The following is a 144,179-nucleotide window of genomic DNA, read 5'->3' as shown; positions in this document are numbered from 1 at the left end:
AAGGATTTAGCTATAAGATAATTGAAGTATGCCCTGTGTACAAACATACCACAGCCCAAACCAAAGCCATAGATAATAAATACCTGTACCTTAGTGATTAGAGCAATGATCATTAAAGGTGTGAGTACTACAAGGATATATAAGTTATTAATTGACATCTCTGTCCTCCCCCGCCATATCTGCAACAATAATCTAAATACACAAATCAATGGGTATGTTTACACCAAATCTTATTTATTTATTTATTTTCTTCTGTTGGGACATATGTCCTAGTATTCAATAAATATTGAAATGTGTTTCTATTAATGTTCCATAGTGAAATACTATCATTGGTGGCCTGTTGTTATCAATGTAACCTGCATGCCATTGCAATGGCCACTGTGGTTCCATATATGCATGTGTTTTGTTAGCTATGCAACTGTTCCAAATCTGGTATTTTGGATTAATGGGAATATCTGTGCATGCTGTTATAAATAATCCTGGATTGTGTTAACTTTTACTAACCCATGTATGTTTTAACACTGCAAAAACCATAGCATGTATGGGAAGGCTGGTCCCAGTGGACCCACCTCTCCCACCTCTTCTGGTTGTTGCCGGGCCCCAGCATGCTGGAACCCACCCAGGGACCTCCTTGTCTGCTGGTCCTGCACCACCTTTGGGTGGAACTGCTTCAGGGGATAGAGCTTGCCCCCCCCCCCGGGAGTAGGCCCGGACAGGATCCTATCACCCAAAGTCAGTTCTGGGGATTGGTGCATAGTGAGCACTGAAAGGGAGTTTGGAGATCTGCTATGCCAGCTTGAGGGCCGCATGGTGCATTTAGAGGGTCAGCCTGCCCTTCCTGCTCAGCTGCCAGACTCATGGACATACAATTTCTAAACACCCCTCACCATCCAAGGTGTTTACCCCCACATGTATCATATACCGCCCCTGTATGCTTTCTATCTTTCTACCCAAGCTACCTCCCCAAATATACCTACTATCCTTCCCCATCATCCCACTCTCACCTTAAAAAAAGGCAATCTGTTCCCCCAAAAAAAAGGTTGCCCCATACATAGCTTTCCATTTCGCACACATGCCAACTGAACACATGTAATCTGATCTAACTGGCTTCACAACACATTATTGTTGTCCTTACCCCTCTCTCAGGGGTTTGAGTGTCCAAATCTATCTTTAATTTCAGTATATATGCACAGCTGTTGGTGTAGAATAAATGGACAGCTATGGACCTTCCCTACACCTATCCTGCACATCCCTAGCTACTTTCCCTATTGTTTTTCCCTCTGCATGCCCCCTTTTTCACCACTTTCCTATCACCACTTTTTTCTTTTCTTTTAAAGAAATTAGCATGGTGGTAAACGGGAGTAAGCACTCTTAAGCAGCAGTAAGTGGATTTAAGCCTGTTTGCATGGTGGAAAGCAATGGCCACACAGATTAAGCACTGTTAGGCTAACTGTAAGCATATTTAACCAGAAGTTATCATTGATTGCAGCTGCGCAAACCTGCTTACAACAGCTTAAAGTTGCCTTAATCACTCTGTATCCAACAGCCCTTGCTCTGCCCAGCCACAAAATAATCAGCCCTTGCAAGTCTCAAACCAGGACACTGCACATCAAAGCTACAGTGATTTACCATGAAGCCATTTGAGCTGTACATTAATATGATGTTGTCTCAAACATATCATGCAGCACAGTCATTCAACAGTAGGGAAAATGTATTTATATATGTCTATGTATGTATCTCTCTCTCTCTCTCTCTCTCTCTCTCTATATATATATATATATATATATATATATATATATGTGTGTGTGTGTGTGTGTGTGTGTGTGTGTGTGTGTGTGTGTGTGTGTGTGTAGACATACATGTGTATATATATATATATATATATATATATATATATATATATATATTAAAAAAAATATATATACATATATATATATATATATATATATATATATATATATATATATATATATATATAAATGTGTATTGCATTCGCACATTGGATCCACACTTTGAACCTCTCACTGAAAACATGTGAATAAAGGCACTGTTAATGGGGGTGAAGTTGCCCAAAATAGGGATCTTTTGTAATTATTGCAATTATTCCTTCCTCCACAGCTGAATAGATCTGCCTTGCAACACAATAACCAGCACTTGCAAGTCTTGAGCCCAGAACCCTGTACAACATAGCCACAACAAGTTAACAGTAAACCATCTCAACTATAAGATGTCAGGATGATACCTCTAACATATCACGCAGAACAGTCAGTCTACTATAGGGACTGTACAATGTGGAAGCAGAAAACATTCCAATGATACATATACACAAACACATATATGAATATATATATATATATATATATATATATATATATATATATATATATATATACAGACATAGACATAGACATATAACTATATTACTACTTATGTATAAGATGCGTATATAAAGAGCATATCAAGCAGCCATTATTCCTACAGTTGCCACTTTTTAAAATGGCCAGTGTTTGATTCTGTACCACAAATACGAATTATTGCATGAAACATATACCTACACACAATGCAAAGGACGTGGCACCACACACAAGTTTCCACACATAGAAATGTTTATTTGTGTACTATTTCGGTTGTTTATGCCATTTCTTATAGCAGTTAGGTGTTTGAAATACACAATAACTGATTCATTCAATTCACAAAGAAAATATTTGATACAGTAATCTGAAAAACAGGCTAAGGCCTCCAAGCAGTACAACAGTAAAAAGCTTGCCATAAAGATAAGAACCAATCAACAGTTAATTACAGATGTAGTTCAGCAGCCTCCAATTACACTCTGTACTCAACTCCTAGGGGGAAAAGTATTAGTTGTCACAAGGTAAATGTATCTGTTATATAACAATGCTTAAATGAAAACATCACTGTCACACTGACAAACAGAACTGTGTGTAAGACAGTAAGCTCTAGGCCACAACTGTTCCCATGGTGAAATGTATGAAAATGTACAGCTATATACTTTAATGTTTCTTACTACTGATATCCCTCACATGTTGTAACAGCCTTGGTTAAAAACATTTAATACACATCCCCCATAAAATGTCTTACAAGGGTATATAACAGTGTCTCCATACACTGACCTCAAGACTGTACAAGGTCACACACGTTTTGTCCATTTGTAGCCCTCATATATATGGACCCTACCCCACAATTTGTGTGGGATTCCACAACATCACTAGAATGATAGCAGGAATTCCAGCACTAAATAATGTTATGTCATTACCTAACAACCTCTTACTGCATGACAACTGGACAAAGCCTGGTATATATGTGGAGGAAAGAGGCTGGAACACAGGGCCATATTTGCAATATTGCTGTTGTACACTGTGAAAGTTGCTGGTGTTACAGGATTGATTGCAACATACCCTTACTCAGGAATATAAAGTCAGAAACACAAATGGATGTTGCCATGTACTGATAGCACTCAACAGACAGAATGCCACTGATATATCTGAGACAAGACCTGTATGGTGAACAGACAAAACATAACATCCAATCCTCTGGCCATCATGTGGATAGGCCCACAGTTGAGAGCTATGCAGACGGACTGCATTAAATTCAAAACTATCATGTACAGACAAACCCTGTAAAACTAGCAGTATTCAGCGCATATAACAGCAATACTTACACTGTCCATAGGTCTGGAACCTTATACAAACATGTAGTTGGCCTGTGTCCACAAGTACTGTTTTTAAGGGGTATTGCTACCTGCTGTCTGTAACACTGCTGCCCACACAAAGGAAGGATGTCTTCCAAAACAGGACAAGTAAATGGACAATGCCCACATGATGTAGTCATTTATATTAGTGGGCTGCTATGACATTGGCTATTGGAAGTACTACACAGCTGGCTACATGCAATTGGCAAGTGGGGAACACCAGTTGGTGGAGAGGGCATCACCTGATCATGAGCATCACCTTCAAAAGCCATGCTGCAAACAATTCAAACCAGCTCGATCCTTGCTGTATAGAGAGAGAGAGAGAGAGAGCAACCCAAAAATAACACTGTAAAAATAATACTACAAACAAAAAATAAAACAAACCAAATAAGGAAGATACCCAAGTGGAACACAGAAGAGAGCACAATAATAAAACAGGTATGTGAAACATGCATGCATGTAGTTGAATTTAGTACTTGGTCTGTAATAATATGATAGATGATGTTGAAAGATAATAATATGATAGATGATGTTGAAAGATTTATATGTGCCATTAAGACTTGTTGCTGTAATGATGTACTGCTGAACAACTGCTATGGACATAGCATCTGGCCCTGTGGGCAGTGGGCCATACCTGTCAACTCTTCGGATCAGCACAGAACGACAAGATGTAAGCCATCATAGTGTTTGTTCTGTTTCTCCAAACATGTATATTAGTCTGGCAAATAGCTGAAGTTGGAAGTCATGATAGACACATAGGTTCACAGGTTCATACTAGGCTATCTGCCCTAGGGCATTTATAAGCCTAGCCAGAGTATGTTTGGCTTTCGCCACCCATTTTAAATTAATTTTGCTATGCCTTTTTTTGAGGTTAGTATACTGTGCCTCCGTCTAACAGTGACACAGAAGAGATAGCCGGGGTAAACCTACGATCTCCCATCCACTCATCAAGATTCCTCTTGAAGAGAGTCAATGTGGGACTCTGCCTAACCTGGACTGGGATTTTATTCCAGAGTGAAGTTAGCCTCTGGGTTATGAATCTGTCCCTCCAGCATGTCCTATTTATTTCAGTGCTGAGGTTCAAGTCTCTTGAGCGAGTAGCTCGATGGGATTTGGATTTTCTGAGGTGCAGCATGTCCATTAATTCTGGGTTGGACATGGCTTTATACGTCAGGCACAGATCGCCTCTGAGCAGGCGGTATGCCACTGAGTAGAGCTGGAGTTTCTTTAACCGGGCAGCATATGGCATCTGTTTGAGCCCTTTGATCCTCTTGGTGAGGTACTTTTGGGGTCTTTCCAGTTGCTGCAGGTGTCTGGTAAGGTACAAAAGGGGCATTGTACTCAATTATGGGCCTGATGAGGGATGAGTAAAGAGGCACGATGACCTCCCCTGATCTAGATGTGAATCCCTTCATGATTAGTTGGACTATATAAAATGTTTTTCTAACCACTTTGGCCAAGTGGTTGTCAAATGAGAGATTGCTGTCAACTTGGGTCCTCAGGTCCCTAATGACTTCTTCTATACTTAATGGAATACCACCTATGTGGTAATTTCTGGGCACTTTGTTTTTGCCAAAGGGGATGGCTATACACTTTTTGGCATTTAGCTTGAGGCCATGGCTCTGGCAACAGTTGTCTGTTTCTAAGAGGCCCTTTTGGAGGATGCTTGTGTCGGCTGGAGAGTTGATTATGGCGCCCAGTTTGCAGTCATCTGCGAACTTGGTCAGCCACAGTCCTTCCGTGTTGGCCTGTACCACCGAGAAATATATACCGAACAAGAGAGGTCCCAGGACTGAGCCTTGTGGGACGCCACTTGTAACTGGTTTGGAGTCTGAAATGGCTCCAGCAATTCTAACCATTTGGATTCTGTCCTTGAGCCAGTTTGCAATCCATCTAGTGACATAGGGGTTTATATTTAAGCTGGTGAGCTTATCTATAATGCCCAAGTGGGGTATTGTATCCAAGGCTTTTGAGGTCCAGGTAGGCTGTGTGGACCACCTTCCCCTCGTCAATGGCCTTGGTGACTGTTTCAAAGAAATCAACCAGGATTAAGAGGCAGGATATGCCCTTAACAAAGCCAAACTTGGTAGGATCCAGTGTCTGTAGGTCCCCAATATCTTTATTTATGAGGTCCATGATGATCCTTTCCATAGCTTTGCAGACCAAGCTAGTCAGGCTTATGGGGAGATAGTTTCCAGGATCCGTTGAGGCACCACCTTTGTGGAGAGGGATCACTGTTGCTGTACGCCACTCTTTGGGTACGTATCCTGTAGTAAGGCTAAGATTGAACAGTAGTTTTATGTTTGGGTTTAGCTCTTCTTGGAGTTCATGTAGGACGCAGCCCAGGACACCATCTGGTCGCATTGATGCTGTGTTTTTTGCTTTGGAGAGGGTGGCTCTTACCTGAGCATCTGAGATGTCAGGGGGGCAGAACTCTGTTGGGATAGATATTTGCCCTTTTGGTGGGTGGGGGGGGAGAAGTTTGCACTGAACCTGTCAGCTAGGATGTTGGCAATGTCTGTGGGCTCGGTATATTTTTTGTCATTTTGGACTAATTCTGAGCATATCTGGGAATTCCCACCCAGGTTCCTAACATAACTAAAGAAAGCCTTGTGATTATCCTTAGTGTCCTGTGCAATTTTTCTCTCGAAGCTGGCCTTAGACTATTTTATGAGTGCCCATAGATTTTGCTAATACTGATCAGAGATGCCTTCTCTTTTTGGGATTTTGCTCTATCATGTAGTAGCTTCCTCCTTCTATTGTATAGTTTGTTTATGGCTGGGGTCCACCAGACAGGACGTCTGCCTTTGGAGGATTGGGTCTTGGTTTTATTTGGGATTGCATGATCCATGCATTCCTGAAGGTGTTCATAGAATGCGTTTATAAAGGATTCTGCGGTCTGGGCCGTATTTTCCACAGGCCCGGGGGCTTTGAAGGATAACACCTCGGTTTTGAGGAGTGTGAAATTTGCTTTAGAGAAGTTTTTCACTCTGGTTTTCTGGGCAGGGGGTGGGGTCGGGATGTGAATATCCAGGGAGATTAGTTTATGGTCTGATCTTACCAGTGAGGGATACACTTCTGGTCTGGAGCATAGTGTCCCCATGTTGGTGATGATCAGGTCCAGTATGTTTTACCCTCTTGTGGGAGTGGTAACAAGTTGTTCCATAGCATTTGAGTTTATAAATTCTAGGAACCTTTGGGCTAGGGTGTTGGAGCTAGAGTATTGCTCCCAGTCTATGTTTGAGTAGTTGAAGTCGCCCAATATAATGGTGTTTTTAGAGACCTTCATATTTTCCAGTATTCTCAGGACAGCTGAGTGGGGTTTCTGTGTTTGGGAGGGTGGTCTGTAGCAGGCTATAAACTGGAAGGCAGTTTTACCCACAGTTAGTTACACATGGATAGTCTCTGACGCTTCGTGCTGTGCCACCAACCTGGAGGTGTGGATATCTTTGACGAATATTGATACTCCCCCCTCCTTTTGTGGTTCAGTCCAAGTTTTGGGGCCGAAAAGCATGGTATGAGGTATAATGTGGTAGTGCTGGGGTGCTCTCGGGAGCCTTGAACCAGGTTTCTGTTACTGCACAGATATCGATGTTCTCCATGCTAAGGAGAGTTTCGAGTGCATGCATCTTGAGGTTTAGTCTTCTGGCGTTGAGTAGCATTACTCTTAGTTTCTTATCCCTTGTGATACCTATGGAGGTGGGTTTGTCTTTTGAGCCTTGCCTAAAAAAGGCACTTTGGGGGTAGCAAGAGCCTTTGCCAATATCCGAAAGCCCAGGGGTGACAGGTGCAAGCCATCCCTAGCGAAGCATCGTGGCTTGTCGAGCATGTCATCCCAGGCTGACAGGCATTGGATCCCATTTGAATGACACCAACACTTAAGCCAATTGTTGAAAATTATCAACTTGTCTTCATATTGTGGCATCATTCTTGGTGAGGCTAAGATGCTACTCAAGATCAGGGTCATACCGGCCTGGGCTAGATGCTCAGAGAGCTCCTCTATATCTCTTTTCATGTAGTCCAGGGAGGTGCATCTCAGGTCATTCACACCAGCATGGACAATGACTGAGTCATATTTGTACTTGCCTTGGAGTGACCTGAGTGCTTGTGTTATGTGGTGGATCCTAGTGCCTGACAGGCAGCTCATGGTGATCTTCTCCTTGTTCAGCCTGGTAAGCGGGACGTCAGTGTGCCTGACGATAGAGTCACCTATTACAAGTGTATCAGGTGTGTTGTTTAGCCTTAAGGGCTGTGACTGTTCAGCACACTGGCTTTGTGAGCTATGTGTTGCACTTGTTTTGTTTTGGGTTAGCGGTTGCTTGGGTGTCTGCTTTGGAGGTCTCTGCTGCTTATGCAGATTTTTATTTAGAGCCTCCAAGTATGTTTTTGTGTGTTTATGTGTTTGGTTTGTTGTCGTGGTAGGTCTATGTGAGACTGGAATTGTAGTGAGTGTGGTTTCCTTCTCCTCCTGACTGGTTACGCCAGTACTGAGTTGAGAGAGCTTAGCCTCCAGTTTGGCTATATGGTTGCATCTCTCACATGTGTTGGAATTTGTTGGGAGGAGAGGGTTGTCTGTGTACATGAGGCAGTTGTAACATTGCCTCAAGATTCCCAGATTCACCAGCTGGACTGGAGAGGAGATTGACAACTGACCTTTGGACATGCTAGAATAGTATTGGGAATTCCTTTATAATTGAAAAAAGGGCCAATGGGGAACAAGGTACTCAAGGGGAGTTTGTGAGGGTGTAGTGCTTTTAATTTTTTAGAGCTGACTTATATAATTGCTTTAGTGAGCAAGTGCCAGGTAACTTAAATGCAAAAACGACAAACAGTAACTTTCTTTCAAGTGAAACAAGGAAATAAGTACAGTAAGCAATGCAGATATCACTAGGGATCCACAGAAGTGCTAAAAGGCCGCATTTTAGGTGGAATTAGCATTTCAGGGAAATAAACAAACAACAAGCATACAAACAAAGCTAGATTTAGCAGGCTTGGATCTAGTCTATGCTACAGCAAATGAGTTTCAGACCCCACCACCTTCAGAACGGTCATGGTAATGTGAAATATATCATGCACAGACTTCATAGGTTTGTAATAGGCTTATCTACAATCTGTCCCTATATATCCCCCTAATGTTAGGCTGTGCCCACATGTGATGCTCTGTTTTGTAGCAAGGCAGAACAGTGCAGCTGTGGAGGAAGGAGGTTCAGAGTGTGGCCTCGATGTCTGAATGCATGCTAGATATATATATATATATATATATATATATATATATATATATATATATATATATATATATATATATATATATATATATATATATATATATATATATATATATATATATATATATATATATATATATATATATATATATATATATATATATATATATATATATATATATATATATATATATATATATATATATATATATATATATATATATATAAAGCCCCGGATAAAATCATCAGTAAACACTCATTTATTTAGCGGATTCAAACAGTTGCAGAACAACCAGCACTAACACAAAACACATAAATGTCTTAAAGTCTCCATTTTCATATGATACACTTCATTATTTGCAGATGAAAGCCCTCCAGGTATAGCATCTCTATCTAATTTAAATAGTGTGGGACCTAGTTACAGTTGCTGGCTGCTGAGCTGTTGCTGTGTACTGTAATAAATAAGACCTGGATTACATTTTTGAATGGCCAACATCTGATGAAGTGTATCAAATGAAAATGGGACTTTAAGATGTTTATGTGTTTTGTGTTAGTGCTGGTGGTTCTGCAACTGCTGGAATCTGCTAAATAAACGAGTGTTCACTGAATATTTTATCCGTGACTTTATTGATTCATCTGACAGAGGTGCTAGTGTGGATTACTGGTCTTTGTCCTTTGGTACCTTTGTGCTTGCTGTTTTTGGGAATTATATATATATATATATATAGATATATATATATATATATATAGCTATAGATGTGTAATACAAACACACACACACACACACACACACACACACACACACACACACACATATATATATATATATATATATATATATATATATATATATATATATATATATATATATATATATATATATATATATATATATATATATATATATATATATGTATATAAATACATTTTCCCTACTGTTGAATTACTGTGCTGCATGATATGTTAAGAAAACATCACACATATCTGCAGCTCAGATGGCTTACAGGCAAATTGATGTGGCTATGGTGTGCAGGTTCCTGGGTTACACACTTGCAAGGGTTGATAATTTATTTGCTGGCCAGAACAAGGGCTGTTGGATACTGAGTGATTTAGGCACCTGTAAGCAGTTGTAAGCGGGTGCAAAATGGACAGTTATGTATGGTGTGAAATTTGTGATGGGAAGAGATTGCCCTTTTTTTGTTAAGGTGAGAGTGGGATGTTGGGGAAGGATAGTAGGCATATTTGGGGAGGTAGGTTGGTCAGCAGACAGACAAGACATCATACAGGGGCAGCATATGACACATGTGGTGGGTAAGCACCTTGGGTGGGGAGTGGTGTTTGGAAATTGGAAGCCCATGAGCCCCCAAATGGAAACAGTGGGACTGATGTCCCCACCCATGGGCAGTCACCATTGCATCTTCATGGCCCTGAAGGTGGCTGTTCTGGGGGCTGAGCAGGAGGGGAAGGCTTAACCTCTAATTGTGTCACAAGGGCCTCAAGGTGGTATAGCAGTTCCTCCAATTCTCTTCGGGCCTCCCAATGCACCAGCCTCTGGACTTGACTTCAGGTTACAGGATCCTGTCTGTGAGCTCTCAGGAGGGGGATAAGCACCACCCCCTGAAGTGGTTCCACCTGATGGTAGTGCAGGACCAGCAGATGAGGATGTCCTGGGTTGGATCCCAGACGTGCTGTGGCCTGGTGCCACAGTCAGATGAGGTGGGAGAGGGAGTTCTGCTGGGAACAGCCTTCCCAAACATGCTATTGTGTTGCAGTTTTAGAACGTATTAGGGTAGTAATAGTCAACACAATCCAGGATTAGTTATAACAGCATGCACAGATATTCCCATTAATCCAAAACACCAGATTTGGAACAGTTGCATAGCAAACAGAACACATGCATATATGGAACAACAGTGGCCATTACAATGGCATGCAGGTTACATTGTTATCAACAGGCCACCAGTGATAGTGTTTCAACATGGACAATGAATAGAAACACATTTCTATATTTGTTGCACAATAGGATATATGTCCCAACAGTAGGTTTGGTGTAAACATACCCATTGATTTGTGTGTTCAGATTATTGTTGCAGATATGGTGGGGAGAGAGAGAGATGCCAATCAACAACTATTATATCCTTGCAGTATGAGGTCCTCAGACTTTCTTTTCCTGTTTATTTCTTCCAGGTACCATGTCTAGAGAGTGTCTCCCTGCTTATAATCCACAAGAGAAAGAAATACTAATCAACTACATCATACATCACTACAGGAACCCTCTTTGGGCATACAGCCCATGATCAGCAGGAGAGGACTGCCCTGTGGAATGAGCTCATCCACAGGGTAAACAATGTCGGTCTGCATAACTGCAGTTATGAGCAGGTGTGACATTGTTGCACTGACCTCATCCGCCACACTCATCAGTGTGCTGGTGAAGTTAGGAGGTACCAGCTAGCCACAGGTGGAGGTTATGCCATCCAGCCCCCACTGACACATGCTGAGGAGCTCCTCACCAGCCTTGGGGCACCTGCCCACCAACCAAGTCAAGAACCTTATGATAGCATTGTGGAGGTGGGTGATACCTACACAATGGATGAGGAGCATGCAGGTAAGGCCCCAGGGCACATTAGTAGACCACTGTTGCTTATCCATCTTCATCTGTAAAGTATCTTCATGCATATGTCAGATAACATAGTCTGTTGCTGCAGTGTAGTAACGAACAAATGTGCATAATCTGTAGTATTGTGGGTTTGTACTGTTGATGTACTGAAATGCTGCTTCCACCCTGTACCGGTGCCACAGGTGTGACTACTGACATCACATATCTCACACAGCTATGTAGGTCCATCTGATTTACCTCTGGGGCAGCAGCCTGTAGCTGGTGAGTATGGGTTTTTTTGTTCAGGTTTGCAAATACTCTGGCCATGTTATGGCCATGGTATTTGACATGCACCCATTTAACACACCTACCCATAATGCATGCTGTACATGTTCACTAATTATTGCTGTTAACTGCCCTGCATCACAGTGGTTACCATGATGGCATATCTGAAGGGTATGTAAGAGTTCTGCAGTATAACTTAAAACCTGTCAGTGTAAAATGTGTGGACAGAGATGAACATAATGGTGGGACAAATGTCCTACAGTAGGGACATGTCTGAAACATTACCCTTATACAGTGGCTACTACAGTGTATATACCACTATTACAATGGCAATTATTACAGATCTATACAACAACATATCACAATACCACATTCCACAACTTTTACAACCTGTAATGTGATCCTAACATGAGCAATGAATGTGTAATATGGAATCCTATGTTAGGAAAACAAATACGGGGCCATAGGCTGGTAGAAATGGTGTTCTGAATGTGGGACACTGCTGCAAAATGGCTGAGGATGGGGAGGGGTGTCATCCTGAAACACAACAGTGAACTGAAGCATACATCCAAAGCTCACTAAGAATGGCTGTATCTGAACACAGTCAAGGTCATGCATTGTGCCAGACATAACCCTGACTCCACAGCAATAGTGAAGGCACTGTGTAACCTCCAAGGGCAGTGCACATGAGCTGACTTTGCAATCTGGCAGAGTTGGGGGACATTTGTAGGGTGGAGTTACTAAATAATGGAAAGTAAAGATGGGCCATGCTAGTATACCCCTTCCAGGAATACTGACTGCTGTAGTTCACTAAACAGGTGCTGCAATAAACCATCGTGTTAAGGGTGTGCACACTTATGCAACCCACATATTGTATGCATCTCAATCAGCATCTGCACAGCTAACACATTTGTTTGATACTGCATTTGATTGCACAGGTCATATGTCACATATCAGGTGTGTGTAATGTTAACATATGCAGTATCATGCCCCATGGCATATCAGGGAAGAGGATGGCATGTCAATAATGGTGTGTACTCTCCTCATAGCCACTGTAAGCTTTGAAGGTTGTCAGTGTAATTGGATTTTCTTGCTCATACATGCACTGCTGATGATGAGATCTTCAAACAGGATTCAGGCATTCGCTATTCACATCTTGCCTCATATCATCCCAGGTATGTATCAGACAAACACATAGGGGCTGTGAGCAACAGAGCAAACATAACTGCCACACATATACACATTTAGCAATTGTATGTACACTTGTGAGGTATGGTGCACAGTACATCTCATGGTGCTGAACAGGTGCACAGCAATACTGTGTACATGGGTGCAGTGTGTTCCAGGGAAAGGGGCATCACCTACTAACACAACTCATGCATCCCAGAGATGTATAATGTTGGTAACAGGGATTGAGTATAGCTGCAGTGTATGCTGTTGAGTGCCATATGTCATGCATGTTGACAGTTGGGTAATGAGAGGTCTGTGTAATATCTTTTTGCCACCTCATCTGTAAGTATTTGTATGTGCATGCGGGTGCATGCGCGCGCGTGTGTGTGTGTCCTGCAGGCAAACTGATGTTAGTGTCCATATAGACTCTGACAATGATGATAGGTATGGTGAGGCACAGATGGGGTTGTCAGGGGCTGAAGCTGTGCCATTGGTTGACATCCCACTGTTATCCACCCTATCCCCATACACAGTCACATTGCCTATACATACCCCATCACCAGTGGCCATAGATGAGGGACAGTTGTCGGGCGGTGACATGGGACAGGACAGTATGATGACTATGGCAAGTGTGTCTGTACACAGCAGCCACAGCCAAATGACAAGTGAGGTACCACACAGGCAGACATACAGGGGTGCTCGTAGGAGGGCTGCTGGCCATCATGACCCTGGCAGAAGTGCCACAGCAGGTGTCATCAGATGCATGTTTTGGGCCATCATGGAGGCACAGGCACGTACAGAACATTATACCACAAAGAGTCTGAGGCTCCAGAGGGCTACTTATTCTACTCTTACTGACAACATCCATGATCTTGCAGGTGCCCACCATTATTTTGCAGAAGTCCTGGATAGACGGTTGGATGAGATGGTAGGAATTCTCGAGTGTGCAAATCTGTGTTAGACCATATGGTGGGAGTAGGGTGACAGCCACGTGGATGTAGGTCAGCAACATCAGCAGGTGGAGGTCTACATGGATGTGCAGCACAGATGCTCCCATAGTGGCAGTTCAAGCACCAGCACTGCAGGGGTGTGCTGTCCACACCAGAACTCAGCAGGCCACGTTCATGTGGCCCTGACTGGTCTTAACAGGGACCAGGATTCAGCGGACATTTTTCATCATCAGGGGAGAGTACCATATCTGGTTTTGTAGCTGGTAGTGCCCATGGAACCCCTGGCAGGCACAGTTTTCATGTCCATGGCCAGAGATGGTAAACTGCACACCCTGCCATGTACGGTCTGCAGTTGTCCAACAAACCCCTGTATAGGGCAGCCACATGGCAGAACTGTGTGCATACACACACACACACACACACACACACACACACACACACACACACACACACACACACACACACACACACACACACACACACATATCACTAACACAGCTAGGGCACCTCCATACCTACACACATCTGCACAGCCCAGTTAATAACAAACCCCCTAACACACACACATGATGTCAACCAAATGGCTCACCCTAGGTTTCTGCAAACCCACAACACACCCTGTGCATATGATGATACCTGTGCCACATCCCTGTCATCCATACCATCGATGCAGGGACAGGCTAATATGGTTCTGATGCACAGGGTGAGTGTACCAAGGTGTAGTAATGTAATGCTGTGTAACATGTTTTTAGCAGGAAAGTTTAATGCTTACATGTCAGGATGTGTAGCTGTCCAGCCATGATGCATTATAGCTGTTATTAACACTGACTGATTGTGGTCTCCATAATGTATTTAGTTTGTGTTGTAGGAGTCTATGTGTCAGAAGGATGTTGGCCTGCTGTTGTTTCCTACAAGGAGTATGGCACTGTGGTGACACATTGACAGTGTCATATCCTGGGTACAGCTGAACACAAGTAACAGGTCTGTATTACAGTTACTCCATGTGCCACATGGCTGATATGTCTGACGGGTGTATTCAGGTGAGTGCATGGTGGCTATCAGCAGTCCTTCTACAGTGGACAATGTTAAGTACTGGTGGCACACACCACATGTTTGTGTATACACACACACACACACACACACACACACACACACACACAGAAGCTTTGGTGTTGATGCAATACACAGAGGATACCGTACACATGGATATATTTAATTTTGCAGTGAACCCATTTTAGCCTATGTAATTCCACCAAGACAAAATAGGCAAAATGGTTTACCTTAATATCATCAATCACACATGATTGACCGGGCACTTAATTGAACCGTTTCTGCGAAACCAAAACCACAAAACTTCTCAAATGTTGAAAAATGTCGAATTTGAACATTTCCGGCCACGCCACACCTCCACACCAGTGCTACCATGGGTCAAAAAGGGGCAAGGTTTTGCCGTTTGCTTATGTGGACTTCGACGTTGGAGATATTCGCACTTCGGTAGTCGAGGAAGCTGTTTCGCCCGTATTGGGATTGATGATGTAAAGGTAAACCAGGCAAAACATCACATCAGTAAATAATCAGTCTGCTAGTTTAATGTCATTGATGATGGTATCAGAAGGGTATATGCTCCCTTCCCCAATGAAGTTCAGTCCTGGAGTTGGTAAACATAGGTGTGCTGGTGTGGGTGTAGAAATACGTACACTCACTAATAAGGTAGCGACCAGCAAAAGGGAAAATACAAAGTCAAAACAAGTCGCTATTCCATGGCTATATTGATTACTGTAATATCTTGGTACAAAAACCCAGATGCAAATTTAAAACGTCATTATATTTATTGGATAAAACCAACATAAAATGTGAATGAAGATACAAAGTCTTCTGATATAAATGGTTAGCTTCTCACAAAGGAAAAATTCAAATTATTAAACGCTCTGATATAAACAGTTGGCTTTTCATGAATAATAATTCAGGTTATTGAACGCTGCTACATTCTTCAGCTGCTGGCTACAATGTCTCAAAAACAAACGTTTCAAAAAGAGATGCTAATATGAGCAGCTTATAATTGCTTCCATCAATACCTTTATGTAAAAATTGCTTGTCTCAAAAGCAGTAATGTTGCTGTTTCGCAGATGGAATCAAACAAACTCCAAACAGCTTAAACACAAGAAACTGCGAGATTCAAGCAATCAAACAACCATGAGTTGTATCTTGCAGCATGTACTCCATCAAGTTTCTTCAATATACATGCATGCCTTCAATGTTCCTGTGATGGTCCTGGTACGCCAACAAACCAACGTATATAGAATAAAACTTCAACAACAAATAATGAAATGGTCCCGGATTTTTCACGATAAGCGCTTTCGGTAATCCTTCCTCAGATCGTTGTTATAAAGGGACTCCATTACTTGGAATTAATATAATGTCTTGGCCAATAGAATTTTAAACATAAGCTTTGCCTCCAATGACATCACCAAATCTACCCAAATATGGTATATCATACACCCCTTTTTCCAAACTATCATCGGTCTTCTAGTTTTCAAAAACGGCTTGATAGGAATAATGTTATTGAGTCCTGGAGGCCGATCTGCTCGCAGATTATTGATCCACTTGGTCTCACATAACTCTGTTCTATTTGTTAAGTCCCCTCTTTTATGACCAACATTAATATTTTCAATGACTTTGAAAACAAAACTGTGTGTAGGGAACTTTGAGAAATGCGCTGCCAGTGCATTACGCATATCTCCTCTTCTAATTTCACTTAAATGGTGAAGTAACCTTTTCTTAAATATTTGGTTTGTCTTTCCAACACAGAAGGAGGTGCAGTTTATGCAAGTAGCCAAATAAATCACATTCTGAGTTGTACATGTTACTTTACAATTAAAAACAAAATATTTGCCCATACTCGGATGTTTAAAAGTGTTGCTAGAATCTATATATTCACATGCAGAACAATTTCTGCACTGAAAAGTACCTTTCCGTCCTATTATTTTAGATCTGGGAAATCCATCCTTCATACATAAAAGTCTCTTGATATTTTTCTGATTTTTGTAAGAGACCCCCACTCAGCATTCCTGAGAACACTGGAAAATATGAAGGTCCTACCTAACATCATGATATTGGGTGATGTCAACTACCCAAACATTGACTGGGAGAACTACTCAAGTACTAACTCCTTTGCCCAACACTTCCTAGAGTTTATAAACTCAAACACCCTGGAACAACTGGTCACCACTCCCACAAGAGGTGACAACATATTGGACCTGATCATCACCAATGTGAGGGACCAATGTTCCACACCAGAGGTAAACCCATCGCTGGTAAGATCAGACCATAAACTAATCATACTGGACATCCACATCCCAACCCCACCCCCAGTCAAGGAAACCACTGTGAAAAACTTCAAAAGCAAACTTCACACTTCTCAAGACAGAGGTGGAAAGTTTCAAAGCCCCCTTGCTAAAGGATAATGCTGCCTAAACTGCAGAATCCTTTACAAATGCACTCTATGACCACCTACAGGAATGCATGGATCGAGCCATCCCAAGTAAAACCAAGACTCACTCCTCCAAAAAGAGAAAACCAGTCTGGTGGACCCCGGCCATAAATAAGATATACAACAGAAGGAGGAAACTATTACATGATAGAGCAAAATCCCAAAAAGGGAAGGAATCCCTAATCAGTATCAGCAAGAAACTATGATCCCTCATAAAATCATCCAAGGCCAGCTTCGAAAGAAAAACTGCCAAATACTCTAAAGATAATCACAAAGTCTTCTTTAGCTATGTCAAGAATCTAGGTTGTAACTCTCAGATCTGCTCTGAGCTAGTGAAAAATGGCAAAAAATACACTGAACCAACTGACATTGCCAACATTCTGTCTGACAGGTTCAGTGCAAACTTTACCCCCCACCCCCAAAAGGGTCCGTGTCCATCCCAGAAGAATGTAGAGCCCCAGATATCACAGACACACAGATGAAAACAGCCCTTTCCAAAGCTAAAAATACAGCATCAGTGGGACTGGACGGTGTCCCAGGCTGCGTCTTACACAAGCTCCAAAATAAACTAACCCCTCACCTAAATTCACTGTTCAAGCTCAGCCTTAACACAGGCTATGTACCCAAAGAATGGCGTATAGCAACAGTTATCCTGCTCCACAAAGGTGGTGCTACAATGGATCCTTTGGAACTATCACCCTATAAGCCTGACTAGCTTGGTCTGCAAAGCTATGGAGTGCATCATCATGGAACTCATTAACAGAGACAGTGGGAACCTGAAGATACTGGACCCTACCCAATGCAGCTTTGTTAAAGGCAGATCTTGCCTCCTAAACCTAGTTGACTTCTTTGAAACAGTTACCAAGGCCATAGATGAGGGAAAGGTAGTACACACAGCCTACCTGGACCTCGCAAAGGCCTTCAACACCATTCCACACTCTGGCTTTATAGATAAGCTTACCAGCTTGAAGATTAACTCCTATGTCACGAGATGGGTTGCCAACTGGCTCACAGATAGAACTCACATGGTCAGAGTTGTGGGTGCTATTTCCGACTCTAAACCGGTTACAAGTGGCGTCCCACAGGACTCAGTCCTGGTACCCCTCCTGTTCACTATATACTTCTCTGAGGTACAGGCAAGCACGGGAGGACTATGGCTGACCAAGTTCACAGATGATTGCAAACTGAGGGCCATAATCGACTCTCCGGTCGACACAAACATCCTCCAAAAGGGTCTCACGGAGATGAATACCTGGTGTCAGAATCATGGCCTCAAGCTAAATGCCAAAAAGTGCATAGTGATCCCCTTTGGGAAAAACAAAGTGCCAACAAACTACCACATAGGTAGTAATCCACTAAGTATGGAAGATGTAATTAGAGATCTGGGGACCCAAGTAGATAGCAACCTCTCCTTTGATAATCACATTGCCAAAGTGGTTAGAAAATCCTTTTATGTAGCCCACCTAATCACAAAAGGGTTCACATCTAGATCAAGAGAGGTTATTATGTCCCTCTACTCATCGCTCATCAGGGCCATAATAGAGTACAATGCCCCATTTGGGATGTACCTTACACAACACCTGCAACAGCTGGAAAGACCACAGAAGTACCTCACCAAGAGGATCGTGAGCCTCAAACAGATGCCCTATGCAGCTCGACTAAAGAAACTTCAGCTCTACTCGGTTGTGTACCACCTACTCAGAGGTGATCTCTGCCTGACGTACAAGGCCATGTCTAACCCGGAATTAATGGACATGCTCCACCTCAAGAAAACCAAATGTCTTAGAGCCACACACTCTAGAGATTTAAACCTCAGCACAACAATAAATAGGACATGCTGGATGGATAGATTCCTGTCCCAGAGACTTCTCTTGCTCTGGAATAGAATCCCAGTCTATGTTAGGCAAAGCCCCTCACTGACTCTCTTCAAGAGAAATCTTAACAAGTGGATGGGAAATCGTAAATTTACCCCCGGGATCACTTCAGTGGCCATGATGGACAGAGGCTCAGGAAACTAATCTAAAAGGGAGGCGAAAGCCAACACATTCTGGCAAGGCTTATAAATGCCCTTGGGCAGATAGCCTAGTACCTACCTATGAACCTATAATGAACAATGCATAGTATGACATACTGTCATATACACACTGACAAACACATAACAGTCATAGACACATCTGATAGACCTGGGTTTGTCAGTGCTAACTACCTTGTCATTGAGTACATTCTGTTACAGATAATTTGTACACAGCACATGCATCATTGGGCTGGATAGTGTAATAGGTTACCTGTATGCTTGATGGTGACAGTGGCCCTCATATAGTGGACCTTGGGACATGTACTGGGAGTTCCATGGTGCAAAGACAGTATACCCAGCACCCACAGCCCAAATTGGATATTTTAGTCACTGAAACCCATGATAATACTCTGACATACCCACAATCAGACATTTACCAGGACTGCAATACAACCCCTTGTTTATCTCATCAGTGCTACTACAGACATATGTATTTATTGCACATGCCACAGGGATAGTACTGTGATGGTTTCTCATGACTCTCCTAATGTCAGCAGCATCACTATCCTTTATACTGTATGGCCAGGTTATTGTATTTGGAGAATGTAACCTCAGAATGCAGTGTTCTACAAATATACACAGTTGCACACATACACACACTTGCCAGGACTCAAAGGGTAACCCATGACTATCTACTCATTTTTACAATAGTGTTGTGCTGGTACTGCAAGCTTCAGGTAGCCCATGGGTAAAGAGTGTAACAAGGTACATTTAATGTCCATTACAGCAGCAGCCATATCTTACTATGGCAATGGGGAGTGTAGTGTGTGAGAAGGCCCTCAGGGTATTATCAACATCAAGTATACAAACACACAGACACTGTTATTCTCAACAATGCACACTGACACATTTGTCAGTACTGGGGTCCATAGATGCCGGAGTTCCTAGGTGTGAACTTTGATATTGTGCATGGAGAGATGAGATGACTAAGGGATGTGGGTACAGTGGTATCATGCCACCTGACATTTGTCATCAGGCCATTTATCAACTGATGCCATGTGAGTGATCCTCAGGTTGACAGTTAAATGTAACATCCAATCATCTGGTTGTCTCTTGCAGAAGGCCAGTGAGGTGCTCCAACTAACATGTATGCAACAGATATTACATAACATGGCCAGTGTCTGGATTGGAGACCTGTACCCAAGCATATTCTGCTGACTGTGGTAGTCTAGTTGAGGTATCCATGGCATGTGGTGCATACAGCGTGGGGTTTCCTAGCTGTGGCATTTATAACACTGTTGGGCAGACATGTCAGTGTCAGTCAAGCATAGATTGCCTGTAAGCAGCCAAGATGGATTCCTGACATCTGCACATCTGTACAGAGGATAGACAGAAATCAGCTAGCCAACAGGTTATGCATAAGGATTAATGTTATGACAGATAGACATCTGACACTGATAGGTATGCCATTACTGCATGACAGCAGCCCTCAATGACATGTCCTATCCACATAGTAGTCTACAGTTAATATCCACATATCAGATCAATATCCAGCAGCAAATACTTAATAACACACAGCTCACACACCAAGAACACGATAGTCAGTACTCAGTGTCCAGCTTTGCATGCAGGGGTGTATGGTTCCAGTACAACAATCTGCAATCTACTCTTATTTGGGAAAGCACTGTTAACAGTTGTAATGTAATGATACAATAAATGCAAGTGTGACTGCATATAACCCGGGATACTACACATGTATGAAACACAAATGGAAAAGATTGTTGTACTAGTCATATATACTCAGGTGTCGAATGCAGTATACTCACACCCCTTGCTACTGTACTGACAGCACATAGAAGCATGTTATGTACATGGGATTAAATACACTTATTAAAGATGACATTACCATGCTATTTCATCAGATTGGAATGTGATCACTGGTTACCAGAGCTGAGCCACGCTTAGCAAGTGTAAGCATTACTTAAATATAAATACTAAGCAGATTTGCGCACTGGTAAGCGAAGCCTACATGGTGTCAGCACCTTTTGGTTTAACTGTACATTGGCAATGCTTACTGTCTTGCAAACCTGCACAAACCTGCTTAAAACTGCTCACAACTGCCTTAACTACTCTGTATCCAACAGTATTTGCTCTGCCTAGCAACAAAATAAAAAGCCCTTGTAGGTCTTGAACCTAGGACCCTGCAGACTATAGTTACAGCAGTTTACCACTAAGCCATCACAGCTGTGAAAAAGCTTGTTTTTTCCAGTATATATGTCAGTACACATACTGAATAGTGAACAACTGCTTTGACTTCTACAATTGTGTGGTACTTGTTAGTGAAATTAGTGTTGAATCAGTATGCTGTTATATCTAAATGTACACATATCAGATAAATATGGTGGGATACATCTGGGAAGGTATATACAACACTCATATTTACACATAACAAGGATATGGATATATATATAAATATATATATATATATATATATATATATATATATATATATATAATATACATACATATATATATATATATATATATATATATATATATATATATATATATATATATATATATATACATATATATATATATATATATATATATATATATATATATATATATATATATATATATATATATATATATATATATATATATATATATATATATATATATATATATATATATATATATATATATATATATATATATATATATATATATATATATGTATATATAAAATATATATATATATATATATATATATATATAGTAGCAGGCACGCTAAAGTAGGGCAATGGGAGGTGTAGTGATTGTGAATGGCTTCAAACTCATTAATCTCCACACACACACACACACACACACACACACACACACACACACACACACACACACACACACACACACACACACACACACACACACACACAATTGCCAGTACTGAGATGCATAGGTTCATCATTTCACGGGTGTGTAGTAGGTGAAAGGGCCTGAAGGCCATACAAGGCTAGACAAAGGGGATACCTTGGCATAAGGCCACATGACAATGGTCTCCTGTGTGTCTCGGGGGAGTATTCCCTGGAGGGTTCCCCACAGGTGGGTATTGTATTCACCATCCACCCGTTTGGGTTACTATTGCAGGTGGCCAGTGGTGTGCTCTGCTTCCCATGTATGTGATCTATATTCCATAACATGGACAGTGTCTGGGTTCTGTACATGTCCTACATGCATGTTCTTTAACATGTGGAAGTGTACATGAGGTCTCTGAGGCATGTTGTGTGTACAGATTGTTATCTTTTGATGTAGCATTCCTGACATCATTTGGGGAGACCTGGCTATGGAACTGAGGTCATGCTTGCACCTACATTGACAGCATGATACAGGTATTCAGTGGAGTTAATGGTGTCTGTCCATACAGGGGCATGTGTATAAGCCATGGTATTCCCTTTGTGGGTTACATTTGCAGACTCTACAGTTGTTCCAGGCATCCAGTGGGGAACATAGCAAAAGGACCACTGTAAGCATTTATTTGCCTACTGTAGGGGTGGTACAAGATGCCATGTCCTTTTACTTGATGGATAACACACAGTCAGGAGATGTAACACATCACAGTACTTTCTGATGCCAGTGGCACTGATATGGTCTGCAGGCATGTAGTCCACTGCAATCACACTGTGGTTACTATCTATGAGGCAATATGCAGGGAACTACTAATATAGTGGTTTTTGCCTAGCCAAGTGTGTTTGTGTATGAGGCATGGGTGGAGAGTGTTCTCTGAGTAACACAAGGGTTGCCTATATTGTTCAACAATCCGTAATGTCACATGTGTGTCTATGAATTGTCCACACTAGCCTCTCCGGTGTTTGACATCTGTTGTCCTTGTAAGGTGGACATTGTGATATATACTAGGTTCTCAATATAATAATGTATCAAAACCCACCCCAAAATGCATCCTGTTATTACACAATCAGTGCAACCTCCACACAGGATACTGATGACATACACATACACTTACAGTACTGAGATTCAAACCCATACCTAGCTATGTATTGCTACTACAGTGTATCACATTTATCACAAGCACCATGGAGCTTATAGACTGAATGTTGTTCCAAGGTACTTCTAAGGTGAGAAACCTCACAAGCCCTTGTAAATACTGGCATTGGGTGATGTGGGATGCCAGAGTTGAGGTTCAAACCTCTACCTAACAAACTTTATGAACCATTATGTTATGCATTTACCACATGCACCACTGACCTCAAAATGGTTTAGGGCTGGCAACAGATACTTGTAAGGTGGATGATATCTGCAGGACTGCTAAAGTCAGGTTTTGAGATGTGTACTGAGTATAAATGGGGTCAATAACTTTGAGGCACACTCATACATACGCACACACAAACACTTGCCACAGATGAGATTCAAACCCACCCCTGTGTAGTTACTGCTAGTCCATTGTTCTGCATTTATGGCATGTGCCACAGAGCTTAAAGAGATGGCCCTTATCCAGAGGGGGTATTTCAAGGTGACTGACATCAGCAGGCTTGCTAAAGTAGGGCAATGGGAGGTGTAGTGTCTGTGAATGGCCTCAAAATCATTAATTTCTGCACACGAGTTTCACAGTTACCATGTGTGGGATTAAAACTCCTACATAACAAGTATATTACACTACAGCATTACACAGTTATCACATGTGCTACGGACCTTATAGGGGTGACCCTTATCCATAGGGGTATTTCAAGGTGACTGACATCAGCAGGCTTGCTAAAGTAGGGCAATGGGAGATGTAGTGTCTGTGAATGGCCTCAAAATCATTAATTTCTGCACATGAGTTTCACAGTTACCATGTGTGGATTAAAACTCCTACCTAACAAGTATATTACACTACAGCATTACACAGTTATCACATGTGCTACGGACCTTATAGGGGTGACCCTTATCCATAGGGGTATTTCAAGGTGACTGACATCAGCAGGCTTGCTAAAGTAGGGCAATGAGAGGTGCAGTGACTGTGAATAGCCTCAAAATCATTAATTGCGACACACAGACACACAAGGGGTATTTCAAGGTGACTGACATCAGCAGGCTTGATAAAGTATGGCAATGGGAGGTGTAGTGACTGTGAATGGCCTCAAAATCATTAATCGCTACACACACAAACACAGAATTTAACAGTTGGTATGTCTGGGACTAGAACTCCTACCTAACTAGTATGTTACACTATGGCATTACATAGTTATCGCATGCACTACAGAGATTATGGAGCTCAACATTCACCAGAGGGTTATTTCAAGGTGACTGACATCAGCATGAGTGCTAACTTAAGCTATGGGAAGTGCAGTGTGTGTGAATGGGTCATAAACCATTTCTCTGAAAACACACACACAACACTCAGTCACACACAACTTTATATTTGACAGGACTGGGTATACAAATGCTAGATGAATACTGATCTGTACTATCATGTTACACAGTTATCACAAGCACCACAGACACTATAGGGCTGAGGGCTACCAAAAGCAAATGTCTACAGTGATTGACATTGGCACATCATGTGATATTGGCCAGTTGGATGTGTGGTGAGTGGGACAGGCCTCATGATGGCAATCTCTTTGTCACTGTCTGCCTCTCTCTTCCCCACATCTGTGTGTGTGTATGTTTGACCTATTATAGTATGTTGGCCTTGGATATGTGTGAGTATTCTTATCCAATGTGTGGGCAAAGCATGAATGGTGTATAATGTGGTGTGTGTGCACAGACATATGCGACTGACAGATATGTATAGTCCACTGTTGTTGTCAGACATGGGCTTCATTTCTCTATGTGGTGGAACATGCCCAGTATGACCTTCTGTATTTTGTTGTCAAGCATGGGCTTCATTTCTATAAGTGTAGGAGCTTGACCTTCTGCATTGAGTGTGTGATTCCATTCAAGGTAGGTTGTACTTCAGTGCAGGATTTTGTGTTCTACACCTACAGCTAGCAACCTTTTTCTGCAGGATATCTGTAGGTAGGTTTACAATATGGAGTCAAAATCGGCAACAGCTAGTGGGTTACTGTAGGAAATTGTGTCTGTGCTGCTTCCCCTACATGGTTTTGGTGTTAGCAGATATATTCAGACATATGTGTTGTTTTACACTGTGATGTCTTATGTCATCATCTACTGTCAGGTATACATATTTGCTTACAGTAATTTCCTGGGGAACACAGGGTAAATGAAGCTGTGTCCAGTATTGTGGTCTGCAGCCTACATATTCTTGCACACTCATGCCATTCTGGAGAGGTAGCTGCAGAGACTTGCTGATGGGGCTGTGTAAATGGTCCGGCACCTTGGCACTGTGGTGGCTGAGGATCCCCTGCTTGTACATATATCAACATAACAGAATGGCCATATCCTGCTGTGGCCATGCCTCTCAGCTGTACAGATTCACCCAGATTACCCAGAGGCAGGGCTCATATATCTGGTCAGTTCCGTTTCACATTGTGGTTTATGAGTGGGTTTGTAGCCACCCATTACTGGGTTTGCAGGAAGGGTAGTATGGGCACACATCAGAGTTTCAGACTTCACACACTCGATGGCATCCTTGCTTCTACACCCCCCACTCTGTTATTCTATCCTCTTCCTAACATTATGCAAGTGATATCTGCAAAGTATCCATATAGTTGTCCCTTCATTCCAACATTAATTAGGGGTTGGTCCACAGTTCATGCAATAGGACATAGCGGGCATGCTACTGGGATTTGTCGACATGGCCATGGACTGTGTTATGTTGTTAGTTGGGACCTCATGAGATAACATACATTGGCAGTACGGGTGAGGTACATGCCTTTGACGGAGGACTGTAGGGCATTTGGTAGTGATGCAGGCCATCTGTAGCAGGCCAGTGCATTCAGTCACTCCTACAGTCCCAAGCTAGGAGCCACTGGATTCCCTAGGGTGACAGTGTAAGTGTGCAAGGTGTTAATGGCAATAGTTCATGTCCGTATTAATCCATTGGTCTGGATGTTGGCAGGGTGCTTCTTACAGCTAGGGACACACCTGCATGGGACACGTCTTCAGCATGCTGCATTCTGTGAGTATTCCCATACAGAAGTGGGGGTCATACTGTACTCATTCCCAACAGCAAGGATATGACCTGTGATAAACCTGTGGTTGATGGTGGGGTGAGCTGAGTGCATGTGTGATATAAAAGCTTCTTTCAGCTGACTCATGGATATACCTGGGACATTCCCCTTATGCTGCCTTGTGCGGGGATATAGGCAGTCTCTCATTATTTCATAACTGTGCTTTTTGTGGTCTGCCAGTGATTGGCCAGACTGCATCATATTCCATACTACACAGACAACTAATGTGCTGCTAACCTGTATGTACAATTCCAAAGGTGTGTACAGTTGACAGTTACATTTCATGCACTCTGTCTAGGGTACTTCCATTTGTGTACTGTGTGTATGTCTGTGCCCACATTCATGGCATGTACATCTTTCAGATGGTGACAGATATTGACATCTGAACAATGAGTATGGATGACTGCTTAATTGGGTCTTGCTGGGATGCATTGTGGTTGGCGCTGGAGTTGTCAGAACATTGCCCTGTCATTGACAGTACTGGCCATAGGCCACCGGGACACAACCCTGCATGCCTACATGCTGACCACTTCCACACAATATACAACAAACAACCTAACACACAGAGCCCTGCATATTGTACACATGCAACAATCTATCCTGTAAATTGGGCCAGCTCAGATAATCTGTGCTCCACTGTTATTAACCCACACATACATGTTACTGCATTTCTACATAGGATTGTGGGGGGGCACCTGACAACTGTAGATATTTGCTATGACTGTACTGGCATTTCAGGTACTCGGTTGGCTTCCATTTCATTTTGTATTCTGATCTATCATGCATACTAGAGGCATATCAGTAGAGTACAGATCTTAGGTTTTATTGCTCTTTATTTCAGTTTCAGACTTCTTATCCTGCAGAACTAACATACAGCTGCCTGACCTGTTGTAGTCTGTCTGTGTAGGTCTGGAAGGGGGCTGTTCTCTATTGCCATTAATTGGAGGCCTTAGCACAGCCTTTCTTTATGGTCATCTACAGCTGTCCTGCTGGCTGAGGCTGTTGTTGGGTATGTGAGCCTCACTGACATGCATGTGTGTGTCCTTTGGACACACATTTGGGCCACCACATGTACTGCAGTGGGATTTGTCACCTTGTGTATTACTGGCTACTTTGTTGACACCAGTATTTTTTATGGATTTCATGCTGCCCATATAAGTGTCCACTATCTGCTGCCATCCCATTTAGCCACGCAATTCCCTTGCATGCTCACATCCATACCGTAACTACAACTAGCAGAACATACTACTCCATTCAGCAATTGATAGGAAGAGTGACTTACCTTGTGGCTGTGCCAGTATTGAGGATGGTGTTGGAGGACTGACTATGTTGGATGTCCATAGTACACTCCATATACATGGTAAAGCACAGGTAGTGTCATGTTTGGCATTCCTTTTACTGTATGTGCGAGTCAGAGAGAGGTGTCATTCCCTGGGTTCCTACCATGTCAGTGTATGTGCTATGCATTGACTCTTTGCCAAGTCCTGGGCATACTGGGTGCTCCTTCTTCTGCCTACATGGGCAGGCTCATGTTGTTCCTCCTCTGAGTCACTCTGTGCCTGTGCTGGCCTTGGCAATGGTGAGGGGCTGTGTGGCCCTGTCTCATGCTGTTCCTGCTGCAGCTGTTTCCACAGGATCATATTGTGTAGCATGGCACAGACAATGAAAATCTGTGTAGATGCAGCTGGAGAGTACTGCAAGACTCCACTGGATATGTTCAGGCACCAGAACCGTGACTTGAGTATCCCAAACACATGCTCTATTATGATTCTGGTTTGTGCTTGTGCCTCATTATGGAGTTCTTGTTTGGGTGTGTGTGCATTTCTGATGGGTGTCATCAGCCACGGCTCCAGTGCGTAACCAGCATCCCCCACTAGGTGGCCATATGGGATGTCCCCACTGGCAAATCTCTGGTACAGCTGTGTCATATGCCAGATGTGGGAGTTGTGATAGCTTCCAGGGCTGCCAGGACACACATTCATTATAATGCCCTGGGCATCGCATAAGACCTGGGAGTTGATGGAGGGGAAGCCCTTGTGGTTTATGTAGACCCCTACCCCGCTCACCAGGTGGCGCTTTGATGTGTATGTGCATGCAGTCTATAGCACCCACTACCTCAGGGTATTCTGCTATTTGGTGGAAGAGACACATATTGCTGGTCAGTGCCTCACAGGTGTTGAGGAAATATATGTGCTCACCAGCATGTGCTGACATTGCATCCAGGAACTGGTGGATTACCCTGGATGCTGATGCCTGTGAGATCCACATGATATCCCCAGTTGCCCTTTGGAAGGTACCTCTGGCTAGTATTCTTAAGCCTACACATACCTTGGCATCCAATGGGATGGGTTCCCCTCTGTTGGTTCTGTGTGTGAGATGTGGCTGGCACAGCTCAACAGTTTGCTGTAGGGTGTCCCTGTCCACCCTATAGCACTCCACTATCTCCAGCTCATGTAGCCCCAGGTAGGTTACCCTGGGTTTGTACACTCTTCTCCTTCTCCTCACTGTGGGTTGGTCATCACCACCCTCAGCCTCTTCCACATATTGATTTTTGAGAGCGACATCAGCCTATTTCATTTTTTTAGTTTTGTCAGGTAAAATTTCCCTGTCTGTGTTCACCAGTGGTGTAGAGTTTGTGGGAAAAAACAAAGTGAAAGGTGTTTGCATAGTTTATAGTAGTGTGCTGGGCTGGGCTGGGCTGCTGCCTGTGTAATTGGCTGATTCTGATACATTTCACCTGCCAGCTATGCTAGTTCTCCTTGATTGCCTTTGTACTGCTGATTTCCCTTCCCATTGCCTTCCTGTTTAAGCCCCAAGGTGCACTATGCATACCCAGCGCTCAGATTTGAACAGAGCTACTATTTCTTGTGTTCTTTTTTTTTTTGTTTAAAACCTGGTGCATGGCACACACACGCATTTAGGCAATGTAAACACTGCTAGGCAGCATCAGACACACCCCCTTCCTTAGCTTCCTTAGCACGGGCCACAGAGCTCCAATAAGCTTACAGCATTCGTGACACTTCCCCTTATGAGGTCATCTACCTCTTATACGTATACCATGGTGTTGCTGCACCTACAAGGATGGGTGCAAGCTAACAGTGAGGGGAAATCTGTGATTCAGTATCAGTCCCCATATTTGCATAATACTGACTGCTAATGCATGGTTACAAAACTGACACTCAGCCTTCCCCCTTAGCAACGACTATTCCATGGTATTGTTGTGTTATGCATGCCATTGACTATGATGGCAGAATGTTGATTTTGGTTTAAATTCTTATCTCTAACTTTTTTTCTTATTTTCGGGCTGATCCCATTTGCTCAACGCTACCCTACGCTTATACTGCCAAAATCAGCCAAAAAAAATAAAAGTTATTTTTTATAATTTTGCAAGTATTTACCATGCCACTGGCCATATATTTGGTCATTGGTATGACTACTATATTGAATACATGCTTTCTTTGGAGCTGTCATGCATCTGTTTTGTAATTTTCAGAAATGTATTCAGTTAATAGCCAAATATATTTCTGCACTTTACACTATCCCTGCAGAGATGCCTGCCTGCTTCCTGGATTGTTAATTCACCTCATTTGCATGTTTTTCACCTGCAAATGGGGTAATTAGCATACAGGAGCTGTGGCTGTGCAGGAATAGTGTAGGAGCACTTGTGCATGTCCCAGGAGCTCGTTCCTGGATCGCTCGACGGCCATATTGCATGCATCAGCTCTTGCACTATTTCTGCACACCATGCAGAGCTTGCTGAATCTGGGGGAATGACTTTTAACGTAAATTGCTTTTGGCTAAGTAATGCCAATAAAGCTTTCACCAGATCTGTGACAAGAACTAAAATCAAATACATAAGTAGATAAAAAGAGTTAACTAGATTGATACAAGTAAAAACACATAGCAATCTTACCATAAACTAGAACTTTACAAATATAAATATATATAATATATATATATATATATATATATATATATATATATATATATATATATATATATATGGATCTACCTCACTTGGTCGACATTTCATATGGTCGAATGTTCATTTGGTCGACAGTTCATTTGATCGGCAAGCATTTTAAGTGGGGGCTTACCCCCACCCCTCAATGTGGCTGCCCACCCCCTAACTATATATATATCAACTACAGGGTTGCACAACATTGGGGAAGGGGGCAAATGCTTGTCGATCAAATGAAATGTCAACCAAATGAACTGTCAATCAAATGAAATGTCGACCAAGTCAGGTATATATATATATATATATATATATATATATATATATATATAATATATATAATATAAATATATATATATAATTATATATATATATATATATATATATATATATATATATATATATATATATATATATATATATATATATATATATATATATATATATATATATATATATATATATATATATATATATATATATATATATATATATATGCAGCTAGCTATGTCAAGAATCTAAGTGGCAATGCTCAGATCTGCTCAGAGTTAGTGCAGAATGGCACAAAATACACTGAACTGACCGATATCACCAACATCCTGGCATACAGGTTCAGCGCAAACTTCACCCCCCTCTCACCCCCAAAAGGGCCCATAACCATATCAGATGAGTGTAGAGTCCCTGAAATCACAGACACTCAGGTTAAAACAGCCCTCTGCAAAGCCAAAAACACAGCATCAATGGGACCGGACGGTGTCCCAGGCTGCGTCCTACATCAGCTCAAAGATGAACTAACCCCTTACCTAAACATACTGTTCAAACTCAGCCTCTCCACAGGCTATGTACCCATAGAGTGGCACACAGCAATGGTTATTCTGCTCCACAAAGGTGGAGCCACAACAGACCCTGGGAACTATCGCCCTATAAGCCTGACTAGCTTGGTCTGCAAGGCTATTGAGCGCATCATCATGGAACTCATTAAAAGAGACATTGTGAACCTTCAAACACTGGACCCTACCCAGTTCGGCTTTTTTAAGGGCAGATCATGCCTCCAAAACCTGGTGGACTCCTTTGAGACAGTTACCAAGGCTATAGACGAGGGACAGGTGGTACACACAACCTACCTAGACCTCGCTAAGGCCTTCATCACCATTCCCCATTCTGGTAATATAGACAAGCTCACCAGCTGGAACATAAACCCTTATGTCACAAGATGGGTTGCCAACTGGCTCATGGACAGAACCCACATGGTGAGAGTTGTGGGAGCTAGGTCCAACTCTAAACTGCTTACAAGTGTCATTCCCCAGGGCTCAGTCCTAGAATCCCTCCTGTTTGGCATATACTTCTCAGAGGTACAGGCAAGCACAGGAGGACTTTGGCTGACCAAATTCACAGATAACTGCAAACTAGGGGCTATAATTGACTCTCCGGTTGACACAGACATCCACCAGAAGGGTCTCACTGAGATGGATACCTGGTGTCAAAATCATGGCCTCAAGCTAAATTCAAAAAGTGCATAGTCATCCCCTTTGGAAAAAACAAAGTACCCACAAACTACCACATAGTTGGTAGTCCCCTAAATATGGAAGACATAATAAGGGATCTGGGGACCTAAGTAGATAGTAATCTCACCTTTGATAATCACATTGCCAAAGTGGTTAGAAAATCCTTTGAAGTGGCCCACCTAATCACAAAAGGGTTCACATCCAGATCAAAGGAGGTCATTGTGCCCCTCTCCTCATCACTCATCAGACCCATCAAAGAGTACAACGCCCCATTTGGGATGTACCTTACAAGACACCTGCAACAGCTGGAAAGACCACAGAAGTACCTCAACAAGAGGATCAATGGCCTCAAACAGATGCCCTATGCAGCTCGACTAAAGAAACTCCAGCTGTACTCAGTTGCATACCGCCTACTCAGAGGTGATCTCTGCCTGACAAAGAAGGCCATGTCCAACCCAGAATTAATGGACATGCTCCATCTAAAGAAAACCTTATCCCCTTGAGCCACATGCACAAGGGATCTAAACCTCACCACAACAATAAATGGGACATGCTGGATGGATAAATTCCTGTCCCAGAGACTTCCCATGCTTTGGAACAAGATTCCAGTCTACATTAGGCAGAGCTCCTCACTAACACTCTTCAAAAGAAACCTTGACGAGAGGATGGGAAACAGAAAGTTTACCCCGGGGATCACTTCAGTAGCTCTGCTGGACAGAGGCACAGGGAACTAATCTAAGGGGTCAGCAAAAGGCAACACTTTCTGGCTAGGCTTATAAATGCCTTTGGGCAGATAGCCTAGTACCTACCTATGAACCTATATATATATATATATATATATATATATATATATATATATATATATATATACATATATAGATATATATCTGTCTAATAATATCTACTATGTATTAGTGTGTATAAAAACTAAGATATTTATAGCGCTGAAAAAATATTAATTAGAAACAAATATTTTATTTACTGCTTCGAAAAAAATGTCAGAAAAAATGTCAGTGCTTTGGACTTAAATAAAAAAAACTGTCATGATAGTTTTCATGTTTACAGCCTCAAAAACAATCTTATTCAATGAAAACCAGTAGAAAGAAAACACAAATAAAATAGTGGCTGAAGTAAACCAGTAATGTATAAAAGTGTTCAGGTGTGCGCATGATTGTGCAGTAGTATGCTAAATGGAGGAATTATACCAATACTTCATGGTAATAGTGGCATAAAAAAATATATGTTTTGAATTTACCATTTAAATCGTTGGTGTGATGCAAGAGTGTACTAAAGCTAATCAAAGCAGAATTGAAATTAAAGTACCTAAACATATATGCATTTATACACATACTACACATCATTTTTTGTATTTTTAGTATATAAAAATATTTCAAATAAATTCCCTAAAAAAACTTTACAGATTTTGTGGCAACTTACATAAATTCAACACACTCTTAATAGAGCAATATTAGCTAAGTCCTGGATTTCTGACTGCATGAAGGATAACTGACTGACTGCTACACACATACATGCTTTCACTCAAGCTGCTCACTCAAAATGGCACCCTTGCTTGCACATGCTCAGTACTTATATGCACTTGCCCACAGACTAGAATGGCTGTTAAAGGTACAACACACATTCTGCTCTATATCCTCCCTCTTTGACTATTCTGTCCTGAAATGAAAATGACACTTAGATAAGCATGCAAATTATACAGTTATATACAAACAATAGCAGTCATGTCCAGTTTGTCATGTATTTGGGATTAGGACTTGAGATACGGACTGACCTCATAATGTAATAATTAAAACTGGGTTTAGCAACAGGGACAGTCACTGGGGAATGTTCTTCTTCAGGATTTTAAGGGGTACTTTCAGGAACAGATGATGAAATGTTCTCTGGAACAGTAACATTGGACACATCACTCTGAGAATCAGATTCTCTATTACAGGCAAGATGCTGTAACACTGGCTCAGACACTGGTAGTAAATGTTTCCAATTCCACCTGAATTCTATCCCTTGCAACTCAGTGATGCACAGTCTCGGTTCCACATACAAATGTTTCACAAGTCCTATTCAGTCTAATCCTTTTGCTGTCTGCTTCCTCAATATCTCTCCTTCTTTTAATGGATTCAGTGGCTTGCTGGTTTGTCAAAGTAGGACTTTGGGGACTAATGCTTCTTTAGGAGTCGAGCTTTTACTGCTTTGTTGTTTTTATCACTTGGAATCAACAAATTCTTACTGATTAGTAGTGTGGTTCTAGTTTGTGTCAACATTAATCTCTGGGCAGGTGAACCAAATAAATTGTCATGAGGAATGTTTCTGAGATTAAGCAAATTAAAATAAACATCAGTATTGCCATGTTTAGAGTTCTCCAACAGCTGTTTTGCACTTTGAACTGCATGTTCAGCCAGGCCATTCAATTGCGGGTATTCAGGGCCACTTGTAACATGAACAAAGTCCCACGTTTCAGCAAATCTTTAAAATTTCTGACTTATAAACTGTGCACCATTGTCAGAAATGACTTTGTGCGGGCTACCATGGACAAAAAAATGTCTCTTCAACTTCTTAATGACAGTGCTGGATATGAGATTAAGAAGTAGGTCAATCTCAAACCAAGTTAAATAAGAGTCTACTAACATCAAGTAATGTTGACCATTCCTTTAAAAATATCTGTAGCTACTGTTAACCAAGGTAGTTCAGGAATCTGGCTTAGCTGAAGTCTTTCTTTCTGTTAATGTGGTTTAGTACTATTACAAACAGAACAAGCTGAAGGTTATCAATATCTTTTGACATAGAAGGCCAAAATACTAGCCCCCACCCTTCTTTTGGGAGAATTAGTTCCTGGGTGGCCATGATGCAAGATTTTAATATAATCTTGTTGCAAGGATTTTGGAGCAATCACTTTTGGACCTTTCATGATGATACCATCTTCCATCAAAATCTTATCTCTGTAAGGAAAATACTGCAGCACTTCTAGTTGCAAACAATATTGCTTTGATGGCCATCCTTGACTAACAAAGTCGTTGAGCTTCTGAAGAATTGGATCTGAAGCTCTGTGAGTTTTGAGCTCATCAAGATTTGTGGAAGAAAATTTTCTCATTTCCATGGCTTCAAAATCAGGTTGCTCATTTTCATGCTGTTCATTGTTTTTTCTTAGTGATCTGGATAAAGTATCAGCAAGATAAAGAAGATTGCCTTTTGTGTAAACCAAGTGAAAATTGTACTTTTGCAATTTCAGCATCATGCATTGCAATCTCATAGGAGCTGCATGCATTGACTTTTTCAAAATAGTAAAGGTTTGCAGTCAGACTTGATTTGAATAGGTCGGCCATAAATATAACCATTGAACATTGAACATGCAAACACAATTGTCAAGAGCTCTTTATCTGAGCATACTGCATCTCAGTTTGAGTCAGAGTTCTGGATGCATAGGCTACTGGTCTACCCATTTGAAGAATGACTGCACCAAGACCAAATTTTGAAGCATCACAAGAAAGACTTACAGGTTTGTGAACATCATAATATCTAAAGGTGAGTGGACTGGCAATCCTCAGTTTCAGGACATCAAATGCTCTTTGGTGTTGCTCCAACCAGGACCAAGTTACATCTTTGCATGTCAGCTGTCTTAGCTATGCTGAAAGGTCACTCAAATCTGGAATAAACTTGCCCAAATAGTTGACTATGCCAAGAAAACATTGTAAGGAGGTAACATTGTCTGGAGTTGGTATCTCATGAATTGCAGTTTCCTTGGAAGGATCTGGTTCTAAGTCTGAACTGGCAAATAAATGACCCACATAAGTAACTTCTTGTACCCTGAACTTACATTTCTGAGGATTTAGCTTAAAATTCACTTCATAAACATGTTCCAGAACTTTCCTGAGGTTTCTATCATATTCAACTTCAGCATTGCCTCCTACAGGAATATCATCTACAATAATAGCACATGGATAGCCAGAAAAAAAATGTTCCATGACACATTGAAAGACTTCACTGGTAGAATTTATCCCAAATGGCATTCTCAAAAATCTGTACCTTTTAAATGGTGTACTGAAAGTGGTTAACAATGAAGATTTTCAGTTAAGCAAAATTTGCCAAAATGAACTTTTTTCATCTAAGACAGAAAAAAACAGTGATATTAGGCATAAGAGCAGCAACTTCCTCAACTGTACACATTGGATGATGAGTTAGTTTTAGTGCTTTGTTCAAATATCTTGGATCAATATGTATTCTAATATCATCTGAGCTTTTCTTATGTGCTACCACCATGGAGGATACCCATTCAGTTGGTTCTTCTACTGGACAAATTACTCTTAGATGCACCATTCTGTCTAGCTCAGCTTTGACTCTGCCTTGCATGGCTATTGGAACTTTCCATGCTGGTCTTATAACTGGACTTACCTCATGGCCTAACTTTATGGAGTACACAACTGGGAATTTGCCTAACTCGTCTTCAAAAAGATCAGCATAGTCAGACAAAAAGTTTGTTCTAAATTTTCATTATTACATGTGCTTACATGGTGGACTTCTGCAATAAATGAAAGCAGTCCCATTTTCAAACTGTCTGTGAGGCCTAACAATGACTGCACGTGTCTCTTGACTATGTAAAATTGCAAGTCATAGCTGTTCCCAGAAGAATAACATGAAAGGACTACTGAGCTTTCATTCTGAATTTCTTTACCACCCTCAGCAAAAAGCTTCACACACTTTGCCAGATCAAGCTTCTCACCAACTTTTACTTCGGTACACATTTCTGCTGACATAACATTGCACTTTGACCCAGTATCAGCTTTGAAGTCTACAGGTCTCCCTTTAATCAGAACAGTACAAAATACTTCATTCTTTGCCAACAGATATACTGCATTCACTGTTTCATCAAGCACAGACACACCATCAACATAAAAACTAGGGTTGCAGCTTTTGAATGCTCTCTTTTAATAAAAGAATGTGCACCTTTTGATTTAAAGATCCTTTTGAAATGATTCAGTTTTTTACATGTGTGGCATTGCTGACCAAAAGTTAATCAATTCTTGTGTTTGGGCTCATGGCTACCACCACAATTACGACAGTTGACTATGAGGCCTGTCACAAGTTTTGCTGATTCACCCTCTGTTTTACTGAGTGTGCCCTGGGTTTTACTGTAGATACTCTGGGTTTTACTGTAGCTTCCATTCCCTTAGGCCTGTATCTTTTAACCTCGTGCTGCATACTATCAACATTCACACTGGTAGGCACTGCAAGCATGATTTTCTCATTTGTAAGCATATTTGTGTGCTTTTCTGTGTGCTCATATATCTGACAAATCTCTATGCCCTTATTTAAAGTTAAATCACTGTCTAGAAGCAAAATCTTTCTCACTGCATCATCTTTAATACCACACACAAACCTGTATTTTATCAACTCATCTTTTAGAACACCAAATCTGCACATTTTTGCCTTGTTTCTCAAGTCAGTTATATATACTGCAAAAGTTTCACCAGGCTTTTGATCTCTTGTATAAAATGTGTACCTTCTCATTGCAATACTCATTTGGGGGTTACATGTTTCTCCCAACTTGCATTTTAAGCACTCAGGGTATTCCCACATTTCAGCCGGTACTGCAATATGGCAGTCTTCCCCCTCCCCAGCATACAGAGCTGGGGCATACAAAAATGGACACTCCCTTTCAATTGCTTCTGAACTGGCTAGATTAAGCAGAATAAATGTTTTTGTACATGTGACTTAATCAGAAAAAGCAGCCGGTATGAAAATATTGTACTCTTGCTAAAACACTCTCCAATTTTCAGCAACATTATTATCAAATACAAATGGACCAGGTCTGCAAAATCCTTCTGCTATGACAAAAAATGTCCTTGTAATTATATTCAAATGTATACTCAAGGTACTTGAAAAATATGCAACTTTACAACAATCTCTTTGAAATGACTGTAGTCTGTGAAAAAACTGTACTGCAACACTGCACATACTTACCAATATTTTGCACACCTCAGATATTTTGAGTAGCTTTAGTTAATGCAAAAACAAAATAGCCAGCACCAAGATGTAAAAAAGTAAATAACTTTTAATATAAAGTTATCACAAACAGACCGGTTTCAGCATTAATTTCAAGCCTTCCTCAGTGTAACCATAGAAGTAACAAGACAATCCTTATAAACACACACCCATATAGAAACAGAAAAACTGTTGGCTGTTCACAACAATTTATTTAATCCTGGAGGAATTAAACCCCCCAACTTAATTATCCATCTTTTTTCTTTATTGTTCAAAATGCTATGCCAGCCACTCTTGTTTGTTCTATCTCCCTTAATAATGTCAATGACCGTAAAAGTATAAGTTGCAGAGGGATGTTTGAGAACTTGCTTATATATTGCATTTGTCTGCTTTTTAAGTTTGATGTCACTCATGTGTTTACTGATCCTAAATTTAACGGGCCTGGATGTTTGGCCCACATAAAAGGCCGAGCATGTACAGGTGGAAAGGTATATAACCCAATCCGATGAACAATTGGCAAAGAATTTTATATCATATACTAGACCGGTATTGCGACTGCTAAAATTTTTTGTTTGGTTAAGTCTATTACAATGAATACAATGACCACACCTGAAACATCCCTGCAGTGTATCTCCTGAAAGTGTAGATTGTTGAAATGGAACAGCTACCTGGGTACCCACCTTATAATGATAAAAGTGGGACGCCAGGGTCCTACCTCTCCTAAAGCCAAATCAGCACCATTCATCAATCAAATTGCTGATTTTCTCATCGGCCAACAAGATGTTCCAATTTTCCTGTACCACCTCACAAAAAATACTGGTGTTGCATCCATATATAGCAATCATTCTGATAGGGGCTGACTCATTTGTGGATTTATGTTGATATTGTAACAATTCCTGTCTGACCATACCACTAACCTCCCTGCAAGCCATAGTGATTACCCCAGGTTTATATCCACGTTCCTTGAACCTCCTGACCATATCAGCTTTATAATAATTATGTTTGTCACTACCAGAGCAAATGCGCTTCACTCTCATGAATTGAGATTTTGGTATATTATGAATGACATGTGGCGGGTGATGACTGGTCGCATGTAAAAGTGAGTTATATTCAGGGTATTTACGAAACACCTGTGTGTCCAAAGTACCATCCGCATTCTTGGTAACTAGGACATCCAAAAATGTAATGTGGTTAAAATCTTGTGTACAGGTGAACTCAATACCCCATTTGTTCCCATTGAGGTAATCAACAAATTCCCATAAATACTCCAAATCAGCCTTCCATATAAGCCAACAGTCATCCAAATATCAATGCCAGATGTCCATTTCTGGCAAATACAGATTGTGAAGGGGATTATATATGAGGTGTTCTTCTATATAAACCATAAATAAATCAGTGTAAATGGGGGCAAAAAATGCCCCCATCGCCGCCCCCTTAGTTTGCAGAAAGCATTTGCCCTGGTAATAAAAAATATTTTTGATCAAGACATGTTCCGTCATGAGTATTGACAAAGTATTGAATCCTGGAGGATATAGTTTGGCAACTCCCAACCAATTCTCAATGGCCAAAAGGCCAGCCCAATGAGGAATATTGGTATATAGGGAGGCCACATCCAGTGTACAAAGGAACCAATGTGATTCAACCTGGGCATCAGATAGTATTTGTAAAAATTCAGTGGTATCACGTATTCTAGATCTCACTAGGGGCAGCAGAGGTTTCAGATATTGAGTCAAAAAACAGCCAGTGGTTCAGTCAGCGATCCCCTACCAGAAACAATCAGTCTACCCGGAGGGTTAGTTAGAAATGTGTGAATTTCTGGTAACAGATAAAAATGTTGCGTTTTGGGATCCTTTATCATAAGATGTTTTGCAGTGCTGTTAGGTATAACCCCTTCATCCACAGCATTTTGAATGAAATCATATATCTGATGTTTAAATGTATTAGTGGGGTCCAATGGCATAGACATATAATATAAATGGTTGTTGAGTTGTCATAAAGCCTCATTATTATATGTATCAAAGTCCATGACCACAGTGGCTCCCCCTTATCTGCAGTAACAATGACTATGTTGGTATTAGACTTGAGTTCCATCAGTGCCCTTTGTTGAATCTTAGAGAGGTTATGAGGTTTGTTCTGTATTTCACCATGATAAGTATGCAGATCTTTGAGAGCATTATGTAAAAATAGTTGTACCACAGGATGCATGGGTGGCATGAAATTTGATCTCTGAAAACGAAATGCCTCTTCAACAGAAAAAGAATCATTATTTTTATCAAAAAATAATTTTAAATTCAATGTTCTACCAAAAGAATATAAATCTGACAGAAAATTATTTTCAGCAACAAAGAAAGCTGGCACAAAGTTTAGGCCTTTATTAAGAAGGTCAATTTGTACAGGGGTAAGAACATGAGATGAAATATTGAGTACATTATTATGTTCTACTTGTTGCTCAAGATTTGAAGTAAAGTCTCCACATTTGTTACATTTCTTGTGTTTACGTCCCCCCTCCTCCTGTGACTGTTTTTCCTATAGGGAAATTGTGCTAGTATTGGCCCATTTTGGTGTAGGTGAGGTTATACCTACTGCTAATTCAGAGTCTGTGTAGGAAGAGGACTCATCCCCTGAGGTGCCTGTAGAGGAAAAATTGTTTTTCTTTAATACTGACCTTGGGCATTTCTTTTTATTTGGTTTGGAGCCAGTCTTAGAGAATTTCACACTTTTATATGGACCAAATGGTCTACCCTTGTTATAATCCATAAGGTCTCTATTGTAATACTCAATGCAGAAAGAGATTATTTATATATGAATCCATAAGATAGAATAGCTATCTGATAGACTCATATTGTGATAAATAAATCACTGGATGGAAAATGGAGTACAATAATAGCCCCCACCAAATTAAGCCGTGCACTGCTGAACTTGCAGGGAAACATTCTGGACCAGCTTTAGTTAATATGGAAAAGAAGCACATAACAAAAATATGCTAATTTTCCCTTTTGTATACATTTTGTGCGATTTGGAAGTTATTTCAAGCATTTCTGTAAGCATTTTGAGTACTTATAACAATATATCATAATTTTGAACATTTTTTTGAATTAAAGACTCTTTTTGAAAAGTTTGAATGCTTCATTTTATATTTGTTGAGGAAAAAAATCATTTAAATGAGTTTTAGTACCTAGATTTATCTTTCTGACCTGTTTGCAAGTCGCTTGAGCTTCAGGTGATTCACTTCTGTATATTCCTCCAAGTGTGGTTGCACAACTCATGGTTTTGAAGAAGTTTTACTTCAGATTCCATTCTGACACCATGTCACTCATCTTGTATATCCAGATAAGACAATGAGGCTTGGGGGTTCATTTAAGTAGTTTATTACACACAAGCACATCAGGATGGATGACTGAAACATAAAATTTAAACAAACTAACTGATTGACTTTTACACACATACATGCTTTCACTCCGGCTGCTCACTCAAAATGACACTCTTGTTTGCACATGCTCAGTACTTATACGCACATGTCCACAGACTGGAATGGCTCTTAAAGGTACACCACACACTCTGATCTATAGTTAGATAACTATGTTTTTTTTCTTGTATCAATCTAGTTAACTCTTTCTACTTATCTACCCATGTATATGATTTTAGTTTTTGTCACAGACCTGATGAAGGCTTTATTGTGTTAGTTAACTGAAAGAAATTTTAGTTAAGAGTCATTTTTTGTGTATGTTATGCTTTTCTTAATACCTGATTTGGTAACTGGGCTGCAAATAGGCAGTGTTTTTCTTAACTAGGATTAATTTGATCTAATCAATAGTAGTGTGTGGGGGTTGGCACTTGCTGTTCTAAAATGCTCTTTCTACGGCCTGTTTATATTGTTTGCCTTGAGTAGGCTGGTTTAAAATTAACCAATATGCATATATTTCCACTCCTAATTCTAAGTGTATAAAACCTAATATGTTTAACACTGCAAAATATTTCTGATTTTTTTGTTACTGAGGATTGCTTCTCTGTGATGAATAAAGGCTTGTTGCTTTGGAACACTACCTGGTTTTCTTGATTTTTGGGAATTATTGCAACTGAGCACACCAATGAGGTTTTAAGACTAGTTTTTCTGTTTATTTTTATTTATTTTTACAATGTATATCTGTCTATCTTTAATAATGCTGTCACACTCCCTTCAAATGTGTGCTTTTCTTAAAACTGTTGTAGAGTTATATGGTGTCATTAGCTAATACACAAGTCATAGGTATGCCAGTTAAGTAGATAGCTGTTCAAATCCTGTCCAGTGTTGGTAATTAAAGTAACTGCTGATAGGTAATACAGACATAAAGTACACATTGTGTTTTGCAAAATGTTACTTGGATATGGCACTTTTGGGGGGGGGGGGTCTTCCCTAAGTGTTTCATTCACTTTTAACCTTGGCCATAGTCATTCAAACACAATGTTGATGACATTTCCCTGAATGTGTAATTTCTGACAACTGCTGTGAGTTGGTCAGGTAAGGGTTCAAATTTGTGATAATCTAACTTGTGGAATAATTACAGTTGCCATTATCATTACTTAATAAAACCATGTAAGCTTAAAATGTGGTAGGATGGTATCACCACCTAATGGATTACATTCCTCACTAAAGTTGCACAGTGAGCATGGCTTTTATTCCGCACCTGCACTATGGCATTTTTCTCTGTTCATTTCACATTCTGCAGCTTTATTTTTAACTTTACATGTCTATATTATTTACACCACTTCAGGATACCTTCTTTTGTGGCATATTTTAGTCAAGGCCATGAATTTGCATTATCAATGTTTTGCCTACCACCTAGTCTATCCCCTGATATTTATTTGGCATCCACCTATTTTTGAGTACTCTGTTAGCATGCATTGCTAATATCCTAGTCTGGTAAGTTTATACTTGAACAAGGTTAGCAGACTGAGTGCATGTATGTGCATTTTATTTGTCTGTTGTCACTTAATCTGTTTTCTTGAAATACATTTGGCAGCAACTTCTGTCTTGACTACTCGGTTAACATGCCTTGTGAATCTCCAACTCTGGTGAATATATATTCTTTAACAAGGTCACGGATTCAGACTCAGGTATGCACATTTTGTTTTCCTAATATCAACTGTGCCATTTCATAGAAATGTGTTATTCCACTCACTTTTGGTCCCAGTGCATATGTTATTCTATCCACTGTCTTAGTATATAACAGCAATCCTTACAGATTGTCCCTAATTTGGGCCTTTTGTTCCCCTGTTATTTGTGGATTTGTCCAGAATTCTTGTATTGAGAGGCTGAGAGGTATGTCTTTGCTTAATTTAAACTTGTCTTTAAGGGCTGTAATGACTTAGACATTTTATCGGCAGTACCTTTACATACATGTTTGATTATGGAAATCACCATGCTGCTAATGGTCACTCTCCGCTACTGTTACTGAACTCCACTCCAGCCATCTGCTTGTTACTTGCCTTGCCATTGCTCAGATATTTCTTTATTTGTCTGTTGATGTTGATTGCATCCTTACTACAGATATGCATCTGCTCGCTTTGCATAATGTGGTTTCTTTTGCCCACTTGTTTGTTTACATTACATAGTTAAATGTGGCCAGGAAGTGTATTATAATGTTTTGGTCACAAACATTTACTGTGGGCCTAAGAAAAGACACTTTGAAATTCAATGTGACTTGACTGAATGCATTTGTGATTAGCAATGCTGCTCATCATACTATAAAGATGCATCATTTTAGATTGGTTGTAACACAGACACACTATTAATGAATCCCTCAGCAAGACGGCTTCTTTATAAGAATGGTAATAATTAATATATGTTCCAATATTTTGTAAGGATCTTGGTAAAATATTTTATCTGAATAACAAATCTTCTAACTAGGTATCAGTGCAAAAAGTTTGTCGTGAGTAGAGCTGCCTGAAATGCATACCATGGGTTAGAGTAGAATATACAACCCTCTGAAGTGATGTGATAAACAAATGGAAGGTATAGCTCCAGTGATAGATTTTGATGATATCATTGGCTATTTGCAGGAATTATGAAAAACTTAAGTTTATGCATCATAAGTGCTAAACATACTGAAGTGAATTAATAAGATGGTCAGGAAGAAAACTCTCTCCAAATGGAAATGTATTACCAGCAGTCAATTATGTGCCTAAAGCAGATTCTAAAACACCGTGCAGCATATATATGGAGTAGTCATGCCATATGCATATTAATGAAGGCGCGCAGCCGCCACAGCCACGTGCATAGGAAATGTGCGTGAGTGCATGGGGTGTATCGAAGTTGTGCATGGAGGCATGTCAATGTCGGCTGTCGATGAGCAACCTAAACTGCTGAATATTATATTCCGCCTGCAATAGTAATCGCACCTGCCAGTGTCCGTGGATACTGAAACATATGCAAAGCATGCAAGATAGTCCCTGCAAACAGAAAATGAAGAAGCAAACACAAATGCACGGTAGGGAATCGGGTCCCTACCCTTGAACAAATGACATGAAAACCGTGTGCCCGTAGTCCAACGTAGTGTTGATAGCTATACCATGTGGAAGTGAAACTTATCATATGTTAGCGTGCCGCCAGTAGGCACGTCCAGCCCAATGGAGAGGGTCACCAGCTGACCCATAATGTGAGGGAGGGTATATAGCTGTGCAGATGTGTCCATAACAAAATACATGAGGAGAAATGTAGATATATGTAGTGACTGTATGTCCGAATCATATCCCACAAGGCATGTAATAGTCACATACAAAAGGTATGTCCGTATTTCACATACCAAATGTGATAGGAAATAGAATACACATGTAAACGAAACAGAAGGAGCATATAAACAGTTACAACAATAAGGACACATGTAGGCCAAAAGGAACAGTATGATCCATACCATCGACTAAGATTACCACCTGTCCCACTTTGCAAGTGACAGTCCCTCTGTGGGCAGATGTGTCCTGACACAAACTTGTAAAAATGGCAAATGTCCAGAGATTATAGGACATAATTTTTCCTCAGATGTCATGTAATAGTTGCATTAAACAGTTTTTCTCTGTACGTATATTACATAAATGTCATAAGAAACAGAATAAGACACCAAAATGCTACAAGAATAAGCTTAGATATAGGCAAGAATTGTAAGTTCTATCTGCCAAACTGACCGTGGGTATGTGTCGGCCTGTAAAATGTGCTGTGTTCACTGCAACTGTCACACTGTGGCCAATTGAAAAGGTGGAAACACAACCGTCAACTGTGGGGAGGCATTGTCCACAACATTCGGATATGTGTAAGGAATAGCTTGGACATAGGAAACGATGCCATCCTACCAATAAGTACCCGGGTATACCAACCAAGTAATGAAAGTGAAGTATGGGCATGTACCTATGTGCATGAGGTATAGCATGTGGAAAGCAAACATGGCAGGGTAGTCCACACAACCATAAATGTACCCGACACATGTAGGGTAGTCAATGTGTTACTCTGGCCGTGTCATTGGCCAACAACCAAAGTAGTGATCTGTGGGGTTTGAGGAATTTGCGTGTGAGGGGTGGGTGGGTAATGGTAAAATCCTCAAAGGCGATACTGTGTCGTATGCAGAAAAGGTGAACCAAAGGTGTACGAGGGGGCAGCGGGTGAAGTGGAAAGAAACACAAACACATGTAGAAACAGCTGCAAGACAAGCAGACAGGCCATAGTGTAGAACACAATCCCACAAACATATGAATATGGAAATGTGCGATACAAATGTATAGATATGTCACCGTCACATACCCACAGATTGGTCCTGATGGAACTGGCCATAACAAATGCAACACACCTGGATGCATAATGGCCTACCCAGCATACCCTCCACATCACACAACCCGCCTCCATACCAGAACGTCCACCAAATCCAGCCGTACTTGGCCTACTGGTTCGTTGCAGACACAGCTACACACAGTGACCCCTATGTATATGTAGTAGGTATTGTCACCCTAGGCAGTGTCAGGATTGCAAACCATGTATCTCCTGCATGTAAAACCCCCTGCACATTTTCGTAAAGCCACAAACGTCTTCGGTATCTGACATGTTTTGGTCTTGTCCAATTTTTGGGATATCCCTCATGGGATAACTAACCTGTGTAAATAGTAGAATGGGTATGACGACATGATGTCCAATCTTGTAGATATCTGGACAAAAGTCAGAACGTGCAGTAGAAGTCCATGACACTGTCCAGCCCTAAGTGGTCATGCATAACCTACTACCCAGGATAAAACACCTTCTCGTGACGCACGTGTCCCGACACGAATAGGAGGGAGAATATATTGCACACATTCACATAGTGGCAAATGGCATGAGGGTGAAGAAGACACTGACGTAAACAGGATAACCCTGATGAAGTGTGAGGGACACTTACTGTGTGCAGGCGTGACCGACCATATCTGTCAACCTGTGTGAGAGAGATATCTGGACAGAGCTGTGAATACAAGTGAGACAAAGGTCCAAAAGCAGGGACAATTTGTAAAGATAGCTCTTGGAAACATAGAAATATGATAGAATAACAGTTTGCACATTGGCATTAATGTCAGAGTATGAAGTCTGAAACCCAACTGTCTGTCAGCACGTTCCAACTTCAGTCTTTAATGATGAGCTACTGCTGTGCCAGAACACAACAGCGTATTACAGAGGTCCATAACATACCACTCAACTGTCCAGATATTCGCAGAATGACCAGAGTTTTGCCTCATATTGTTGTTGTGTGCCTCCGACAATCTGCACCTGTCTGATAAATAGCTGAGGATTGACGTCACTAAATAATGAGAAATATTTTGAGTTTAAGACTCCACATCCTTCAGAAAAGTCATGCTAATGCAAAATCTAGTATTCTATCAATTTTCTAAGCTTGTAAGAGCAATAGTTAAAATGTGTCTCTATTTGTCCCCCCATCATGTAGGTTTTGCACAGATTTGGTGCTTTAAGAGGTTGAGAGGTATGGTCCGTACATATTTACAGTAACAACCCTTCAGATTTGTGTAATGTACAACTGCATACCTGTAGTCACTTCATGTCCAAAATAATAATCCCCGTATGACTGAATACAGGTAATAGTCAAATGTGAATGGGAACACCCCTCACCATGGAGTATGGACTGTAACAACCCCACCCATAGTATGTATTGCCAACAGAATAAGCTGCTGACAGGTGCCCAAACACCTGTGTCTATAAACACAGGTAAAAATTCACAATAGGGAGAAACTCCCTGTCCATATGCTTCGTATGACATTTTAACTCGGCCAGGGAAGTTCCGTTCACCAGGCGGAGAAGCCTAAACCCAGATCACTACATGAACACCCTGACAATCAAAGACCTGTATGTGCCAAGACTATATGCCTTGGCGCTCTGCATATCCTTGGAATGATTGACAATGCAGCTGGGCTCCACAGCAGTAGGCAATAGGGAATGTGTAATATGTAGTACTGTGTTTTTCCCAGCAGGAGAATGGATGCCTGTGTTGTAAGTGAAGCGGTGATGCATATGTTAATGTAGCTAAGTACTATGGGTATGCATATCAGTGAGGCAGAACACCAATATAATAGTGGTTCCGGCATCCAGCCAACGTGAATGCAGTCCCGGTAGACCTACGACCACTGCACATATAACTTTAAGTGTAATGAATGCGTTCGTGCTGTACACACATTTAAATATGTAAAGGTGAATGTGTGTTTTGCATCAGTCCGTAAACCGGAATACAGATATGTAACTGCTACGGTCAGAATTATGAAAGGCCACGTAAGCACAAATATCTATTAAACATATGTAACCCACAATAAGGATATGCAAGTGCGCCTGCGCATGTGTAATCTGCTCACAGCATAGCAAATGAATGCTGTTTTCTCCACGTTATATATTCATGGCTCATACCTGTTAACCCCGTACAATATGAAACCAGACAAAGCCATGAAAACAACTGGTAAAAATAGGGACAATCCCCAGATATTGCCCTAACAAACATAGAAAGTGGATAGAATAACAGGTGTATCACTAGCATAGATTCTCTGAAGGGTATGAAGTCATAACCAGAAATGCTTGTCATTATTTACCCAACGTCAGTCTTTAATGATATGCCACTAAATTGCCAGATAGACTCAAGGTTATGAAAAACGGACCAAAGATAAGAGGCAAAGAGCTGTACATTCAGCGAAAATATGTACAGTTGAAAGGTATAATTTGGATATATCTATATATATATATCTATATATATATATATATATCTATATATATATATATATATATATATATATATATATATATATATATATATATATACACACACACATATATCCACAGACTTAAACCAAAGCAAATTATGAAATGAGGAATGTACAGACATATGTATATATGTACATATATATATCTATACACACACAATACATTAATAGATATATACACAACAAACATATGTCCCTGTAGATATAACACATGTACATAAATAGGTCACGGTACAGCTATTATGGATAGACAGACAGACATGCATGAAAGGAGAATACACTGCTGCTTTCCAAACCATTGCCCGGAAAGTACCAGTGTGACAGGCCTGCAAGTTCTACACTTTCAACATGAATATAGGTGTCCTTTGCAGGACCCCAAAAATTGATCCCGTACGAAGTGCGAACCATCATCGATGCAAAGGAAGTCACAGCTGCAACTACGATATAGCTGTACATGCAACAGTAGCAGGTGCAAGGGTAATAACACATGGGTTGATAGAATGTATGACGTACGACCTGATATCCGGAGAGTTGGGAGTGCTTAGAAGTGTCTTCACACTTTATTATCACTCACATTAAACATGTCTAATGGATACTGTGGAGGGGTGTCAGGTATGGGAATCATGGGTATGCAGAAATGGGCCTAGGTGTTGGTTGGCACAGATTTATTAGGTCCGCCCCATGGGAGTGATTAATATACTTATGTGGGTATAGCACATGCCTATATTCTCCAAAAAGGTTCAACCCATCTACTGGATATCGTGTAAACCATTGGGGGAAGATGAAGGGACCTATATCAGTGTCATGTAGGTGATTATCATGGATAGACATGCGTACGACCAAGATAGTAACCATACCTGCCAAACTTTCAAAATAAGGCAGCTGGACTAAGGCATAGTACATGAAATACAAATAGGGATTATATTAAATATACCCAAGACAAAGTCAGAACGTTGATAGAATAATGGCGTAGTCAGGAATACAAATGTTATGAGGGTTAGTAATCATGAAATAGAAATGTCAGTCATTATTATCTAACCTCACAGTCCATAATGCCTTGCCAGTAATTTACCAGAAAGGCACATTATTATGACAAATGTAACAAAATCATAGGTCAAGCCTTGGGGTGTTTACCCATAATGTGTACAGGTGAGAGGTATGAAGGTAACCCATCCTAAATAAATGTACAGAACTAGTGATACTAGGTTGACAGGTGAGAAGAAAGACGTCAGGACAAATGACAAAACATGTACAAGTCAAAAGCATGTACTTCAACAAATGTGAATGACAATGTATGCCCTGTGAAAGTCAATGTGGAAGGTTAATAGACTCAAAAGACATGTGTCCCTCAGGGTGTCATGCAGTGTCACCGATACAGTGTCCAGTCCCCCATACTCGTACGTGAGCTCTGCCACTGACGGAAAGCGCAAATACTGGTGTACACATAAGGTATATGATAGAATAATTAGTGTGGATAACCACCTGTTGGCCTTTGTGAGGAATACAACCCTCTGGGTGGGTGTGTCCTGCAATAGGAATGTAATGGCATCTGGCCTGTGATGCCGCCATATATTGTGTGTACTGGTGTAAGAAAATTGATATCCTGTATCAGAAACATACCTCGCAACTGTACAGATTTTCGCAGAATGTGCAGATGTTTGCCTCATATGTTTGGTGTGTTCCTCTTAAAATCTGTACCTTTCCGGCAAATACCTGAGAGCTGAAGTCATTAAATAATGACAAACATTTGAGTTTAAGACCCCAAATCCTTCAGAAAGCCATACTAATGCAAAACCTATTATTCTGTCAACTATCTACGTTTGTAAGAGCAATATTTAAAATCTGCCCCTATTTGTCCCCCCATCATGTTAGGTTTTGTCCAGACTTTTTGCTCTAGGAGGTTGAGAGGTATGATCAGAAACAGATACATGTCTGAGGAAACGGCATTATCGACTGCAAGATAACTCAGAAGGTATGAAAAGCGCTGCAGTAGGAAGTTCAGTATAGGCCGCAGGTATGTGCTGACATGTGAAATGACACAGCAGTCTACATGAAGTACCTATAGGGCTGTCACCTTTACAAATGATGGCAGTGGGACATACCCACAGCCATGCATACACCACAAATAGACATAGCACACAGCAAAGCCTAGGCCATGATACATGAAGCCTCCAGCGTGTATAAGTAGAGTGAGAGTACAGCAAGGAAAGATGTCTGCCAAGCTATTCAGCAAACTCCTGTAGGGGCGTGCAAGACCGCCTGTAACACGAACGTTGCACGGACAATGTTGGGATTTGCAACATACCACATTTGTATGTGAAAGCCATGCAAATGATTTAAATATGCGATACGTGAAAGAGTAAGCTGTCCGTGCAAGAGAAGAGTTATGTGCAGAAATGTACCCGGATGTTAGGCGACTAACATTCTGCACGTTGCTAAACAGAGCAATGATAGCTGCAAATACAGTATGAATACACTCGAAGAAGCATGCCAATGTCCAAATCTAAGGCCAGTGGCATTATTGTCCATTGGATATCAATAAAACTGTAGTTGTCCTTCCCGATCTCCGGTGTGGAAGCGTAGCGCAGCGCCACGAGAACGCGCTGCACTTCAAAACAAGTCAAATATGTATAATATACATACAAAATGTAGGTTCAGTTAGATGTTAGTACGCCATGCAGATGAATGGCAAGCTGGAGACAACATGGCTACTGCGTACTGGTTGTTATGTGTGGAAGCGCTCTGTCAGAGATGTAACGAAGCATTTGTAGGCAATCTGATGCAAGTGAGGCTGAGGATAGTGAATCACAACATGTCATGCCATATGGTCCAAGCCTCTACAGTGTAGTGTAGGATAAAGGGACTATTAGAGTAGAAGATAGGTGACAACATGAGTATGTATGTATAAAACACTGTAATCTCACCGGAGCAGTGTCACATGTTTGCTGTCAGTACTCAGTGGAAGAGGCATGTTATGAGCTATCCTAGGGAAAGTCAGGACACTGACGGTGTATGCCATGGATACCACCGATTTGACCTGCAAACCTGCCCACAGTGTGTCCACGCCCGTGCGCACCAGTAAGCCTGAGTAAGCATGTGTGCTCGTGTGTTAGCCCGTGTACGCATGTTGAAGAACAAGTAAGCTAGTGTACGAATGGTGAAGCCTGTGTAATGTTGTGTATGCCAGTGTACGCATTTGTAAGCATGTATACGTGTGTGCTACACACATCACACATGTACTGCACACTCAGACACACGTTGCCAATACTACACACATCAGTGAAATGGCACATGGATGGAGAATACATCATCAGAATTAACAGTGCTGTAAACTATGCTACATTGATGGTCATAGCTGCAATGCATCATGCCTGCTGATATATATTTCTGGAAGTAACACACTTTGTGTTAACAGCATTCTAACATCAATACAGTGGAATAAAGCCACCGTTTGCATCAGCACCAGGTTAGTCTGATCCTGCATCAATGTTACACATCACAGGTGGTGGCACAGGTGACATCATATGCACAGGGTGTGGTGTTACATTTCCAGAGTTGTCATTGAGCCATCCAATTTACACGTAGGTGTGTGTGTGTGAGGGACAATGGTTAATGCATGGCCCAATGGTGATGCAATGGGTTTCTGTATGTGATAGCCCTAGCTGTTTGTGGTAAGTGTGTGTGTCTGCATATACACAGGTACAGCATGTGTCAGCCATATACAGGAGGTTGTGGGACAGTCACAGACCGTACCTGCCAGGCTGTGGAGATCGCCAATACTGGCCATGGACACCCCTCCATGCATCCAAACTAACCCAGTCCTGCACCTGTCAATGTATACACATACAGTCCTGGGATCTGTACCACAACCTGTGGATAAATGTGAGTCTGTAATGTTAACCTGAGTTGCATAGAATTGTCAGTTACTACATACAGATATGAGCCATACTTACCCTCCAAAGTAATAACCACTGCTGACTGTTGCTGAGATGTGCATACGACCATTCAAAGGTGCTGTACTAACATTGTTTCCAATGCTCATGTAATACCCAGCAACACAATAACCGGTCACTACACAAAATGGGGTTGGGAGGGTGGCCTAATGGTTAAGGTGTTTGCTTTACAAACACAAGGTGCAGGGTTCGAGTCTCCCAAGGGATAATTTTCTAGGCTTAAAATGGCTCACAAGAGCAGTTAGCCTAGTACTGATCTATGAACCTATGAACCTAAGTATAACCCACGATCACTACAGCACACAGTATGCGCACTATCACAGAGCCATAGCAGATGTACATACATCCAAGGTGATCACGTACAGATAATGCAGCACATTCAAGAGTGATAATCCCAACATACATATCTATATACAATATATATATATATATATATATATATATATATATATATATATATATATATAGATAGATACATACATATACACACACACACACACATACACACACACACACACACACACACACACACACACACACACACACACACACACACACACACACACACACACACACACACAAAACACACGAGGCAGGGTTGGGAGCAGAACACAAACGTAACCACTGTACCACACAACAGCATTACGCAGTTACAGAATGCGCTACCATGATTAGTAGATCACAGAATTCACACAGGCATACGTCTAGCCTGCAGACAGCAGCATCAAAGGCAAAGATGCCGCACGGATGATATGGAGAGTGAATACTGTAAAAGCAATGTACTGTTGTCATGCAGCTGGAAACACACACAAACACTTGGCAGGGCTGGGAGTCGAACATACACCTAACTACGCTATCACACTACAGCATGACGCATTTACAGAATGCCCTACCGAGATTACTAAACACAGCAGTCCCAGAGGCATACTTCTAGGCGTGTGTCATCATCCGCAAAGGCAAAGATGTCGGTAGGAAATATCTGTGGTGTGAGGCGTCTAAAAGCATGACTGAGTCCCCAGGTGAATGGGAGCATGCGCGCACGCGCACACACACACACACACACACACACACACACACACACACACACACACACACACTTGGCAGGGCTGGGAGTCGAACATACACCTAACTACCCTATCACACTACAGCATGACACATTTACAGCGCTACCGAGGTTACCAAACACAGCAGTCCCAGAGGCATACTTCTAGGCGTGTGTCATCATCCGCAAAGGCAAAGACGTTGGTAGGAAATATCTGTGGTGTGAGGCGTCTAAAAGCATGACTGAATCCCCAGGCGGACGAGAGCATGCGCACACACACACACACACACACACACACACACACACACACACACACACACACACACACTTGGCAGGGCTGGGAGTCGAACATACACCTAACTACCTTATCACACTACAGCATGGCTCATTTACAGAACGCGCTACCGAGATTACTAAACACAGCAGTCCCAGAGGCATACTTCTAGGTGCGTGTCATCATCCGCAAAGACAAGGACGTCGGTAGGAAATATCTGTGGTGTGAGGCATCTAAAATCATGACTGAGTCCCCAGGCAGAAGGGAGCATGCGCGCACACACTTGGCAGGGCTAGGAGTCGAACATACACCTAACTACCCTATCACATTACAGCATGATGCATTTACAGAATGCGCTACCGAGATTACTAAACACAGCAGTCCCAGAGGCATACTTCTAGGTGCATGTCATCATCCACAAAGGCAAAGACATCGGTAGGAAATATCTGTGGTGTGAGGCGTCTAAAAGCATGACTGTGTCCCCAGGCGGACGGGAGCATGCGCGCACACACACACACACACACACACACACACACACACACACACACACACACACTTGGCAGGGCATCGAACATACACCTAACTACTCTATCATACTACAGCATGACGCATTTACAGAACGCGCTACTGAGATTACTAAACACAGCAGTCCCAGAGGCATATTTCTAGGCTCGTGTCATCATCCGCAAAGGCAAGGACGCCGACAGGGATTGTATAGAGAGTGATCAGTCTGAAAGCATACAGACATATTACTGCCCCATGGTAGACGTAGACAAACACACGGCAGTGGTGTGATCGGGACAACTTAAGATTTACGGAGCACTACAACAACAATACATAGACACGTGACGTGCCACAGACAGTACACCCTTCAAGATAGTCGACCAGTGTGTACTCGGTAGGCATCCATCGTGACATTGAAAATGGACATCTGTTGCCTGGATGACCACCATGGCTATACAGGATGTCAACGGCCATGCCCATGCACAGAGGGACATCACTGACAGAAGGTGTCACTGGCCATGGCCACACGCTTAGTAATACACGTCCGTTCGGACTGTACTGTGTGTCGATCTACACAACGGTGTACTGGGCATGCTCACACACTTAGCAGTTGCAAAGGGCTGTCTTGCATGCAGATGGAGTCTCAACACGCAAGGGCTCAGTTTGGACTGTCCTGTGTGTCCATCTACACAACAGCGTACAGCGCATGCTCACACACTTAGCAGTTGCAAAGGGCCGTCTTGCATGCAGATGGAATCAAAACACGGAAGGGCACAGTAAGGTATAATTGTCCCCATGCACAGGGCGGGCCGTCCTGCATGCAGATGGAGTCTAAACATGGAAGGGCACAGTAAGGTATAACTGTCCCCATGCACAGGGCGGTCACACACATGCAATGACCAGTAGACACTCAGCTGCCATCACAGCTGTCACAGGTGCAGATCACAGACGTACACATCACAGTCTACACTGTAGCCCTCAAGACATCACCATGTCGTTGCTGCAGCAATATACAGCCATACATTACCACAACACCATGTGACACATGACCAGTGGACTGTACAGAGGTCTACAGCAACTGTGCCAAGTACACATGTACCGACAGGGTTCCAACAGGTGTCATGCATTGCAATGATACCACTATACATGACCAGGTCAGCTCAAGACATACCAGGGGCCCCGGGTCGTACACAGCTGTGACAGATGAGTGTTGCTGTACACCAATGAACACACATGTTTGGATATGTCATACATGTGATTGTAGTGGATGTGTGCATGGACCACACACACAACACATATGTACATAGCTTAGCCTTTGCTGTCCCCCGTGCAGAACAGTGGCCTAAGCAATCAGACACACACAAATGGAAGGTGGGTCCATGTCTGTTGAATGCTCACAGTACAGGAGGTAGCAATGTTGACCAAGGACACATTCCCCTGTAGTAGTCGCCCATGACACCTGTGATATCATACCACAGTCCATGTGTTATGTATGTCAACACACATGTCCACCAATAGCAATGCATACAAACATGGCTACAGGAGACACATATAGGACCAACACACATGTACAATCTGTACTATGCACGCAGCAACCATGCATGTGCAGTGGCCAATGTCCGTAACACAGCTGCGTCTAACTACAACATGCAGGCGCAATGCAGCCCCATCATTGACACCTGTATATGGTGACATACAGACAGTAAGGTTGGTTGTACATCACGTATGGAGGGATGTGTGTACATAAAGTGGTGATCCACCTGTGTAGATGTATGTGTGCCGGGGATGGCTCACAGGTGTGTCACATGCCATCCTACCATGCCATGTACAAACAGTACGCTATGTCACTGTTACTTGACGGTGATGACATAACGCATACACAGTGGTCAGGTGTTACCAACTATATGTCACATGACACCTGTAACACTTACATCTTCCTGTGTGCATATATCAACACAATTGCCAGACATAGCGTTGGTACACATAATGTGGACAATACCGTTGCATGTCTATCAAACGTCTCATCATATGGCAGGTGTATCATTCCCAGCACTGCCATGTGTGTCCGCTTGTGTGACCACATATGTCACATATGGTGGGGATTACGTCCCAGTTGTTACACATCCCTGTACACCATTGTAGAGATCTGTACATACTGCAGTGTGGAAAGCATGACGTCGGCAGGTGTGGTGCATCACACACATCAGCTATCTGTATGCACATTTCTGGTCACCACAGTGTGTGTGTGTGTGTGTGTATGTATGTATGTATGGCTGCCTTGTGCTTGGTGTGAGGGTGTATGCTACCATACAATGAAAACAGCATCACTAACCCCTCATGGTGACTAACCCCTCATGGTGATGCAGTCTACTACCCTGTTGATGCCATCGGTCCCAGCCGTACTGGCTACCTGTGCATGTTCCTTCTCTGTGCCACGTCGTGTGGGTGCAAAGTACTGCGAGGGTGATGACCACATAGGCAAGATTCTTCGCCTCAACACTATGGGGTGTGTGTTATAGTGCTGTAGACCCCATGAATGTGGCCATGTTCCTGTAATGTGACAGGTTATTACTGCTACACAGTGTGGCCTCATGCTATCAAGTGGCCTCTAACATCATCATTGGCCAGACCGCTGTGTATAACCCCTGCACCATATCAACATACCTGTAATGTTTCCTGGTATGTATGTCACGTCTCTGTCCGCTGTAGCCTGTTCAACTGACCACATGCTTCAGGTGCAGTATATGTGCGGACATCTGTGTCATGTTCGACTTTCCAACACTCAGGTTGAGGGTACGTTTAGCATGCTGATATTGCCATACGTGCCTGTGAGTACTCCACAGTTACACATGGGGGACTGCAAACACTGCTACCTGTAGGCACATGCCAGTACACCATAGGAGGGAACCAGGGCATCATTACCAACATGCCTTTACTGTTGTAACCGAGACACATACTGTGTACATATCACAATGCATGCTGCACCTGGACTACATGGTATGACTGGTGCATGTCGACAGTACACCACCGATGTCACATACACATCTCTCAGTATTCACACACAACCAATGCAACATACACATCTCTCAATATGCATACACAAGTAATGTTAGATACACCTCTCACTATTCTGTTCACCCTGTGCATCAGACCATTTGAGCATATCCCTGCACCGATGGTGTGGATGACAGGGATGTGGCACAGGCTTCATCATATGCACAGGGTGATACTGTTTGCCAGGGGCATAGGATGCACCAATGGATGACATCATGTGTGTGGGTAAGGGCCGGTGATTTGATTGGACATGTCTGTTCCGTATGCATGTGGGTGTTGTGGAGCCCTACAGTTGTGTTTGCTGTGTTCGTGTATGTGTGCACACAGTTCTGTCATTTGTGAGGCCTACACAAGGGTATTATCGACAGCTCCAGATTGTACAGACCAGGTTGTACAGCTCACTGTGGCTGGCCATGGCCATGTGTCCTGTGCCTGCCAGGGGTTGCACGGGCACTACCAGGCGGAGGTACAGAATGGCTACTGTCCGACGACACATGGCCACTGGAACCGTGTCCCCGCCGGGAACATCCAGGGCCATGTCCACGTGGCCTGCTGTGTCCTGGTGTGGACAGCGCAGCACCAGCTGCACAGCTACTGCTACTGGCACTATGGGAGCGGCCATGTGAGGTGGCATGCTCACGTTGACCTGCACTAGGTGGTGTAGCTGGCCTACGTCCACGTGGCCTATGCCTCACCCCTACCAGATGTTCCAGCACAGACAGCTCACGCTCGTGCATTGCCATGCCACAGTCAAGGATTCTGACCATGTCACCCAATCGCCTGTCCAGAACATCAGCAATCTGCTGTTGAGCACCTGCCAATGCCTGAATGTTGTTGTTTAGGGTACTGATAGCAGCCCTCTGCAGCCTTTGCCCTTCTCTGTTCTGCCATTCAGCACGTGCCTGTGCCGCCATTACAGTCTGGAACATGTGTCTGGTGATTCTGGATGCTGCGCTATGTCCTGCAGGTGTATGTCTGCCAGAGGTCCTCCTGTGAGCAGCACCAGCCACATGCCTGTATGGCACATCTGCAGTCAGTACACTGCCACCATGGTGTGGAGACACACCTTCTGTAGCCACCACACATTCCTGTTCAACACTAACAGACGCTGACTGTCCTTCCTCTATGGCCACTGTTGATGCGGTATGTGTTGGTAGCTGAACTGTGTGTGGGGAAGAGGGGGGCATAGCTGGGATGGCAACCGTTGGCACAGATTCAGCCCCTGACATCCCTGCCTGTACCTCATGCATATGTTCATCACTGCTAGCATCTGTGGGGACACTATCAGATGGACCACAGGAGGGTAACGCACCTACATCACCTGTGAATGCAAAGAAAGACTCTAAATTACAATACACACACACACACACACACACACACACACACACACACACACACACACTGACACACACACACACACACACACACACACACACACACACACACACACACACACACACACACACACACACACACACACACACACACACACACACACACACACACACACACACACACACACACACACACACACACTGACACACAAACACACACACACTGACACACCATGCATGTGATATGACAGATGGCATGCAGCATGCTTGTGATACAACTGACAGCATGCAGCTCAGACATCAATAGTGTTTGTAAGCATACCCCCTGGAATGCACACTACAGCAGGCAGGTGTCATATCATTATCCATACAATTCACACGATCATGGTAGTATGCATGCATCCCCATGATACACCATGTGGACCAGAACAGGATAACAGTACACATGGCTGACATGACCTTGACATGTAATCTGCTGACGTGTACATTAACATGCATGCATGCCTGACACAATGGTGTCCTGACACATGTACAGCATCATACTGGGTATCACATTGCAGTGTTGTCCATATGCCCTTTAGATAGAATGCATGTTGAGCAAATGTGCATGGGCATGATAGGGGACTGTGAGCCGTCTATATTGCTGTACAGTGTGAAGTACAGACACTGTGCCATTGCATGGCATCATGAGGCATCTATATTGCTAAACAGTGCATGATATATATGCATTGCATATCCAGAACTGCATGCATACCCATGACATACCTGTGGATTGTGACCTACGATGCTGAGGTGTATACACACCAAACCATGCTGTGTCATGTGACAGGTCACTGGAGGACATACAGATGACACCCCTGCATGATGACTACAGAGTGTTAGCTGCCTGGCAACCATGTCCACACATCGCGGATCTGTCACGTCACCATTTCACACATGACATTGATGTACCACGCACACAAAGTGCACAGCTAACAGTGATGTCCTACAGCAGCAAGGGGAAAGTACAGTATCTGTGGCCTGGTGTCACTGTCAGTGGAATCTGTAAAGGTGACTACCATTATGCTATGACACAGACATCATGTTCAACACATCTTATGAGGTAGACGTCACTGACACCTCCACTAGCTGTGCACAGGCATTTAAGATGTGCAGCGTACCACATCACCTGTACAATCGGTCTAGTACAGCTGAAATTGGACCATGTGTGGACAAAGTGGGACAGGGTGTATCCACATCCCATCTACTGTGTGGCTACATGTCTCTGACCATCCCCCATGGCCATGTGTGCATATGTGTTGGTCATGTATGTGATGGCCATCTATCACACATGTCTGTGTTGTCCCATATGACATACACCCATAGATGTTGGATATGTCACCATCCACAGGGCTATGCAGACAACAGGTGTATGTGTGATATGTGGGATATGGATTATGGGAAATTGTGACAATATTGCAACCAAAACGCTACGTATCTGAGACATGTCGGATGGAACATCACAATGTGTGAACCCATTGCAGGGGCATATAACACAATGGTGACAACTGTGGTCTGCCCATATCACTGCTCACTGTGTGGTACTGGTTTGTGTACCACACGTTCTGTTCCACTGTATAGTACATATGCCTCCATTGTAGAACACCTCCACTGTTGTATGCACAGCTGGACACACATGTAGCAATGACAAATAATGTAGTTTCATGTCTGTGTGTCATTTCATTTGTATATATTGCACACGGGTGGCCTGTGTGGATGATGGGTGATGCGACCTGTATATCCATGTATTAACTGGCCACATGGCAAATAGATCTATGCTTTGACATGCCTGATACTGATGACAGTCTCACCTGCAACGGACTCTTGTCTGTGCAGCATGCCAGAGGTACCTGTATAGGGTGACACAGCAGTATGAACATCATCCATGACTGTATGACAGCCACAGGGTGCACAGTGCAAGTTAACACATTTGCCTGTACAATAGCATATAGTAAGCACGTGTGCATACCATACCTCTCAACCTCTTAGAACAATAAATGTGGACAAAGCCTACTATGATGGGGGGCAAATAGGGACAACTGTGACATATTGGTCTTACAAACTTAGAAATTTGCTAGACTAATAGGTTTGCATGCACATGGTTTTTACTCGGAATGTGCAGTCATAAACACAAATGTATGTCATCATTTAATGACTCCATTCCTCAGCTATTTGCCAGAAAGGGACAGATATTAAGAGGAACACACCGACAATATGAGACAGACATCTGGACATCCTGCAAATACCTGTACAGTTCAGAGGTATGGTGCATACACAGGGTAGCATAATGTAGTATGAAGCATGTATGTCCACATACCTTGCATATGTTGTTACATTACATGATGTACACTGACACATGCACGTACGTGGGATATACTGGCCATATGTTCAGTACTGACTTACCAGGCAACTCCAGGCTCATTCATTGGGAGACACCCTCCTCCACGATGGCAGCTAGTGTTTGTGGGAGCTGTTCCGAGGGTGTCCCCAGACTGGCCAGTAGCTCCTCTGTGTGTGTGAGTGGAGGCTGGGTTGGTGGCCCACCACCTGTTCCACCTTGTTCCCTGGTGATTGCAGTGGCACGCTGTTTTGCATGATGTATCAAGTCCGTGCAGTGTCTGCACACCTGCTGGTAGGTGCGGTTGTGGCCATCCACTTTGTTGACCCTCCTGCGAAGATCCTGCCACAGGTCATCCCACTGCTGTGCATGCTATGGCACATGGCTAAATAACACCTCGTAGTTCTCATGGAGGTACGGGATTACGACATCATCCTCCTGTCGGCTGCATGCTGGTAGGCATGTATGAGGCATTATCTGTAAGACATGATAAAGGTGACAGGTCACATTTACAGACATGTACAGTGATACTGCTGCACATACATTTCTAGTACATCTGCACAGTTATCTTTGCAAATCAACATGACACTAACATGACTGGCATGTATGTGTCACACACATGTAACACCCATTATACATTGGGTATCATCCCCATATATGTGTGTCACCTCATTAGTGTTCCTACTGCATGTGATGTCTGTCTTCATGTGGGCATGTCTGTTTGCCTGCACTGGTGTTCTTACCTATCTGCACATGCCTGATGTATCCACGGTAATGTTGTTGACCTTGATGCTGTGTATATGTTACATATCAACACAGACACAGCCTTACTGGACTTGGGCAGTGACAATGCACCAAGTAAGCATGGAAACCTGTACATGCATCTGTTTTGTCATAGACATCTACACTGCACTGTACAGCTGTTGAACATCCTGCAATGGATCGCCTGTGTTGCACATGTGATAGACATGGGACAATGGCTAGTCGGACGTCATTCGCAGGTAAGGTTATAGGCTATAGCATGTACGGGCTGGGTTTCCTAGCTGTATCTGACACCCATTACGCCACCACGAGGGGCATCAGTGACACATTACTGATCCAGATAGTTGATACTACCATACGGCCATCACACCATGTATGACAGGGATGATATGTGCAGCTATGTGGACAGGGCTGCATGGTATGGCAGGAGTATGTCACAGGTATGGCACAGGGATCTGTCCAGCATGTGGCCATCCTAGTTGTAGGACGGTGGTTGTCCATGACGTATGTCTTTCAGATCAGGCTATGGACATGTCGCATGTCTAACAGCATAGTGTGGCATATGTCTGTATGCAAGGTGGATAGCATGCTGCATACTGCAGGTGAGTATTGTGGAGGCTGGTATTGGCCATCCACGCATGGGCCCTACCCCTGGAGGGTGATATGTGTTCCAATATTGGTCACATGGGTGCTGTGTATGCCTGTCCAATGATCTCCGTGCTCATGGATACCACCCTGTCATGTCATGGGTACCTCGGATGACTACCTAAAGGGCCAGGGAGACATCTCCAGCTCAGGGAGGTGTACTGCACAACACCATCCCTAACACAGTGTCCATAATGTTGACCACAACCTAGGTGTTACTTAATGGGTACAGGGGTATTCCCCTAGTGGTGTCATTGCTAATATCATCCACCAGAATGTGCACATATGTCACACACCTCACACACACAGCCCATTCTGTATGTTGTTCACAACACTGTGACAACTATTGCCCATAGGTCATGGCCATTCACATCCTCACTTACACAGATGGCTGACATTTGTCTGTGTGGTATGGGCTACAATGCGGGTGGGGTACAACGCATTAACCCTGGTTTACTGTAGATGACACAGTGTGATATGCACATGTCACTGTAGCACCTTTAGTAGTTGTGAGTCTGTCAACAGGCCACTAGTAGAACACTCCTGTGACATACAAAGGCATTTGTAGTCAAACATCCATACTGTCTTGTACCTATGTACTGCTAACATCTACATTGATAATGGTTCATGGACTTGCAGACCATACCCGGCAGTGTTCTGATACGGTGCCACCAATCATGACTGTCGTCAACACTTGTGGGTTGATATTATCCAACACCCTATCTGTAATGTATGGGCATGCTCGGCATTGTTCAGAGCTTCTTGGCACGTTATGTGCTACTGCTAAGTTTAGCACCCATTTCACACCAGTCCTCACAGGTACACTGTCTGTCCATACATTTCCAGCTTGCTTACAGTACAACAGCTGTCATACACACATCACTCACATATCTCGTGAGACATGGTGGTTTATACGGCGTGTCCACCTGGCACGTACCACTTATATACAGGCATGTCCAACTGGCACATACCAGTGCTATTGCCTGTCACTATGATGACTATGTTGTACATGTGGCAATAGAGCTATTCTCATGCACACAGTCAATGCACACCTCCCAACATACAGAAGTACAGCCTGTGGGGGATGCACATATGCAGCCCTGCTGGGGGTTATACTGTCACCAACCCTGACTGCACCTGACAGTCATGTGGGGATGTGCAACATTGGCAACACACCCCACTCATCACATAGTCCCACATGATCCCCACCACAGGCCACACATACGGAGACACCTTGTACAGTACCCCTCCATACTCTGTGTGGGCACCAATGGCAGCCCACATTGCCAAAGACAACCACACCAACCTATAGCCCACAGACACGTGTGCCCATCACATACAGCCAATAGAGTGTCATAACATACACAACACACTTGTCATAGGTGACTGTTGGCGGTCACACTGCTGTTCCACTCAGCAGGCTACACAAGGCGATAGTCACTTACATCCTGCTGTCAAGTAACTGGTTTTGCAACATAACCTATGCACACATGCCACAACTCAGCAGGTACGATGTGACTGTCATTTTCCATGTTTGTGTGACTGAAGTTGTATCTCAGGGCACAGACTACGTGTGCAGGGACATGCAATAGCCCACCAGTGTTGTAGCCCTGATGGTGTGGTCCGAGCCCTGGGGAGCATTTTGCAATCATCTGGATCTGTTACCACTGTACAACGAGCGACTGTGTCACTCCCAACAGTTGTCCATGCTTCTGCTGTCATTCCACAGGCATCTGGTATACGTCCACTTTGACAGACCTGGTCAAACAACATGATGCTGTGGCACAGTTGACCTGCACCTGTCAGCCCTGGGAGTACGGATCACATGTTGGACTCTTGCTACTTTTATACTGCCTGTCTTGCACAGTGTCCAATAACAGTCGCCACCAGAACGGGAACTGGCTAGCGAAACATGTGGTCATGTCACACAGTGCTTGACATCATCCTCTGTGATGCATGCAGGCAATGCACACCTGATACTGCACCACTTCAATATCTCTGCAGTGACTGGGACCTGCCTCTTGGCTCACACCTGATACTGCACCACTTCAATATCTCTGCAGTAACTGGGACCTGCCTCTTGGCTCACACCTGATACTGCACCACTTCAATGTCTCTGCAGTGACTGGGACCTGCCTCTTGGCTCTGCAGAGCACACCTGCAATGACTGGTTATAGACAGACCGTACCTCTCAGGCACATACCTGGACTGGCACACCCACGGCTGAGGTGTCCCCATATTCCACTATGTTGTACACACATCCCGGCTGGTTACTTAGCACAATGCATCACAGGTGCTCCACGTGCAAATAACTGTGTCCGGAACTGCCATGCACAGTATTACCAGCTGCGGATTCAACATACCCCATGGTTACCAGACCTCATTTCATGGTGTACTGGGCAGTTGGGCTCATACTGCTGCTACTGATGTGAGACTGACAGTAACCCACACTTAACTGTGATAGCCGCATATGTACCGACACATTAGGCATACGCTGTCTGTGAGTCATAATCTCAGCTTGGCTGGTTCAACCCATATACACTACCTCCAAGACCAACAGTATCCTTGACATGGACACTACCAACATGTGACTGCTGTTCCACACCTGGGGTTATCCCCTCATTGGTGGAATCCGAACAGATGCTACTCACCCTTGTTAGCCACATACCAGCACCACACACTTCACGGCATACACAGTAGATGAGTACTACAACACCTACTACAGATGTCGTATGACAGCGGTAGTTGACGTCATGACACACGTGCAGGTGGACAATGCACATACAAACACTGAGACATACCCCAGTGCACTTCATTAGCATGTACACGACAATATGGATCATGCTATTCCACACAGAGCCATGATGGTACACACCAGATAACAGACGACACTCTGGGGGTGCGGGTTCCATGGACATAGTTTACAACAACAGGTGAGGGCTGTTGCACAGTGGTGTACATTCCCATGGGTGGGGTAACTCACTGGTCAGCCTCGGTAGGGCCACAGGATCCCTCATCACATACTCCATAACTAGCTATGTACACATTACTGTGACACACTCCGAGATGTACCACAAGGCATTATGGTGGTATGTCAGTAGTCGTATGCAATACCCACATTTGCTCACACATACAACTGTCACTCTGGAACATGACAGTAACAGGTGATGTTGGCAACATGCTGTCTGATGGCTTCAATGCTAACATTACACCCTCTCACTCCCTACGAAGCCACATTCCTTGCAGGAACATTGTGGTGTACCTGCGGTCACACCTACACAGTACTGACATGCACTCTATATGTCCTAGGACACTGGCTCCTTGTCACCCTACAAAATCCCAGGCTGTGATGTCCACAGACCTCTGAATGACATGTCTCCCCACTGGGACACTATATTCAGTAATAGCCTTGTACCAGACATTGTGGCCCCTGACTGGCACACAGCAACAGTTATACTCCACACAGGTGGTGCCACAATGCATGACTGGGACTATTGCCCTACACACCTCACTGGACTGTTCTGCACAGCTATAGGGCACATCATCATGGACATCATTAGCTGAGTCTTTGTTGTGCTCCAGTCCTTTGATAACAGCTGGGTTGGTCTTGTTGGGGCCACAGCATGCCTCCTACACCTGTTGAACACCTTTCATACAGTCGCCAGAGTAGTTGATGATGACACGTGGGTCCACACAGCCTACATTGTCCTCTCACTGCCTTTCAGCACCATTCTCCATTCTGGTATTGACAACATGCACATCCACCTGCACATCACAACATATGTCTCAGGATGTTATGCAGAGTGGCTAATGGATGGGACACACACACTGAGGGTGGCATACCATATCACATACTGCATTCCAGTTACACTTGGCATACCACAATCCTCAGTCATGGGGCCCACATGTTCGGTATATGCTTCCCTGACGTACAGGCTACCACTGAGGGGACTTCCCTGCCTAGCTTTACAGACCACTGCATACCAAGCACCGTTGTTGATCCACCAGCTGATACAGACCCCATCCATATGGGTGTCACTGTGACAGATACCTGATATGAACATCATGGCCTCAACCTGTATGAAACTTGGTATGAACATCACCTTTGCAGTACACCATCCACCCATTGGTTATCACATAGGTGTTAGTCCCCTACATACATGTCGCATTGTACGTATTTGTAAAACACATGTATGTCGCACACACCCCTGTGATTACCACATTGCCACTGTGGCGTGGATATCCTTTTACGTGTCCACACTTGTCTGTACTGGGTGTGTAACTGGTACATAGGCACCCATTGTACCTCTGAACACCGGACTTATACACACATCCATGGGTACAACACCCCGCTTAGGGTGTACCTTACACAACAGCTTTACATAACTCAACATTAAAACGCCATGACGTTTATTGAGCTATGACAGTTAAAGTTTGTGGCTGATGTACAGACACCACGTCTGTACACATTTGCGGACTACATACTCAGGGGTGACCTCTGCTGCAAAGACAGGGCCCATGTCTGCAAATATGTTAATGGATATACTCTGCATACGCGACATAAACAATAGCCACTATGAGCATGATGCTCATGGATATGTGCACACACGCGACAGTGTGTGGCATGTGCTTGGGGGTTGCATTCCCAGACTGGACACTCACCATGCTTTGGGACAAGATTCCTATGTACATCACTCATGGACAGTCAGTAGCAGTGTTCATGTGATACCTCACTTGGTGGATGGTGGACACATGTATGCCAGGGATCACTGCAGTGGCTGTACTGTGCAGAGATGCAGGTTACACATGGCTCTTCTGTTCACAGGACACTACCCTAGAGAGATGCCACTGGTGTGCACACTGTAGTTGTTGTTACACATAGACTTGCCAGACTGCATGGTACCCCACTATGAACCTGTGGAGCTATTACATGTCCTTTGTTCATGGTTACTGGAATAGCCCTTCCATTTAGATTAGCTGTCATGCTATTACAATGCCCCATGACTACAGGCCAAATGTATCCTGTTATTGTACACGCCAATCATGTTCTTGTTTGTCTGTCACATCTCTTCTGCTATTCTAGTATGGGAGTAATGTTTGCGTCCTTTGAAAATGCACAGAGTGGATTACATTATTTATTTCATCATAACTGTTTATACATAAATTAATTACACACTACTCACATCACTATATGATACCTTTGGTATGCATCATATGCCTGTTCTCCTGTGTAGCATATCTGACATATCAATCTACTGTACTATACATTACACATGTTTTACATGGTATCCCATAATTCAAAACATACTTGCACAGAGGGACCACCTTAGACATGTCATTGACGTTATATGCCCATACACATGCATACTGTTACAGTATATCCACATATACTATCCCCTGCTATGGCACGTACTTATTGGACATACCCTGCCACTGATGGCGGGTCATTAGACATTGTTCTGTTTAAAGTTGTCATGTTGCATCCCTTGTGATGTCTGTGCTGTTTACCTTGTGGCCCACTGCTGGACGCACAACTTCTACAAGCATTAGTACGATCAGCAAGACATCACTACATAAATACCATTTCCCACTTTATGCATGGCGGACAGTTTTAATTACTGCAAACCAGGCTATGCATACACTGACATAACTTAATACAGAACATACTATACATACAGTTAGTGTTCTACATACCTTGATATCGTTCTGGTATTTCATCTCTATCTCGCTCTTCTGTATCACTCTTTAAACTGTTTTACGGTATGAGCATACAGTTTTCATATCTGGTAAGTCATCCTTATATACGTCAATACCTGCAACATGTGGTTTACTGCCACCAATTGGTGTTCCGGTGTGACTAATTACGTGCACTTTAGCTGTGCAGCTACTCTATTCGCCAATTACGCAGCAACAGTGGGGTATAATTGAATTCTCCAGTTGGGCGTTGGCCATTTGCCCTGCCTTCGGGGAGACGGCCTGTATTGTGTTTTGTTGTGTGTAATTGCAACTGCTATGTGTAGAGCCAAGTGTATTTTGGAGTCATGTCCCCCATGGATTGTGTGTGACGGCTTGAGTATGTGGTTCTACCTGTGACTGTATCTGTCATCCCACCCGTCTGATAACGGACTATTGCAAACACCTGTAACATCGCCGTTTGTTCCGTTATACGACGGATACAATTTTGCATGGTGCCTTTAAATGTGTCTCTCACAAGGTATGTTAATGGTTCAGCAGATGTAATTGACTAACTGGATGTTTGTGCTGTGATTATGGTCTGTATTGCTATTGTTTCCAGTGTGGGGGATGTAAGCGGGTGTACTTAGCATATACAGTTTTGTGGGGCTTGCATTTCTACGTAGTCCATATATATATGTGTGTGGGCCCCTTCCCTAATTACAGTGCTATCACTTAATAGACTTCTTTTACGGGAATTTACTTTGGGCCATTGTTAATTGGTTTCTATATGGTATGCAGGTGAGGTTGATACTTCCATACCTCCGGATGTACGGCGATATGTGCAGGGATATTTCTAAATGACCGCTATCCTGTGTATGTCTGTCCCAGATATTTGCAGTCATTGCAGTGGTGTTGGTGTCAGACCCTCTGTGACATGGCTTGCCACCTTTTCATATGGCCATAGTTGGACACTTGCGGGTCACACAGTGGTGTTTACAGGCTGACATATGGCCACGGTCAGTACACAAATCCTCATTACATACCAATTGTTCTTGGACCTTAGCTACTTATCGGTTTGCATGTAACATTTCCGTTTCTTACATACAGGCATGGGTATTTCCTGCAACTATTGCATAATATTTGGGACATACTAATGTCCTAAACTCTTGGACAGTTGCCCTTTGTAATGTTTCATGTCAGGACACACCTGCCCGGAGGGGGCTGTCCCTCCCAATGTGAGACAGGTGTTTACCGTATGCCTACGGCTAGCTATACCCGCACCTACCGTAATCATCTACCTCCGAGTTGCCGCCTACAGACACACGATGCAGACACACACACACACACACACACACACACACTTTACAGTCACATGGAAACACACATGGCACCCTCAACACACACATACACAGGCTACATCACTCACAACCACAGTTGTACACGGTACCTACGTGGACCGCACCGCCGGCAGCGGTGACTACATGTCCTTACTATCGTCATATTGCTCGCAGTTCTCCTATTCCAGTACTGTGTTCTTTCTGCCTTTCAGCCTCCTGGTTACGCGGGTTGCTGTATGACACATTCCATAGCTGGCGGTATCCTATTTATTTGTACCTCAAAGGTGTTTTGAATGTCGTTGACCTATCTATATATTTGCAGATGTCAGTGACCCCTTATATATCGACATATATCACACTATCGCCCTTTCTATCTGTATTATATATGTGTAGATATATATATATCTATGTGTATATATAAATATATATATATATATATATATATATATATATATATATATATATATATATATATACATATCTCGGACAGGGGTAGTGACAGGCACGCTACGCCTTTCATTGTGTGTTTGTCAGTGTATACTGTGTTTCCTGGACTCCGCACATTTGTGTCTGTACCTGTCACATTACACACCTGCCATAGGTTAAGATTACCTCCCGTCCCACTTTGCAAGGGACAGTCCCTCTTTGTGCAGTTGTGTCCTGCGAAATATTTGTGAACATAGCAAATGTCCTGTGTCTTTGGGACAAACATATTCCCTGTAGTTTATGTAATAGTTTCATAAAACACTTATTCTGTATCTGACCCACCTACATGTTACAGGACACGGAATACATACCTGCGACCATTACTAGAATAAGCTTTTTATCTATGAAAAACACTGATGTTCTGGTTTTCATACTGGCCGGGTGTATGTGTCATCCTGCAGACATCTGGCGTATGTCCCACATTGGTAATTTGAAATGTGGCAACCCTACCATATGTGCATCTTGGCTAGCAATAGTGTTGGGTGATTGTATACATGATTGCCTGTTCCACTCCTGGCAGTGGTCGTTTTACCCTTCAGAGCAGGCGCTATTTTTTCAGGGGTGACTAATGCTGGTTTCACCTGTTCTGTACATCACTGACCTGTGATCTGCGCAGTGGTCGATGAAGCTTAGCCCTGTTTCGCGCATATCCGTATAGTCATATTTAAACATCGCTTACCAGCTGTGGGCAACGCTTATTCCCGCTAACGTGTGCTACACATATTCTGATGACCTGCATCTGGAATGCATTACCCATGCCGTCGGGATTACGTTACATCCCTTGCGGGATGTGGGACCGGGAACATGCACGACAGTCACTGCATGTACCACTTGGACATCTGGGGGTTGTACACATATTATGTCATTTTGTATGTGAAGTACACTACAGCAGTTACTCCACACTACACTCACATGGATAACTCCGTTAGTTGCAAATTGATGAGTCCAGTTAATGGTATGTCCATGTGATGTTTACTGGCTGTACTCCAGCATTGGGTATGTATATCACAATTAGCTACACCCGATAATGTGCTACACCTTCATACAACCGTGGATGCAGCATGCTGGGGTGATGAATGCCTGTCATGGGTACATCCCCTACCTTGACACAACATCCATGATTACATTTTGTGGAGCCCCTCAGTAACGCAGCGGGGAATCCGTGATGAGTGTGTGTAGGACAGTGATTACACATATGTGCTCCAGCAATTGCCTCCGCTCCAGTAAGCGACAGTTGCTTACTCGATGTTGTGGCAACGGGAGTCACTGTTTGCCCCATTTAGTGTTTTGCCTCTGACAATCGGGCATGTACCTACTGATGTACCTGAGAACCTATACACACAGCACCGACAGATGCTGATAGGCGCATCTACTGTTCAGGTGTTGACATTTCCGTGTTCCAATGGCTGTTGTGTGCACAATGTTTGAGGGCTGCCTATGTAGGATTCCACAGTGGGCCACCTATACATCACAATTTACAGGTGGTCGTGTTTGTGTGCCATCCATTTTACTGTGTGTGCAGGTGGAGAAGGGTGTCAGTCCGTGGGAGCCTAAACTGTCAAGGTATGTGCTATATGTTCCCTCTTTGCCAAGGCATAGGCATATTGGGCACGCCTCTGTCTGCCTACTGGGGCTGGCACAGTGTGTCCATGGTCTGGATCCCTCTGTGCCTGTGTTGGCCTTGGCAATTGCAGTGGGCTGTGAGGCCCTCCCCCATTTTGACCCTGCTGCAGCTGTTTCTGCAGGATCATATTATGTAGCATGGCACATACTATGAAGATGTGGGCACATGTGCCTGGAGAGTACTGCAAGGCTCCACCAGATGTGTCCAAGCACCAGAACCATGATTTCAGCATCCCGAACACACGCTCTATGATGATTCTGGTTTGTGCATGTGCCTCATTATGGCGTTCTTGCATTGGTGTGTGTGTGCATTTCTGATGGGGGTCATCATCCATGGCTCCAGTGCGTAGCCAGCATCCCCCACAAGGTGGCCTTGTGGGATGTCCCCCCTGACAAATACCTGATACAGCTGTGAGGCATGCCAAATGTGGGAGTCGTGGTAGCTTCCAGGGCTGCCAGCGCACACTTCCATGATAATGCCCTGGGCATTGCACACGACCTGGTAGTTGATGGAGTGGAATCCCTTGCGGTTTATGTAGCGCCTACCATACTCACCGGGTGGTGACTTGATTTGTATGTGCGTGCAGTCTATCGCACCCAGTACCTCCGGGTAGTTTGCCACACGGTGGAAGTGACGCATATTGCTGGCCAACTCCTCCTGAGTTCGGGGGAAGTATATATCCTCATTGGCATGTGCTAACATGGCATCCAGGAACTGGTGTAGTACCCTGGATGCCGATGCCTGTGAGATCCCCATTATATCTCCAGTTGGCCTTTGAAAGGTACCTGTGGCTAGTATTCGCAAGCTTACACATACCTTCATGTCCACTGGGATGGGTTCCCCTCTGTTGTTTCTGGTTCTCAGGCATGGCCGGCACAGCTCTACTATTTGCTGTAAGATGTCCCTGTTCACCCTGTAATACTCTACTATCTCCAGATCATGTAGCCCTTGGTAGGTTACCCTTGGTCTGAATACTCTTCTCCTCCTCTGAGGCCTACGGAGGTTGTCGGCATCATCCTCCACTACACCGTCGGTCTGTAACACATGCTGATGAATCACAGCTATGGCAGCTCCCAACATATACGTTTTAAAAGTTCCCCGTCTGTTTACACCTATGGTGCAGTGTTTGGGAATACACTGGTGTGTGTTGGGTGCTTTCACACTTTATACTGCTTTGCTGTGAACACTGATGATGTCATAGGGTGTGTATGTACGATCGTGTTGTTGGCATGCATCCAGCAGCCTGCTTTCATTTGTACTTTCCTAGACCTGGCTTATCTTGCGTAATGTGTGCTATTGCCGGTCTACTGTGGGTTGGCTTTGCTCTGCTATGACAGTTCTCCTATCTTTGCATTCCAAGTCCTCCCCTCCTTTCTTTGCAATCCTATGCCTCCCCTATCCTGTTTTGCAGGTTTCTGCATGCAGGGTTGTCTACTGCCGTCAATTGGCCGCCGTGAGTTGATTGGTGTTAATTGCTCATTAGTATGCCAATTACCCTGCTTCGGCATTTCCTTCTTTTCTTCCCCTGACCTTCCTGTTTATGCTATTGTTCGCGGCACGTGCATCCGCTTACCGGGTTTCGGGCACGATTTCATCCCCGTACACACGCGCTTTCGGGCACCATGTGTGCTCTCAGCTAAACGGTTCTATACCTTCCTCCCCACCCCTGTCCTTCAGCTTTGCTTAGCAAAGGCCAGGCCAGATTTTCATTGCTCCAATGTGCTTACTGATACGGTGGCACACCCCTCTGCTGATGTCATGTATCACCACTGATACACTCCTCGGTGTTATAGTGCTGCGCCGTCAGGTACATCCTTAATCCGGCGAGAAGTTTGCAATTCAGTATTACCTGCCTCATTTGCATGGCATTGACTACTAATTCATAGTTACAGCGCCAAACACTGTCGTGGGCCCTTGGCAACCCTTGCGCCTTGCTTGTGGTGTGCCATGCCTACCATTGCGTATTATGGTGAAATCCTGATTTGTCTGGATTTTATGACATTTGTATACATTTCCTTTGTATTCCTGTTTGCGCACACATGCCCTGCAGTTGTACTGTGCGTTACTGTGGACATGACATTAAATGTTGTTTTTTAGGTGTTGTGCATCTTTTCTTGTGCCATTGGCTGTGTATTTAGCCATTGGCATATGTTAACTTTGTAATACATGAGTCTGGTCCGCTTCCATAACTCCGATGATCTGTTTGGGAAAATGTAAACCGTGTTTTTTGGTTTACATTTCCATGGGCTTGCGCTACACCTGCACCACTTTGTGAATCACTGTATGCCTTCATTAGCATGGTGCGACACTGTGCATGGGGTGATTTGCATACCTATGTCGAGGGCTGCGTAGATCTGGCATACGCCGGTAGTGCATGTGGAGTTGGTTCGTACCTGAATCGCTCGGCGGACATATTTGGCGTTATCCCGCATACGCTACGCCTGCGGCTGGCGCAGGCTTCATGAATCCGGGGGCAATTCTAACACATAATCAAATACCTAAGTAGTCAATTTCATTTTTTTTAATATTATACATAAACAAAATGCCATGTTGCTTATTCTGCAATCCGTGAAAAAAAATGACAAAAAAATTGTTCAAAATCTCCATTAACTCTAAAAAAAATTGCCAACTTATGAAAAATATGCTGCAACATTTTCCTGAAAGCAAATATCCTCATACATTAACACACACACACACACACACATATAAATATATATATATATAAATATAAATATATATATTACATATATATATATATATATATATATATATATATATATATATATAAAACACAGTGCATTCCAGTGTTAAATGTGATATTTGCTACCAAGATCAGTTATGCAGTTATGGGCAGCCATCATGTATAGTCATAGTCAGAGCAATGTTGGGGCACACTGTGGAATATCTCCCGTCTGTAAAACACTGTAGCCTGGTGATTGCTACAGTAAAAAGTGCATTTTTTGCCACAATACCAGGGCATAGGCAGCCAACACATGCCCTATTACGATGCAGTCAAAGTCTACATACAACTGAACACAGTGCTTTCTGAGTTAGTAGTCTATAATCACAAATTATGTGAAAAATAAAAATGGCAAATGCAGAAATATGGCAGTATGAACAAGCAGACTTTTAATAAAAATAATAAATGATCAAATACAACATGTAAGTGCTTTCTCACCACAGCCAGTGCTTCATCAGTCCATATAAAAATCTGTCAACACAAAAGACATTTAAGCAACAACACTTTTAAAAAATAACCAATAAGAAACATGTATTTAATAAAATAACCAATGAAATAGGAGCACAACTGATCTAACAAATCAAATCCCTAGATTTTAAGACTGGTTTCAGAGGAGCCCTATCATTTAAATCCAGTAATGTATCTGCTTGTAATTTAATAATCCAATACAGTTCCCTTCTTTTTGTATAATTCCTAAAATCACCCAGGCTTGTATCATAGTTAACAGTCTCAACCACCATAGATGTAAAGCTATGTGTACTGTCAGTCACATTGACATGTTTAGAAACTGGATTAGTTGTATCACCAGTGCATATTTTATAAACGTGTTCCCTAATCCCTTCATAAAACATCCAGTTAGTTTTACCAACATAAAAGCTCATACATGAATTACAGCTGGCTAAATAAATAATGTCAGAAGTGCGGCAATCTGACATAACATTAAATTTAAACATAACTCCTGTAGTAGGATGTCGGAATGTGGTTGAAATATTTATAATATCATAAGCTCTTGTCCAGGAAATTTCATAAAAATGTCGAAGTAGTGGAGAGAAAGATTATCCTTTGAAGTCAGAGTGGAATTCAGGCAAGAATAACTTTTGTAAATTGATAGAGTGAAACTATTATAAAGAAGTCAGCTGAAAACAAATGGTGCAGCTCTCATTTCTCTTCCATCAATAATAAACAAAATTCACTAAACATGTAAATCTATAATGTCTGTGTGGTTTCAGATACAAAATGAATGCTTTCATATTTTATACCTTAAGGCATAAAAGCAAACAGATTTTTTTTCAATAATATTCATGATGTCTGATCCTATGTTTTCTCTGAAGGTAGGACCCCAACCTCAATGATGTTTTACAGATACTCTTGCCAGTAACATTCCATTAAATGTTACATGAAGAAATATTGAACCCTTTTGCTGATATGAATGCTTTAAATGAAAGACTTAAAATAGCCCAAAGCAGGCACTATACTGGGGACAGACCTTCAGAAAATGCCCAGCAGTTAGGTGATTAAATGTGCCATCAACAATTGCTATTGCATGTATCACTACAATGGCATTTTAGTGTACAACTTTGATCTTGTGTTGTTCATGAGTCAGACATTAAAGCATATTATTTGATTTTTGAAAAATATGATTTAATTAGTTTTATTTTTTTTTACTTTGTTTTGTCTGTGCAGACTTTCACTGCTTCTCTTGCAGTTGATGAGCAACTTTAGCACTTACATTCAGTGCATTTTCATAATAGTTTTTGGTCACTGGCAGAGGCTTGTCTTTCGTGTAATCTAAAATACAATATCTGTCTGCTTCTGCTGCTACTCCATTTCTATGTTGCTTAATCATGTACAGCTTTTGTAGGTACTATGCCTGACTCTCTATAGTATCTGAATTAAAGAATGTGTAAAGTAACTTTTCTGAATTAGATGCTATAGGAGCAACAGTGGATGAAATGGTAGTAATGCCAGTTTAGTACACTAGCATGCTTATAAATCTCAAAGGCATACATCAATTGAGACCATAATGTCATAGTGCAAAAGCATTATTATTGCTTCTTACACCAATATTACTGTCAGTCTTTAAAATTTTAGATTATTCTTAACCTTCGTTGTACAATAAATCAGTTTTGTTGCTACCTTCCTTTTTAAAATGTGGGATCAGAAAACATGCATGGATACTTTATCAGCCTGTATTCTGTTTTTCCTTCAGTTAAGTGCCTATGTATACCAGTTTCTTTAGCAAGTATTTAATATAAAAATCTGACACTCTTAGAAAATGCAATCACCAAAGTTAATATTTTTCACACTTGAAATTATATAGGTACAAGGTATGTGGCCTGTAAACCTCAAACACTTATTAAAAAGCCAAAGCATTCTGCCAAACTAACAGCCCTGCTAACACCATGACAAAGCTCTGAACACAATTGAGGTTCTCAGGCTAACCTTTAAGTTTGGATTCACATCCCAATCAACAGTAAGTACAATCTGTGTTCTCTGTGGCTGTCAAGATTTTGGAAACTTGGGGGGGGGGGGGCATGGCCAGGATGAGATGCAGCAGTTTTCTTCTGCTCTACTACTACATATATTTCTGACAGGAAGTTTTTTTTTCTAAATAATTCCAAACAACTCAATTACGTGGATTACAGTAAACTTTGGCATCCTAAATTCAACTATTTTCCTGTCAAAATCTGTGAGAAAAAATGTCTTTACTGTATCCTGCAGCACCATAAGTTATACAAAGGCAGCATGTAAAGACTACTCCATGTTCAAAATAGAGCTTCAGTCATTACTAATACTCAAGAATTGTCTTTGAAAATAGATAGATTGGACACCAAAATAGATGACTTTAAGAAAAACTGTTCCAAACAAATGGAATCAATTAATGAAGCTCTGCAGTTAGAGGGAAACCAGATTTCTAGCATTCAAGACTCCTTGAATGATATGGAAGGAAGATGAAGTTAACAGGAGAACAATATTGAATTCCTGTTAAAACAGAACACCTCTTTACTAGTCAAAATAGATAACTTTGAGAACAGGTGCAGTAGGAACAACATTCATATTTTTGGTCTACCAGAAGGAACAGAAGGTAACAACATGATTAATTTCTTGTCTACCTGGATCCTTAAAAATTTAGATATGCATGAAGCTCTCTCTTTTGGTATAAATAGACCACACAGATCTCTGGTAAATCCTGTATCAAAATCCAGTACTTCCACAAGGTCCATTGTGGTTAAATTTATTTAGTCTCAGGATAAGAACTGGTACTCAAAACTGCCTGAGCTAAGTCACCACATAAAGCAGAAGGAAATATTTATTTTGATAATGACTATTCAGCAACAAAGATGTTTAGAAGGAAGCAATTACTTCCCCTTATAACATAACTTAAGAAAAAGCAGATAAACATATATTTACTGTTCCTGGCCAGGCTGAAGATTTTCCTTTCTAATGGGGTTAAGTTAATTGAAGATGCTGACCTTGGAGTGTCATATCTACAAACTAACAAAATTTTTAAACAAATGGAGGATATGGACTAGTCCATTATATCCTTAAAATGACAATGGAAATAATACAAATGTGAAAAGAAAAAAATAAGGGAAAATAAAGAGCCTTCTTTTTCCCTTTTCTTTATTTCCAAAGGAAATAATAAGATGTCAAGGATTGTTTTTTTTTTTTCTTTTTATGTACACAAGCTGAGTTTTACTTCTTTACATATGTTTATCAGCAAAACATGAAATGACAACATACTCAACTATAACATAAATAGGAATCAGAAAATTAACATGGAGTCTACTAACGTCGGGCAATTGAATTCCTTTTTTCTGTCTTATGCTTGTCTGATTTACAGATAATTAAGAATCATTTTTAGTAAGTCATGACAAAATATTATTAGTTTCCTATAAATGAAGCATACAGCATTTATACTAGTGTATAATCTGAAGGGATAGATTCCTGTCCCAGAGACTTCCCATACTCTGGAACAGGCTACCCATCTACGTCAAGCAAAGTTCTTCAATAGCACTCTTCACAAAAAATCTTGATGAGTGGATGAGAAATAGGAAATACACCCCGGGGATCACTTCTGTGTCTCTGCTCAACAGTGGCACAGGAAAATAACTTTCTTGGGTGGCGGAAGCCAGGGAACCTTGTTGGCTAGGCTTACGTAGGCCCTTGGGCCGATAGCCTAGTACCTACCTGTGAACCCATGAACCTATGGAGGGATGCATGCAGAATTGCTTACTCAGGAACTAATACAAACTTTATATTTGAAGTAGAAAATAGCTGCATTTAAAGCATAGCTGAATTTAAAGTTATTTAATTCATATAAACTGCAGTTACCTTCTAAAGAGAACACAGTATTAGTGGCATCTCATACTTTTTTCTTGTTATAAAAAATGAAAATACATTAACAATGTTAAATTAAAACTGCTACTTAAATGATATACTAAAATAAATGACAGATAAACATCTTCACCTAAGTTTGAAAACAACTCAATGTAATTATTAACTACAGTAATATTAGAAAAGCTGTTTCACTAAAACTAACAGTAAAATGTCAAATCTGCCTGTCTTCCTAGCACATAGATTTAGATAATATATTACTGTTCTATTTAATAGAATGATTTATGATGTGCTGGACTGGGGAGGGTGGTGACTGCAGTTGCTATGGGTGTATGTTTTGATGTTTAACAGTGGAGAGATTGTGATGTTTTAAACGGCTTTGAAATAGTTCAGGTTCAATATGAAAGATATGGAAGTTGTTGTGACTGATGGGTTGTCCCTATGCGAGATGATTCTGTGGTTAGATATGAAGTCCTTCTCTCCATAGCTTGAGATTTTTTTTACTTCATTTAGAACACATGAAGCTTTCTCTGATAAACAACAAGAGTTTAGTTGGAATTCCTGCCTAAACAAGAGAACAGAGCTGTTCATGTTCAGAGACTCTGATTGACAGGCAGCTTTAAAAGGTTAATTTGAATAAAAGGCAGAGCCTTTTAAATATGCATTAGCACAAATTTCACAGTAACTATAGTTAGACATATGAACTGGTATTGAAGAAGGGAAACAATTGTAATGTTATACATGCTGTGAAATAACTTTGAATACATTTATAAGTAAATATATTTGAAAGCAAGCATTTGAAGTTTGATAGCAGTTGTCAGCAAATGGTAAAACAAAAAATATATATATTTATATAGGTATTCATGAAGCTTGAGCCAGGCACAGGCGTAGCGTAGGTGGTATAATGCCAAATATTGGCTGCCGAGCGATTCAGGTACGATCCAATTCCACGTACTCTACCAGCGTACACCAGATCTGCGCAGCTCTCGCCTCATGTATGCTAATCACCCCATGCGCAGTAGTGCCACATGCAAATGAAGGTACATAGTGATTCATGAAGTGGTGCAAGTGTAGCGTAAGCATACAGAAATGTAAACCAAAAAAAAAAAAACGGTTTACATTTTTCCAAACAGAACATCGGAGCCATGAAAGCGGACCAAACTTACGTATTACAAAGTTAACATATGCCAATGGCTAAATATACAGCCAATGGAATAAAAAAAACATTCACAACACATAAAAAAATAACATTTAATGTCATGACCACACTACCGCAAAGTACAACCACAGGGCATGTGTGCGCAAATGGGAACACAAGGAAAATATGTACAGATGTCATAAAATGGCAATGTAACACAAATCATGATTTCACCATAATAGTCAATGGTATGCATGCTACACCACAACCAAGCTGCAAAGGTTGCTAAGGGTCTGTGACAGTGTTTGGCACGGTAACTATGAATTAGTAGTCAATGCCATGCAAATGAGGCAAGTAATACTGAATCTCAAATGACCCACTGGCGTAAGGATGCACCATACGGCGCAGCGGTACAATACCGATGAGTGGTCTGGAGGTATACATGACATGAGCAGTGGGGTGTGCCACCGTAGCTGTAAGCATATTGGAGCATTGCAAATCCGGGTTGCCCATTGCTAAGCAAAGCCACAGGATAGGGGTGTGGATGTAGCCATTGCTTTGCTTAGCTAAGATCACACATGGTGCCCGAAAGCTCATGTGTACGTGGATGACAATGTGCTTGAAACCCAGTAAACGGCCGCATGCAGTGTGCACCAGAGCTGAAACAGGAAGGTTATGGGAAGACAATAAGGAAATGCCGCAGTAGGGTAATTGGAGTACAACTGAGTAATTAACACCTATTAACTCACAGTGTGCTAGTGACGGCAGCTAACAAGGCTTTTAGTAGCAACCTGCAGACCAGGATAGGGGAAGTGTCGGATTGCAAAGAAAAGAGAACTGTCACCGCAGAGCAAAGCAAACCTGCAGTAGGTTGACTAGAGAACACATTTCGCAACACAATCCTGGTTTGGGAAAGTACAAAACAAGAAAGCAGGCTGCTGAATGTATGCCCAACAATGGGAGGGGAATCTTTACGAAAAATGAAGGCAAGGGAAAGAGGTGATCCACGGCAGCTAAATGTAATTCAACACCAAAGGCACCACAATAGCAGTACCTGTGGTAAAACACATAAGTAAGATACCCTGCAGCTATGATTGTACATACACACCCTATGACATCATCAGTGTTCAAAGCACAATAGTATAAAGTGTGAAGGCACCTCACACACACTCGTGTATTCCCAAACACTGCACCATCGGTGTAAAAAGACGGGGAACTTTTGCAATGTACTTGTTGGGAGCTGCCATAGCTGTGATTCATCACCATGTGTTGGAGACTGAAGGTGGTGTGGAGGATGATGCTGACAACCACCTCAGGCCCCAGAGGAGGAGAAGATTGTTCAGACCAAGGGTAACCTACCAGGGGCTACATGATCTGGAGATAGTAGAGCCTTACAGGGTGGACAGGGACATCATACAGCAAATTGTTGAGCTGTGCCAGCCACGCCTCAGATCCAGAAACAACAGAGGGGAACCCATCCCAGTGGACACGAAGGTATGTGTAAGCTTGAGAATACTAGCCACAGGTACTTTCAAAGGCCAACTGGAGATATCATGGGGATCTCACAGGCATCAGCATCCAGGGTACTCCACCAGTTCCTGGATGCCATGTTACCACATGCCAATGAGCATATATACTTCCCCCGAACTCAGGAGGTGTTGGCCAGCAATATGTGTCTCTTCCACCATGTGGCAGACTACCCAGAGGTACCGGGTAAAATAGACTGCAGGCACGTACATATCAAGTCACCACATGGTGAGCATGGTAGGCGCTACATAAACCACAAGGGATACCACTCCATCAACTGCCAGGTCATGTGTAATGCCCATGGCATTATCATGGATGTGTGTGCTGGCAGCCCTGGAAGCTACCATGACTCCCACATCTGGCATGCCTCACAGCTGTATCAGGTATTTGTCAGGGGGGACATCCCATATGGCCAACTTGTGGGGGATGCTGGTTATGCACTGGAGCTGTGGATGATGGCTCCCATCAGAAATGCACACACACCCATGCAAGAGTGCCATAATGAGGCACACGCACAAACCAGAATCATCATAGAGCGTGTGTTTGGGATGCTGAAATCACGGTTCCATTGCTTGGACATATCTGATGGAGCCTTGCATTACTCTCCAGGCACGTGTGCCCACATCTTCATAGTATGTGCCATGCTACATAATATGATCCTGCGGAAACAGCTGCAGCAGGGACATAATGGTGAAGGCCCTCACAGCCCACCGCAATTGCCAAGGGCATCACAGGCACAGAGGGATTTAGACCATGAACACCGTGTGCTAGCCCCAGTAGGCAGACGGAGGCATGCCCAATATGCTCATGCCTTGGCAAAGAGGGAACGTATAGCACATACACTGACAGTGTAGGCTCTTACAGACTGCCACACTTCTCCACCTGCACACACAGTAACATGGATGGCACACACACACACACACACACACACACACACACACACGACCACCTGTAAATTGTCATGTATAGGTGGTCTACTGTGTGAATCCTACATAGGCAGCCCTCAACTATTGCACTCACAACAGCTATTGGTACAAGGTATGTCAACACCTGAACAGTAAATGAAGCTAACAGCATGTGTTGATACTGTATGTATAGGTTCCTAGGTACATCGGTAGGTACATGCCTGATTTCAGAGGTCATTCATCAGCCTAGGCAAAATGTGTCTGCTGTGGCCACCCCATCGATTAACTAACTGTCCCTCTGTGGAGCAGAGCCAATTACGGGATCCCTGGTGTGTAACCACTGTTCCCCACCCACTATACAAGGATTCCCCGGTGTGTTAATGAGGGGCTCCATATAATGTAATCAGGGATGTAGTTCCAAAGCATGGGGAGTACCCATGACAGGTATGTGTCACCTCAGCATTCCCCAGTTATGGTTGTGGCAAGGTGCAGCACATTGCAATATGTGTCTCACTGTGACATGGATCCGCATAGCTGGAGCACATCCATGAAACATCACTTGGACATAATATTAATAGGTATCATCCATATGTAAACTAACTGAGTTACACATTTGTTTGCAGTATGGAGGAACAGCTGTAGTACAGTCCACATACAAAACACCATAACACTTGTACATATCCCAGATGCCTCATTGGTAAAGCCACTGAATGTGTCGTGCATGTTCCCGGTTCCACGACCTGCAAGGGCTGTTACGGAATTCTGATGGCACGAATAATGGATGTTGGATGCAGGTCATTAGAGCACATTTAAGCACATATTAGTGGGTTTATGCACCAGCAAGTGACAGTAAGCATTGTTTAAACATGACTACATGGATATGTGCAAAACAGGTCTAAGCTTTGCTGAATATCATGCAGATCAAGGTCAAAGATGGCCAGAACAGCTAAAATCTGCATTATTTACCCTTGTACTAATAGTGCCAGCTCTGAGAGGTAAAATGACCACTGCCAGGAGTAGAACACGCAACCATGTACACAATCACCTACCACTAAGCTACCTGAGATGTACCAACGGCAGGTGTGTATTGTGACAGGTTAAAACACAAAAGGGCGGAGTTCAGAAAATAGTATACACCGCCATGTACCCAATGAAAGGTGTGTTCACTCTCCCTCTCTCTTTATATATATATATATATATATATATATATATATATATATATATATATATATATATAAAATATAGAGATAGAAAGGGTGATAGAGAGATATATGTCGATATATACAGATATACATATATCTGCAAATATATGGATAAGTTAACAACATGTACACAAACATGGAGGTACAAATAAATAGGATACTACCAAATACCGAATTATTTACATACCGACACTCGTAATCACGAGCCTTAAAGACCGAAAGACCACAGTACCGGAACACTAGAACCGCGAGTACTATTATCACAGTGTTAAGGGACATTTAGTTATTGCTGCTGGTGCTGTGGTCCAGGTAGGTACTGTGTTTAAGTGTGTTTCTGATTGCTGTAGTGTGTGTAAGTGTGTGTTCTGAGTGCAGTGTGTGTTTCCTTGGGACTGTAATGTGTATGTGTGTGTCTTTGCTTCGTGTGTCTGTTCGTGCTAACTCGGAGGTAGATTATTACAGTAGGTGTGGTCATAGCCAGCCTTAGTTAGGCATAGGCCAACTAAGCAGCCGCCTAGGGTGCCGCTTTAGTGGGGGTACTTTACCAGTATTTATTTGGTTTAGGTAGACCAGGATGGGAGCACTGGGTGGTGTGGTGGGGGTGCTGTTGTGCCCTTTGCCTAGAGCACCAGTAGACCTATGGCTGCTACTGGGTGTGGTGTGGGGGGGCGGAGCCACCCACATGGGGTGTGTATGGGGCATGGCCTCCTGGCCATATGTAGTGTTGGATGGTTTGTTTGGATGTGATGGGTAGCAGTGTGTCTGTGTGTGTGTGTGTGTGTGTGTGTGTGTGTGTGTGTGTGTGTGTGTGTGTGTGTGTGTGTGTTCTGTGTTTGTGTTAGTTCCAGGAGTTTGACTATTGCGAGTTTGAGTGTTCGGTATTGTGGGGTTTGGGAGTCTGTGAACGGTAATGTGGTTGTTGGACGTGTGTGCACTCCTGAATCCATGGGTATGCCGTATATGTGCACAACATGGACCATAGCAATCACAAATTCCGCCATGACCGAACGTTATGAACAAAGGATATTGAGACTATATTATAGCAACAACCCATGCCTGGGTGTGGGTAATGCTGGATTTACCCACAGTTGTCTTTGGCCACTCGGGCTACATCCTCGTGAACAAACCACACCAACCGCAGGTAAATTCACCATTACCCACACCCAGGCATGGGTTATTGCTATAATACACTATTACAAATATGTGCTATGGACATGAGCTAAACATAGGATTAACACCTGTCCTAACTTGCGAGGGGCAGTCCCTCTATGTGCGGTAGTATCCTGACCAAATTGAGTAAAAATACCAATGTCCTACAATCTCAAGACATTCTGCATGTTCCATAGTGAATATAATGGTTGCATAAAATAGTCATCTGTATCTAACATACCTACATGTAACAAGAAACAGAATAAGCAAGTAAACCGCTACAAGAATATAAGCTTTTATATAGGCATATATGTAAATTCTATACTTTCTACTGACCGTGGGTATGTGTCGGCCTCTAAAATATGATGTGTGTCCTGCAAATGTCCCACTATGGCCATTTGAAAAGGTGGCAACCCATGCCAAAGAGGTTCAGTCACCAGCACAACTCCAATGAGTGCAAATATCTGTGACAGAAATACACGAGACAGCTTTCATGTAGCAACATTTCATTACATACCGATGTATTTCCGGAGGGATTGAAGGATCAACATCACCTGCATGCTATGTAGGAACCAATTAATAATGGCTTAGTGAATAAGCCTGCAATAACCATAGTATTAGTCTACTAAATTATAGGTCTTCAATTAGCGAAGGAGCCCTCACACACATATGGAATATGTATAAATGCAGTCCCCACAAACCTTTATCTGCTATGTACACCCACCTACATCTCCCCTACACCCGAAACAATTGCAATACAGACTGTAATAACATCACAAACATCCACTCACTCAATAACATCTGCAGAAGCCTTAACATACCTTGTGAGAGGCACACTATAATGGTGCTATGTGAAATTGTTCCTCTTGTACAATGGAACAGATGCAGATGTTACAGGTTTTGTTTGCAATAGTCTCATATCAGACGGTCGAAATAACAGCTACACTCACATGTAGAACTACATCCTCTAGCTGTTACACACAATCCACGGGGGACATGAATTTAAAATAGCTCTGTGTCTCTCCATATAGCAGTTGCAATTCATCACAAACAACACATCCAGGCCGTCTTCCTCGCAGGTAGGGCAAAGGGACAATGCCTAAGTGGTGTATTCAATTATACTCCACTGTTGCCATGTAATTGGCTAATGGAGTAGCTACACAGCTGATGTGCATGTAATCATCTACTCCGGAACACCAGTTGGTGGCAGGATACCACATGTTACTGGTATCTACGTATAAAAGGATGACTTGTCATACATTCAAACTGTATGCACATACGAGAAAACCGTTAAAACAGAAAAAGGAATAAGACTGATATTTTCGTAAACTCGGACTACTAAGAAGGTATGTAGAACACTAAGTATGTTAGTGTATGTAGTGCCTGTTCTGTATTAATGAAAGTGTACGCAATGCATATAGTGGGAAAAGGTATTCTGTACTGATGTATTGTTGAGCATAGTAATGCTTGTAGAAATTGTGTGTACTGCTGTGGGCCACAAGGTAAACACCTCATACATGCTACATAAGGGCTTTAAACACAACAATTCCACTCCAGCCACTGTCAGTGGCAGGGTTTGTCCAACAAGTATGTGCCATAACAAGGGATAGTATATGTTGATATACTGTAACAGTAGGCATATGTATGGGCATATAACTGAGAATAACATGTCTAAGGTGGTCCTGCTGTGCAATTATGATTTGCATTATGGGATATTGTTGCAAAAATGTGAAATGTACAGTATTGTAGGTAGACATGTCTAACATTTTACATAGCATTACTGTTATATTATTCAAACATCAGGTATGTCTATTGGCATGTACAATACACAATAACAGGATAAATATGACTTGTAGTCACCAGACAGTGTAACAGCATGATAGCTAATTGGAATGGAAGAGATACTCAATTATCCATGCACGAAGGACATGTAATAGCTTCATAGGTTCATAGTTAGGTACTATGCTGTCTGCCCAAGTCCATTTGTAAGCCCAACTACAGTGTTTTCACTTGCGGCTCCTCCCTAGGTTAATGTCCTGTGCCTGTGAACAGCAGAGCTATTTGTTTCCTGCACCTGTGTACAGTAGAGCCACTGCAGTGATCCCTGGTGTACATGTCTGTCTCCCATCCACCCATCGAGGTATCTCTTGAAGAGTGCTAGTGAGGGTCCCTGCCTGATGTACATAGGAATCATGTTCCAAAGCATGGTGAGTGTCTGGTTCAGGAATGTATCCCTCCAGCACGTCCTAGTCATCGTTGTGTGTGGGTACATATCCCAGAGCATGTGGCTCTCAGTGGCTTCTGCTTATGTGGAGCATATCCATCAATATTGTTTTGGACATGGGCCTTGTATGTTCAGCAGAGATCACCTCTGGGTATGCAGTAAGCAAATGAGTACAGTTGGGGTTTCTGTAGTTGGGCTGCATACGTCATCCTTCAGAGGTCAGTAATCCTCTTGGTGTGTCACTGTTGTGGTATTTAAAGCCGTTGCTGTTGTCTTGTAAGGTACATCCCAAATGGGGCGTTGTACCCATTAATGTGTTTCATAAGCCAGGAGTAGAGAGGTACAATAGCTGCCTTTTTTCCGGCTACAAACCCATTACAGATTAGGGTGGCCACGTAGAAGGATATCCACGCCACCTTGGCAATATGGTTATCAAAGGAGTGGGTGCTATCTACTTGTGTTCTAAGATCCCTTATAATGTCTTATGTATGTAGGGACTACCACCTATGTGATAATCAGCGGGTGATTGGTGTAATCCAAAGGGAATGTCTATGCACCTTGTGGCATACAGCTTGAGGCCATGTTATTGACACCAGGTATCCGTCACACTGACATCCTTATGGAGGGTGTCTGTATCAGCTGGTGAATCAATCATGGCCCCTAATTTGCAGTCATCTGCAAACCTATTCAGGGTAGGTCCTTCTTTGCTAGCCTGTACCTCAGAGAAGCATATACCAAACATGAGGGGCCCTATGACCGAGGACTGGGGTATGCCAATTGTAACTGATTTACAGTAGGAACTAGGGTATGCTACCCTCATTGTGTGGATCCTGTCCATGAGCCACTTTGCATAACATCTCATGACGTAGGGGTTGCTGTGCAGGTGGATGTGTATGTTGACAATACCAGAATGGGGAACAGTGTTGAAAGCCATTGAGAGGACAAGGTAGGCTGTGTGGACCTCCTTACCCTCATCTGCTACCTTGGTAACTGTCTCAAAGGACTCCACCAGGTTTAGGAGTCATGGTCTGGCCATATCAAATCCAAACTGGGTGGTATCAAAGGTTTGGAGGCCACCAATGTCTCTGTGAATGAGATCCATGATGATGTGCTCCATAGCCTTGCAGAACAGCCTAGACAGGCGTATAGGGCAATAGTTCCTGTGGTCCACTGTGGCGCCACCTTTGTGGAGTGTGGTAACTGTTGTTGTGTGCCATTCAGGGGCCACAATGCCTGATACAAGGTTATTAGTGAATTTGGTGCCCAAATAGGGAGCCATTTTGTTCTGAAGTTTGTGTAAATCGCAGCCTGGGATGTTGTACGGTCCCATGGATTCTGTGTTCCTGGCTTTAGAGAGTGCAGCTTGGAACTGTGTACTTGTGACTGCAGGGACTCTGCATTGTTCCTGTATAGATTTGGGCCCTTTAGGGTATGAGAGGGGTGTAAAGTTAGCACTGAACCTATCTGCCAGGATGTTGCCAATATCAATCGGTTCTGTAATGTTCGTGCCTAACCGCTGTATGTCAGAGCAGATGTGGGTATCGCCATCGAGAGTAGTGACATACCTCCAGAATGCTTTGTGGTAGTTCTTGGAATGAGTAGCAGTAATGTTTATGTAGCTAGCTTTGGAGGATGTGATAAGGGATCTCAGATTTCTACTGAGGCTGACCAGGGATGTACCCCACCCATGGGATTGTACTCTACTTTGCAACAGTCTCCTCCTTCTGTTGTACATTATTTCCATGGCAGTGGACCCCCAGAGTGGCGTCCATTATCTGGTGGTTACCATCATGGCTCTGTTTGGGATAGCATGATCCATGCAGTCATGTAAGTGCAAATTAAGTGCAGTTGTGTATGATTCAGTGTTTGTAACTATATTGTCCATCTGCACGGGTGTCAGGACGTTTACAACTGCTGTCATAAGAAGCCTGAAGTTGGCTTTGTAGAAATATTGTACTGTGTGTTATGTGAAGGGTGTGGTGCCGGGATGTGGATACAAGGCTGATTAGCATACGCTCAGATCTGACCAATGACAGGATAACCCCAGGTGTGGAACACCAGTCACACATGTTGGTAATGTCCAGGTCTAGGATACTGTTGGCCCTGGTGGTGGTGTGGATAGGTTGATCCAGCCGATTGGAGGTTATGAATCCCAGAAAGCGTTGGCCTAATGTGCCAGTACATGAGTAGGTATCCCAGTTAAGTGTGGGGTAGTGTCAGTCACACATCAGTAGTTCCTGTTTGAACACTACTTTCCAGTACACTAAGAAGTGAGGGCCGTTAACCATGGGGTATGGTGTGGAATCCGTAGCTAGCTACAATTTGTATAGCAGTTATGGCCACAGTTAGTTGCACTTGGATTACCTCTGATGCATTGTGCTAAGCAACCAGCCTGGGGGTGTGGATATCCTTGGGAAATATGGACACACCTCCACCGTGGGTGTTCCGGTCCTGGTTACATGACTGAAAGGTGTAGTCTGAGTAATAGCCTGTTAGTGCAAGGGTGCTCTCAGGAGCCTAGAAGCAGGTCCCAGTCACTACAGAGATATCAAAGTGGTCCACTACAAGGAGTGCCTTGGGTGAGTGCATTTGAGATGAAGATGTCAAGCATTGAGTAACATTACCCTCAGGTTTTGCTTGCCTGTTCCTGTTATGGTGGTGAATATGTTAATTGAACTGTGCCTAAAACAGGCACTATAGGAGCAGCAAGAGTCTTAGACATTATCCGTAATCCCAGGACCGACAGGTGCAGGTCATCTGTGCCAAAGCATCGTGTTCTGTCGACCATGTCATTCAAAGCAGACAGATACTGGATACCCTTGAAATGACACCAGAAGCATAGCCAACTGTTGAAGTGAATAATTCAGTCATACTGCATTATCAGTCTGGATGAATGCAGAATGCTTCTCAGGGCCAGGGCGATACCTGCCTGGGCTACAAGATCAGAGAGCTATTGCATGTCTCTGTACATGTAGTCCAGGAAGTTACATCTCAGGGCATTCACACTAACATGGAGAATGACAGTCATATAGTACCTGTTGAGGAGTGACCTAAGTGCATAGGTTATGTTGCGGATCCTGTTACCTGACAGCCAGCTGAAAGTGACTATCACCTTGTGTAGCCTGCTGAGTGGGACATCAGTGTGACTGCCTATAGAGTCACCTATGACTAGTGTGTTGGGTATGTTATATCGCCCCATTGGCTGTAGTTGATGGGCACACTTGAGTCTGTGGGCTATAAGTTATTGGTGTTGTGTTGGGTGATGGGGGCTGCCTGCGTATCTGCTTCAGTGTCCTCTGTTGCCTACACAGAGTAGTATTGAGAGGCTCCGCAAATGTTGTAGTCTTACTATGTGTGGCCTGTGGTGGTGGAGATCTAGTGAGACTATGTGATGAGTGTGGTGTGGTGCAAACGTTTAACATCCCCACATGATTGTCAGGTTCAGTCTGGGTTGGAGAGAGCATTACCTCCAGCATGGCTACATATGTGCATCTCCCACAGGTTGTAGTGTTGTATGTTAGGAGGGGAGCATTGATTGTGTACACAAGACAATTTCTATATTGCCTCATGATGCCCATATTCATCATATAGACAGGCAATAACACTGGGAATTGACACTTGGACATGCCTGAATATTCAACTATTTCTCACTAGATATGTGAGGTGAGTGTGTACAACAGCTGTTTTACTCTAAGCAAGCTGGAAATGTAAGTACAAACAGTGTTTACCTGTAGGAAATTAGTAGGACTGAGGGCTATAGTAATTAATAGCTCATGAAGTGCTTACATGTTCTGAACAAGTGCTGAGCATGAATAAGCAATACAGATAGGGTGTCGGATAACATAAACTCACTGCCCCCCCAACAGGTACACAATCACATATCCATGAACACTACAGAGCCCCTGTAACCATAACTATGATGGTACAAGGTGCACGCAGGCTGCATGTGACCTGTCCACATCCCTGGTTGTATCATACACATATGGCAAAACAGTTTGCTCTACACATACACATCATGTAAAACATAGCTTCATGTCAGTCTGTGAAAACACTGAATGGTGCACACCAACAGCTATCACAGCCCACAAAGTGGAGACACCACTCATAATGGGAGGCACTGCACTATTATCCTGCTGAGTCAGGTCTGAAAGTCCATGACCCTTAATCAATGTATATGTTGTTAGCAGTACAGATGTAGATGGCAGTACGGACGATTTCACACTGCATATCATACCTGTGATGGGTCATAGGACATCATCACCCATACTGTGTTCCACCTACATTCAGTATAGTAGATGTACCTTTGTATGTCACAGGAGTGTTCTGCCAGTGGCCTGTTGACAGAACCAACACTACAAAAGGTGTCTGAGTGACATGTGCATATCACACCAGTGGCAGCTACAGTAAAAAGGGTTAATATTTTGTACTCCCCCTCATTGTAGCCCATACCACACAGACAAATGGGAGGCATCTGCATATGTAAGTATGTGAATGGCCATGACCTAGGAGCAATAGCTGGCTCAGTGATGTGGACAACATACAGAATGGGCTTTGTGGGTGAGGTGCATGACATATGTGCACAATCTGACAGCTGCATATTGCATTGTCATCACTAGGTTAATAACCCTGTACCCATGAACTACCACCTAGGCAGTGGTCAACATAATGGACACTGTGTGTAAGGGATGGTGCTGTGCAGTTTATCTCCCTGAGCTACTGATGTCACCAAGCCTATTAGGAAGTCATAAGAGGCAACCCTAGTCATGACAGGGTGCCATCCATGAGCATGGAGATCATTGTACAGCCATACTCATCACTCAAGTGACCAATATCGGATCACATATCACCTTGAAGGGGTATTGCTCATGCTTGGATGGGTGACACCAGCCTTCACATTCCTCATCTCCACTATGCAGCATGCTGCCTACCCTGCATAAAGACATGTCCAACACTGTGATGTTGGACATGCTACACATACATATCCTGATCTGAAATACATATGTCATGGACAGCCACCTTCCTAGTACAAGGATCGCCACATGCTGGACAGATCATTGTGCCATACATGTTACATTTCATCTCTGTCAGACATGGTGTGATGACCACATGGTAGATGCATCATTAACCATCTGGATCAGTTATGTGGCACTGATTCACCTGGCGGCGGGAACATGGCTGTCATATACAGCTAGAAAACCTTACATCCTATGCTCATACATGGCACAGGGCATACACATTACTACATGACCTTGGCCGTACATGCTATAGTTGACAACCATCCCTGCCAATACCATCCGGCTAGCCATTGTCCCATGTGTATCACATGTGCAACACAGGCGATACGTGACAGGATGTTGAACTGCAGTACAGTGCTGTGTCGACGTATATGGCAAAACACATGCATGTAAAGGTTTCCGTGTGCATGTCTGCATTGTCACAGGTCATGTCCGTTAAGGCAATGTATGTGTTGATATGTGACATATACACAGCATCAAGGTCAACAGCATTAATGTGGACATATCCAGGCATGTACTAATAGGTAAGAACACCAGTACAGGCAAACAGGCATGCCCACATCAAGACAGCATTCACATGGAGTATGAGCAATGTAATGAGGTGACACACATATATGATGATAATATCCAATCCCCATTGGGTGTCACATGTGTGTGACAGAAACATGTCAGTGGTGTCAGTGTCATAAAGATTTGCAAGGACAGCTATTCATATGTACTAAATGTAATACACATGTATGTGCAGCTGTATCTCTGTGCATCTCTGAGATACTGTGACCTGTCTCCATCATTATGTCTTCCAGATATGCCTCGATCAAGACTGCCAGCTTATAGCCACTTGGAGGATGAGGCCCTCATACCTTACCTCCAGGATAACTATGAGGTATTGTTCAGCCATGTGCCACAGCATGCCCAGCAGCATGATGACCTGTGGCAGGAACTTCGCAGGAGAGTTAATGATGTGGGTGGCCATAACCACACCTACCAGAGGTGTGCAGACACTGCACGGACCTGATCATACATGCGAAACAGCATGCAAATGCAATCGCCAGGGAACAAGGTACAACAGGTGGTGGGCCACCAACCCAGCCCCACTCACATGTACCGAGGAGCTATTGGCCAACCTGGGGACACCATCAGAACAGCATCCACAAACCCTAGCTGCCATTGTGGAGGTGGGTGTCCCCCAACCACTGAGCCTGGAGTTGCCTGGTAAGTCACTACTGCACATATAACTATTATATCCCATTTAGTTGCATGTGTCACTGTACAATATGTAATGTAACATCATATGCAAGGTATGTTTACACGCATGCCGCATACTATAGTATGCTACCCTGTGTATGCATACATGTGCATACTCTATAGTATATCCTATTGTACTGGCGAATGTGTTAACATGCACATTGCATCCTGTAGCTGTCATACAGTCATGGATAATGATCATACTGCTATGTCACCCCTATATAGGTACCTCTGGTGTGCCGCAGAGACAGCAGGCTGTTGCAGGTGAGACAGTTATAAGTATCAGGTATGTTAATGCACAGATCTATCCGCCATGTGGCCAGTTAACACATGTACACATAATGTATGGTCCAGTCACGATATACAGGTCGCATCTTTAATCAATCACACTGGCTACCCATGTGCAATACATGCAAACTAAATGAAACACTGACATGAAACCACAGAAACTGTCATTGCTAGATGTGTGGACAGCTGTGCATACAACGGTGGAGGTGTTGTTCAATGTAGGAATATGTACTATACATCAGAACAACACATGTGGGGTACGCAAACAGTACTACACAGTGAGCTGGAGTATGGGCAGCCCACAGGATTCACCATTGTGGAATATGCCCCTGCAATGAGTGCACACATTGTGATATGCCATCTGACATGTCCATGACATGTAGTGGTCCGGCTGCAACAGTCTCACTATCCCATAAAACATACCCCACATACCAAACATACAACCCTTTTTCTGTATAACCCTGTGGACAGTGGAGTATCTGACATCTATGGGTGTATGTCCTATGGGACAACAGAGACATGTGAGCTAGACAGCCATCACAAACATTTGGCCAACACATGTTCACACCTGGCCATGCAGGATGGCCAGAGACATGTAGCAACACACAGTAGATGTGATGTGTTTGTGTGTACACCCTGTTGTACATTGGCTACACATGGTCCTACTATAGCCTTTGTTGAATGGTTATATAGCAGATGTGGAACACTGGACATCCTACAAGCCTGTACACAGCTTGTGGAGGCGTCACTTAATTCGACCACATAAGATGTGTTGAACATCATGACTGTGTCACAGCATGACAGTAGTCACCTGTACAGCATCCACATACATGCACAGACACCACATCAGGCCACAGATACAGTACATTTCCCTTGCTGCTGTTGGACATCACTGTCAGCCGAGCACTTTGTGTGTGTGGTACACAAATGTCATGTGGGACATGGTGTATTGACAAGCCTGACATGTGTGGACATGGTTGCCAGGTAGCTAAGAAATGTTAACAGTTGTGCAGGGGTGTCATCCGTATGTCCTTCGGTGACCTGTCACACATGACACATCATGGTTTAATGTGTATACACCTCAGCAACATGGGTCACAATCCACAGTATTTTTGTATTGTGTATGCACACAGTCATGGCTATGCACTGTGTGTGTAATCCACACTGTATAGCAATAGAGACGCCTCATGATTCCATGCAGTGGCACTGTGTCTGTACTTCACACTGTATAGCAATATAGACGCCTCATAATACCCTTCAATGGTCATGCACATCTGCTAAAAGTGCATTCTATCTGTAGGGCATACAGACAACACTGCAATGTGACACGATTACACCACTGTACATGTGTCAGGACACCATTATGTCAAACATGTATGCATGTCAATGCACACGTCAGCAAACTACATGTCATACTACATGTTAATGTCAAGGTCATATGCCTCACATCAGCCATGTGTACTTTTAACCTGTGCTGGTCCACATGGTGAAACACAGGGATGCATGCTTACTACCATGATTTTGTGAAATGCATGGCTTCTGCTATGACACATGCTTGCTGTTGTGTGCAACCCAGGGATGTCTGATGACTGCCACTATTAATGTCTGAGCTGCATGCCGTCTGCTGTATTACATGCATGTTGCATGCCTTCTGTCAAATCACATGCATGGTGTGTGTGTCTGTGTGTCTGTGTGTGTGTCTGTGTGTGTGTGTGTCTGTGTGTGTGTGTGTGTGTGTGTGTGTCTGTGTGTGTGTGTGTGTGTGTGTGTGTGTGTGTGTGTGTGTGAGTGCGTCTGTGTGTGTGTCTCTATTGTAATGTAGAGTCTTTGTTTGCCTTCACAGGTGATGTAGGTGCATTACCCTCCTGCGGTCCATCTGATGTTAGTGTCCACACAGGCTCTAGCAGTGATGATGAACATATGCTTGAGGCTACAGGCAGGGTTGTCAGGGGCTGAATCTGTGCCATTGGTTGCCATTCCACCTATATCCCCCTCTTCCCCGCACACAGTTCTCATGCCAACACATACCCCATTACCAGTGGCCATAGAGGAAGGACAGTTAGCGTGTGTTAGCTTGGAACAGGAACGTGTGGTGGCTATGGAAGGTGTGTATTCACACCATCATGTCAGTCAAATGACTGCAGATGTGCCACACAGGCATGTGGCCAGTGTTGCTTGTAGCAGGACCTCTGGCCAACATGCATCTGCAGGACAGAGCGCAGCAGCTGGTGTCATCAGATGCATGTTTCAGACTGTAATGGTGGCACAGGCACATGCTGAATGGCAGAACAGATAAGGGCAGAGGCTTCAGAGGGCTGCTATCAGTTCTTTAAATGACAACATCCAGGCATTGGCAAATGCTCAACAGCAGATTGCTGAAGGTTTGGACAGATGATTGGGTGACATAGTTGGAATACTCGGCCGTGGCATGACAATCCGCGAGTGTGAGCTGTCTGTGCTGGAACATCTGGTAGGAGTGAGGCGTAGGGCACGTGGATGTAGGCCAGCTACACCACCTGGTGCAGGTCTACATGAATGAGCTACCTCACATGCCCGCTCCCATAGTGCCGGTAGCAGCAGCAGTGCAGCTGGTGCTGCACTGTCTACACCAGGACACAGCAGGCCATGTGGACATAGTCCTGGACGGTCCCAATGGGGACGCGGTTCCAGTGGACATGTGTCATCGGACAGTACCCAATCTGTACCTCTTCCTGGTAGTGCCCGTGCAACCTCTGGCAGGCACAGGTCACGTGGCCATGGCCAGACACCGTGAGCTGTAAATCCTGGTCTGTACAGTCTGAAGCTTTCAATAATACCCCTGTGTAGGCTGGACACATGGCAGAACTGTGTGCACACATACACGCACACACCAGAAACATCTGTAGGGCACCGCAACACTCACATGCATAACAACCACACATGGCCAATTAGACCACAGGCCCCAATCCACACACATGATGTCATCCACTGGTGCAGCCTAGGCCCCTGGCAAACATTATCACCCTGTGCATATGATGATGCCTGTGCCACATCCCTGTCATCCACACCACTGGTGCAGGGATATGCTCATATGGTCTGATGCACAAGGTGAACAGAATAGGGAGATAAGTGTATATTACAATTGTTGTGTACTGTTGACACGCAGCAGACATCCCATTTAGTACAGGTTTAGAATGCATTGTTTTATGTTCACAGTATGTGTCTTGGTAACAACAGTAACAGCATGTTGGTAATGATGCCCTGCTTCCCTCCTTAAGTTCTAATTGCATGTGTCATTAAGTACCAGTGTTTGTAGTTTTCCATGTGTAAATGTGGACTACTCACAGACATGTATGGCAATACCAGCATGCTATATATAACTTCAACCTCACTGTTAGAAAGGCTGACATTCCAAAGATGTCTACACATCTACTGATCCAGGAGCATGTGAGCTGTGTACTAAGCTACAGTGGCTAGAGACGTGACATCCATACTGGTTGACATCACAGGTGCAGTTACATGGTGCGGGGAGTTTACATAGCAGTCTAGCTGATGTCAAGGGTAGAGGCCAGTTGATAGCATGAGGCCTCACTGTGTAGCAGTAATACACATTCACATTACAGGATGAGAACACATAACTATACACACACACACACACACACACACACACACACACACACACACACACACACACACACACACACACACACACACACACAGGTATTCATACACATGTATTCAGACACAGTAACACACCCACACTCACAGGGTCAACGACACTGTAACACACACACACATTTGATAGTGTTGAGGTGAGGACCCCTGCCTATGTGGTAATCACCATTACAGTACTGTGCACCCACATGACGCAACACAGAGAATTAACATGCACAGGTAGTCAGTAATGCCTAAGACCGACGGCATACAGGATAGTATATTGCATCACCTGGAGAGGTTAGGGGTCCTATCTGTTCACTATGGTAGCACACATCCTCACTCCATGGACCAGACAGCCATACATACATACGCACACACACTGTGGAGTCCACAATTGAATTCACCTATGTCATGCACATACAGATAGCTAACATGTGTGTGATACACACACCACCCCTGCCTATGTCTTGCTTTCTACATGGCAGTATGTACAGATCTCTACAACAGTGTACAGGGGTGTGTAATAATTGGAATGTATCCCCCACCATACGTGGCATATATGGACACACAAGCAAACACACATGGCAATACTGTGAATCAAACACTTGTTATCTTATGATACTTATGACAGACATGCAGCAGTATTGCCCGCATTGCAATGTGTACTAACGTTACCTTCGGCAATTGTGCTGCTATATGCACACGAGAGGTCTTAAGTGTTACAGGTGTCAAGTGATTTACAGTTAGTGACACCCTGACCGCTATGTAGATTGTATGTCTTCACCTTCAATTAACAGAAACATAGCTTAGTGTTTGCACATATTATGGTAGGACGGCTTGTGACACACCTGTGAGCTGTCTTCAGCAAACATCCATCTGCAAAGTTCGCCCACCACTTTATGTACACACATCCATCCATACTTGATGTACATCTTACCATACTGTCAGTATTTCATCATATACAGGTGTCAATGATGGGGCTGCATTTCAACTGCATGTTGTAGTAAGACACAGATCAACTGCAAACATCAGCTACTGCACACACATGGTAGCTGAATGCACACCACTATATGTACATGTGTGTAGGTCCTACATTCCAGTCATTTAGCCATGTTTGTAGGCATTGCAATTGGTGGACATGTGTGATGACATACATGACACATGGACTGTTGTATGATATGATTGTTGTCATGGGTAACCAGTACAGAGGGAATGTTAACTTAGCCAACATTGCTATCATACCTTATATACTGTTAGCATTAAACAGCCATGGGCCTACCTTCCATGTGCATGTGTGTAATTGCAGTAGCCACTTGGCTGCACGAAGGACAGCAACAGCTATATGTATATGTGTTGTGTGTGTGTGGGGGGCATGTACATATCCACGGCAAGTACATGTATGTCATATCCAAACATGAGTGTGTTTACTGGTGTACAGCAACAGTTATCTGTCACAGCTGTATATGACCCAGGGACCCTATTATGTGTACAGCCAACCTGGTTATGAACAGTGGTATCATTGCATTGCATAACACATAATGGAACCGTATCAGTGCATGGGTAGTCTGCACAGTTGCTTTAGAGCTAGGTACAGTCCACTGGTCATGGGTAACGTGGTGTTGTAATAATGCATGTTCCGCCACATGTATGGATGTGTGTTGCTGGTCCAAGGACATGGTGATGTCTGTGGGCTACATCCTAGAATGCGGCTTTTGACACTGTGATCTGCACCTGACACATCTGTGATGGCCTTTGAGAGTGTACTGGTCAGTACATGTGAGGGGCCTTCATGTATATGGAGACACTACCACCTGGAGCGGTCCGTAATGGTGTTATGGCCCACATGTCTGTATCTGATGTATACGGTGGTAGTGCTATTGTGCACAACTGAGCTTTATGCGAGGTGCTCCTCACTGCACAGACGCCAATATTCCCCATTGTTGGATCGAGATTGGCAGCTGTGATTACGAACCCTACACATCTAGCACTGTTTAGCATACACATACAATGCAGTTGTCCTCTAGGTGTCTACCTGGTCTCAGGACATTCGTCTATGAATGGTACTATATGGGCGAAGTAGCCTCTCCTGGCAGGACATCACCACGGGTGGTATTAGTGTGCCAGGTTTAGATTGGTACAGCTAAGGTGATGGACAGCAGCAGATGTTGTGTAGAAGACCGGTGTTAGATATATGTAGAACAGCATTCATGCTAACAATGATGACTATCGAAACACTGTGCCCTTCCGTGTTTAGAATCACAGTGCATACAAGACAGCCCTTAGCTACTAAGTGTGTGAGCATGCCCAGTTACACCTTGTGTAGGTTATGTGCCTCTATGTGTATGGGCATGACCATTGTAATCCTGTATAGCGATAGTGGTCATTCAGGCAACAGACGGCCATACCCCACTTCAGGATGGATTCCTACATTGAACACACTGGTTCACAGGTATGTACAATGTAACTGCCAGCATCCATGTCGATGTCCGCATTCCTAGAAGGTCATATTGACTGTCTTGAAAGGTGTAGTGTTTGTGGCATGTCTCGTATCTATGTAGTGTTGTAATAGTGGTCCATAGATAGGCAGTTGTCCTGCTCACACCACTGGCATGTGTTTGTCTCCATCTGCCTTGGGACAGTAATATGCTTTTAGACAGCTCACACTCCATACAATCCCTATCGGCTTCTGTTCCATTGCTGATTATGTCTTCCACCTAGAAGTATGCCTCTGGGAGTGCTGTGATCCAATAATCTCGGTAGCGTGTTATGTAACTGTGTAATGCTGTAGTGCGATAAGATAGTTAGGTCTATGCTCTAATCCCAGCCATGCCAATTGTGTGTGTTTTTTCATCTGCCTGGGGACAGAGTAATGCTTTTAGACTGCTCACTCTCCATACAATCCCTATCGGTGTATTTTCCATTGCTGATGATGTCACTCACCTAGCAATATGCCTCTGGGAGTGCTGTGCTTCAGTAGTCTTGGTAGTGCGTTCTGTAACTGCATAATGCTGTAGTGTGACAAGGTAGTTAGGTCTATGTTCTAATCCCAGCCATGCCAATTGTGTGTGTTTTTTCATCTGCCTGGGGACAGAGTAATGCTTTTAGACTGCTCACTCTCCATACAATCCTTATCGGCGTCTTTTCCATTGCTGATGATGTCACCCACCTAGAAGTATGCCTCTGGGAGTGCTATGATCCAGTAATTTCAGTAGTGAGTTCTGTAATTGCGTAATGCTGTAGTGTAATAAGGTAGTTAGGTCTATATTCTAATCCCAGCCATGCCAATTGTGTGTGTGTGTGTGTGTTTCCATCTGCCTGGGGACAGAGTAATGCTTTTAGACTGCTCACTCTCCATACAATCCTTATCAGCATCTTTTCCATTGCTGATGATGTCACCCATCTAGAAGTATGCCTCTGGGAGTGCTGTGATCCAGTAATCTGGGTAGCGCATTCTGTAACTGCATGATGCTGTAGTGTGATAAGGTAATTAGGTCTATGTTCTAATCCCAGCCATGCCAATTGTGCGTGTGTGTGCTCCCATCTGCCTGGGGACAGAGTAATGCTTTTCAACTGCTCACTCTCCATACAATCCTTATCGGTGTCTTTTCCATTGCTGATGATGTCACCCACCTAGAAGTATGCCTCTGGCATGGCTGTGATCCAGTAATCCGGGTAGTGCATTCTGTAACTGTGTAATGCTGTAGTGTGATAAAGTAGTTAGGTCTATGTTCTAATCCCAGCCATGTCAGTTGTGTGTGTATGTGTTCCCATCTGCCTGGGGACAGAGTAATGCTTTTAGATTGCTCACTCTCCATACAATCCTTATCGGCGTCTTTTCCATTGCTGATGATGTCACCCACCTAGAAGTACGCCTCTGGGAGTGCTATGATCCAGTAATCTCGGTAGTGTGTTCTGTAACTGCGTAATGCTGTAGTGTGATAAGGTAGTTAGGTCTACATTCTAATCCCAGCCATACCAATTGTGTGTGTGTTTCCATCTGCCTGGGGACAGAGTAATGCTTTTAGACTCCTCACTCTCCATACAATCCTTATCAGCGTCTTTTCCATTGCTGATGATGTCACTCACCTAGAAGTATGCCTCTGGGAGTCCTGTGATCCAGTAATCTCTGAGCGTGTTCTGTAACTGCATAATGCTGTAGTGTGATAGAATAGACAGGTAGGTGTTCTCTTCCAAGACATGACAGGTGTGTGTGTTTGGCAGTCATATCCTATGTGTTGGTATCTGTGAGTAGCTAGCTCCAGGATGTGTTGAGCGTGTTTTGTTGTTTTCCTATATAGTGCCCACAAATGTCACAATCACCCAAGAGACTAGGTTGGCAAGACATACATATACATTCGCCAATAGGTCTGGTGAGTAAATGTCAGCAGCCCTATTCTTACGCTTAATACAGTCTGACCCGTGTGACGCAACAAAACATACTTGCCTTGATAGTAACACCAGTACATAATGCAGGAGGCACATGTGGTTTCCTTTTCATTCTTGTGTAATGCTTTGGTGTCATGTGGTCCGCTGTTGTGATATATATTTTATATATATGTATTTGTGTGTATATGTGTATATATATATCTATATATATATATATATATATATATATATATATATATATATATATATATATATATATATATATATATATATATATATATATATATATATATAGATATAAATACATATATATATATATATATATATATATATATATATATATATATATATATATATATATATATATATATATATATATATATATATATATATATATATATATATATATATATATATATATATATATATATATATATATATATATATATATATATATATATATATATATATATATAGACATTAGCACATATAAATCTACATGAATGCCTGTGCTGGATGATCTGTACGTGATCACCTCGGATGTATGTATATCTGCCATGGCTTAGTGGTAAAGCACATTGTCTGTGGTGTTCTGGGTCCCGGGTTCTAGTCATGTAGAGACCGGTTATTTTGTTGCTGTGAAGAACAAGGGACATTGAATACGGTGATAGTAAGGCACCTTTAACCAGTTGTGTGCGGATCTGCGTGACAGTAAGCAGTGGTTATTATTTTGGAGGCTCAGTATGGGTCATATAACTATGCATTAGAAGACAATACTATGCAAATGAGGATGAAAATGGTGAATCCCATTTATCCCCAGGGTGTGATGCAGATCCCAAGAGTGTATGTGTATAGATAGCTGGGTGCAGGACTCGAATCTAGGTGAAAGCATGGAGGCGTGTCAGGCATACTGTATGTACATTGGAGCCTTGTGTCTCGGGAGTGCTCCTGCCTTAGCATGCCTAAGCTAGGGGTGTGTCTATACCTGCCTAGTGAAATTGGGAGGGACAACAGCAGTAGTGGAGTAGTCAAGGTGAACAAGCTGCGCAAACAGGTGATAATTAGCACAATCAGCAGATTACCTGCCCAGCCCGGCACAGAACACTACGGTAAAGTGAGCAAGCACCATACACACAGGTTTTTTCCACACTCTGCACCACCGGTGTATACATGTGGGGACATTTCTCGAAACAATCCAACTAAATGAGAAAGGCTGCAGCAGGCAACATAGACCAACATGTGCAGGAGGCTAAGGGTGGTGAGGATGTGAATGCTGCTGAACAACCCTCAGTGAGGAGACAGAGAAGACTTTACAGACCCAGGGTAACCTACCAAGGGCTACATGAGCTGGAGATAGTGGAGCGCTATGGGGTGGACAGAGACCTCTTACAGCAGATTGTTGAGCTGTGCTGGCCACACCTGACACATCGAACAGGCCGAGGGAAACCCATCCCAGTGGATACCAAGGTATGTGTAGGCCTAGGTATACTAGCCATAGGTACCTCCCAAAGCACAACTGGGGATATCATAGGGATCTCACAGGCATCTGCATCCAGAGTATTGCACCAGTTCCTAGATGCCATGTCACCACATGCCAGTGAGCACGTACATGTCCTCAACATACGTGAGGTGTTGACCAGCAATAAGCATCTCTTCCACCAAATGGCAGACTACCCTGGGGTAGTGGGTGCTATAGCCTGCATGCACGTATGCATCAAAGCACCACCCGGTGAGCGGGGTAGGGCCTACATTAACCACAGGGGCATAATCTCCAACAACTGCTAGGTTGTATACGATGGCCAGGGCATTATACTGAATGTGTGTGCTGGCTGCCCTGGAAGCTATGATGATTCCGATATATGGCATGTGATGCAGCTGTACCACATCTTTGCCAATATGGACATCCCCTACAGTCACCTAGTGGGGGATGCTGGGTAACCACTAGAGCCATGGCTGATGACACCCATCAGCAATGCACACACACCTGAACAACTATGCCATAACATTTGTTAATGCCTGTTATGTACTTCACAGATAAAGATTCTAGTTGTCTACTGATGTACTATGTTCTTCATCTGTAAATATGTTGTAAGTAATTTCTATGTTAAATTGTTAATCGCTATGTAATCCAATGTAACTACTGTCTGTTTATTTTACTGTGGAGCTTTTCTCCCCAGGCCTCCGCTTAAAATGGACCCACGTCCAGTCGGACACTCCTGGTCAACAAATTTAAATAAATAAATAAATTAATTAATTAATAAAAATAATGGGGCACACACATAGGCAAGACATATAATTGAGCGTGTGTTTGGGATGCTTAGGTCATGGTTCCAGTGTCTGGACACATCCGGTGGAGCCTTGCAGTATTCACCAGCTACATGCACCCAAATTGTTATGGTATGTGCTATGCTACACAATATGATCCTGCGTAAACAGTTGCAGCAGGAACAGCATGGGGCAGGGCCACATAGCCCCCCACCAATGCCAAGGCCTGTACAGGCACAGTGTGACTTGGAGGAGGAACTACCTGAGCTGGACCCAATAGGCGAAAGGAGGCGTGCACAGTATGACCTGCCCTTGGCAAAGAGGCAATGCATGGCATATGCACTAACACAGTAGGCACCCAGGGAATTTCACCCTCTCTGACTCGCACAGACAGTAAAAGGCATGCCAAACATGACACTACCTGTGCTCAGCCATGTATAGGAAGTGCACTGTGTGCATCTGACATAGGCAGCCCTCCAGCACCATCCTCAGGTCTAGCACACCCTCAAGGTAAGTCAATCAACCTACCAATTGGCAGTTGTATTAGAATGTGTTTTTACCTGTAGCTATGGTATGGATGTGAGCATGCAAGGGAATTTGGTGGCCGAATGTTAGGGCAGCGGATAGTACATGTCCATAGTGGCACCATGACTTCCGTAGCACATACCGGGGTCACAATAGTAGCCAGTGGTACACGGCATGTCCTAACCCACTGCAGGTTATGGGCTGAACATCATGTGTGTCCATACAGCCCACACAAGTCTCAAACAACTGGACAGGTGTAGACCAATACAGACAAATGCTATACAATGGCCTCTGGATATGCCCAATGGATGACCCCCACCCCCACAGACACACATACAGACTACAGCAGGCCAGGCAGTTGGATGTAGGTTGTGAAGGCTAGGACGTCTGAAACCACTATGTTGGTAATTAAAGCTAGGATAAGAATTACACTGGTATGCCTCTAGCCAGCACATTAGGTAGATCCACACACTGAAATGGAGTACCTGGCATACCAGTACAGTAGTAGCAAAAGTGTACAACTGTCAGTTGTGCCCCCCTTCCAACGTACATATGTAAAAGTGATGTGCGCCACCCCCGGTGCTGTGTAGAAATGTGGATACAGTTAGATGTCCCCCACGCTGTGCAGAAATGTAGTGGCAGTCAATGCCACATGACCGATGGATATCCTGCAGACACAGCATGCCACCTGTCAGTGTACAACGCAGGGGTCGGCACCACAGTACTGACTACCTGGACATGTAACACATGCCATCCAGTTGACCATACTGGCCATGCTCAAACACATGAAGGTATGACAGTAATGTCAGTCGACAACATGCGTAACAGTCATACTGGGCATGCTCACACAAACACAAGACGGCCAGGTCTGCAAACACCAGTTGTCTGGACATATCTGCCAGTATATTGCTATACTGTTGGATGGCTGTGCTGTATGGTATGTGTATGGTACTGTCTATTGTCTGTATATATGCCATGGTGTATTGGTAATTCTAATCAGCTGTGTGTGCAGGGTGTTGCTACCAACACTTACAAAGGATGGTTCTTTGTTTGCGACCAGAACAAGGCCTTTGGTACAGAGTGGGTAAGGCACATTGCAGCAGTTGGGAGTGGTTGTGCGTGGGTTTGCGCGGTGTTAAGCACTGCTGACCTCTGGTTACAGCTCCTTATACTTGTTTAGACTCCACATTTCTTTAACAGTGCAATACTCGCATACTTGTAGACAAACACGCTTACACTCGCTCGCTCCCTCACTTGCACGTGCACCGACATTGGTGCTTGCATTTGTCACTCATGCTGGGTGGGCGTGATCCCTTGTGATGCCTATTACATCGGACTACATGATTACAGTAAATGGAGTGGATGTGTTACAGAGAATGTACTTCAACATATTGATGTCTGCATGTGCGTATGCATATATACCTATTACGTACTAGGTGACCTACACAGACCGCTCCATTGGAACTGGCGCTACCAACCCTGGCACTCCTGTTTCCATAATCGCATAGCCATAGTTTCTTCACCCCACCCATGTTGAGTTTCCATGCGTAACAGCCATTATCCACCTGATATCACAGCCATGACACACCTTTACACATTGCCCTCTCCAGAGCGTTTGAGGCCCTACACACATTTTGTACCGCCTCGTGTATTCACAGGGTCTCCCGCCATTTATATTTGCACATACATGCCTTTCCTGGTGTTATGGATTATGGCCATTTGCAGGTTATAAGTGTAGCTGGTCACAACATGAACTACATTCCGTCTGTATGTAATGTTGACGTAGCAGTTCAGTGATATTATGGACACAGGTATAACCCTGCCTCTGGTGTGAATAGCGGTGCTCTACTCACTCTTGTGCAGCTTTATATGACATACACTGCAAGCACTATATAATACCTTAGTTGCTCTAGATTCCCTTCACAACCCTTGTGTATGCTTTATTCTTTCGGCGTTCATTCTTACAGTATGTGTATACATATATATATATATATATATATATATATATATATATATATATATATATATATATATATATATATATATATATCTATCTATCTATCTATATATATATATATATATATATATATATATATATATATATATATATATATTTTTATATATATATATATATATATATATATATATATATACATATCTTTATTTTATGTCTGTGGATATATATCTATACACGCACACACACACACACACACACACACACACACACACACACACACACACACACACACACACACACACACACACACACACACACACACACACACACACACACACACACATATATATATATATATATATATATATATATATATATATATATATATATATGTGTGTGTGTGTGTGTGTGTGTAGATATATATATATATATATATATATATATATATATATATATATATATATATATAAGTTACATCTGTACATAACAACATACATTTGCTATGCTGGGAGCTGCTTACACCTGCGCAGGCGCACTCGCATATGCTTACTGTGAGTTACATATGTTTACTGCCACTTCTTTGTGCTTATGTGTGCCTTATTCCTTATGACAGTACCACTTTGATTGAAGGAATCCAGTTAATGGCCCCATGTGAAACACACATTCACCTTTCCATGTTTAAATGTTGGCTTTACAGCACAGAGTCATTTATTACACAAGAAAATGATATGTGCTATAGTCGCACTTGAACCGGGAATGTCGTTACATTAGGCGGATGCTCTAACCACTACACTATCGGTGTTCTGCTTCATTTGTATGTATACCCATGGTTCATAGCTACCCTAACATATGCCTCACTGCTTCACTTACACAGCAGGCATCCATTCTCCTGCTGAAAAAAAACACAGTACTACACATGCAACATTCCATATTCCCTACTGCTCTGGACCCGTGCTGCATGTTTACTCACTCGAAGGATATTCAGAACTCCAAAGCTTATAGTCCTGGCACATACATGTGTTTGATTGTCAGGGTGTTCATGTGGTGATCCAGGTTTAGGCTTGTCCGACTGGAGATGGGAACTGCCCTGTACCCGTTCAAATGTCAGACGTAGCACATGGACAGAGATGGTCTCAATTTTAACATTCTACCAGTGTTTACAGACACAGAGGTTTGGACACCACTGACCAGATTATTATGTTGGCACTACATAATATAGGGTGGGGGTGGTTCCACTACGTAATACAGGGTGAGGAGTGGTTCCACTTGTTTTTCCCTTCACATTCTTTGCGAATGCTTTATTGTGACCATGTTCATTCATTCATTCATTTATATATATATATATATATATATATATATATATATATATATATATATATATATATATATATATATGTCTGTACATACACCTACATACCTATTTACATTTCCCATACAGTTGAATGTACACCGCACACCCCCCTGCCTTTACCTCCCTATATCCGAAAGATATTATTCTGGCCATCACTTATGACTTCACTACAGGTATTCAATAGTACTGTCAACAAATGTGACAGTTGGTTGGTGTACATATGTGTACAGACCTCTCAAACACTCAGGGACTAATTTCAACAGTGACAGGGACAAGGCAAGGACAAATCAGGGACAATCACAGATGCTTCTACAATATTAGTACTATTAACTTGAAACATGTTGACAGATTCAGAGCATATGTATTCATACTTATTTTCTGAAGTTAAAAGCGTCTATTACTCTTAATTATTATCATTATTCATTCAAGTGTCGTTCAACACCTTTCCTCAAAAGGTCACTGGTTTTATGAGTGATTAAGAGGCTGGCCAGTTATTGTGCAAATGCTCTGACCATTGGTAGGGTTGCCACATTTTCATATGTCCAGGATGGGATATATTCTGGACACACCAGATTATTTAGGCCAACACATACCCACAGTCAGTACAGGGTTTAGAACATTAATTATTTTCCTAGATGAGAGCTTATTCCTGTAGCACTTCATTTGCTTATTCTGCTTCTTGTACAATTTACGTATTTTACATCCAGAAATAGCTGTTTTAGGCAACTGTTACATGAAATATGGTACATAGTTATTTCCTACGATCACAGGACATTTGCCATTGTATCATTCTTGGTCAGGACACATCTACCCAAACAGGGACTGTCCCTCACAAAGTGGAACAGGAGGTACTCAGCTTACGTCAGGGCCTTAATCACCTTATAGCCGAGTGCCACTATGCGAATGTGTACAGTATATTTTCTCGATAATTCATGTGGGGAGACATGCATCAGGGGCAGGTGTTTGATCCCGGGTAGTAGGTTCTGCATGACTGGCAGGAGGCTGAGCAGTCTCGTGAACCACTACTGCACATACAACTTGTGTCCAGATGCCTACAGGACTGGACATCATGTCGTGATACCAAGTCTGATGTTTACACAGGATAATTATCCCATGAGGGATATCCAAAAATTGAACAAGCAAACGACCTTCAATTTTTTTGGACTTACGAAAATGTGATAGGGTTTAACATGCAAGGGATACATAGTTTGCAATCCTGACACTGCCTAGGGTGACACTGCCTACTAGATATGAGTAGTGGTCACTATGTGCAGATATGGCTGCGCCAAACTAGTAGCCCGAGTATGGCTGGATTTGGTGGACGTTCAGGAATGAGGGCGGGTTGTGTGCTGTAGAGGAGATGATGGGTATTTAATTATGCATCCAGGTGTGTTGCAGTTGGATGGCTCAGTTCCATCCAGACCATTATGTGGGTATGTGCCGGTGACATTTCTGTACATGTGTATTGCACATTTTAATATTCATATGCTTGTGTGATTGTGTTCTACAGTATGGCCTGTCAGGTTGTATTGCGGATGTATATGTTTGTTCTTTGTGTTTCTTTCTGATTCACCCACTGCTCCTTCATACACCTCCAGTTCACCTATTGTGCATCCAACACAGTTTCGCCTTTGCGGATTATTACATTACCCATCCCCCCCACACCCATATTCCACACACTCCATCCATCCCTTCTTTGGTTGATGGCCCATGGCACGGTCAAGGGAACGCATTGCATACACTACATATCTCTAGTACCTGTATGGTTATGAGGACTACCCTAGCTTTTTTACCTTCCACATGCTGTACATCACACACATAGGTATACGCAAATACTTATCTTTCATGACATGATAGGTACATCCACTTGATACCCGTTCATCTTTGACACATCCTGACAAGAATGGCTTGGACCGCAAATGGGCAGATTTTGGCCGAATGCTCTGACCATTGGTAGGGTTGTCACCTTTTCATATGGCCAGGATGGAATATATTCTGGACACAAATCAGATTCTACAGAACAACACATACCCATGGTCAGTACAATGGATAGTACTTTTGTTTTATGCCTACATGTTAGCTTATTGTTGTAGCAGTTTATATGTTCCTTTTGTTTCATTTACTTGCTTATTCTATTTCTTGTAACATGTGGTATGTTACATACGGAAATTACTATTGTATGTGACTATTACATGCGATGTGGGACATAATTATGTCATACGGTCGCAGGATATTTAACATTTATAATGGTTTTGGTATGGACACCACTGCCCAGATGTGTACTGTCCCTCACAATGTGGGACAGGTGGTAACCCTAACCATTGGGCTAGACTTAGCTATTGGCGGCACGCTAACACGATGCATTTCACTTCCACTTGGTATAACTATCAACACTGCATTAGAATACGGGCACACGGTTTTAAATGTCATTTGTTCGAGGGATGGAGACTCGATATTCGCTAACGTGCATTTGTGGTTGCTTCTTAATTTTGTGTTCGCAAGAACTGTCTTGCATGCTTTGCATACATTTCAGTATCTAAGGACACTGACAGCTGTGATTACTATTGCAGGCAGACTGTAATATTCAGCCTTTTAGGTTGCACGTCGACAGCCGACATTTCCACACCTTCGTGCGGCGCTTCGACACTCCCCATGCACTCGCGCTTGTTTCCTATGCACGTGAATGTGGCGGCAGCGCGCCTTCATTAATATGCATATGGCGCTACTGCGCCATCTGCACGCCGCACGTTTGAAGCAAGCCTAATGCCGGCCTTGTGCTGAGCTCCATGAATCCCGGGGATAATGTTTACAGCTTCATCATTAGAGGTTTGACATACATGATATGAATATGTTGTCAATACTCTCATACACTCAAAAGTCTTATGCATAAAGCAAAAGAAGCAATAAACTGTATACTTGACAGAAATAACATAGGAGGCTTTAATTTACAGTAATGAACCCCTAAATATAAATAAATAATGAAATATTGTTTAAAACATTGTAGAACAACTATTCATTTACTTTAATATAATATTACAAAGAGGGAATAGAAGGGTCTGAAAGTACATTGATCTTATGATGGGACACACCACGAAACATTTTAAATTGTTGTGCAGCAGTCTTTCATATGTTGTACTATTAGTGGATGAAGTTCAAAACTATACATAGATAAGGAACAATAATAAGAGATGTAAGCATATCTTGCTTTAATGCCTTACTAAACACATACAACTGGAAAATGTATATGTTAAACAAGTCAAGATGTGAAATAATTATTCTACTATTATATATTAACAATGCTTTAAATGATACAAGTTCATCTTTATTTTATTGTTAATTACATCATATTAGATTGTAGTAGAGAAGACTTTCTTTTTTTTGGTAGAGTATTGGATGGATGTGTTTGCTTGGGTGGTTAGACTATTCAAGCAAGGAGGGTTAGACTCAATGGGAGATAAGAGGGATTTTAAAAGCAAATGTTTAATGATAATTATATATTTTAGTTTTTTTCTAACGTCCACAAAAGTAACTATTTTATATCTAATCAAACCTTCAAATATTAATGTTTACATGATGATTACTTAGCAGTTCTTTACTAGCAGAATGTAATTATCTATGAGAAGTACATGTATACTTGTGACCAGTAAGACAAATGACATTTATTAACTGTATTTCCATATATGTTAATGGATTAAATAACATTTACAAGAGGGGTAGCTTAAACAAATATTTGAAGTTGTTTAATTCCTAATTTATTATTGTTTTTACAGGAAATGAGGTTTGGAACAGATCGATTTGTCCTGGGACATCTTCAAATGTGGCTAGATAAATAGAGTAACAGGAACTAAGAGGATAGGGGGAGGATAGAGTTAAATGTGAATGAGGGATGATAGGGGGAAATGAGGTAAGGGTAGGGAAGGGCTTAAAGGGTTTTAGGCAAGAGTAACTGGGGTGGAAGTCACATTTTTGGTGTGAACTTGCTACAGCAATTATTACATCTCTGACGACCTGTAGGCACTTCAGTTTACAGGTAGGCCTTGGGTAATACTGGGGGGTATGGTGGAACTCGGCTGCAGTACTCAGTGGGTTTATTTATTTATTTTTTTTATGTTTGTTTCTTGTCCTACTTCACAGTTTGACGATGGCTCTGGGAGATCCACGTGTGGCTGTTGTGGGTGTTTGCTGATTTGGGGTCTTCAAGGTTCAAGATTTGCATGTAGGGGCAAAGCGTGCAGGCTTGAGAGCCACAAGGTGATTAGAATAATGTGGTCCCAGTGCTTATGAAAGAAAATGATCAGGCAGAGCTGTTCATTTTCACACCTGTTCTTAAGCACAAGTATCATGGGCTGCTATTTGCAGTGAGCAGTCCGGTCTCCGTCCAGTGATTTATTCACTTTTCCCCTTATTGGGGATAATTTTCTTTCAGTATGTTTTGGTGTGGTTGGTAGACCACCCTTTCACAGGCTGAGTAGCAGCATGAGAAGTGGGTATTGCTGCTCATGTGCAGTTGGAGCAGTTCAATGAGTGGGGTTGTCATTTAAGAGTTAATTGCTGGCCACATCTCTTAACGGCACTCTTTTCCAAAATTATTGCCTCACATTTGGTATGCTTTCATAAAATATATTTTTGAACACATTAGTGGCAAAATCATTAGAAATGTAGTTAGAAAATAGTGAGAGATATTTGCTTTTGGACTTAATACCCATCAGAAAACTCATGCTAATACAAAACAATCCATTCTATAATCTTTTTAGGCTTGTAGGAACCATATCATTTAGTTGCTCCTGTTTTGGGCCATTTATTCTACTTTATGGATGGCATTGTGATGAGTGCCCTGCTATTTTTCAGCTAGTGAGGTCAAGCTGCATGTACTTGTTTCACTATCGATGAGGAGATCCAGGTGAATGATGTTCAGATTTCTCACTGTAACAGGTTGAGGGGGATGGTGCTGGGACCATTCACGGTACCTATAGCAAACATGAGGTTACAGCGCACTTCTGGTTCATATGTCACAGAATGACCAGATGTTGCTGTGCAGTTTGGTAAGTTCTCTTAAATCGTGTTTTTTCTGGCAAATTCTGACATTGCATTGTGCCCTGAAAGTGAAGAGGATAACAGACACTTGATTGTCTGGCTTAATAACCTTCAGGAAATACAAGCTACTGTATGATCTGTGATTCATTTGTCATCTAGGTTGCATTGAGGGGGATTGATTCTGGGGCCCATGTGAGGTGGCCTGAGGGATGGGTTTCTCCTACTTCGCATTTTAGCTGATCTGCAAATAACAGAGGTGGCTAGACAATTTTCTTACAGTTGTGTTTCAATTGTCATACTCTTCAGGAAATGCCCTTTAACATAAATCCTGTACTTCTAGCTGTTTTTCTATGTTTTGGTATGCAATCTTGGATGGTTTACAGCTATCCCATATACCCAGGTTGTTAAACGGGTCTACAGTTTCAATCACTATGTGCTGTATTAAATATTAACCATTCAGTTTATGTCTCCGAAATTTCATATGATTTGCTTTTCATGTATTTATCAGCATATTATTCTCATGTGCCCAAATGGTCAATTTAGTCAAAGTTATTTATTTATTTATTTTGCAGACATGCCTTATCTAAAACACATGTAATCACTTTACCTAATTTCAGGTTATCTGAACGTAGTCTGGTATACGTTTGCTAAGTGGCTACAGGGTTTGGTAGTATGTAATGCTACCACAGGGATTTTACTGTACCTCTCCTCAAACAGCCATGTGTGATTTGGTGTGGGTGCACTTCTTGTCATCACTGCATAGCTGTTATCCTGCTAAGGTGGGTTTGAGCTAGGTTTAGTAGAATGCCACACTAATTATTTATTTATCAGATTAATGATAAAGGCCCAGTACTGAGTATTTTATTCAGTTTAACTATTTGTTGTTGTCCTTATTTGCTTTTGTTGTTGACTATTTCTGTTGCTAAACACAAGTGTGACTACCTGTCAAGGGAAGGGGGTGGGGAATACATTACATACCAATCAACTGTACAGATTTTCGCAGAATGAACAGATTGCTTCAGATGGTTCGTCTATTCCTCATAAAATCTATGTTTTTTGGCAGCCATGAAGAACTGAAGGCATTAAGTGATGACATATATTTGACTGTCAGAGTTTAGGTCCTCCATAGGGAGAATGTTGACACAAGTCCTATTATTCTGGTAGCCTTTTTTAAGTTTATAACAGCAACATGTAAAACCTGTCCCTATTTTGGCCCTTTATCTCAGCATTATTTTAGGTTTTGTCCAGAATTCAAAAGGTGTTGAAGCATCTACCATTGAAGTTAGGACACAAGGCACACATAAACTACAGATTTCAAACCAGTTAAAAAAAATAAATGTATAAAATAAATGAATAAAAATCATGCTGAAGTAGAACAGATTGAGAGGCATGTGCAGGCTGCCAGTGTTTGTCTTGTGTGGGTGCATTTTCATGACATTGTGGCTGTCGGGCAAATTATTGGCATCTGAATAGGCTTGAGATTTGGGGGTGCTGGCAGATGTTCAACAGATATATATATATATATATATATATATATATATATATATATATATATATATATATATATATAAAGACATCCCTGGCCTTTGAATGAGGAGATGGTCACCTTTGTTTGGATATTTGTTTCTGCAGGCCTTGTAAACTGCTTTATGGGTGGTAATAGGGGAGAGTTATTTTCCTTTACCTTTACTGTTTGCCTTTCAGGGACAGGAGGAACACTGACACTTGTGGGGAAAGTGGGAGACAAGGGAATACTTGCTAGAAAGTAGCAGGTTGTAATCTGTTAAATGGAACAGTTGCTTCTATGCACGGGAGGAGTGTTATACTGCAGGTGGGTGGTTTGGATGAGTGGGTTAGGGGAAAGGGGCAGTCACCAGCTACGTCATCTTTCAAGGTCTGCCATTGGTGACATAGTTGATTTATAGGTTGTGGGGTATGGGCATAACTCTTCTGAAATTTCAATGCAACATTGGTTATCTATCAGCATTTTAGCTATTGTTATTGTGCACTTTTTTTTTTTTTTGGGAAGGTAAGGTATTCTGCTGGGGTAGCAGGGTTGATGTGTGGTAAACAGTAGGGTGACAAGTTTTATTTTATTTTGTACTCATTAAGGCATTTCAAGGTTTGTACAGTTGGGTAGGTTAGGGCCAAGGGGGGATAAGGTATGTTGGGGGAAAGTTGTAACAGGGTATGATATTGTTTAAGGGGAGTTTGGGGGTTCTTACTGGTGGGAATGAGTGGCACCAATTTCAGGATCAGGGGTGGGTAATAGGCTAATGGCTCTAAGGTTTTAATAAACTAGCCAGGTTCCAGTAGATAAGATTCCTCAATTCAGAGGACAGCACATGTTGCCTTATCTAAGAGGGACAAGGGTGGATGTTGCTCCTTGTCCAAAAGGGACATAGGTGGAGCCATTGGGGGAATTTGCACCTTGGGTTTGCTAATTGACTGCATTAGCATGGCTATAGCCAGTTTTAACTTTCCTTGCTCTAATTATTGGTTAAGAAGTTTGTTGAAAAACCTCATGGGATGGTTAAAGAGTAATAATTGTATTTATCGAATAGGCCTTTTGATCCAATTAATGTGTTTTAGTTCGCAAGGGTATCAGTTGTATCTTGAATATGGGAGGTAGGAAGACACTTTTTGGGGAACTTTGTTAAGACATCTTAAGTTTCTTGGGGGTTTTGCATTCAGTAATGGGTGCATTTCATGCAGTTGATGAAAGAGCTATGCCCTTTGTGGTGCATAATGTCATTAAGAAGGTGATTTTTGCATCTGTGGGGTATTTATAGTTTTTACTTTTACAGATCACACTGAGGTCACAGATGGGGACGTGCTGAGTGGGCATTACTTGGTGGGCTGAAGGAATGTGGACTCAACAGGTGAGAGAGGATGCTGAGGAATGCATCGGCTGATGGAATAGTATAAAAAGAGGATCACTGTTTTCCAGCAGTGCAGCTGAATATGGAGTTGTTTGTTCATTTGTTGTGTTTTCCTTCCCTGCAGTCTCAAGGTAATGTCTTGTTTTTGGAATGATCTTGTGTGGGGAGCATCAGGATTGAATTTCACACTTTCTTATTGGTAGCTGGGGTTTCCCTTGGAATGGGTCAGGTAGGAGGATTACCTTGGGAGCATACCAAACAATGGTTTACTGCTGAAGGAGATATTAGATGAGCCAAGGCATGTCAGATAACAGAAGGATTACATGATTGCGGTAGGATCATGGAGGCTGGTTTATAAGAAAAGTTTATGGAAAGGGGGGTGTTATCTTGGTCAGGATTAGTGGGTTGCATTGAGTAAGTTGGCTCAGGCTTGTGAGCTAGGTGGTGCATTTTGTGTAGGAGGATTTAGCTTTGAGTTATTGCAATTTTATGGGAAGTAGGATGGGGTTAATTTACCACATTCTGGATAGTGATGCTAGCTACTGACCTTGTTTGGACTGGTGGCATTGAGCATTTTCATGTTTTGGTGTACAAGGTGTTTGGTTAGTTTTGCCTGGCTTGTTTTTGCGGTTTGTGATGCATTTGGGGTCGTACTGCTAAGGGTCATGATGGTGGTTTAAGCAGGTTATTGTTTATAATGAGTAGTTGATGTGAAAGCAAGATTGCTATTAAATGGAGTTTGAAAGAGATTTCATGTGGTTATTACTTAATTGGGCAATAGATAGGGCTGCAATATGTTGTGAGGGTATGCAGTTGACTCTGCATGGTTGCAAGTGGCAAATTACTCAGTGTTTCCTTGTCTAGTAGGATGGTATTGACCCGAGAGTCATTACAAAATTCTACTGGTATGGTAGTTGGGTAACTGAGTATGGGTATGCTAGGTTTTGAGTTTATGGTTGTTACTTTAACATTGGAGAGGGATCAGTGGTTTGTTTTTAGCAGTTTAGGTAACTGAATAATTTTGTTAATGTAATGGGGATTTAAGAAGTAACGGCATTGATACAGTTTGGTTAGGTAAGATTGGGTACTCTGAATGATTCTTGGCTTTATGCCTTTAATGGTGTTTAGGTTGTGGGAAGTTTGGTCAGTGAGAGGGGGAACAGCCTGTTCAGGCTGGTGGGTGGAGAAGAGGGTCAGATTTGCCCTCTTCTGTTCCCTTTCTGGTGTTGATCTTCAATTCAATAAGTTGGGAAGGAAAGTGAGCAGTTGCGCTGCTTGATAAGTAAATAAGCAAGTGGAGGTAAGCTGCTTATTTGGATGGAGGTATAATTCAATACTTGGTAACTGAAGTGAGTGGTGGTACGCTGCTTCATAAGTAAGCGAATGGAGGTATGGATGCTGCTTACTGATCAGGATGAGCAAGGTCATGCTGTCCTATTTTAATGTTACATGGAATTTTTCACCTATATCATGTTTTGGTAGAAGTTAATAAATATTGGTTAACAGTCATGTTTATGGAAGTTTAATGAAGGTCATCAAATGTCATTCGGTATGTTTTGTATTTATTGAAGGGGACTGGGACAAAGAAACATATTAACAGAAGACATAAACAGGCTAAATACTAAAAAAACTACATTATATTATCCCATTCACAATATAATCAAAAAAGGTGGGTTGATATATTATGAAGAAATTCACTGCCTATGCCTAAGGTTATAGAAACCTATCAAGATGATAAAGGTATGCTTTGTACTTTAACTATAAAGTGTAATAAGTGGATATTAACTCTTATTAACTTGTATTGGATTCCTGAAATAAGAATTAAAACAGTTGACCATCTAGAACAAGTAATTCAAAACTCAAAAGGCAATATCATTCTAGCAGGAGACTTTAATTGTATATTGTCACCAACTGAAACTAACACAATAGGTAAAAGGAGAATACAGGCATCTGCAAAGGCATTGTTTACATTTACTAAATTCTTTCATATTAGAGACATAAATGAATGTTCAAAACTGAATTCATTATAATTTTTAGAAGTAAGCAAGCACAACACCAAAGGGTAAAGAATCCTGTGGAAAAGTCCAAAAATCTCGTCACAGAAAATCGCAAAGCAAATAATAACAAATTCATCCACAGGAATCAAGCAGAGCAATCCAAAATTGAATTAAATGGAAAAATAATAAGAACGCGGACTATTCAAACAGTCCAATTTTATTAACAGTAGTAAGCGCTTTCACCTTTCGGCTTCATCAGACATAAATTAAACAGAGTTCCTTAAGCATTTAAATAACTAACACTTACACTTCATTGGTCTCTACAATAATGACATCATTCTAATTTGAATGTGTTATAAAAATCTGATGTAAAATATTAGTGAAATACATTTATATAAAATATAATAATATAAACATAAATAGAATTCTTTAAACTTTAAATAGCATTAATAAAAACTAAATAAATATATACTTAATGTATAAATATTAATTAAAGAATATATACCAAATTTAAAAATATATATGTGTAAAAACAAAATTCATTCAAGCAGAAACTATAGCCGTTCTTTTCTGTAGTAACGGTTTAAGAGAAGCTTTATCATTTAACCCAGGCTCCTTATCTGCTTGACATTGGATAATCCATCTTAATTCATTCTCTTCAGTTAATGTTTCTATATCCCCACCCCTTATATTTGGTTTAAATGATTGCATCACAAGAAAAACAAATGTGTGGTTGGGACCTCTCTCTTTATGATGTTTTGCAAGGGCATAGGTTTGAGTACCAATGCGCATATGATATAAATGTTCCCTGACACATTCCCGGAGTCTTCTATTGGTCTTGCCTATATAGAAAGACTCACAGGAAATACACCTAGCCAAGTATACTAAATGTTCACTTTGACAATTTGTTTTAGTATGAAAGGTGTACTCATGATTGGTAACAGGATGTATAAAGGAGACTCTCTCATCTATGTAGGAACATTGTTTACACTTCCTACATGGTATGGTATTAACTAAACCAGAGGGAGTGTGATTATGTAACCTATCTAAGGGTCGTTGGCAAAGAATACATTTCAAGTTCTTCCTATTCCTATAAACATACCCTGGTCTTGGTCCTACAACTTTCTTAATATTGTCATCCAATAAAAGTATATCCCAGTGCTTCTCAAATACATTTTGAATCTTTACTATATCAGTAGTGTAAAACAATGGACCTTTCAATGGTCCTAAACCCCAAGAACCTTGTAACTTTCCTCATTTATTTCACCATCAGAAAAATATGGTTTTGCCCTAGTTAGTCTAAGAGAATTTACATAATCAATAGCTGCATCCACTTCATGTTGTTTATAACATCTGTCAAGCAGTCTTTCTTTAAGTTTTGAGACTTCCTTTGTATATCCATTCTGAGTGGGATTAAGCCTCGAGGCTCTCATTGCTTGTCCCTTTACCACATTTCCAAAGACATAGGAAGGGTGCATGCTTTCCCTGTGAAATAAAGTATTCCTGTGACATAACTTGCGGTGTACAGATGTATTTAGTAAACCATTATCCAGCCTTGTTATATCTACATCTAAAAAAGAAATCCTGCTTCTAGAATAATTTACAGTAAAACTAAGGAAAATGGTCAAATCATTAATACATCAGTACTTAACTGAACATTCTGACCTGACCCCAAAGATTATAGATCTATTAACTCTGCTTTTAGAGACAGTTTTACAAAACGTTTTCATTTTTAATCAAGAGATATTTTTGCAAGATGAAGGCATAGCTATGGGCACTTCGTGTGCCAATAGCTACGCCAACATAGTGATGGCTAGATGGGAGCAGTCTGAATTATTCCCTTTATCAGAGTTTCAAAACAATGTTCCATTTTACAGACGTTTTGTAGATGATCTTTTTTTCATTTGATTTGGGTTGGAAGAAGAACTTCTTGATTTTGTTTCAATTATTAATGATTTGACCATTTTCCTTAGTTTTACTGTAAATTATTCTAGAAGCAGGATTTCTTTTTTAGATGTAGATATAACAAGGCTGGATAATGGTTTACTAAATACATCTGTACACCGCAAGTTATGTCACAGGAATACTTTACTTCACAGGGAAAGTATGCACCCTTCCTATGTCTTTGGAAATGTGGTAAAGGGACAAGCAATGAGAGCCTCGAGGCTTAATCCCCCTCAGAATGGATATACAATGGAAGTCTCAAATCTTAAAGAAAGACTACTTGACAGATGTTATAAACAACATGAAGTGGATGCAGCTATTGAGTATGTAAATTCTCTTAGACTAACTAGGGCAAAACCATATTTTTCTGATGGTGAAATAAATGAGGAACAGTTACAAGGTTCTTGGGGTTTAGGACCATTGAAAGTTCCATTGTTTTACACTACTGATATAGTAAAGATTCAAAATGTATTTGGGAAGCACTGGGATATACTTTTATTGGATGACAATATTAAGAAAGTTGTAGGACCAAGACCAGGGTATGTTTATAAGAATAGGATGAACTTGAAACGTATTCTTTGCCAACGACCCTTAGATAGGTTACATAATCACACTCCCTCTGGTTTAGTTAATACCATACCATGTAGGAAGTGTAAACAATGTTCCTACATAGATGAGAGAGTCTCCTTTATACATCCTGTTACCAATCATGAGTACACCTTTCATACTAAAACAAATTGTCAAAGTGAACATTTAGTATACTTGGCTAGGTGTATTTCCTGTGAGTCTTTCTATATAGGCAAGACCAATAGAAGACTCCGGGAACGTGTCAGGGAACATTTATATCATATGCGCATTGGTACTCAAACCTATGCCCTTGCAAAACATCATAAAGAGAGCGGTCCCAACCACACATTTGTTTTTCTTGTGATGCAATCATTTAAACCAAATATAAGGGGTGGGGATATAGAAACATTAACTGAAGAGAATGAATTAAGATGGATTATCAGATGTCAAGCAGATAAGGAGCCTGGGTTAAATGATAAAGCTTCTCTTAAACCGTTACTACAGAAAAGAAGGGCTATAGTTTCTGCTTGAATTAATTTTGTTTTTATACATATATATTTTTAAATTTGGTATATGTTCATTAATTAATATTTATACATTAAGTATATATTTATTTAGTTTTTATTAATGCTATTTAAAGTTTAAAGAATTATATTTATGTTTATATTATTATATTTTATATAAATGTATTTCACTAATACATTTAAACAAATGTATTAAACACAAAATGTTTTAAACACACAAACTGTGTTTTTTTCACTACTGAAGGGCATGTTGATTTTAAAAGTGATTAGTTAACTATTTTAATTCGTATTTTGTTTTTTCACTACTGAAGGGCATGTTTATTTTAAAAGTGATTAGTTAACTATTTTAATTCGTATTTTGTTGACGTTTACAAATACTTTCTTGTTCTCCCTTCTATATCTCTCTCTCTCTCCCAGATATTCTTCACCCTTTTATCGGGACCCAGCCATACCTTATCTAAGAATCCTGGCCCTACTGGAGGACCTGAACTGTGTCCAGTACCCCCATCCAAGACATTAGTCGGGGATATCATCCTATATCTAAAGGAAAGACTGCCTAAGTATGTTGAACCTAAATATTAGACCCTAAACACTGTAACTGCGTGCCTAGCCTACCAACCTGCCCTGGACTAACAGCAGCCAGCACCAGTCCCCTATATCTTTCTAACCAGACCCTCATTCCTACACTGCCATTTCTACCCTTGTTTTTTCCCTATCTCTTCTCCCTTAATACTGCTTTTGCTTTTCTTACTTCGATTCCTTCTCTATTCCCATTACTTCCCTCCATATACCTGCTTCTGAACTTTTGCCTACTACACGGCTCCCTTCTACTTATAGTTCCTTCCTCTCTGGATCTTTGAGAAGCTTACTGGTTTTACTGCCTACTACCTGGATCTTTACTCTATTATAAACATTTTCCTTCCCCTGGCCTAACTACCTCCCATTGGGATCTGTCTACTGCACATCTGCTTATAATATACTCAATTACATCTTACTAGTCATACTATCAGTTTTCACTTACCTGCTGTTTTTCTACCTGGCTGATTGTTTCCTCTCAGCACTTTTCTACTCCTTTGGCTCATCCCGCTCCATTTGCCCTGCGGGCTCACTCCGCTCCCCTCCCTGCCCCCAAATCTCACCCGCCCCTGGAACCTCTACATTTATTCCCACATAGCCACACCCTCCATAACCTTCACCAATCAGAACTTGTTCCTCTCTCCACCCACTCCACAACAATCTCCTCCCACACCCACCCACTACCTCTCTGACCATATACCTATTATATACAGTCTCTTACTCAACTCAACATGTCCCACACACACCTCCCTCTCCTACTACTAACTCTGTTAACTTCTCTTTCCTCTACCTACTTCATAACCTACTATGAGCAACCTCTTAGTCCTACTGTTAGCATCCCACACAAACACACCCTAGCTACCCCCCAACTATACTTACTACCTATCTCAGTCCCATATACAACAACTCATATCTTGAACCCAAATACCATCGTCTCTCAGATATCAAATACCTTATTCATACACTCACAAAACACATCCACTGCTTTAAGCCCTCACAATCAACTCACCTTATACAAGGTTTGTCATTAATAGACGGGGACATACACCCTAACCCAGGCCCAGACACCTTTGTACTTTCCCCTAATTCCCAACAAATGAAAAATATGTCTACACCACATACTAAACCTCCCAAATCTCTCTCTAAAGCTCATCTTAATATCCGTAGCATTTGCAATAAAGTTCCTGCTCTTCATGCCCTACTAGAAGTTCAACAATTTGACATTCTCTGCCTTACCAAAACCTGGCTCAAACCCACTATAAAAGACAATGAAATTATCCCCCCTGGCTATAACATCCTAAGACAAGACTGTCCTAATAAAAAAGGGGGCGGAGTAGTTATACTCTACAAAACTGGACTAGAAGTATGTAAAGCAATTCATACCCCTCCAAATGACACTAATAGTGAAATTATTGTCTCCAAACTCTCCCTCAATCCACACAAAACTATAAATATTATCTGTGCTTATCTTCCCCCAGGCAACAATCCCCCAATATTAGAAGACCTACTAAACTGGTTCTCAATCAATCTCCCTCAAGAAACTATATTATTAGGCGACTTTAATATTGATTGGAACGTATGCAAACAAATGAATCCATCTACCCATATTAACCTCCATGGAGTCCATCAAACCATTAATTCAACAACTAGAACAAATAAAAGCAATAATAAAGAAACCATACTAGACTGGATCTTGACAAATAGCCCCCAACAAAAGTATTCAACAGGAACCCTCCCAGATGACCTTAGTGACCACTCACTAACATACATTATTAGGCACAAAACACATCTAGCAACACCTCCCCTTATCCGCTTATCTCGCAGCAAAAAACATTTTGACCCCCATCAGTTTCAATATGAACTTAGCCTAGTTAACTGGTCACCTCTACAAACCCTCCCAATAGATGACGCTGTTAACCACTTTAATTATACCTTTCTCACTATTCTTGATCATCATGCCCCCATGCGTTCTATACGCATAAAATCTAAGACAGTGCAATGGCTTACAAGTAACACTAAACAACTTATCCTTAGTAGGAACAAAGCCTGGACTAAATGGCGAACCACTAAAGACTCTTTTGATCACCTTAACTTTAAACAAATAAGAAACATGACTAAACTAGCTATCATACAAGATAAAAAGAACTTTTACACCCAGTTACAGCGATCCTCCCAACACCAACCACAAAAATTCTGGAAATCTATTAACACACTACTATCCCCCGGCAAAGTTGAAACTCCCAATCCACTAGGCTCTTGCCCTGACTCTCCCTTACAAATAGCAAATGCATTCGATAACTTCTTTACTTCTACAATACTTAAACTAGCCAACCAACAAAGCCCTGACCCCACTCTACTAGGTAACCCAAACTGTACCCCACCACCATTTCAACTTAAACCCATACCCACCTCCTATATTCTATACCTACTTCAAAAACTTAAACCTTCAACCCCCTCAGCCGACAAAATACCAGCTGAATATCTCCAGCTAGGAGCTAAAGCTATTGCCTACCCGATCTCTATACTAATTAACGGAACCATAAAAGAAAGTACTATACCTTCACTCTGGAAAATCTCCCACATCATCCCTCTCTTCAAAGGGGGTGATTCATTTGAGTATTCTAACTACCGCCCCATAGCGCTGCTATCTCCTATTGCAAAAATAATGGAGAAATGCATCCACAAACAGTTACTTAATCACCTCCTATACAATAATCTCTTCGCAAACTGCCAACATGGATTTCATCCCTACCATAGCACCACCACAGCCTTATTATCCTTTATTGACTCCATTAATAAAAACCGAAATAATAACCTACTTTCATCAGCATTCTTTGTAGACCTGTCAAAAGCCTTTGACATGGTAAATCACCAACTACTCTTACATCGCTTAAAATCTCTTTCTCTTGATAGCATTGCCTTAAACTGGTTTACTTCCTACCTTCAAAATCTGAAACAAGCAGTGTTATGGAACAACAATCTTTCCGAACTTCTGCCCACCACTTTAGGAGTCCCTCAGGGCTCCATCTTAGGTCCTCTTTTATTTTCCATCTTTATTAACGACCTACATCTTGTCGCCCCTCTAACTACTTGTATTCAATACGCTGATGACACCACCATCATTTGCTCTGCCACCAACCAAACTGACCAACACTCCCTTACCCAAAAAACTTTCACCACCATAGAGCAATGGTTCTCTAATCACTGTCTCCTCCTAAACTCTAAGAAAACTAAACTTCTCCTCTTCTTACCTACACACCAATCCCCCTCTATTAACTTCTCTCTTACTTCTAACAATGGCACCCTTATCTCTCCTGATCAAACAACCAAACTTTTAGACATAACTATTGACAACCTACTTAAATTTGACTTTCATATTAACTCAATCATAAACTCAAAAAACAAAATTACTCAGTAAGTCCAATCACCTAAAAGAAGTCTACTCATATGGGAAGAAAAGACAAGTAGCAGACATAGAAGATATTCTAAATGAATTGAGAGATTATTATAATAAAATCAGTCAAAATAATATACTAATAGATCCAGAATAAATAATTAAACTATTTATCCAAAAGTGTAAAAACTAAACTATCTGATGACTAAATGAAATTAGTTGAAAAACAGAGATCTATGTCTAAACTTCAAACTTAAATTTCTAAACTGAAACTTAATAATGCACCAGGTAATTATGGGATTGTATCTGAACCTTATAAGCTGTTGCCCAAAGAAGCCCTAGATATACTACATAAGGTTTTTTCTGTAGTCAAGGACCTAGCTAAAGTCATCCTTCCTGCAAATATACCCTTATCGCTCCAATTTAAAAAACTGACAAAGATCCTACTGAATGTTCTTCATATAGGCCAATTTCATTTTAACTGTAGATTATAAATTGTCCATGGCAATTAATGCTAATAGGTTAAACATATTCTACCTTCCATGACTGATGAAGATCAAAATGGCTTTATCTTAAACATAAATATTAAAAGAATATTCACAATAATTGACTATGCAAATAAAATAAAAGAGTACTTAAAATTAATGAGTCTTGATATTAATAGTGCTTTTGACTCGGTAAACTGGAAATATCTCTTGCTGGTTTTAGAAGAATATAATTTCTCAAGTAACTTCACACATCTTATTAATCTTGTTTATAATATTTGTTTTGCATATATTAAAACAGGAACTTTTACTTTTAATACTATGCAGATTTTCAAAGGAACCAGAAAAAAATGTCCTCTTTCACCTGTACTTTTTACCCTAACTATGGAAACATTTGCTATTTTTTTCAGATCAAATATAGATATAAAAGGTATTAACATAAATGAGAATTTAAATTCTAAAATTCAGTGGTTTGCTGATGACATTCTACTGATATTAAATGACAATGATAATTCCCTTTCTACAGTTTTCATTAGCATTGGATACATTTCAAAGAAAATCTGGTTTAACGTTTAACAATGACAAAACAAAAAAATCCTACCTGTAAATACAAATATGAATAGAATCAAAAATAAATTCATTAAATACATTGTCAAAGAGAAGAAAATGAATTATTTAGGAATAATTGTAACAGACAACATTAAAGATATGATAAATCATAATTATACAAACAGTATAAACAATATAAAGAATCTAACAGACAAATGGAATAAAAAATTCTTCATGATGGAAGTGGGGTTATCTATAATCACATTGATTATCTTACCAAAAATCTTATATATTATACAATCACTATCACCCCCCCCCAAAACAAAGTTGTATTAAAGAATTTAACACTTTAATTTTGAGACTTCCTTGTATCCCAATAAACCAAGAATTGCTTTAAGCCATCATATGAGAAACTGGCCAGCAGGAGGGATAGGGCTACCGGATCTAGAATCATATTCATTATCATCAATTACAAAACACTATAACTTTGGATTAATAGCACTGATACAGATAGGTGGACAGAGTTATTAGGAAATCTTTTTATAAACTTTAAACTTAATATTCTAATAATTGTTTCATACTAAATAACAGTCTACATTTGTTATTAAAGGATTACCTTATAGGAAACAGTCACCAAAAAGATTACCTTATAGGAAAAATTCACCAAACAAGTGACTCCTATTTCATTTCTACTATATTAAACACTTTTTAAAAATATATATATAGAAACCTGACATATAAAGCATGGATCTTACTCATATTTCTTATGGCATATACCCAAAATAACATTTCCACCTCAAAGTTAGAAACAATGATCACATTTAAAGAGAAAAATCTGCTAATCTGGTGATTGCAGTCCTGCAGACAACATCCAGAGGGGGAAATTTAGTTAATGCAACCAAGGATAAGAGATCACATCTTAAAATTAATTGAATGTCTAATATTCTTAATGCAACAAAACACACAAGGACAGGGTTTCTGTTCTAAATTATACAGACTTGTGAGGAGAGAAACAAAAAAGTTACGATGCCAATTATTGGAATTATTTTACCCAAATTAATAATAGACCTCTGAGTGAAGAAGATAAAAAAATAATTATAATATCTTCTAAACATACAATTTCATCTCTTAGATGGAATCTCTTTACTTGGAAATTTTTGCATAAATCTTTCTTCACACAACATGAAATTTAAATAATGTTCAAGCAGAAACAAGTTTGCTGGAGATGTAAACAAAAACTTAAAGTAGATTGGCAACACATTTTTTTTGACTATATTGTCTTAACACCTTATTGGAATAACATTAATCTCTTTGTATAGGCGTTTTTGGAGATACATTTATTTTAACTAAATCACTAATCCATTTTAACACTTTTATTCCTATAAGTATTAAAAAATGAAATACCACATTTTGTGGTGCATACTATCTATAATGAGAACAGTTATAACTCAGAACTGGAAGAATGAATCTATCCCCTCCTTCAAAGATTTTATAAATATTGCAACTGAAATCTGTCGACTGGAAATCATTACAATTAACTCAAGAACAACCAGGATTATCTCTTGCTGCAATGCATGGACAAAACTTAGAGATCTGCTTGACAAGCAAAAATAATTGCATTTTAGATTTAATGTAATGTATAATAAGTTGAATGACTTGATGGTTAATGGACACACCTGTAAATAGTTGCTTTTTTTTCTTTTGTCTGTGAAGTTTAGCTGACATTTTTAATTTATGTTCATATGTGATTATTTTATAAATTGAAAATCCAATAAAAACTTAAAAAAAGATTTTGAAAATGTTACGAATAAAATAAACTTTGCTAAATATGAGTACCATTGTCTAGAATAATGCTACATGCCAGAACAAAGATAATTCCAAGATTCATATGTTCAGATTAGCAGTCAGCTGAGCACACCAGTGTATCCTCAAATGAAATTACATAACTATGGTTTACAATCTAACATATGTAAATAATCACAATGTCTTTATCACATAACTACTTTAATACTTACCAAATTGTATTCATCTCCAGTACAGCAAATAGATTTTGCTACTGTGCAGCACTATAAACTAATAGATGAGATAAATCATGCTGACAGACAAGCAAATATTCAGTCATATTTTAAACTTGATTACATCAGCATCAATGTGCAAGTCATACACATACGCTGAACTACTCTGCCTTTGGTGCAGAAGGTTGTGGGTTCTTCTCCCACACCAGGTAAATGGATAGCTGGCACACCAGGGTGACATAATGTGGTGCTCCACTCTTGGGTGTGTCATCCTTCAAAAGAGATGTTAAATAGAGTTCCCATTTTGGTGGCATCTCAGGTATATGTAAAGGATTCCATGGCACCTATCAACAGAATACGTGTCCTTTATTTAGTACAGCATAAAAAACATTATTTACATATTTATAATATGTACATATTTGCAAGGACATATATGCACATATCTTTTTCTTTTTTTTTTTTTTTTACTATTTTTTTATAACATCCTCGTTATTTTCCATCATTGATCCCAGGTCCTTCTTTCACAACCATAATCTTATTTTTCAAAATATATCTTCCAAAATCCATTTCCCATTAAACCCAATTTCATTCAGTGTTTTATTCCAGATGACACATATTACATAAAACATATTCTTATCTACCCCTTCACATGCTTTCATTCTTCTTGTTCTTATAATATCCATAATAATCATATTCATATCTATATTGTTTATCTCCATCTTTTAAATTAAATATACTTTGTTATCTGTTCCTCCCCACAAAATAAACACACTCTCTACTGTCCTTTTATGTAGCATACTCCTCTTTACAGGTAAGTTATTTATTACCAAACTCCATAAGAAATCCTGTCATGCTACTATCTTGGTGCACCATTATTTCCTTACTTTTGTGATGTCCCCACTCTAGGCTGACAATCCAGGAGCCAGAATCCTAACCACTGGCACTGAAGAGGGATGGTCACTTGTAACAAAAATGGATACACCCAGTATTTCCAGATGCAGCTCCCTGCATCAAGCACAACTTCCCTTAAGACCACACAGGGAACGCACAGTCTGGGGTCTGGGTTTCTCTGTCTGTCTTCCTTCTCAATGGACTTGCCACTGGCACAGCTGTAGGGTTAAGTCCTCAGCTAAGTGTCTAAACCAAATCTTCTAGCACCCTCTCTGTGAAACCAGTGCTTTGTGTCCCTTCTCCAAGTAGCTGACACACACACTCTTTGAAATTTGATTTTCATAGACACATGCACACCTGAGAAAGGCTGGCACAGATTTACTAGCTATGCAACAATCTGCCCAGACTATAAGGTAGTTACACTGCCACCAGACACCCCAAAGTCAGCTACTTTATGGCTCTTGCAAGGGTACCCAATTATACTGATTGAAATTAATATTAATACAAATGGTAATGTTGACCAAATAGCCATGCTTTCAGGAATGGCCACAGTGTCACCAATAAATTTAAGTACTCTCAAAGGTTAAACTATTCTCTAAAGGACCAGCCAGAATGAACATGTTAAATATATTTAATAATAAATAATACAATAACATGAAAATGCTAAATATCTGTTTACAGTAAACACTAGAGTTTAAGTAACAGGAAATATTAAAGTGCAACAGGTGGACAGGTTCACACAGTTACAGAAAAACAATATCTAACTAATCTCACTAAGTTTTATTGACTGATCCAAAGAGTTATTATTCCCTAGTTACATACGAGAGCAAAGCAGGGCAAAGCATGTGAGAGAGTTTACTTTGTCAGGTTACAAAAACAGAGTGCTCTGATATTTCAGTCTCACCTACTATTAAACATTATTTCTAATGTTGGATTACAGAATGACATCACATACATCTGGTCATCTGACTTCTGGTTCCCATGCAAACCCCCCCCATTGCTAGAAACTGTCAGGTATTATCACGTATGTGTCAATAATGCACACACACATAGAGCCTTGTTAAGATCTGCTGCAACTCCTGGAAGTCATAAAACAATTTCAAACATCCACCCTTTCACAGTAGCAATTATTTCACCCCAATTACAATGCAGGAAGCTTCCTAGTACAGACTTTTTGTTTATTGCTGCATTGAGAACTGTAAGATAAAATCATTATTGCCTAGGCCCAGTTAGTTAAGTTTTTTACTATTTTCCAAAGTCAGGTGGATTGAGAGTAACATCTTTCCTTCCAGTATCCTCCATTAAAACATATATATTTAGTTACAATAATACCTGTATATTTCTTTTGTCTGACCAGCAGGGCACACTGTTGGTACATTTTTAACAAGCAGCTTTACAAATGCATTTTGCAACACAAGCATCTGTACAAATCAGTTTGATATTCAAATAACAAAAAAAATATTTACTAAATTTCAGCTAGCTGTGCTGGCATATGTTACGCATCCACTGCCCTACTTCTCCTGGCACAGCTGGCAATTCCTCAGATCATCACGTCTCTCCCCCTTTTGAAGAGTCAATATAGTTTTTCAAATGACCCTTGAGAAACATTGCTTGAGAGCAATAAGCTTATCTGAGAATACAGTAACCCTTGCCCTGTCTTGAGAACCCATCTGCATTGGCATTGCTGACCCCACTACAGTGCTGCACTGTCATGTCATATGCCTGCAAAACTAGGCCCCACCTTAGTAACTTTGCATTTTGCTGGCTAGCTCAATGTAGCCATAAATGCCCACTCAGACTTCTCCTGCCTCCTACTGCAGATACTTAGCACCAGGGTCACCCTATCATGGTAAGCTTCACCATGGTACATTGTACAATTTGTAGGTCCTACTTCTTGCCTAGCAATTCTACCATGCAGTTAATATCACTGAACCTCTTTACTACATGGAAGGGACCCTCCCAAACTGTCTGCAGCTTATTCTAACTGATAGGAATAAGAAACATCACCTGTTGTCTCACAGAATACTCTCAGGCTCAAGCATTCCTGTCATATTAGAGCTTTTTCTGCTGTTGGGCTCCTGTCAGGTTCTCCTGGGCCAAGTCCATGAGCTCTGTAAGGCTTGTCCTGAGGTTTAGGCCATATGCCACTACAGACTTTTTGTGCGATTCACACTCACTTTCCCATTCATCATGAATCAAATCTAGAGGTCCCCCTCACCCTATGTCCATACAGCAAATCAAAGGATGAAAAAAATGTGGATTCCTGGGATACCACTCTGCATGCAAACAGCAGATGTGGCAAATATTCATCCCACTGTCTCTTAAACTGGTCTGCAAATGCCCATAGCATGGTCTTTATTGAACATTTTAACCTGTCCACAAGCCTATTAGTCTGGTGATGGTAGGGGTTGTTTTTAGGTGCTTCACCCCATAGTATGTCTACAGACAAGCCAGAAGATCTGACATGAAATTGGCACCTCTGTCAGTCAGTATTTCTACCCTGCTGAAAATCTCTAACAAAGCATTTTCCACCTACTCTGTCTCAATGGAGGACAGAGCCACTGCCTCAAGATACCTAGTAGCATAATCTACTACCACCAGGATGTACATCTGCCTTATAGAACTTGTGGTACTCAGCAGTCTCACAGTATCCATAGCTAATGTCTCAAATGGCTCGTCAGTCACAGGCAAAGGCATCAATGGTGCCTTGACTTTGTCTCCTGCCTTGCTTACTTTCCTACACTCTCATAGATCCTACAGTACCCTGTTACATTGCTAGAAATCCCAGGCCAGTAATAGTTCTGCACAATACGTCTCTTGGTATGCCTTATGCCCATATGACTTGCAAAAGGAATGTCATGGACTATGACTAGCAATTCCAGATGGTAGGCTCTAGTCACTGCCAACTTTTGTATTACCTCATCCACTAGCCCTCCCTCAGGGTCCACTCTCAATACAGTAACCCTTTTTCCAGTATACAGACTCTTTTCCTTGAGAATCAGTCACTTCCCTAGCTACCTGCCTCAAGCTTCTTAGTGTAGGATACAACAGCAGAGCCAGTCTCACCTCTGTCTTTGTAACTCTTTGTATTTTCCCTTCCACAGGAAGTCTGGTATCCTCTGACAGTGATGCCTCACTGTCAGCCTTGGTACTACCACTCACATCTGCCCTTGCAGTCGCTCTTTCCAAGAGAACATTAATACCTACCAGCAGCTGTGACTCACCTTCAGGCTCACTGCTGCAGGGTAGCTCCCTCCCTGAAATAGCCACCTCACCAACCATGTCTTCAGGTCTGAGATGTGTCTAAGTGTCCCCCAGGCTACCAGACCACATGCCTGTCTCCAAGCTGACTGCATGTAACTGCATGCACACATGGTACTGTATTATCAAAATCATTCCCTATCAAGACATCTGCAGGGATATCCTCAAACACACATACTTCTTACTTCTTTTTCCACCCTCCCATTTAAGGTGAATCCTGGCCAAAGGCATTTGAAATGAGGTCCCTCCTAAAGCTCTGACTGGAGTATACTGTCCTCCCAAGTACTGCTCCTCTTTAACCACTGCAGGCTTTACAATGGTTATGTCAGAGGCTGTGTCTCTCTTAGCAGTAACCTGCTTTACATCTGCCAAGATTGGATTTCAACTATGATGATACTTTGGTACCCCTGTCATCTCCAGATAACTATTGTTATTCCCACCTGCTGGCACCCCCTCCTTTTGTTCCCCACCTTGCTTCTGTGGACATCTATGTGATGCATGGCCCCACTGGTTACATTTAAAAGATTTAAACCTTGATCCTGGCTGTGTACCTAAACTGTCCAGAGATGTCGTCAGCAACATGCATCCACAGAGGCTCGGACACCAAGAATAGTGTAGTCCTCTATTTTTATTGAACACAATAGTACACCAAATGTAAAAACAACAACGGATGGTTAAGCGCTTTCGTCTGTGATAAGTCAGACTTCCTCAGAACCATGTTTACAAGCACAACTGCCTTATTTAAATAAGTTTTGGCGCCAACATTCACATAACAACAATTTGTTTCTTAAAGAGCAACACTCCTATACTAATAAATTCCTGAGTGCATCTTTCTACAAGTGCTTGTGCAACAAAATGCATAACATCACAAAAGTTCTAATAAAAAAGTTCTAATAAAAAAGTGCAATCCACTCAATGATTACAGTACAATACAAAATATATAAAGTATATAAACGTACAGTGTGGTATAAAAGAAAATAAAATATATAGTTTAAAACCAACACTGTGCAAAAGTGCCTGAAAATACCCTCTTGTGTCATCTACCAATAGACTGCAATTTTAAAACCCAAGTATATAACAACAAACATAAAGGATAAAAAATATGTATGTTGTGGTATAAATATGCTTATGTGTGTATATGTCTGCAGATTCATGTATAAATTAATAAAAACAATAATTATTAAATATTAAATATTCAATTAAATATACAATATATAATGTAAAATATTGAATATTAAGTATTCAAATGTAAAATGAGAAAATAGATGTCAATGTGAATTCATATTAATTAACTACCTACTTGTACACAAATAAATTCTACCATCAAATAAAATGTAGTGAAGATATGAAATATACCACAACCTAAGTAAAATGACCTACGTAAACTGCTGGTTGTATAAGCACAACATAATGTAAGTATAAATGTATCAATGTATGAATATGTAAATATATGAATAGTAAGGTTTCTAGAGTGAAAAATCCATACCTCTTAAACGGTACAAATACATGAATGAAGGAAAATAGTTCAGTACATATAATACAAAATATATAATATATATAAACAGTATATATGGATTATATATATGCTTGTATAAATTACCTTAAAAATTAACTTAAAAATTATCTTAAAAATACGTGAAAAATATATATATAAAAAATATATATATAAAAAATATATATATATAAAAATGTTAAAAGTGTACCTAAAAGTCGTGGATGTATGAGTGTACACTTCCAAAATGTGTTATGTGGTAACATTCTAAAACTTCATAAGTCGCCAAACTAGCACTCACGTATCTAACTGTAGAAATGGTTTTATACTTATAAAATCATTTAACCCAGGGCTGGTTGTTGCATCACAAAGAATCTGCCATCTACTTTCCAATGCTGATAGCCTATTCTTCCAATTACCTTCACTACTGCCCATTTCAATTTGGTCTATAATGGCGAACCTAAAACTGTGTGTGGTTCCTTTGTCACAGATGTGTCTACTCAATGCATTATTCTTATCTTGCTTTTTGATCTTGTATTGGTGCTCGTATATCCTGGTTTTAAACTTCCTTTCGGTTTTACCTATATAGTAAGCCGAGCAGGATATACAAGTGGCAAGGTAGACTACTCTCTGCGTGTTGCAATTCCCAATACAACCCTTAATATGTGTTTTCATAACATTGTTTAGTTTTATAACCTTACTAGTGTTTATATAGTTGCATTGCCTGCACGATCCACATCTAGAAGTACCTCTAGTTAGGTTCTTGTTAACCCTTCCTTGTTCAAATAAGTGCTTCAAATTCTGCGCTGTTTTGTACACTATTTTGGGATGGTTGTCCACACATCTACCCTCATTCTCATTCAACATGAGTATGTCCCAATACTTGTTTAAAATTTCCTTGACTAGATTGGAATAAGGGTTGAATCTAATCACACACACGTACTTGTCACATAACCCTTCATTCCTATTTTTATTGATGAATGGAACACCTAAAAGAGGTTTGTATTTCTTGCCCCATTCACCTGTAATGTATTGCATGATGTTATCTAGCATGTCCTTCGGGTAACCTCTGTTCACAAACATTCCATAAATTCCTACCAGTTCTGTTTCCATAACTTCCTTATCCGAAGACATGCGGGCAGCACGAATGCACTGCCCTTTGAATACATTACTAAAGATGTGAGGAGGGTGGTTGCTTTCATAGTTTAGATAATCATTAGAAAAAGTACTTTTTCTATATATTCTTGACATAAAATTTTTCCCATTGTTGCAAATATAGGTATCCAAATATGGAATCCCCACTTTGTCAATGCAGTGTGTGAATTTCAAAAATTCTGTAGTGTTGTTAATGTAGTCCATAAATTGAGTAATCTCATCTATTGAACCATTCCATAATATGAACAAATCGTCCAAAAATCTAGTGTACAACATTATTTTGTTAAAAAATTCACTTTTAAAAATGAACTCCATTTCCCATTCCAACATAACCATGTTAGCATAAATCGAAGTGCAAGATGCGCCCATGGCTACACCCTTAGTTTGCCTAAACAGTTCACCTTGAAATTGTAAATAATTATGGTCAAGGACTAACCCCATCATGTCAACAGTTAAATTGACCCTGTCACTACTTAAAGTGGAAAATTTACATAAACTGTTATAAAAATATTCAAGGCCTGTATCTCTAGGGATACTTGAAAACAGGTCTGTTACGTCAATAGTGAGGAATATTAAGTCCATTCTCCATAAGTCCGGTGTGAGTTTTCCCAGAAAATCCCAGGAATCTTTAGTTAAATGGTGAACCCTCTGATACACATGTTTTGTCCATTCGTCTATGGTTACCCCTATCTTAAAAGTCTTGGATTGGGAACCTGATATTATAGGCCTAAAAGGGGGATGTTCTAAATTTTTATGTATTTTAGGAATGCCTACGATCTTGGCCATTTTGGGAAATTCAACTCTGATGAATTGATAAATTTCATTTGTTATTCTATTGTCCAACAGATATTCCTCAATAGCCAGATCTATTCTTTTGTGACCAATGTTAACTTGGTTAATTGAAATGGCTTCATAGTTCCCAGAAGAATATAAAATATTAAAAATTTCACTATTGTAATCTAAGGTGTTGTACAAAACTATTCCTCCACCCTTGTCGGGTTTCATAATTCTGATATGAGGACTGTCCCTAAGGTGTTTGAGACACTTCCTTTCATCTACATTCAAATTATCATTAAATATATTTGCATAGTCCCTTTTGGTTCTAATATCTTTATACAGTTTATATAAGTCTTTACAAACTAATTTCTCGTAGTGTAGTACTTGTGGATGGTAGTTAGGGACAAATACACTCTTCCTAGTTAACCTTTTGTTGTAAATGCCAGTCATGCTCTTAACCTGTTCTTTGTTGTCAAATAAAAATGATAGGTTGAGCCTACGACTAAATAATTTAACTTCTTTAATTGTATCCACGATGTTAAACTGACTGGTCGGTATGAATTTCATACCCTTACTGAACAAAGTAAAAAATTCCTGCTTTACCTTAGTGTCTGTATAATTAAACACATTGAATCCATTATATGTATGAATAATATGTTTAGTAGGATGGAATTCTGCAAAGGTTGATGTGCCTATGGAAGTGTGGGAAGATGCACTCCCTTCATGTATAGTTAGGGAACCCTCAGTCCCTTTGGGTGTCAATTGCTCTGTGTCAGTGGAACCTCCTACTAGTAATGTTGCCTTCTGTGTTGTTTTGGGGCAGGGAAAAACCTCCCCCCCTGAAAATTTGTATCATGATTGTTCCTATCTGTCCAATCATTAGGTTCATAATGCCTCTCCTGATGGTGGGGTTCCTTCCTGTTTTCATTGGGCCATACATAAGCCCTGTTGTTTTTGTACAATTGTACATCCCTATCTATCTTTCTAAGTTTTCTATTGTATATGAGCGTAGTTTTGTTTTCCGCAATGTAAAACTGTTTATGGTACAAATCCCCCCATTGGTCAAAATTCACATCCTTAATAATATCCTCATTTAAATTTTCAATGTCCTTAGTAAGCCCCAAAACCTTCAACTCATTATAATTCATCAATTTCCTCATGTATAAAAAAACAAAATCGTCAAACATACTATTAAAATCAGTCATATTGGCATTATTATAGTCAATTCCTAAAGGGAGTTTAAAAAACCTTAACCCTTTAGGCACAATTTTTAAATTTAAACACTGCTTTAAATATGCACTGTCAGTTTTAATACCTGGATTAACTTTTTACCAAGTAATAAAATTTTTGTCTTGATATTGTCCACTGATATGCTACAATGTCTTCCGTGTTTGTTAAAATATTCGTTTTTACAGTCGTCATTTTTGAAAATGACCTCATCATTCAAAAATACATCAATGTTACTGAAACTTTTCTTTGTATTATAATTGGTACCATGGCCTTTGTTGTCTGAGCCATGTACTGTATCAGAAATAACAAAATTGTTGTCAGTACCTTTCAAAACGTCATTTTTCCTCACGGTATTAGAATAAGTCCTACAGCCTTATCTTGATTTTGGTTTAGTTCCAATTCTTCTAGTTTCGTTGTCCGAATGAAAAAGGCTGAAATCAAACGTAAATTCCGCCTCTGGAGACAGGTTAATGTCCCTCACAGCGGAAGCTTTAACAGACAAACAGTCCGTATGTGGATAAGAACTCTGCCCCTGTCCGTAAGGAATGGCGTCTGAATCACTCACAATGTTTGTAGAAGACACGTTCCCCTGAGCTTGCAAACAGTTGTTAGTAACGGGAGAACTCGCCGCAGCAGCTCCTACATTAATTGCTTCAGTTAACTTACTAACCAACGTGAGTAGTTTACTCACGTCAGTTTGGAGCGCTGTCACTTCCGACCGAAGTGAAACCAACTCGTCTCTGTCCAATGAAGCCTGGGATACGTCGTTCGACTCCGCCATCTGGATAGAACAACCACAAAGAAAAAAACGAAGATCCAACTGAATAACAACTGTCCAGAGATGTCGTCAGCAACACGCATCCACAGAGGCTCGGACACCAAGAATAGTGTAGTCCTCTATTTTTATTGAACACAATAGTACACCAAATGTAAAAACAACAACGGAAGGTTAAGCGCTTTCGTCTGTGATAAGTCAGACTTCCTCAGAACCATGTTTACAAGCACAACTGCCTCTGACTTATCACAGACGAAAGCGCTTAACCATCCATTGTTGTTTTTACATTTGGTGTACTATTGTGTTCAATAAAAATAGAGGACTACACTATTCTTGGTGTCCGAGCCTCTGTGGATGCGTGTTGCTGAGGACATCTCTGGACAGTTGTTATTCAGTTGGATCTTCGTTTTTTTTCTTTGTGGTTGTTCTATCCAGATGGCGGAGTCGAATGACGTATCCCAGGCTTCATTGGACAGAGACGAGTTGGTTTCACTTCGGTCGGAAGTGACAGCGCTCCAAACCGACGTGAGTAAACTACTCACGTTGGTTAGTAAGTTAACTGAAGCAATTAATGTAGGAGCTGCTACGGCGAGTTCTCCCGTTACTAACAACTGTTTGCAAGCTCAGGGGAACGTGTCTTCTTCAAACATTGTGAGTGATTCAGACGCCATTCCTAACGGACAGGGGCAGAGTTCTTATCCACATACGGACTGTTTGTCTGTTAAAGCTTCCACTGTGAGGGACATCAACCTGTCTCCAGAGGCGGAATTTACATTTGATTTCAGCCTTTTTCATTCGGACAACGAAACTAGAAGAATTGGAACTAAACCAAAATCAAGAGAAGGCTGTAGGACTTATTCTAATACCGTGAGGAAAAATGACGTTTTGAAAGGTACTGACAACAATTTTGTTATTTCTGATACAGTACATGGCTCAGACAACAAAGGCCATGGTACCAGTTATAATACAAAGAAAAGTTTCAGTAACATTGATGTATTTTTGAATGATGAGGTCATTTTCAAAAATGACGACTGTAAAAACGAATATTTTAACAAACACGGAAGACATTGTAGCATATCAGTGGACAATATCAAGACAAAAATTTTATTACTTGGTAAAAAGTTAATCCAGGTTAAAAGTATTAAAACTGACAGTGCATATTTAAAGCAGTGTTTAAATTTAAAAATTGTGCCTAAAGGGTTAAGGTTTTTTAAACTCCCTTTAGGAATTGACTATAATAATGCCAATATGACTGATTTTAATAGTATGTTTGACGATTTTGGTTTTTTATACATGAGGAAATTGATGAAATATAATGAGTTGAAGGTTTTGGGGCTTACTAAGGACATTGAAAATTTAAATGAGGATATTATTAAGGATGTGAATTTTGACCAATGGGGGAATTTGTACCATAAACAGTTTTCCATTGCGGAAAACAAAACTACGCTCATATACAATAGAAAACTTAGAAAGATAGATAGGGATGTACAATTGTACAAAAACAACAGGGCTTATGTATGGCCCAATGAAAACAGGAAGGAACCCCACCATCAGGAGAGGCATTACGAACCTAATGATCGGACAGATAGGAACAATCATGATACAAATTTTCAGGGGGGGGAGGTTTTTCCCTGCCCCAAAACAACACAGAAGGCAACATTACTAGTAGGAGGTTCCACTGACACAGAGCAATTGACACCCAAAGGGACTGAGGGTTCCCTAACTATACATGAAGGGAGTGCATCTTCCCACACTTCCATAGGCACATCAACCTTTGCAGAATTCCATCCTACTAAACATATTATTCATACATATAATGGATTCAATGTGTTTAATTATACAGACACTAAGGTAAAGCAGGAATTTTTTACTTTGTTCAGTAAGGGTATGAAATTCATACCGACCAGTCAGTTTAACATCGTGGATACAATTAAAGAAGTTAAATTATTTAGTCGTAGGCTCAACCTATCATTTTTATTTGACAACAAAGAACAGGTTAAGAGCATGACTGGCATTTACAACAAAAGGTTAACTAGGAAGAGTGTATTTGTCCCTAACTACCATCCACAAGTACTGCACTACGAGAAATTAGTTTGTAAAGACTTATATAAACTGTATAAAGATATTAGAACCAAAAGGGACTATGCAAATATATTTAATGATAATTTGAATGTAGATGAAAGGAAGTGTCTCAAACACCTTAGGGACAGTCCTCATATCAGAATTATGAAACCCGACAAGGGTGGAGGAATAGTTTTGTACAACACCTTAGATTACAATAGTGAAATTTTTAATATTTTATATTCTTCTGGGAACTATGAAGCCATTTCAATTAACCAAGTTAACATTGGTCACAAAAGAATAGATCTGGCTATTGAGGAATATCTGTTGGACAATAGAATAACAAATGAAATTTATCAATTCATCAGAGTTGAATTTCCCAAAATGGCCAAGATCGTAGGCATTCCTAAAATACATAAAAATTTAGAACATCCCCCTTTTAGGCCTATAATATCAGGTTCCCAATCCAAGACTTTTAAGATAGGGGTAACCATAGATGAATGGACAAAACGTGTATCAGAGGGTTCACCATTTAACTAAAGATTCCTGGGATTTTCTGGGAAAACTCACACCGGACTTATGGAGAAAGGACTTAATATTCCTCACTATTGACGTAACAGACCTGTTTTCAAGTATCCCTAGAGATACAGGCCTTGAATATTTTTATAACAGTTTATGTAAATTTTCCACTTTAAGTAGTGACAGGGTCAATTTAACTGTTGACATGATGGGGTTAGTCCTTGACCATAATTATTTACAATTTCAAGGTGAACTGTTTAGGCAAACTAAGGGTGTAGCCATGGGCGCATCTTGCGCTCCGATTTATGCTAACATGGTTATGTTGGAATGGGAAATGGAGTTCATTTTTAAAAGTGAATTTTTTAACAAAATAATGTTGTACACTAGATTTTTGGACGATTTGTTCATATTATGGAATGGTTCAATAGATGAGATTACTCAATTTATGGACTACATTAACAACACTACAGAATTTTTGAAATTCACACACTGCATTGACAAAGTGGGGATTCCATATTTGGATACCTATATTTGCAACAATGGGAAAAATTTTATGTCAAGAATATATAGAAAAAGTACTTTTTCAATGATTACCTAAACTATGAAAGCAACCACCCTCCTCACATCTTTAGTAATGTATTCAAAGGGCAGTGCATTTGTGCTGCCCGCATGTCTTCGGATAAGGAAGTTATGGAAACAGAACTGGTAGGAATTTATGGAATGTTTGTGAACAGAGGTTACCCAAAGGACATGCTAGTAACATCATGCAATATGTTAAAGGTGAATGGGGCAAGAAATACAAACCTCTTTTAGGTGTTCCATTCATCAATAAAAATAGGAATGAAGGGTTATGTGACAAGTACGTGTGTGTGATTAGATTCAACCCTTATTCCAATCTAGTCAAGGAAATTTTAAACAAGTATTGGGACATACTCATGTTGAATGAGAATGAGGGTAGATGTGTGGACAACCACCCCAAAATAGTGTACAAAACAGCGCAGAATTTGAAGCACTTATTTGAACAAGGAAGGGTTAACAAGAACCTAACTAGAGGTACTTCTAGATGTGGATCGTGCAGGCAATGCAACTATATAAATACTAGTAAGGTTATAAAACTAAACAATGTTATGAAAACACATATTAAGGGTTGTATTGGGAATTGCAACACGCAGAGAGTAGTCTACCTTGCCACTTGTATATCCTGCTCGGCTTACTATATAGGTAAAACCGAAAGGAAGTTTAAAACCAGGATATACGAGCACCAATACAAGATCAAAAAGCAAGATAAGAATAATGCATTGAGTAGACACATCTGTGACAAAGGAACCACACACAGTTTTAGGTTCGCCATTATAGACCAAATTGAAATGGGCAGTAGTGAAGGTAATTGGAAGAATAGGCTATCAGCATTGGAAAGTAGATGGCAGATTCTTTGTGATGCAACAACCAGCCCTGGGTTAAATGATTTTATAAGTATAAAACCATTTCTACAGTTAGATACGTGAGTGCTAGTTTGGCGACTTATGTAGTTTTAGAATGTTACCACATAACACATTTTGGAAGTGTACACTCATACATCCACGACTTTTAGGTACACTTTTAACATTTTTATATATATATATTTTATATATATATATTTTTATATATATATTTTTCACATATTTTTAAGATAATTTTTAAGGTAATTTTTAAGGTAATTTATACAAGCATATATATAATCCATATATACTGTTTATATATATTATATATTTTGTATTATATGTACTGAACTATTTTCCTTCATTCATGTATTTGTACCGTTTAAGAGGTATGGATTTTTCACCCTAGAAACCTTACTATTCATATATTTACATATTCATACATTGATACATTTATACTTACATTATGTTGTGCTTATACAACCAGCAGTTTACGTAGGTCATTTTACTTAGGTTGTGGTATATTTCATATCTTCACTACATTTTATTTGATGGTAGAATTTATTTGTGTACAAGTAGGTAGTTAATTAATATGAATTCACATTGACATCTATTTTCTCATTTTACATTTGAATACTTAATATTCAATATTTTACATTATATATTGTATATTTAATTGAATATTTAATATTTAATAATTATTGTTTTTATTAGTTTATACATGAATCTGCACACATATACACACATAAGCATATTTATACCACAACATACATATTTTTTAACCTTTATGTTTGTTGTTATATACTTGGGTTTTAAAATTGCAGTCTATTGGTAGATGACACAAGAGGGTATTTTCAGGCACTTTTGCACAGTGTTGGTTTTAAACTTTATATTTTATTTTATTTTATACCATACTGTACGTTTATATACTTTATATAGTTTGTACTGTACTGTAATCATTGAGTGGATTGCACTTTTTTATTAGAACTTTTTTATTAGAACTTTTGTGATGTTATGCATTTTGTTGCACAAGCACTTGTAGAAAGATGCACTCAGGAATTTATTAGTATAGGAGTGTTGCTCTTTAAGAAACAAATTGTTGTTATGTGAATGTTGGCGCCAAAACTTATTTAAATAAGGCAGTTGTGCTTGTAAACATGGTTCTGAGGAAGTCTGACTTATCACAGACGAAAGCGCTTAACCATCTGTTGTTGTTTTTACATTTGGTGTACTATTGTGTTCAATAAAAATAGAGGACTACACTATTCTTGGTGTCCGAGCCTCTGTGGATGCGTGTTGCTGACGACATCTCTGGACAGTTGTTATTCAGTTGGATCTTTGTTTTTTTCTTTGTGTACCTAAACTAGTGACTTCCCCTGTTACTGGTGGACTCTGTTGGGGTGGTTTAAGCTGCCCACCATGGGTTCCCTTATATCCATGTGCAACACTGGGTATCCCTTTCTTGTGCAGTGATGCCCTGCTTGATAAGTAGAGATCCCCTTTTTGTCCCAGATCATCTGCAGTGTTACACTCGTGGTCTGCCAAACAGATTCTCATCCCCTCAGGCTAAGTGCTTCTTCCCTCACCAAAAGGTATTCCAGCCCTTTAAAGTGGTGACCTGACACCCATTTACCCACATATGAAAATAAGTGCTTAACTCAGCAATATAATCACACAAACTTTCAGCTGCCTTGCATCTATGCCCAAGAAACATTTTTTCTTCAAGCTTCAAGTATTAAAACATTCAAGCAAACATTTATTTACTTTTTTGTTGTTTAAACAATCAATATCAGACAATTTAGAAATTTGCAACTGTCAGTTACAGCTTTACCATGGAGTAAAGAGATCAGGAATCATACCCATAGTCCTTGGGTAACATTATACTGTTTGCATACTCTTTCAAATATATGAATAAAACTATCAAAATTATCACCCTCTGCAAATTGTGGAAAAAAATTAATGACCTCTATTGCTTCTGGGGTTCAGTTATTCACTTCCCTATTACCTCCATGACCCTGGTAAAGATTCAGCATCTCTCTCTGATGTTAATGCTGCACGTCATTTTCTTTTCTCTCCGAATGCTGCAGCCTCTCATTTTCTTCAGCCTCCAAAAGTTGCAGTCTCTTTGCTGATTCTAATTCCAAATGTTTGGCCTCCAATTCAAGTTTCTTTAACTCCAGATGGGTATAGGTCCTCTGAGGAAAAGGTGAACTGCCCTGTGACTGAGAGCTTCAAATTCCCATCATCAGATTGGTTATCCTCACTTTTGCCGGTCTGAGCTACAGCTGCAACTAAAGTTGAAATAATTTACTCTTTAGTCAGGTTGACACGCATCAGTCCTTTGGCTTCAGGCACTTTGGACAACTGGTTCTTTGTCAGCATGCCATAATTGTCTACTGACATCTTTGCCTGCTTTTCCCGACTAAATTAAACTAACAAAAAATAAATAAAACTGTTGTGAAATAACATTCTGAATGTTTACCTTGTGGCTGCTGAGCATACACACCTTCAGTAATAACTACCTACAGGCTACAGAAGTTCAATTAATATCCACACCACTGTTCACCAACATATTATGTCTCCACTCTAGAAATGAAAAAGAAATGGTCACAGTACGGCAAAAGCACAAACCAGCGTATATATAAACTATTTATTTGAAGCGCTTTTCGTGTGCTCAATAAACACACTTCTTTAGAAACCATAATAATACTAAGTATTCATATATATAGTCACATCAATTAACAATTCAAATAAAACCTGCCACTCAGTTACTTAAAGGCACACATATAACAATTTCATATTGGGTAAATCTGAATTCAAAAATCCCTACAAATGTTAATAACATCTCTATAATAAATTATATTTATACATAAAAATCAATATGAAATCATTTAGCTTAATGCTTATAATCACCCAGGTCTTAATGAAACTTGTTCCATTAGTAGCGTATTAAAGCTCAAGAGCTTGAAACGTTAACGCTGCTTTTATCATAACATTTATATATAATTTCATATAAGGAGTATACAAATGTTTTATATTTTGTATATATATTTTTATATGGTTAAATTTTTTTATAAATACACATATATTTTTTATAAGTTAGTGCTGTTATTTATAGCAGTTTTCGATTTATAGTGCATTATTTGTGTTTTGTTTAATATATATATATATATATATATATATATATATATATATATATATTTATGATACATTTAAATGATTTCATATTGATTTTTATGTTTAAATATAATTTATTATAGAGATGTTATTAACATTTGTAGGGATTTTTGAATTCAGATTTACCCATTATGAAATTGTTATATGTATGTGCCTTTAAGTAACTGAGTGGCGGGTTTTATTTGAATTGTTAATTGATATTACTATATATATGAATACTTAGTATTAT

Source organism: Protopterus annectens, chromosome 5.part0 (genome assembly GCF_019279795.1).
Source record: "Protopterus annectens isolate FY-2018-M chromosome 5.part0, PAN1.0, whole genome shotgun sequence".
Lineage (NCBI taxonomy): Eukaryota > Metazoa > Chordata > Ceratodontiformes > Protopteridae > Protopterus > Protopterus annectens.
Note: the sequence above shows the minus strand (reverse complement) of the source record.